The 144,179-nt window shown below is 46.6% G+C and overlaps 1 protein-coding gene and 1 long non-coding RNA gene across 5 annotated transcripts; one reads left to right on the top strand and one right to left on the bottom strand.

Annotated features, from left to right (window-relative positions):
- Positions 1-36,315: 36,315 nt before the first annotated feature.
- Positions 36,316-71,879, bottom strand: LOC143842220 (uncharacterized). Of its 2 annotated transcripts, XR_013233024.1 has the most exons (4): positions 71,439-71,879; positions 42,582-42,756; positions 39,181-40,545; positions 36,318-37,059 (listed from the first exon to the last, which is right to left on the bottom strand). It is a non-coding gene; the product is annotated as an uncharacterized LOC143842220 (long non-coding RNA). The 2 variants fall into 2 exon arrangements; XR_013233023.1 differs by having other exon boundaries at positions 36,316-40,545.
- Positions 71,880-75,236: 3,357 nt separating this feature from the next.
- ISL1 (ISL LIM homeobox 1) lies at positions 75,237-100,599 on the top strand. 3 transcript variants are annotated; one of them, XR_013233025.1, is made up of 7 exons: positions 75,237-75,609; positions 76,802-76,991; positions 81,072-81,331; positions 84,869-85,155; positions 87,803-87,970; positions 89,982-90,102; positions 98,775-98,903. XR_013233025.1 is itself a non-coding variant. In XM_077347089.1 (6 exons), the coding sequence occupies exons 1-6, from the start codon at positions 75,582-75,584 to the stop codon at positions 98,889-98,891; spliced, it is 1,047 nt and encodes a 348-aa protein (XP_077203204.1). In that variant the 5' UTR covers positions 75,238-75,581; the 3' UTR covers positions 98,892-100,599. The 3 variants fall into 3 exon arrangements, 2 of the variants coding, with proteins under 2 accessions (XP_077203204.1, XP_077203203.1); XM_077347089.1 differs by lacking the exon at positions 89,982-90,102 and having other exon boundaries at positions 75,238-75,609; positions 84,872-85,155; positions 98,775-100,599; XM_077347088.1 differs by lacking the exon at positions 89,982-90,102 and having other exon boundaries at positions 75,239-75,609; positions 98,775-100,599.
- Positions 100,600-144,179: the final 43,580 nt, after the last annotated feature.

Raw genomic sequence — 144,179 nt, forward strand, 5'->3', positions numbered from 1 at the left:
TTCTCATTGTCCTGGTGGGCCTTTCCCTCCCATTCACCAAGGAGAGCTGGGATCACTGCTGGAACTGGTCTAAAAGCTGCATCATGGGTTCGGCTCCCAAAGGTTCCATACTAGGAGTCATCTGTAGCCACCAGTAGGGATGCCAGCACAGGATCCCTTGGAATTATAGCTCATCTCCAGGCAAATTAGGTCAGTTTCCCCAGAGAAAATGACTGCTTTACAAGGCGGACTCCATAGAATTATATTCCACAGAGGTCCCTCCCCACCCCAAATCCCACCCACTCTCAGCTCCACCCCCCAAGGTCTCCAGATATTTTCCACCTCAAAGCTAGCAACCCTATCTGATCAAAACACTGTGCACCAGCTGAGCTCTGTGATGATTGGATTCCCAGTTAAGGCCAGGGTGTGTTGGTTTTGAAGAGAGACATAGTGTGACAGTCTGTTTCCCCACCACCAAGTGCTGCACAAAGCAGCAGAATTGTTTTCCACAGTTTCTCTCTCTCTCACACACACACACATACACACGCACACAAACAGAGAGAGAGAGAGAGAGATGTGATTTTTCATTTTTAACAAATAACCCCCTCCCAAGCTAATATAGCAGTCTTTAAGCTGGGAATGGAGAGATATTTTTCATGGATGCTTGAGGCTGACCCTGCATTAAGTAGGGGGTTGGACTAGATGGCCTCTATGGCCCCTTCCAACTCTTTGGTTTGATTCTATGATTTCTATACATCATAGATGACAAAACTGGATCTCCAGATGTCCATGGACTACAATTACCATGCTGGCAGGGGCTCATGGTGACTTTAGTCCATGGATACCTGTAGAGTCAGTTTGGCCAACCCTGATATAAATGATAACAGTGTTCAATCAAAAAGAATAGGATTTATGTAAGTTTCTGGGGGAAGCTGTGCTGGTCTGCAGTAGAAGACCAGGAGCACCTTATAGACCTATAAGATTTGCAAGAATCAAAGCTCCCTTTGTCATGTATTGGACTCTCTAATAGCTTCAAAATTGTGTTGGTCTCCTGGTCTCAAATTGAAGAATCATAATTTTTTTTACTAGATACTCTAAGAATCAGAGACTCAGAGAATCATGGAGTTGGATATCCAGGGTCATCTAGACCAACCCCCTGCAGATTGCAGGAAAATCACAACGACACCGGTTCCTTGTCAGAATTGTGACATGAACAAGGGAAGGTAATAAAAACATAACTGGAAGTGACAATAATCTGTTCAGGAAATAGCTCCATCTACATTCCATGTGTCTGTAATTAGCGAAGCAGCCAACATTGTAATAATAAGGAATACCAATTAATTAAGGAACAGGATTTTGTTTCATGCCAGGACAGATTCCCCTGCAATGAACAGTCATGTTCAACTCTTCCAGAAGACTTTGATGTAAATTACATAAGTGTAAATTCATTTCATGCCAATGGTGGCATTGTGGATTATTGAATTAGAATTCTCACTTCTGAAGGCTAAATATACATCAAAGTGGGAGTGATGAAGGAATTGTAGCACCAGATGATTGCACTTTCTACTGCTATATTGTTCTCAGGAGGGGAAAATGCACCGCTAAAGAAAAGGCAGGACTCTAACTGATGGAGAAGTACTGGTTTATTCATAGTAAATGTGAAATGCTTAACTTTTTGACTTTTGCACAAGCGTAAATTTGAGAGGTGTTAAGCAAATAAATAATACTCACCCAACTGGATTGTGCTTCTGAATTATGAAAAGTGGAGACTTCCTTGAACAGACTCCTGAAATAGGTTTCCTGTTCATCGTACATAACTCCAGGATGTCCAAAAATGAGGCAGTAAAACCGTCATGAGACATTTCGGGAGAAAAAAGCCAGCTCTGCTTTATTATCCCAATTGAAAACGGCTACAATTTATTGTGAGAGGAGTAATCCTGTACAACTTAAGCCAAAATAAAGTCCCAAAACTATAAAATAGATGTTGGGTCTTGTCTGTAACACGCCAGTTCTACAGTCTATTAAATAATGGATTTATATTGGTGATGCTGATCTGCAATGTTACAAAATTATTTGTCCACATTCAATAAAATATTTTTATCCTATGAATGAATGAATGAATGAATGAATGAATGAATGAATACACCTGTCTCTTTTTAAAGAAATAAACGGAGAGGTTAGGAGCCAGACTCAGCATTTTGTGTGTGTTCTAAGGGAGGTCCAAATATGGACTGAAGGGGACTCCTGAGGAATCTTTGTGAGGACCATGATGGCTCTCCCAAGCCCTTATTGATCTCCGTATCACTGAATAGCAACCATTCATTTGTATGGAAGAACCTACAGGACATATATTATTTTATTTGCTTTATTTCTGTTCCAACTTTCTCCCCAATGGGGACCCAAAGAAGCCTACATCATTCTCCACTCCTCCATTTTATCATAACAACTCTGTGAGGAAGTTTAGCCTGAGAGTGTGTGACTGGCCCAAAGTCAACCAGCAAGTTTCTAGCAGGGATTCAAACCTGGATTTCCCAGATCCTTGCCCAATACTTTAACCGTTGTTATTGTTGTGGTTAGATTTATTTCCCGCCTCTCCCGACATGACGCCACATTTGCTCTCTTCACAAAGTGACCCCACTGGGAGGGTAGAGTTGTAGTATCCTCGATTCATCTGGCTCCTTATAAGTCAAACTGAACTCTTTGAAGTTGAATTGGGCCAAGTAAACATCCAGGAATCAAGAAAGTTGTTCTAAGCCTATTTAGGGATGCCAGCCTCCAGCTGGAACCTGGGACTCCACTGGAATTGCAGCATACCTCCAGAGTTTCTCCCTGGAGAAAGTGGATGCTTTGGAGGGTGGATTCTATGATATTGTGCACTTTCCTCCTCAGGCTCCATCCCCAAATCTCTTGGAGTTTCCCAAATGGATCTGGCAACTCTACCCCCCTCCCCACCTCCTACCAGTGGCCAGGAGGGACAACCTGGCAACCCTATTGGTATTATATGCTTGAAGTGGCTTGCTCTTGTCAGTACTCTGGTAGCACCATCTGGATACTCTTCCAAGGCCATTCCCTGTAGAGTTCATCACAGACTAATGTGGAATATGACATGAGGTGCCGTGACTAGATTATCCTTCCCCAAGAAAAGGCACAGCTGACAAATTTCCGTAAACTGGTCAAAAGCACAGTTGGCATGGACATCACTATTTAAATGGTTTTCGGGAGCTGTAGAACCACCCTCCACCCTCCACCCTGACAGCAAAGCCTTCTGAAGGTGCCACCCTGAAAATAGGTAAGATTGGCAATTATATATGTGCAGTAAGACCTCGCTGTACAGCTGCATTCTCTGTCATTTTTCCCTCCACCCCACTTGTGAAAACCTGCCCGAGAAAGTCAGGAAGGCTCCCATACTTGTATCATTCCACAGAATGTACAGGACATCCTTGTTCAGGAGGGCATTTTTATAAAGGGATTAGGGCTGTTGTATATCAGAATATTTCATGAGGGCTCTTCTGTGAGACAATGTGTCTAGTCTATCGAAATGTTTATAGTATGTATCATCTTGCTTTGACTCCACCGTCATCGCCCTTGGCAGTCTCATTTTCTGCATTGTTTATGGCATGTGATGGTTTGCATTGTTTTATAATTTTGTGATCCTAGTCCTAGGACTTCAGTTTATGGAGTGCGGTATGTTATCATATGTAGCCCTACACCTTAAGCGGCACACAATTCCATCCAGAGAATTTGTTCAGCTGGCTCAAAGCTTCTACTGCCTCCCTAGAATATGATACAACATGATACTCCAAATACTTGGATCACTTCATTCATTCCCTCCTGGAAAGACAAAGAACCTATTATGAAGTGGGACCTTCCCAACCCATGCCAGCCAGGAAGTCCAGTGGACTGCCATGCTTGATGCATCAAAACCTGCTGAGAAGTCCAAGTGAATCAGTTAAGACTGCCTCCCATTGCTCAGTCCTCAGACTTTGCTAGTCTGTGGTAGCAAAGTTAACTACAAATCAGGTGGCGCTTTGAATACTTGTAACCACATGGATTCCAGCATAAGCTTTCATGAGTCAGAACTCACTTCAACAGATGCATTCAGTCCTCATCATAGTTTATCCACCAGGATGAACAAGAAAGTCTCAGAGCCAGGGTAGTGTAGTGGTTAAGAGCAATGACCTCTAATCTGGAGATCTGGGTTTGATTCCCTACTTCTCCACATGCAGCCAGTTCGTTGATCTTATTTTATTTATTTATTTAATTAATTTATATACTGCCCTCCTCGGAGGCCAGTCTTGGGCCAGTCATAATTCCTTCACAGTTTTCTTTGCCCCCATCTACCTCACAGTGTCTATTGTGGGGAGAAGAGATGTAGGCAATTGTAAACCACTTAGAGTCTCCTTCAGGTAGTAAAAAGCAGGGTACCAAAAAACCTAGTTCTTCTTCTCCTTCTTGTCCCAAACTTCTCGTCTATCTGATTACAAAAATACACCTAGGCAAGAGACAACCTGTCAAAGTGCTATGGTCATAGTGTAGTCTACTGTCATCCTCTAGAAGTCCTCATGCCTGCAACAAGATTTTGGGTGGCCCATGAAAGACCTATGAGCCTTAAAATATCAAGACTAAAACAATGGCATGTCCTGGCTTCTACCAGCCATTGTAATCAAAATTGGAATTGTGTTTCATCCTCCGCTCTTTCATTCTTTCATTCTTTCATTCTTTCATTCTTTCATTCTTTCATTCTTTCATTCTTTCATTATTTATTTATTTATTTATTTATTTGACTTATTCCCTGCCAGTCTCATGACTGGCTCGTGGCAGGTTACAGTTTGTCTGTGTTGAAAAACCCATTAAAACCCCATTAAAACTATACTGGACATATTTCCATATACAACAGACTCCTAAAAACATTTAAAAGACCATGGTGGACTACACCCCACTAACCCCTCAAAAAGAAAACTAATACAGGAGCGGGAGGAGGGAGCACAGATCGCCTAGTGAGTGCTATGCTCTTAACACTGGGGGGGGAGGGGCATCAGATCTTCCTCGCCACGCTGGCCTCAACCATAGACCTGGCAGAAGAGCTCCATTTTGCAGGTCCTGCAGAATGCTGAAGAAGACAGATTAGGAATAGAGAAAAACATAGTGAGCAGGCAACCTGCCCTCAATGAAGATGATTGATAGAGATAATTCTCACAACACATCCTTTCCCTTTGTAATCAGCCTCTGACTACTGTGGTTTGAGAAAATGGTCATCACTAGTATAGAAGATCATGAACATTATAGATTTAGTTTGGGTCTTTTAAGCCCTATTAAGCTGAACAGAATCATATGGCTGCTGAAAGCCACTTGTAAGATCTTACTAGGTCTTGAAGCCACATGGCTGTATCTCCAAGACAAAAGAACTCACTGGTTTATAAGCCACTAAACTAGAACTGACTTTTCCCCCTCATTTACTCCTGAGAGGATGTAAAACCAAAGCACGGAATTTGATGGCCACCTTGCTTGCTAACTCCTGATTTTGACCAACTCTACCAATTGACACCAATAACTGAATCCAGTGAAACTCCTATTCATGGGAAATTTCTCCATGAATGGAAGGGCAACTTTGGATCCAACCCAAATGGTCTTTAGTATTCTGAAAACTTTTTTGGGTGGCTGGCCCTATAAATGTCCATAATTATTCAGGTACACTAAATGGTTTAGCACTCCGACTTCTCCTTATGCACATCTTATAATTTTATTGAACTTGATAATCAAGTGAGTTATATTGGTGGCCACTGTGTATAATATTTAAAACATAGTTTAAAAAATCAATTGGCACAGATGTTGGGGTATGAATTAATTAGAACCTAAACTCAAAATGAACTTTTCATTTATATTGAAGTTAAGAACAAACAGTAATGTTTGGGAATCTTGGTCTGTTGTCTGAATCCATAAAAATCATATTAAGAGGTAATGCCAGGATTCAGCAATTATGTAACAGTCAAAGGTATCTACCTGTTATCAGAGTTCCATAGAGATTTTTCAAAGCCATTCTGATGTCTACAATGTTATTCAATGGCATTTGCTCCCGGAAAAATGCATTTAGGATTGCACTGTTAAACACTGAATAGGGTTGTGCTAAGACTGCCCTTCCAAAGCGTTGGGTCACATCAGTCACATTGGCTGGCTCCCCTACTTGAGGAGGACTTCAGTTGGAATGTGTATGGGCAGAGGTTCTTGTCGGCTTGCTCTTCTCTTCACTCTGGCATTGTACCCACTCACTCTAGCGTCAAAAGTTCTGATTGCAAAAGCTAGAAAATAGATGGGCCATGCTACAGATGAGGGGAGATGCTATGCATACCTCACTTCCCCAGGATTCCAGGCACTGTCCTCTGTACTTCCTTAAGGGGTACACATTACAATTGATAATAAATAAATAACCAAGTGGACAAAGACTTAAGGCTAAACCTGCAAAAACGGATGTGGGAATCTTCCATGTCTTTCTCAAAAGCTTCTTGGGGAGGAACTGTTTGACAGGTATTCTTTTTCTGTCTATGACATTTGCTGAAAAATATACCCCAAGCTGCTACTAAGCCTCATAGGGAACAAAATATCCCTTTTAGTTCATCATACTAAGGAATAAACTGGTCACGAAGCAGGGATTCTCATGAGCCTGCCAATTCATATGCAAAGGAAACATAACAAGAGTTAAAACTGGCCCTATCTCCCATTAGTTCTCCTTCTCCTTCATTTCCCCAACATTTTCACTTAGCCTGGCTTACTTCCAGTGGCAGAGCCAAGCTTGGGGGGGGGGGGGTGTTGCTGTGTGCTTCAGCATGCTGGAAAGTGAGGTAGAAGAATGGGAAGGGCTTGGCTCTCCTCTCTCATTCTCCATTTGGTTTGAAAATAGACTGCCCCATTACCTGCAATCATCATACATAATTGAGCAGACTTCTGCACATGCACTAGGATCCCTCTATTTCTAATCTTTCTGCCCCCTCTTGGGTTGCCAAATAATGCCTTTATTTGTCCATTCTACAAGAGAGAAAGTTAGTGGGCTACAATATAGCGGCTGTTTCTCCTTGAAATTTGGTAAATGAATCCCTCAGGGAGTGGGTGTAGTTTCTGAATTTCATCTCCATTGAAGCTTATATCCCTAGATCCATCCTACTCTTATGGAGAAACCAGTAATATGCATGTGTCAGTGAATAGACCCAGTTCAGTTCATGCAGGGAGAAGGGTCTCAAGCAAAAGCAAAGGAACAAGGAATGCTACAAAGGCTTCTGCATGGGGGGAGGGGGTGTTGATCATTAACATCATTGAGCTGTCCCCCTCCAGCAAGGACCTTTCCCGTGGAAAGAGGAAGCTCAATGGCAGTTGCTTCAGGACTATTTGTGTCAACAAAATGTAATAGCTGCCACCATGCATATAAGGCCACACTGAGTAAATAAGTATTTTCTTTTTTTCATCCTGAATGCCCTTTCTGTCAGCTTCATTGTATGCCCTCAACTTCTAGTGTTTGGAGAGATTGGCAAAAAAAAAAAAAGCCTGTCCACTTTTAGAGGAAAAGCCTTGCTTGTCATGAAGAACAGGAGATACCTAAGCGTCTTTCAAGCACCACTGCTTCCATCTAAATTTATTTGCCATTCCCAGCTGTTAATTCAGAACAGGCCAGATACTGAAGATAAAAGGTTCCTGCAAGACAGGTGGTCTGAGCATCTGTTCCATTTTCAGATGCAGATCTGCCAAGCACAGGCATCCTGCACAGTGGAATGAGAGCGTCTACCCAAAAGTCTCTCTCATAGATGAACAAAAGGCATGACCCATTCAATGCCCAATCCCTGCGATTCTTTACAACCAAATCCAATACACTGAGTTACAAGGGGCTTGCCCCAAACAACGGTGCATAGGGTTGCAATATTAATCAAGAACATAAGCCAAGCCCTTCTGGATCAGATCAGTGGTCCACCTAATCCCAACATCCTGCAAGTTAGATGCAATTGCACTGCAGGTGGAAGTGTGCGTCCACATGGCAATGAATTTCCATTCAGAAGCAAATTATCAACTTTGAAAGTTACAGCTGCCCCACTGAACCTTCAATCACGAAAGTACATTTAAGATGCTGGAGAGGGAGACAGGGGAGGCAGGGGGAGGAATGTGGAGGCCTAGTTTTTAACTTAAGGTTAACTTTCTGGAGTGTTCCCAGACTTCGGATGGTATAGTTATTGCAAATTCACATTTCTAATGTGATCATGTTAAAAAATAATTAAATATGGAGGGGAATGGGAGGCAAGAAAGAGGAGAGGCAGATAGTAGGTAGAGTTGGGATATATCTATGCTGAGATCACTGGAGGTGGGAATGGAGGAGGAAGCAGACTTGAATCCCGACCTTTCTCATTGGACAACTGTGAATTACTTTACAAAGGGAGAGGGAGAGATTGCAGCTTCTGAGTATTATCAAACCACGTGGCAAGCAGGGATTGCGTTCAGATGTGCTCCTAAAAAGCCAGATTTTTGTGTAATTGGTTTGTTTTTCTGTGGGACATTAGGAAGGCTTCAGTGTCATTTCTCGCAACAGCAGAAACAGCCTGAGAGAAGGTGACCTTCCTCCCCAGGACTAAATTAAAAGCCTCCACCAGGCACTGCTATTTGCCCCAAATCAATAGCACTCTATTTTCCCCACAGGGCAAGGGATTGTCAGATTTTAGGGCAGAAGATAAATTAATAAAATGGCCCTTGGGGGAGGGGATAAACCCCCCTCTCCCCAGCAGTATGGCACTCCTCTGATCTCCCTTCCCTGTCCTCCTGCTCTTACATTTTTGAAGTATAAACCTGGTCGTGACTCTCCCTCTGTGATACCTAGTCTGACACAAGTGATCTGAAGACTCCTGTTGTTGCCGGCTGTCCTTGGCTGCCTCTCCCTCCCAGATCTTAACAGCAGCCAGTTGTGACACAGAACACCCACCAAGCTCTGTATTGGATGCTGGGCATCTATCCAAGCCTGCAATTCCAGGGAAAGGGTTCTGAAGGGGCATGTGGGTGGAGTCTGCTGATAAACCCTACAGAGTTCCCAGAAATTTTGTTCCCAGGGATCAACATGCTCTGAGAAGCAGCAGACATGGGCACAATCTGCTGCTCTCTCTTCCTAAAACTTCATTGCTCCGAGCCTTTGGAAGGTATGGTTGAATCCGAGCCGCTGGTTTCAGTTTGCTGTCATGGCTGAGTTGGAACCTCCTTGGTTGAAAACAAGACTGGCCTGGAAAGGAGAAGATGGATGAAGGAAGGCATCTCTGCCTCGCTGAAAAGATTGCTTAACTCAGGGGTAGTCAAACTGCGGCCCTCCAGATGTCCATGGACTACAATTCCCAGGAGCCCCTGCCAGCAAATGCTGGCAGGGGCTCCTGGGAATTGTAGTCCATGGACATCTGGAGGGCCGCAGTTTGACTACCCCTTAACTCTTGCGATTAAAATTCAAAAGCACGCCTTTCGAAGAAGTACATTTAATGGAACATAGTAAAATGTATTTAGGGTTGAGCTGCCAGAGTGGCTTAAAAAGTTCCTTAACAAAAGAAATTTGGCCACGTGTTTTCGATTGTCTTTTTAATATGTCGATGACAAAAGTATTCAACAAACATGACATGTTCAAGACACTTTAGGAGGGGGGGGGGACAACTACACCAAAACGAAAACTCCTGTGTTCTATTAGAACTATCAACTGGTTTACTTGCTATTGTTATATCTAAATTTATAGACTTTTGTTACCCATTCGAAGTATGGTTGAATTTTTGGAAGTTTTTTTTCCCCCTAGCATATTCTGTTCCCCAGAACTTGTTCAGGATACTTCAGCCTCAGGAGGCAAAACCTCCAGAAGAGTTCAGGAGCGGGACTGGAAGGTTTAATTTGGAGAAGCAGCATCAAAGGAAAAGGTCCACTGAAAGAAAGAAATAAAAGAATCAAGGGCTGCCCACCCAGCGGGTTCCACAAAACCGTTCATTGCAAGAGCTCCGTGAGAAATGAGCCGTGATGCAGATCTGCTTTCAATTTTTGGTGTTGAAGTCTGCTGAAAATCTGGCGCATAATTCATACAAGATGGAGAGCGGATTATTCTGACACACTGAACAGCCTCCCCCTGCATAAAGAAGGGTGGGAAATCAGGGCAGCACTAGAAGGAAAACCCTGGACCCATAGAATAGAGAAAAAGGAAATCTAGTCCTTAGGTGCAGAACAAAGTTGGCATCCGCTGGCCCCCTTTAAGACCAACAACAGTTTATTCAAGGTATGAGCTTTCATGTGCAAGCACGTTTCTTCAGATAGTACATGAAAGCTTACACCCTGAGTAAAAATGGGTAGGGCCTGGAGGTGCCACTGGACTTAAACTGTCCTGTTGCTTCAGACCAACACGACTCACCTGGAGTCCTTAGTCTGAATTCCATGGCCCCAAAATAAAACAGGCATCCAGAAGCACCTGAGAGAAAACAGGTGTTTTCATGAGTCAGAGCACAATTCGATCAGATGCATGACGTATCCATCCATTTTATGTATCAACTAATGGATATACTCTTCATACATCTGCTGCAATGAGCCCTGAATCACTAAAGTTTATGCCAGATCAGAATAGATTCTGATCGTCTGAAAAATGCCACCGGGCTCCTGTTTCATTAGTCCTAGTCATAGAATCATAGAGTTGGAAGAGACCAGACAGGCCATCTAGCCCAACCTCCTTCTCAATGCAGGATCAGCCTCAAGCATCCAGGAGAAGTATCTGTCCAGCCGCTGTTTGACGTCTGCCAGTGCAAGGAAGCTCACTATCTCCTTAAGCTGCCGATTCCACTGCTGAACCACACTGACTATGGAAATTCCCCCCCCCCGATATCTAGACAGTACCATTCTACACATAGTTTAAACCCATTACTGCAAGTCCTATCCTCTAATGCCAACAGGAACTGCTCCCTGCCCTCCACCAAGTGACAACCTTTCAAGAATTTAAAGAGTCAAGCAAACAACCCATGTTTCCAGATTCAAAATATGGGCTGGACAAGATGGGCTATATCTTGAAGATGGGCTACATCTATTACACACACACAGACCCTCAGTGGCATAAAAACTAAGTATATTGATTTCTTTGTTAGGGATCCTTATTTTATTAGTAAATTAAATTAGAAAAGTGTGCTCCCCCCCCCCTTTAAACCCAGTATTGTTCTATATCATGTATTCTGGAATATTTCCACAGCACACACAGCCATGCATCATAAAAGAAACCAATGGAATAAGGTGATCACTGGTCTATGACCAGAAATGGGGAAATTACAAAGACAGATATATGGGATATCTTCCTGAACAGCAAAGACATTCCGATTTCCTATCCAGGAATGAGATAAGAGACAGGAATACAATTAGATTCAGGTGGGTAGCCCTGTTGGTCTGAAGCAACAGAACAAAGTTTGGGTCCAGTGGCAACTTTAAGGCTAAAAAAGTTTAATTCTGGACTGATTCTGCATGAGGTGTTGCTGGGGTATTTTAGTGCTGCTTCCACATGATGCCATCAGCAACCCAAGGCTGTCCAGGGGCTGGCTCAAGTTCTGGCCAGATTTGCCTCGAGATGAGGGAAATTGCCAAAACTGGATTTGCCACCTACTAACACGCTTGACATCAGGGAGCAACCAGGGTTAAGCCTGTGTGAAGGGAGAAATGCACAACTGTTCCTGCAGTGTTTTGCCCACCCTCGCACCCCGCCCTCCCCTCTCTAAATCTGGGTCCCTGAAGCAACCGCTGTGCTCGGATTGGCGGCTTGCGGTGATTGGCAAGCTGAGGAGTGGGGGTGGGGAGAAGTTCAACTTGTTTTCCTTTTCCACCTCGTTGGGAGGCAAAAAGCCATGATGAGGCAAGCAGGAAACCGTGGGCCGGGTCTCCCGTCAGGAAGCTTGAAAATGCATGGCTTAACATCACGCTTTTGCAAGCAGGAGGCAGTGCGGGTTTTGCGCCTCCATGCGGAATCGGTCTGAGCCTTTGTGTGAGGGTACAACTTCCTCAGAAAGGTCTCATGAAGCGTCTGATGGAGTGTGCATGTGCATGAAAGATTATATGAAGGAATAGAATTAAAAGAGCTTCTTAGACCTGATGGCATTTGTATTGGTAGCCTCCAAAGCAAACATATCCCTCTGCAACAACCCATGTGCATCTTAAGGCAGTGATCTGGGACTGGTCCTGAGCATAATTCTTTTGGGTCTGGTGCAAACATATATCCTTCTCTTCCATTCCATCTCATGAGAGGGGACATGATAGCCCTCTTTAAGTATTTGAAAGGTTGTCACTTGGAGGAGGGCAGGATGCTGTTTCTGTTGGCTACAGAGGAGAGGACACGCAGTAATGGGTTTAAACAGCGATATAGGCTAGATATCAGGGGGGGAAATTTCATATTCAGCAGTGGAATAGGCTGTCTAAGGAGGTGGTGAGCTCCCCCTCACTGGCAGTCTTCAAGCAAAGGTTGGATACACACTTTTCTTGGATGCTTAGGGATGATCTTGCATTGAGCAGGGGTTGGACTAGATAGCCTGTGTGGCCCCTTCCAACTCTATGAACGCAATCTCCTGAGTGATGACAGGAGAAGGAAAAATCGATGTACATTTTATCTCATTTGAGAATAGCTGTGATCGATGATGGAGAAATCTCCTGCCTCTCCCTTCTAGCTGGGTGTGCCCCAGATGAGGGGGGCCCTGGGGGTCAATAGAACTGTGTAAGGGCAAGACAGAAGTCTGCAGACAGATGGCCAAACTCCGGCCTGCCCTTCTTCCCTGGGTAGAAGTGCTTTCTGCAAGAGGATCAGCCTCTACTTTATTTGTTAGATGTTATAAACAGAGGATACTGTGTTGATGGGTTTACAATACAGGCCAAAACTCCTGACTTCCCTATCCTTGAGATTCTCAGCTAAAGTATATCCATTTCCCAGCCCTTGTGCTTGAACCCTTTGGGGGGAGGCATAGGCCTAGTCTGCACACAAAGGATAATGCACTTTCAATGTGCTTTGGCAGCTGGATTTTCCAGTGCAGAACAGGATAATCTACTTCTAAAGTGCATTGAAAGTGCATTATCTATTGTGTGCAGACTAGGCCCTAGTTCATCTGCATTGCAACAAGGAGTAAACCTGAGTGGCAATAGAGATCTTGGGCCCATGTGCTCACTGCCACGTCTACACCCACCTTTCTTTCCACACTGTTCATGTGATTCTGATCTAACCCCAAACCCCAGATCTTCCAAATAAAAGAAATAAAGCCTAATTTTTGTGTGTATTTTTAAAATGGGCTGGGGTAATAAAATTCAAAAGCTCTTCGATGGAATTATCAGGAATACAGATGCAAGGAGGTGAAGGATTTAAGATAAAAAGGGAATAAGATAAGATAAAAATTATTTGAGTTGGATCCAGACTCAATTTCCCAGTGGCAGCAGGGAGAACAGTGGCTCAGTGGAAGAGGTTTGGTTTTGTATGCAGGAGGTCCCAGGTTCAATCCCTGGCATCTCCAGTAAAAAGGACCAGGCAGTAGGTGATGTGAAAGATCTTACACAGACCACATGAACAGCCTACATTTGACAGGCTCCAACAGCTGCTCTGGTTGCCAGTTGAATTCAGGATCACGTTCATGAAGTTGGTATTAACCTTCGTGTTCTTACATGGTTGGGCCATGTGTTGTCCCTGCCAGATCTTTTTTTTAACTGGTGGTGCCGGAGATTGAACCTAGAACATTCTGTCTGCAAGCATGTGCCCTTACCATTAAGCCACAAGCTCTCCCTTGTTGTGTAAGCCTGGTAGGGTCCTTCTGAATTCTTGAGATATTCTTCAAGTGCCATTTGAAGATGGCTTTCAGGGAACAGTTCGGGTTCATTGGCAGAGCATCTGCTTTGGATGCAGAAGACCCTAGGTTCAATCCCCATCATCTCCAGTTAAAAGGCTCAAGCAGCAGGGGGGGATAAAAGATCTCTGCAGAGACCCTGGAGAGCTATTGCCAATCAGAGTAGATAATTCTGACCATGGCAGACCAAGAGTCAGAATCAGTAGAAGGCACTTCCATGCATTCAATATGAGTCAATTCCTTGACATGTTCTCACTCAAATTATTGATCCCTAGTTTCCCCCTTATGTCCCCTCAAGAGCATTAAGATTATTGAATCAACATCTTCTCAGGATCCCCAGCCCAAAGGAGGTGAAACTGGCCTTAACCAGGTCCAGGGCTTCTTCAGCCCTACCTCCAGCCTAGTGGAATGCTCTGCCTAAAGAGATCAGGGCTCTGCAGAACCTTAACAGGTTCCGCCAGGCCTGTAAGACAGAATGGTTCCACCAGGCCTATGGTCAGAGCCCCAAATGACCATCAGGAGGTGCTGGCCTCCTTGCTGAAGGTTGGGGAAAGATCTGCTCCAAAAACTCTAGAAACTCCACCCCTCATCTGTTATGTAATTAGTTGTGGGGTAATTAGAGAAGGTTTGATGTTTGCAACTGATTGTTTTAATGATGTTATGACCTGCTTTGAGCTGTGAGTTAGAAGAATAAAGATTTTTAAGAAATAGTTATGAATGATTCCTTAAGTCTGAAGGTGGTTTGCTATTCAATAGCAGTCTATTGCACCCATGCCAGTTTTTTTTAAAATATGCATTAGAAACACCTAAGGAAGAGTAAGACAGGGGAAAGTAGCAGCAGAACTGATTTACATAAGCAAATAAACATTTCATTTCACGGCTCACAAGAGAATCCATGTACACTTAGTGCCTTGGGCCATTGCACATCTCTTCCCCCTGAGGCTTGTCGAAGTGTCACCACAAACGGAAAATAAGCCCTGCAAAGTTGTCGCCGCACGCACTTACTCCCAGTTGACCAGAGAAGCAAATATTTCTTGTTAATTATTTTATCGCCTGCCCTGCTTTTATCCAAAATGTCACTTTGCTCCCGATTTTAAGAGGCTTGTTCACGAGGGTGTAAATCTCGGCCGAACAATTTGTTGCGGCTCTAATTGCAAATCCCCAACTATAAAGCTCCGAGTATTGCGTTCCTGCTTTCCAAACAATCCTTGAAGTTTTATTAATATAGTGTAAATCCTTTTACAGCTCTTTAAAGCTACCTCTTCATTATTTGCATGTGTTTATTTTCGCCCCAAATAAATGTTTCGGCTAAAAATGGAAAGTGGAAAGATTCCTGTTCTTTTACTACAGGTGAAGATTATACACAGACACACACACACACACACACACACACACAACCCATGGCCACCTTCTTGCATACTGGAGGTTTCGCAGTTAAAAGGGAAGACAAATTAGTCTACTTGTAACCCTGGTGATGGAAACTCTTCTAGCTGCTAAACCAGCCAAGAGTATCCAGGTGTTCCATTTGAAAGTGACAACTGTTTGGAAAACATTGCTGACCCTGTAAGCCTGCGTCCTAACACAATACATGATTGTGTGACTCATTATAAATAGTAGACGGCACCCTCCTCCAGATAGCGGGCGAAGATTACAGTTCGTAGAAAGAGAAAGATGAACCAAGAACATGCTCTAGGTTTAGGTCAGTTTCACAGAGGGCACCAAAAGAGAGAGAGAGAGAGACAGAGAGAGAGAGAGAGAGAGAGAGAGACAGAGAGAGACAGAGAGAGACAGAGAGAGAGAGAATTTGTCAGAAACGTGAGCATAAAACTAGAAGGCACATTTGTGTTCTCAAACTGTATTTATATTGAACCCCAACCCAAATTCTTAACAATCCAGACAAGCTGGATCAGAGTCCAAGTGTTGCTACTGCTCCTGGAAACAGCCCTTCTCCTAGCAGGAAGGTTTCTCTCCCCACCCAGGGGTTAAAACAGTTTCTCCCATGAACAAAAGGCCCAATTTGGTTCCGGTGCAATGGATGTAAAATTAGAACTTAAAAAAAATGAATGCCCATGGTATACAAAGTTAGAATGTTAAAGAAATGAATGCCTTTAATCCTATTTTTTAAAATTCATTGTTAACTTTTAAAGTCTTCATTTATTTATAGCGGCATAGATCCAGCCATTCCATGAACAGATTGCAGCGGGTGTTTTTATTTTAAGGGGGGGGGGACTCTCTATTCCTGCAACCCCTTCTTCCCCCCCCCCTCCCTGACTGATCATTCTCAAGGCAATGAGATCCACATGGAGGGAGCTGTGCAGATAGGGGTGAGGGATGGGGCTGGAGTCAGGAAAGACAAAGGATGGAACTGCTCCTTCTTCCTTCTCCACAAGGGTGGCTCTGCTAAGGAAATGGGTTGATTTCATCCCCTTCTCACTATTAACAATAGTTAAAGAAAACCCCCAACAACAACAAACATATGGATGCACCTCAGTCCTGAATTGTTCCATATCAGTGTATATATGAGATGATGCTAATGGCAGAGATGCCACCCAGTACTGTCACTGTTGAGTATTTTTTCCCCTCTCTCTTTCCTTTGGTCCTCAGCTGCTAGAAGGAGATGTCTCCAGCCATGACGATGAGCCAGTTCGAACTGGGACCATGGTGCTGATAAGGGACCATGCAGGCCATCTAGTCAAATCCCCTGCTCAGTGCAAGATCAGCCTAAGGCAGCCATAAGAAGCACCTGTCCAACAGCTTCTTAAAGACTCCTCTGCTGCCAACTGGAACCACTCCCTGGCCTCCTTCAAGTGACAACCTTTCAAATATTTAAAGAGAGCAATCATGTCCCCTCTGAACCTGCTCTTCTCAAGGCTGAACATTCCCAAATCCATTCGCCTCTCCTCATGGCGCTTGGTCCCCAAGTCCCACATCACCCTGTTCACTGCACCATTTTGCTGCAGAGAAAGCCAGTTTGGTGTAGCGGTTAAGAGCAGTGGCCTCTGATCTGGAGAACTGAGTTCAATTCCCTGTTCCTCCACATGCAGCCAGCTGGGTGACCTTGAGCTACTCAAAGCTGTTCTGGCAGGGCAGTTTCTTTCAGAGCTCTTTCAGCCTCACCTCCCTCACAGGGTGTCTGTGGGGAGGGGGAGGTCAGGTGATTGAAAGCTGCTTTGAGATTCCTTTGGGTAGTGAAAACTGGGGTGTAAAAACCAACTCTTCTTCTTTTGAATGGATTTTTTTTTCAGTTTACTGAATGCAGCTACTGTTGTATACTGAGGCACATTAAATTTTAAGAGAATCCAGAGAAGAGTAAAATATTGCATCTGCCTCACTGTCTACCTTTCTTCATCTTAGCATTGCTATCTTTTCTTTCTTTCTTTCTTTCTTTCTTTCTTTCTTTCTTTCTTTCTTTCTTTCTTTCTTTCTTTCTTCTGAATTTCCTGATTTCTTTTTAATGCCTCCCCATTTTGGTTTACGTAACAGAAAACTGGTTATTTTGTGAAAATCCAAATCGGAAGGCCTAGTGGAGAGAAGATTAACGAAACCACAGTCTTGGCAAAGTTAGCTGTTTTTCTAATTGCGCACCCTTGTCTAGCACTCTGGGAAAGCAATTAGAAAACAAAGCAAAGAAACAACAGATTGGGAGTAAACATGTAGCACTTTCCAACAGCCTATTGCTGGTACAAAACAGATTAGCTCTGTGGCCTCTGCAACAAATGACGATCTTGACATAAGTCCCAGGCAAAAACATGGCAAAAACAAGTATAAGAAGGACCGATAATGCTGGAATGGTATGGTGTGGGTTCAGCTTCTTGTGCCCCATCTCCCCCAATTCCAGCATGGGTTTATGGGAAGAATAGTAGTATAAGGAGGAAGCTGAGGATAAGATGGGTAGGGTAGTCAAACTGCGGCCCTCCAGATGTCCATGGAATACAATTCCCAGGAGCCCCTGCCAGCAAATGCTGGCAGGGGCTTCTGGGAATTGTAGTCCATGGACATCTGGAGGGCCGCAGTTTGACTACCCCTGGGTTAGAGAGTGCAGATAGGCAAGTGCCTCCTCCATTTTCTATGGTGAAAGTCCCACTTGAGCAGGCTTCACATGGAAACATAGTTCTGGGGCTAGACCAGGTTCACCACCCGGCTCAATAGGATGCAATGGTATGGCACTCACCTAGAACTACAAACCACATAGAACTCTACAGAATGTAAACAACTAAAGGGATGCAGAATTCATTTACATCTAGGTATGTATGCTGAAAAGCAGGGATGACTGTGCTCAACTAGAACAATACCTAAGTATGCTTTTGGTGACCGTTCACCGGATTCTATGATGCATAAACCTGGTATCATTCCAAAGGGTAGTCATGTCAATCTGCCATAGAACAGCTAGATTCAAGTCCAGTAGTCCTGGAGACCAACAAGTTTTGGGGAGTCGAGATTTGGCGAGTTTTGACCCTTGAAAGTTTATATACTTCAAAACATGTTGGTCTCAAAGGACTGTCCGAGTAATTCAGCAGTGGGATTGGCTGACTAAGGGGGTGGTGATCACCCCTCATTGGTGATCTTCAAGCAGCAACCAGACAGACACTTCTCATGGGTGCTTTAGGCAGATCCTGCATTGAGCAGGGGGTTGGACTAGATACCCTGTATGGCCCCTTCCAACTATATCGTTCTATGGCTCAAAGGATTAAGGACTTAAATCTGAAATTACCTTTATGGAGTGGAACACCTGGAGACTTGGGGGTGGTACAGCCTGGGGAGGCAGAAGTTCAGGGAAAGGAAGGAGTTCAACAGGGTACAATGCCTTAGAATCCACCCTCCAAAGCAACCATTTTCTCCAGGGGTGCTGTCATCAGGAAATCATCTGCAATTATGGGAGATCTCCAAGCCTTGTCTGGAGGTTAACCAATCTCCATGCAAATCATTGAAATTTGCCTGCTGGTTTCTACAGCTGGAAGAATTTCCCAGCAAAAAAACTGAACAAAACCCCCAATTCCCCAATTTTTGCTCAAATAAACTTAAGGCTTGTGAACCTTGCAGGGGAGATCTAGTTCAGTGTGAGCTCCCAAATAGTATGTGATCACTATCGGAATAAGCCAAATACATAATTTTTAAAAACCTCGACATGCCTATGCACTGGTGAATCACTTTTAAAAGCAAGGTAATTAGTTCTGCGAGTTTCTAAAACGTAGCTACTATAGACCACAAGGGTTTTATTTGGCTCATATATGAGAAAGCCAAATGAGGATATTAAAAACAAACACATGTTCCCCTCCCCCCCCCCAAAAAAAAAAAACCCATACACACACATTAACAATACTTCCCAGTCCTAGATGACACTGGGGAATCAACCTTCCTCACTCTGCACACAGAACTCAAACTAAAGGCAAACTGGTAACAGATGATCTTTGTTAGAGGCGTTAATATAAGGTTAATTGCTTGGGTCATGGAGGCCTCTGCTAGCAGACCTGGCACTTCCTAGTTACCTACAGCTGTATATGCTATTAAACGTCTAACTATGTACAGGAGCCAAATGAACTGAGTTCTGGTCAGGGGCCTTTCCAGCTGCACTAGTCAACAAAGATTTAAAATATATGAATTGGGGTGGGGTGGGGTAGGGTAGGGAGATGGAGGAAAAGATTTCCACCATCCCAGGTATGGTACTCCGACAACCTCTTGCGGTGCTTTTCGTCAACAATAGAAATGCTTTGAAAGGTCTGAGGGCTGTTATAAAGAATGGGGTGGAGAAGCTGCCTGCTGAGCAACTGATGAGATTATATTGAGCTACATCAGATTTCAGCAACAAGTTAGGCTGGGAGTGGGAGTTGCACCAAGGTGGGGTCATGCCCAGCAATCACTAAACCCAGGCCTGGTTTCCATGAAGAAACCAGCAGAGCAAAAATAGAATGACTGTAGCACATCAATATGGCTTTGTTGACCAGGCAAAAGTCTTTCAACCAGAGCTTGCCTAGTGCTTGCCAGCCAGAGATAGAGGCCACAGTTACACATTCCAGGTTTGTTGTGTACCTGAGGAGGGCCTGGAGCAAAGGGATGGTGATAGCTGTGTTTAAGTATGTAAAAGATAGACATGTTGACGAGAGGCCCAACTTGTTTACTGCAGCTTAAGAGACAAGGACTAGGAGCAATGGGTTCAAATTATGGAAAAGTAGGCTTCACTTAAATATTAGCATTTTCTGATGGTAAGGGCTGTTTGTATGTGGGATGTGCTTTCCTCAGAAGGTGGTGGAATCTCCTTCACTAGAAGTTTTTAGGAGGAGATTGGATGAGCAACTGTCAGGAGTATAAGATTTTTTTAAGCCCCCAGAATAGTGAGGGATGGACTGGACAACCCTTTGTGGACTCTTCCAGCTCTGAGTGATTCTGATATCTTCCAGAATACCAATGCAATACCTTGCCACCACCTTTACTTTCAACTGCAGGGATTCTCTGACCAGTTGGGTTAGCAGTACCATAGTGGCACTTATTCTGCTGGGCATGCAAAAATGCCCCCCACCCCTTCAGTTTCTACTGCATACATTCTCTGGGACTTTTAATCTGTTCTGCTGAGCTTATATTGGCTTTTCTTTTCTTTTTGTGAGATTTCATGAGTCACTGCTCACTTATTCAGGTATCTGAAGCTCATAGCATGCCACAAATTTTCTTAGTCTTTATTTTTTTCTTAGTCTTTTCTACTACAATAGATAGATCAGTATGGTTACCCATCTTGATCTAGTCTATTATAGAATTCCCAATTGATCAGAAACAAATGGTCTTGCCATTCTCTCCTATCTTTAACAATAGCTTCATAAGGAGATTAAATTTTCCATAGCAAAGAGAAAAGCCTTACCTACTATGTCTGGAGATAAAGCTGTTGTTGGAAGGAAAAGGAATAAGAGCTCAATCTACAGTCCTCACTAGGACTTACAATAGTTTTAGGACAGTCAGATAGTTCTTCTTCCCACAGGGTGGTATTAACTTCTAGAATGTGGTGGAACCACCACATTTGATAACATTTTCCCTTCCAGATCACAGCCATCATATCATTTTGGATTTCACAGGGGGTTGGACTAGATGACCTGAGAGGTCCCTTCTAACTCTATGATTCTATTATTAGTCCTTGGGTGCAGTTAAACCTGGTAGGGAAGAAAGCCATGCATCCTTACTGGAACTGTTTGCAGCATAAAGAACCCAGCTGTATTTCCAAACATGGAAATCTGAAAGAGTTGAAAATTCATCCTTCCACAGAACCACAGCCCAGATCTAAACTTCCCCTCTATGGCTACTCTTAAGGAACACAGCAGATATACTGGGAGACCAAAAGTGCATTTCTTCCATAGTCTACCAATTAACTCACCTGGCAAACCTGTCAAGACCGTATTTCAGACCCCTTCAATGAAAAAATATAACTGGATTTGTTTATGGCTACATTCATACATCGCTGGGGAGTGATCCTGTAGCAATCGTTTGCAATTGAATTGTCTTAGCCATTCAGGAAAAGGAATGAGTTCTAGATCACAATGACAGCACAACATCCCATGATGTGTGGACACAGCCTTGCAGTTTCACAGCCAGATTGTCCTGCATGGGACAGGAATCCATGAAAAAACAGACTCAGATTCAACCAAAGTAATATTTTCACAACTGCTTGGCACCTTAAAAAGAAATTATATATAGTGCAATATCAAGGAATATCTGTGGCTGTATCCATGTGCAGCCCAGTAGACACCCCTATTTCTGGATCATCCTCAGAAGAAAAAGAGCAGTGCCTACTTGGGTGCAGGGGAAACTGTCTCCCCCTCAGTCTGAAATGGAGACTTCATTCAGGGAAAGTCATGTGCATCAATGTGTGTCTCTGAGCAAACAATCCAGCGAGAGAGAAAGAAATTCATACAACTCCAATAATTATAATAATTGCCATCATAATAATCTCTCATCAACACGTGTACTGCAGATTGATTAAATGTGGAAGAGATACATGTTCTCAAACCATAACAGTATTGGGATTCCTCCTCTCCCTCCCCCTCCCCCCATTTTTGATATTATTATAAGCACCTGCAATTAGCCGGGCACTGTACAATAACGAAAGGCCCCAACCTTCACAAACCCTCCCTATTCCGCACCATAATCGATCCCACTCGCTACCTTTACCAGCTGCTGTTGATTGCTCCGCCTTGCCAGGGTTTAGAAAAAGCACCACAGGCAAATGAAAGCAGCCGGTTCCACCCTAAGAACATAATATTGTTCATCCCGGCAAATAAGTCTCTCCTTTCCCTAGGTTAGATGACTCTCATTAAGTCAATCATCATTAACCTGGCTTGACCAGCAAGAACAGAAGGGACAGCAATCTCTCTCGCTCGCTCTCTTTTTCTTCTGCAGGCACCGAGTGCAGGCAGCGCTATTATGCTCAACACCCTGTCGCTTGAAATGTAACGACTTAGATTGCTCGGATAATAACTGTGGCCGGCCAGCTCGCCATTTTGCAGTGGCTGTAGCTGCTCGCTTCTCGGGGCAGACAAATCATATTAAATCTCTCTGCCAGCATTCCATCATGAGACCTATTCAGCTGGAAGGCCAGATCTTTTTCCTGGAGCAGCTGTAAGGATATAGCATGAAAGCAAACTTGAAGCTAGCCACGGCTAGAATTTGTTAGACTGCTATTTATGGGCTTCTCCCCCCCCCCCCCCCAATAGCAGAATCACATAATTTATATCAGTCCTTAACAAAAGAACTTAAAGAATCCTAGCAGCAGGCAGAAAAAGACCAATGAGAGGAGGATTTAGAAAGGGAGATAGACAATGACTGACAGACTGACAATATGAGTGCTGAATTAAGGAGCATACACAGTGCCTTGCTGGAGCAGTCTGAAGGTCCATCCATCTGCTTCTAGCATGAGGTTGGATGACAAAGGAAAATTCCACTGTGGAATGATGGAGAGGATTTCTGCTTATTCTCTCGGCTGCTGCTGACCTCTGATTCTTTCCTGATGCTGTTCCTGGAGGGGCGGATCTCCTGTCCCTCAGGGTAGCACAGGGGTATCTTGGATGCAAGAGATGTAGGGAGGCCACAAAGTCCTGTCCTGCTCTCCAATGTTCCTTCAGTTCAAGGAGGTCCAAGCCATCGGCTCCGGAAGGCTGCTGAAAGTTTGTGTGCAACCAATACCTAATGAACATAACTGTGTTACAATTGCTGTTCCTGCCATCTGGTAATCAGATCACAGCGATTCCTTTCCTGTTCATGGGACCGTCCTTTAATTATGCAGAAAATGCAGAGGCTATGCTCCCGTGTAAGAAGCATATAATACAAAACAATTAAAACAATAAGAAAAGAGGTTCAGGACTAAAATAATAGAATAGCTAAACAATCTTCAAAAAAACAGGAGAAACTCACATCAGTTTCATGTAATGATGCCTGTGAAATCCACATAGGTGCCTCCTTAGCCCATTTGCTGAGGGCACCGCATAGATGGGCACCGCAGAGGGTTGTCAGCTCTGGATTAGGAAACACTGGGAGATTTTGGAGATGGAGCCTGAAGAAAGCAGGCTTTGTAAAGGGAAGGGATTCCAGTGGGGTTTAATGCCATAGACTCCACCTTCCAAAGTGGCCATTTTCTCTAGGTGAACAGGTCTCTGTCGGCTGGAGGTCAGTTGTAATCCCAGGAGAACTCCACTCACTACGTGGAAAGTGTCATTGCTCCATCACTGGAAAGGCCTTCTCTAAGGGCACCACCCACTTAACCTCAGATGCTGGCAGGATCCCAAGCAGGTTCTCTAATACAAAGAAGACCTACAGCAGGTTTTTATGGGCCCCGCTACTGTAGATCCTTTTTTCACCATCATCTAGATCAGTGGTTCTCAACCTGGGGGTCAGAACCCCTTTGGCGGTCGAATGAACCTTTCACAGGGGTCGTGGCAGGGCAAGCAGCTTGGCTGGACGGGCACCATTTACACAACAACCTTGCAGGGTAGATCTAGATAGAGTGTTTATCTTTCTGGAGCAGCGGAAAAGAGCAATATCGGCATGGTGGGAGGCAGAACTGAACTGAGAAATCCCGGGGGGGGGGGAAACAATTTATATGCAATCATGAACAATGGATCTTCACTCCATTGGTCAGTTTTGGTTTAATTTCTGTGAAAGAACACTTGCTTAATTTTATGGTTGGGGGTCACCACAACAGGAGGAACTGGATTAAAGGGTCGCGGCATTAGGAAGGTTGAGAACCACTGACCTAGATCTTAAAGAAACATGATTGGTTTGGGCCAGTATAAAATGGGGGGAGTTAAGGCAGAGAGTAAATTCTGTCATGAATCTGTCATGTGAAAATTCTATTGTGGGGTGGGGGGGAGAGGTGGAAAAGGTAGATGTGAATCCCGTCATTAAACTTCCAAATGTGGGTTCTCTGTGTGTTTGAAACAGAATTAGCTGTTACAAACAATGGATATGGCAGAGGCTCCAACGTTTATGCAAGGTGATAAATTCAAGTGAAAATTAACTAATACAGGTACAAGATTACAGTCTGTTAAAAGATGTTAAAGACATCCAGTCAAAATATCTATAGTGTAGATGTTGCAGAGCTATTCCAGTTTATAGTAAAGAAATCCAATTCTCTTGTTTAAACCAGGATGACATGCAGTGTTTAATTTCCTAATGAGTTCCAATTCAACAGTTTCATGTTGTCTATTCCCTTTAAAGCATTCTTGGAGAAGAGTAATGTCCAGGTATGTAATAGCGTGTCCAGGAAGATTCAAATGTTCTCACACTGATTTTGAAAGGTTGCAATTTGTGTTCATTGACTCCTTTAAGCAGAGACCATTTGTTCAAGATAGACAGAAGAAGGGCATTGTTGACACAGGATAGCAAATAGCTTCTGTCCCTCCCCGGTGTGTCTACTTGAAACCTGTTTTCTGTAGGTGATTGGGTGGGTGAGCAGCAGGCACATTTCTTTCTCCTTTTTAAACAAAAAGTAAATCTTGTAATACTGATGAATTTACAGTAATTTATGTCATAAAAATAATAGCTCAGATCTCACATTTCATTTCTCTCACTTTCGGGAAGATCAAAGCCTCCCACCAAATCCCCAATACTGATATTCAATCTTTCAACCTACCACGGGTATATAAATCCAAACTTTTATTTCATAAAGAAAGTGTCAAATTTTTTAATTGTTCACCAGCAAAACTTTTTCAATACGTCTAAAGATGTTTTGGGGGATGTGCCTGGGGGTATCCAACAGAACAGGAACGTTTTCACTGTACGTAGGAGCAATGTAACATTTTATGTTTGGACAATGATCTTTGCTGCAGGCAGAGACAGCAATGTCTGGCCCACCTGTCCACAGCACAAGTTGGTTTGTTGAATGAGAGCAATGGCCAGGTTGGAAAGAAAACCTGTGACCAAAATCAAGAGAGATAAAAATTGGAAAGGTGAATATATGAAGCTGCCTTATACAGTCAGATCATGGGACTATCAATTTTGCCGACTTCTTAGGGTCTATCTGCTCCTTGAAATGTAGATGCTACAGAGTAGTCAACCTGCAGCCCTCCAGATGTCCATGGACTACAATGCCCATGAGCCCCTGCCAGCATTTGCTGGCAGGGGCTCATGGGAATTGTAGTCCATGGACATCTGGAGGGCCACAGTTTGACTACCCCTGGCTGGGGACTTTTCCCATGTAAATTTATTCATTTACAATATTTTATATCCTGCCTTTCTACTCTTAGAAGAACCACAAATGCAGCTAACAATGTAAAAGAACTTAAGAGGAACTCTGCTGGATCAGACTAGTGGTCCATCTAATCATGTATGCTATCTCACACATTGGACAACCAGTTTCTATGGAGGGCAAACAACAGGGTTTAGAGTCTGAGGCTTTCCTCTCATTTTGCCTCCTGGCTCTGGGATTCATAGTACCGCCAACTATGGAGATTCCCTTCGGTCACTATTTTCTAGTAGCCAATAATAGCTTTGCCACCAGGCATTTGGTTGAGGCTGGGTATGGAAGAACTGACTCCTTCTCTAGCATCCCCTTGGCACTTGTGCCTGTTAAACGAGGCTGCCACCTGCCTATTATATCACCTGAACTCATAGGGTAATTTCTGGCAGCTGCTATGGTGGTTGGGGGTGGGAGTGGGGTTTTAGGACAGATTTATTGTTTTATTGTGAGCCACAATGGGACAGCCAGTTCTAGGAGTGGCAGCATGTGAATGAATGAATGAATGAATGAATGAATGAATGAATGAATGAATGAATGAATGAATGAATGAATGAATGAATGAATGAATGAATGAATGAATGAATGAATGAATGAATGAAATTGCAAACTGGAATTTTAAAAGGATTAACCAAAGCAGGGTAGTCTTCAATGTCAGGTCAGCCATATCAGTCTGGAGGTTCTCAGATGAAAAAGACTCATCAGCACACTGAACACATACAAAGTTATAATGCCATCCAAAGGAAAGTTGTACCTTTTGAAGTTCATGGACAGTGCATGTTTCCTTAGGATTCCACTGTTGGATGGAATTATGTGTTAAGTCTTCCAAAACATTGGAACTCCTTCCCCAGAAAAATTCTTCTGTCTCCCTCTATCATTGTCTTCTGACAGCAGGTGAATAATTTTTTTTAATTTTGTAAGGCTTTCCCTCACTAACTCTTATTATCTTTCTTCCTTGTTCGTGTGTTTTATGTGTTTACTAGAGGCAAAGCCCATCGCACCAATGGGTGCTAGCACATATATCTGCACTGTAACCTTCCTGGTTTCTGGCCTTCCCCCTCTCTGCTCAAGATCCCCTTCATATCTCCCAAAGGCTGGGCCAGGCAGGGAAGGCTGCAGGGGGGTAGCCTCCTTCCTACTCCTCTCCCATATCTCCCAAAAGCTGCTCAGGGAAGGCCATAGGACATGGGCTGATGCTGCCCTCCCACCCACCCCCACGTCTCCCAAAAGCTAGGCTGCTTGGTGAAGGCCAAAGGTGATGGGCTACCTCCTTCCAACTCACTCCATCTCCCAAAGGCCAGCTGAGTAGGGAAGGTCATGGGGGGTGGGCTGCCTTCTTCCCACACCACACACAACTCAAAATCCAAGCAAGACAGGGAAAGTCATGGGGGATTGCTTCCTTCCCACTGCCCACATCTCTCAGTGGACAGGCTGGACAGGCAAGGCTGTGCCTCCCCTACATCTCCCAAGGGCCAGACTGGGTGGGTAAGGCTGCTGGATCTTTCCAGCCCCTGGCAGGAAAGCAAAGAGTGCTCCAATAGCCAGCTTCAGGGCCATGGGGAGGTGTTGTGTACCCAGGTCCTATTAGGGAGGACTCCTTGGAGGAAAAGACTTACCAGGAGCTCCTAGCTTAACCTGAGTCTCAGCTAAACAGGAGCTTATCCCAAGCAGATGTTCAGCAGACAGAAAGCTCTGACCAGCAGGAAGGAATGGAGCTGCATATAAACCAGGGCTTGGATTCCAAAGTTGTTTCAGGAGCTCCTCATTCTTCTGCCCAGCCTCCAGCTATAGCTCCTTACCTTGTTAGCCAACTGGGCTTACCTGAGCCAATTAAGCAATGCCAATTAATTGGCTCACCTGAGCCATTAAGCAAGAGAGCTCCAGTCTAAAAGGCACCACCCCATGTTAGCAAGACAGTTACTGACTGTAGAAGAATGTGAGTCATCACAGAGTGAGGACTGAGAAGTTGTTGACAGCCTATATTAACATGAGGCTGGAAGGCCTGGGTTGGGGAATCTCCTCATTCAACTGATGTGCTTGGACTGTATGTACAAACCTTTGAGTTAAGACACTCATTGAATTCTGTCTGTTGGCATTCTGCTTTTGAAATACTCATTTTCTTTGCCTTCCTGTGTGAGCTTGTCTGTGCTTCTTTTCAGCAGAGAGCTGAAACCTGAGACAAACACAGGAAGCTTCCCTCATTTGCCTGGTGGAGATGGAGAGTGAGAAGAGGCTGAGGATGGAGCAATTTACTATCATTTCTATCATGGTGGGGCATACATATCTTTAACAAAACATTGCAAATAGGACTCTTTTTTGATTTCTAGCACTTTTTAGACTCAACATGCAATGAACTGACATTGTAAAGGAAGTCATGACCCTCAGTTTGCAAGACCTGAGCAAGGCCCTTAATGATAGGATGTTTTGGAAGTCACTAATTCATAGGGTGGCCATAAGTCCAAAGCAACCTGATAGTACCTAACACATAGCATTTGTGATTTCTATTTTGATGTTAAGCATGGTTGGCATGGTTATTTGGGGTCTTTTGCGGGGTTTGACCTACATAATCTTTAATCCACTCCTGCGGAGCGGATTAAATAAAGGAGTAAGGGCAAATTGGGAGGAGTTAGGGCGGGCTCTCTCCGGGATAAAAACCTCGGAGGGGCGAATCAGGAGCCGCAAAGCGACTCCTGATTCGCCCCTCCGAGTGTCAATCCTGGACCAAGGAGGCGATGGGGAGGCACGTGAAGCTGGAGCAGTCTTGCTGTGTCGCAGAGAAGCCTGAAGATTGCTACTGGTGGCAGCGGGGCCCGCCTTCTCCCCGCCACAGGAGTGGTGCCGCCGCTGCACCCACGCCAGCCTACAGGATTGCCCATGGATCGCTGCCATCGCCCCGACACCCGGCCGGCCTCCTGGACTGGCCAGCCGACTACAAGGCAACGCTACCTTTCCCACCGCTAGTGCCCATTTTATTTTATGATAAAATGGGCTTTACATCTAGTGAAACTATAAAAGAATACTGTCACCCTACCTTTCACATATTTCTTTGCATTATTTCAGGTGATGTTCTAGGCCAGGGGTAGTCAAACTGCAGCCCTCCAGATGTCCATGGACTACAATTCCCAGGAGCCCCTGCCAGCATTTGCATTTGCTGGCAGGGGCTCCTGGGAATTGTAGTCCATGGACATCTGGAGGGCCGCAGTTTGACTACCCCTGTTCTAGGCATTTTAATCCATTACACTTAATGGTCAAAACCCTACTGCCAAATTTTGGCATTTTGTAAAGTTCTTTTAAAGAATAGTCTGAAAATCTTATATGGCAAAACAACAATGTAGCTGGAGGACTTAGCAAGACTTGGGGCAGCGTATCAGTTTCCATGAGTCCCCTGAAGAAGCGAACAATGCGATACCTGCAAAAGTGAACAGTGACTCAGAAAAGCTCCAACCCTGCCACAAGTTTTGCTAGCCATGAAAGTGCTGCTGAACCCTTGCTTTTTTTCTACTGCAGCAGACAGACTAACATGGCTACCCATCTTAATGTAGCTGGGATAAATTAAAGGAAGCCCAGCAATTAAATTAATATTGTGTTGGCATGCATTTCTGAATAGTTGTTTAAACCTATTGTGTAAATGTTATACAACATTCCAACAAATGGTGCCTGGAGTGCTCCCCTGTTGCTAATGAAGTCAGAAATACATTCCCAGTGGCTACATAATGTATTTCAAGCCTCTTACAGAATAGTTGCATGGATCTCCTGTATAGAATAAACAAGGACCCTTGAACACTAACATGTAATATCTGCCTCTCTGCTATTTCAATAATAAAGAGGCGACTCCAAATAAATCCCAACCTTTATTCAGAGAAACCTATTTCAAGGGGAAATTATCCTGCATATAATTCTAAACAAATTATCCATTTAAAAAAAAAAGTAGAAAGAAATGGGTTTTGCTTTGGCGTTTTGAAAAAACATAATGTACTTTAAACAGCACAAATCAATAAACTCAATAGGTACAACTTTCCTAGTTTGTAACTGAACTGAACAAGTAGAATAATAACGCGGTCTCGGGGAGCTTGCTCTTTGCATTATGCGCAAATGGAAGGCTAATTTAGGGACCCTTCATATATTACCGAGTAGTGTCAGAGTCACTGCTACAGGTGCCACCTGTAAGTAACGTTTGGAGGCTGAAACCCCATGGATGAGAGCAGTGCCACGCAGGTAGGCCTTCCCAACCAATCACTGCCCAGTCAAGAGAGAAGGCAATCATCAGAGAGGAATGCAATTGGCCCTGCTTGGCCCGTGAAGGAGCCAAGAGACACTAGATCTGGTATGATAAACAGAGATGGGCATGTGGTTTGCCTGAACCACAAATCAAACCACAAAACCCACATGTAAAGGGGAGTTGGTTCACTATTTAAACCCCTGCTGTTTGGTTTAAATTGGTGTACGTACAAACTGGTGTTCTTACTATTAGGAATGGGCATGAACCCACACAAAAAGGGAAATTGGTTCACCATTAAACCCCATGCTGTTTGGTTTGAATGTCTGAGAGCCATTTAAAGCTCTCTGCTTTCTGCGTTTCTTGAACTGCCACAAACTGCATCAAAGTTCATGAATATTACATCACAAACCGCCCAAAATTCGTGACGAACTTGAGTTCGTCAGCTGGTTTGTGCCCATCCTTTGATTGATTCTTGGTGTGGTGAATATTTAAATGCTCTATCTGAGCCCACAACATTTCTATACTAAGCAGATGTCTACCATTGGTCAGCCTAGCTCAGCATTTTGTGTTATGACTGGTAGCGTCTCCCCTAGGTTTCAGGCAGAGGAAAGGTTGGTTTTTATAACCTGCCTTGCTCTGCCTTAATGAGAGGCTCACAGTCATCTTAGAATCATAGAATAATAGAGTTGGGACCTCATGGGTCATCTAGTCCAACCCCCTGCACTATGCAGGACACTCACATCCCTATCTTCTCTTCCTCTTCCCAAAACAGGCACCTTGTTTCATAGATGGAGCTGGAAAAGTTTTGAGAAAACTACAACAGGCCTAAGGTGGCCCAGCAGACTTCATATGGAAGAGTAGGGAATCAAACCCAGTTATTCAGTTTTGTTGTTGTTGTTAGGTGCAAAGTCATGTCTGACCCCTCTCCAGATGCCCATGAACTACAGTTCCCATGAGCTTCTGCCAACTGTTAGAAGATATGATATCTCTGCTGGATTTCCCTAGCAGTGACATCACAGTGTCTGATGGCTGCCCCCATGTCCCTTTTCTCTGTTTTCTTTTCCTGGTTGGCAGAACAATTTTGTCAGCCATTGCTTGAATATAGGCCTTTACAACTTGTGATCCATCAAACTGAATTCAGCCCAACAACTATATATATCTGGAGCATCAGGTAACGATCACGCAGTCTATGTTCATTCTGAGGCAGATAGACAGGAGAAGGCCAAATAAATAAGATGGTCTCATCATCTCTCGGATTCACAGCATGGAGAATAAGACCTACAAAGACTAACTATAAAGATTGTTCATCAAGCTGACTGATAGAGAGGGAGAGGTTCAACTACAGGCTTTAGAGGCTGCAGCTGCATGCTCTGAAGACACAGTGAAGTCACTGAAGAAATTTGTTTGGTTGCCTTTACAATGATTCAAGATGAATTGTCTTGAAACCATGTTGTGGCCTACCAAGGTATCTGAAGCTTAAGCCCACCAAGTATCCTTTGAACCTCAGGTTTTGAAGCTGGGGCCTTCAGCTGCAAAGAGAGATGGGGAGCTGGATGAGTCAAATATCATGAGTAGTGATTATATTCAACTGGATGGGTCAAACATTGTACAGGCTTCCACTAACCTTCTGAGAAATGACCTTCCTGTGCAAAACTGGGTGTCATTCTTTTACAGATCCTCTCTACCCCACTATGTACGCAGCTCGGGACAGTGAAGAAAAACGGCAGTTAGCAACAGTTAGGAAAAGAGCCAAAGTCTCTGTAGTGAAATATGGTCCAGAATGTTCCGTATGTAGGCCTCCATGAAGATAAATATCCTCATATAATTCCTTGGAGAATTCAAAGATTGCAGCTAATGGGAAATCAATCAGATGAATACCCTTGAACATGCACAAGTTTTACCCGAGTGATTTAAATTCCTAAAGAAGTGCCTTTGTAGAAGACAAGTTAAAAGGCTTATTCATCTCATTCGGGTATCATTAGTATGTCTTTGAAAAGTCTATGTCTCTGGAAGCTTTCAGAAGGGATATAGTGAAGCCCACAAGGTTGAGAGTTGAGTCAAATTATTATTGCTGGGAATTAGGGTTGCCAGGTGCACTGGCAGTGCCAGAGGGGGGGGTGCTTTCCAGGAGCTTTCTGACATACTGACATCACCTGGAAGTGATGCTGATACATCAGAGATGTCCGAGAGTGATGTTCTAGCTTTTGGACAAACCTCAGTTCCCCCAGAGAAAATGGCTGGTTTGGAGGAGGGTAAACTCTATGGCATTGTAATGTTGGGTAATCTCCAGGCCCCTCTTAGAGACTGGCAGCCCTAGGAATTGTTAATAACAGAGGAGATGGAGACCATCAACTAAAGTCATTCAGACCAAGTTATACAGACAAAATCATAAGGGACCACAGCAATATGGTCATACGGCATAATACAATTGAAACATGTCAGAGAGCTAAAATGTAAAACTTTTACAATACATAGGAAAGTACAGAAGTGTTCTTTATAAAGGCTTATAAAACTTATAAAATTCAAGCAGTCACTCCTTCATACTGATGAACTTACAGGCCCAAGTCAATTTAGGGATGTGCCTAAGATGGAGCAGAGTTGTTTTCTGTTGCCTCAGAGGTTGGACCACACCCAATGGGTTGACATTAATTCAAAATAATTTTTGGCTAAATATCCAGAAGAAGTTCCTGACGGAGTGGTTCCTCAGTGGCACAGGCTTCCTCGGGAGGTGGTGGGTTCTCCTTCTTTGGATATTTTTAAGTAGAGGCTAGACAGCCATCTGACAGAAATGCTGATTCTGTAAACTTAAGCCGTTTGTGAGTGGGTGGGCAGAAGGGATTGTGCCAGTACTTAGTTCTTATGGTGCTTTCTTGCATTCCCAGGGAACAGCCAATCCCCACTTTGGGATCAGGAGGTGAATTTCCTCCAGGCCAGACTAGCCAGAGCTTCTGGTTTTCTTGGGGGGGGGGCATCATCTGGACATGGAACTGGGGTCACTGTAGGTGGGCAGGCAGTTGTGAGTTTCCTCCATTGTGCAGGGGTTGGACAGATGACCCTGAAGGACTCTTCCAACGCCATGTTTCCATGATTCTACAAATGTACTGCCATGACGGCGCTCCACAGCACACAGAATGCCCTCTTGCTTCTGTTCAGATGCACCCGGACCGTTCACGCACTGGAGGTTTCATGCTGGGCTGCAGGCTGGAATTTTAGTCATGGCAGATTGCCCCACCTCTTCCCGCATCCACATGGGGTAGCATTTGGCCTGGAATACCTCATCTGCCCCCGATTTGTGCTCCTCCATGGGAGCTGGGGGCAGTGAAGATCCCAGTGTGTAAACGGTGCGAGTGTGTTGCTTCCAGCACACCCTGAGCCCCATGCATCCTCCTCTGGCCCCTCTCTGCACACAGCAGACCGAGTCAGGTGGGCACCGTGTTGGTCTGAAGCAGCAGAACAAAGTCTGAGCCCAGGGGCACCTTTAAGACCCACAGAGTTTTATTCAAGGTATAAGCTTTCCTGTGCATGCACCCAGCAGAGATCATGACCCAGATAATCTGCTTCACAGAGGGAGGACTCGCCGGGCAGTTAGTCAGCGGCTTGGAGCAATGCAATCTGGGAAGCCCTGGATTCAATTCAGCCATTAACTCAGCAGGTGGCTTTAGTGGCTCACCACTATCTCCCTTCTCCCCCTCCCTCCATCCCCCCTCCCGATTTAGTAATACAGGGATAAGAATACTGATTTAGCTTCCTAAGCTGTTGCAAGATTTCTGGGGTAATATATGTAGCGACTTGGAAAATAAATATATACCAATATTACCCGAGCACTCTTCCCCACCCCCTTTCAAACATCATTTTTGATTCTGTATGCTTTATGTGACAGTAATACGCGCTTGGATTTTTTTTTTCATAATTGTTGTCTTTCTGGAAGCTTTCAAAAGACAGTATTGTTAAAAAAAAAATCTAAACACCTTTTCTGTGCAAAAAAAAAAAAAAAACCCAGCCGGTATGATTTAAATGTCACTGTGCGCTCACGCCATACAGCTGGAAATAATAACCGTCTTCAATTACCTCATCGTTGATGCTTGCCAAAAAGTACATGCAATAGCATGTTTAATTCATCATGTTTTGTTTGTACATTAATAAAAGGAAATTGCACAGACAGGAACTGCAAAGCAGCGCGTCGCTCGAATAATGACTGTGCAACCGCGCTCTAGCATTTGGGTTTCATAGCTCCTTTCCAAAGTGCGCAGTTTAAAAGTCAACAGACTGAATCATGCCTGCGCAGTGATCGATGGTCGGGGAACAGCTTTGCAATATGGACTGAAAGGTGGAAGACCTTGACTATCTCTGTTGAAGCCCTGGATTCCAACAGATGCACCCATTGGGATAAAGCTGCCTCTTGGGAGAAGGGAGTCAGACGGTCAAGAGTTGTGCTCTGCGAATCCTTAAACTGGCTCTGGTGCTACGGACCCCGGGGCTGGCCATATGCCTGTTAAGAAGGCCTCATGACTGCTACAAGGACTTTATAAAATATGACTCTGCCTTCATTTTGTAGATTTGGGATGGCAGCTGAGAGACAGCAGTTTGCCTCAGACCATTATGGGAGCAGTCATAATGTCTCAGGGTAGCCCTAACACAGCTTCCAGTTAACATTTATGAAACAGGAACAAGAGAGACGTGCTTGCTATAGGCCCTGCACAAACTCATTCACCGCAGTTATGGGATCTGGCTTTTGTCTACATCTGCCGTTCTCAACTTCTTTTACCACTGAGAACCCCCTGAAACATTCTCCGGGCTTTGAGAAACCCCCAAAGTGGTGCGATCGTGAAAAATATAGTTGGAAAGCATAGCTGTGTACATGCCCATCCAAGGTTCCTCCCCTTCCCACCCCCTCTAGGCCCATCATTGGCCATTTGGGGAGGGGAGACAGGTTGATAGGACCATATATGGTCATATCATCAATAAATGTTTAACAATTAAAAAAAATTAACTCCTATTATACCTCACCAGCATAGTGTAGTTGTAAAGAGCAGCAGCTACTAATCTGGGGAGTCAGGTATGATTCTGCGCTCTCACACATGCAGCCAGCTGGGTGACCTTGGGCTGGCCACAGCACTGATAAAGCTGTTCTGACTGAGCAGTGATATCAGGGCTCTCTCAGCCTCACCCACCTCACAGGGTGTCTGTTGTCGGAAAAGGAAAGGGAAGGCAATTGTAAGCTGCTTGGAGACTCCTGATCAAGAAAAGCAGTATATAAAACCCAACTCTTCTTCTTTTTCTTCTATTTGGGAAACCCTTCTTGGGCCGTCATGAAACCCCCTGTTTGAGAAAGCCTGGTCTGTTTGAACGACATCTAAAATCTTATTTTTATTATGCCTTGTAGTAATTTTTTTAATACTATTGTTGTTGTTTTTAATTGTAAGCAACTTTGAGCATAACTCTGAAGAGGCAGCATTGAAGTATTATAAATAAATAGCATTCCCAAGCAAGGAAAGAAAGATATAAGTGCTCTTGCCTTATTGTGAGATTCAGGCGGTCACATCCCTATCCCCCTCCCCCCAAGGGGTTCTACAAGGAGCTCTTGTGTTAAGACCAGTGTTTGTGCCTTGAATTTCATGTGACTAATGTGAAGGTCATACTATTTAACTGTTGCAACATTTTTTTTTTTTTGGCCTACAGAATCTTTGACATAATAAAATGAAATCTAAACCCACAACGCTTGAAAATTCCATCAGTCAACGGGTTGTGTTTCAAGCGACATGAAGTTTCACGTCGTGAAAGTGTGCCGTTTCCTAAGCCAATGGTAAGCTGGGAAGGGAGAAAGTGGCAGAAAACTGAAGAATGAATTATAGAGACACTCAAAAAGGTGCCGCATTATGTACAACTAGGCAGAGTCTAAGACGGCCGCACGTGTGGTGTCTGAACAGGATATGTTCAGAAAGAAGTGATCTAAAGTTTTCATGGGATATAAGAGACAGGTTTTTCTGCCATCAAGTGACAGCTGATTTATGGCTATCCCATAGGGCAGGGGTAGTCAAACGGCAGCCCTCCAGATATCCATGGACATCTGGAGGGCTGCAGTTTGACTACCCAAGCCATAGGGTTTTCCAAGGTAGTTTGCCATTGCCTGCCTCTGAGTTGTAACTCTGGAAGTCTTTGTTGCTGGTCCTCCATCCAAATACTGACCAGGGCTAACTCTGATTAGCTTCTGTGATCCGATGAGATCAGCCTGGCCTGGGCTATCCACTTCAGGAAGAAATAGGCCCTTTAAAATTCTATTGCACGTGATGTCCAGTGCCTTTTGTTGTGATAATCTGATGTACAGAATTTGAGAATGATGGTTTGAGTCTTATACGAATTCATTTGTTTATACTATCCTCTGTTCTGATTATCATTATCACTCAATGGCTACCAACAAAAATTATATCAAAATCATCATGAAATTACACATAAACCAGCGAGAAACCTCAGCAAGAAAGCAAGTGAACAATAAAACAAGCAATCCGTGGCATTTCTAAAAGAATTTTTAATCAGCAGCATTCTAAGATCTATAAACAGTGAAACAGAAAAGGGAAAGAAATTCTGTTACAATAGAACAAAGAGTCCTTTTCATTGTGGTTTAGCGTGCTGGGAAACATATTTTGGACTGAGCTATGACCAGAAGCAGTCATGGAAGGGAGACCTGGATTGGGGCCACCACTGGGGAGGTAGAAGGGGTTAACTCTTTTCCCCATCCTGCTTTCCTCATATAACCCCCCCCCCTCGCCCCAGTTGATGTGAGCCATGGCAAGAAGAAAACATAAGTCCCCTCTTTTTGGAGTGAATGGCCACTTTCCAGGACATTTTTTCTTGGGGAAGCAGCCTGAAGGAAAGGGTTAAATTTCTTTGCCCTCCTGATTGCTGTTTTCCTGATCCAAAAACCCTCCCCAAGGTTGTTGAATCATCGATTTCTCTTGTAACGTGTGGTTCCACTTCTGAACTCCACGTCTACAGAGTTCTTCAATTCTTTCTTGATGCATGTGGGCAGGATCCCAAGAGCTATTTTAGACTGACCCAAGGCTTAAAGTCAACCCAGGGGATTTCAAACTTTTTCCCCCATTGAACAGCGAACCTCAATCCCACCCTCCCATGTCATAACAGGAAAAAATGTTTTTTGGCAAATTCATCCATTTGAGAAAGAGTTTTTCCGTGTAGCATAAGGTGGCTGGGCTTCTCCCAAAACACGTCAAGAGCACCCTTGGCCATGTGAAGTGAATTGAGCAGTTCCCAGTGGATCCTCAGGCTGTGGTCCAAACAAATTCTTCCCATGCTCTTCATAAGCCTGTCTGTAAGACAATAGGGCAGTCCTGGACCTCTTGCATCAAGGGCGCTTGCATTCAAATCTACTATTGTGATTGTGGCAATGAAGCTTTGTCATAAATAATGTAGACAATAACAAAGAGCAGGAAAAAGATGAATCCCTCACTCTTCTAATTGGTTAGGTAAGCAAGGGGGGTTAGGAAGGTAGTGTGTGTGTATATATATATGAGAGAGAGTTATTTTTTAGTTTCTGCTCTTTCATTAGTCTCCCTGACTCCTCAGAGCCACCTCTGGCTTTCCCCAGTCAACACAGGAGAACAGAGCAGGTAGCAAAACCTCTCTTGACTTAACATCTCTGGCCTTTCCTTTGAACCTCTCCCCCCTTCTCTCTCATTCTTTCTTTATTCCCTCTCTCTCTTCTGTGAAAAAATTCAGTCTATGAGACTGAAAAGAAAGATGGACACAAAAACCTTGGATTTTTTTTGGATTTTTTTGCCGACAAAAAGGAAAAAACGGTGTTTTGCAGGTTTACTTATCATTACTGGGTCATTGAGCAGGCTCTCTGCAGGTTGAAAAGTGTACTAGCTGATGTAACAAATGTGTTCAATTTTAAGAATTCTTTTATGTTTGTGTTATTTTTCCCTTGAGGAACTTGGTAATATTACATTATTCCCATTGGATCCACAGGATCCTTGTATGGACTTTAGCTGACCCAACTGTTGTACTACAACTGTTAGGTTTCTGTATGGATTTATTTTATTTTATTTTTTGCACTATATCCATTGAATTTTTGTATACAATTTTTTAAATTATATGTTCACTGCTTATGGTCGCTTAATTATACATTATACACTTTTTTTGCACTTCTGGAGCCCGCCATTACACAACGTCCAGAAATCAGTTTACCTGGAGAAAATTATCACTTTGAAAGCTGAATTCTATGGCATTTTGCCCCTTTGAAGTCCCTCCCCTCCCCAAACCCAATTCTCTCCCCTCCCCCCAAATTCCCAGGTATTTCCCAATCCAGAGCTTGTAAACCTAGGACACAAGGCTGGGGGGGAGGAGGGGAGAGAGGAGAGCATTGCTGTGAGGAGCTGGTGAGGAAAGAGTATGGAACCTGGACTGGGTGTTTGTGGATAAGAGCTGAGATCCCTGATTGCACAGTATGAATGGAAAGTAGGTGGGGGAAGTGCTCAGGAAAAATGTTCCATGTCTCAGACTTGTGCCTCATAATGATCGAGTTCTAACAGTGTAAATGGGTTTGAGGAGCTTTCTTTATTACTATCCTCTAGTTCTGTTCTGGGGTTGTTGTTGTTGTTGTTGTTGTTGTTTCCGGAGCTTTTTGTTGCAGGATTTTATTATGGATTATCCTTACTTCCGTGTGGGTACTCTGTAAGCTTCCCCAAGAATTGTGTTATGATGCATAATAATGTGTGTTTATGTGCAAATGTGTGGGCATGAAAGTTGTATAGCCATAATGATTAACTCTGAAATCAAAAGCACACCAATCACTTGTTGATCTGGCAGTTTTGCACAGGGGACTGAAAACTAATAGTGTAATCCTAAACCATGTTATACCCTTCTAAATCAAATAAAGTCGATGGCCATAGAAGGGTGCAGCTCTGTTTAGGATTGCATTGAAAATTACTTTCTCATTCTCTACCAGCTAATTCCTTGCTTACTCTTCCCCATATACAGATAAAGAACTCTTGTTTTGTCTGTTACTATACAACCAACCCTCTGAGATCCCAAAAGAAAGAAGTTTATTTGAATTATTTCTCAAGAGTTGTACACCAGCAAGTAACCATGCTTACAATTACTTGTATTCAACTATCCATGCATGGGAAATATATGAAAACTCCCACATTCATGTCAATTTCTGATATCTTTTCGGACTTCTGATTCCTGGGGCTGTGAGACATGTCCAGAACAGTCATGAGGGTTTGTGGTGGGGAGGTGGAGTTCCCAGGTTCAATCCCCAGAATCTCCAATTAAATGGATCAGGCAGGAAGTGATAAGTCACTGCCAGTCTGACTAAAACAACCTTGATAGACGGAGGGTCTGATTCGGCATAAGACAGTTTTGTGTGTTCATGCTTTGCACTTTCACAACTGGTGTTTAAATACCAAAGCTATTATTGTTCTCACCTGCTTTGGGGTGGTTGTATTTGATTGTGTTTGTGTTCTGCTACCCTCTACATCTCCTTGTGGATTGTTGTATCCGTCATTAGTAGATTTGGACAAATCTCAGTTAGGGAAACTGAGGAACGAGTGCTGCAATAAATAAATAGAAAGCAGTGTGCATTTTATTCTTTCATTCCATGCAGAAATTGCAGAGACTTCCCCTTTATAGTAGCTTGGTGAAATAATAGCGTGCTGAACTATAAGCATAAAACCCACATCTTTTTATCTTAAAAGTTTCAATGTTTTGGCACAACTCTTTTATTTAGGAAGAAAGGATTGCTTCTTTCATGGGATGAGCAATTGTAAGGACCCTACCATTAATGTTTAGCGAAAACAAGTGGATAGCAGCCTGCATCTGCAAATAAATTAATTTTTTTTCCATTTTATTTCAAAATTCAGCAGCAGGAACATTAATAAAATATTGCTGCGGTTCATTTCGTTTCCTTTCAAGACCAGGGGCTTCTACACAGTACAGCTGAGCCAATGAAAATAGTGTCTGTTAAATGTTATATTGAACATGTTCTCTGTCAAAGGCCAAGTAGATTAAATCACATTGATGCAGTCTGAAACACCCGCGGTCTACTGAAAAGAATGGTGGCTTGAAAGTCGATATGCTAAAGATGGAAGTTTAACACGCTTTTTTTTTTTTAATACCCCTCCTTCCCCTTGATTGAAGTAAGCTATTTTGGGTTCCCATTTGGGAGGAAGTTGGGATGTAATGAAGTAAATAAATTAAATTAAGATTTTACTGTGGTTTCACTATGAACATGAAAATATTTATAATAGTAAACGTTTACATTGGGTGCGATACAAAAGTTCCCTTTTGTTCCTATTCCGATGATTCCTTCTAGTAATGGAAGGACTTTTTCTGCCTGGAAAAGAGTTTTTTAAATGAACAAAAGAGTCTTCCAGGAACAGAAGTAATCCTCCAGGAGTTGAAGGAAGCCAATGTCATTGGGAGGTCTCAATGACCTGAAAGAAGCTTCTGTGGATAGAAAAGGTCCTCCATGAACTGAAGGAAACTTCTATGAGTAGGTGGACTTCTATGATTCCTCCATGGATTGGAGTCTTCGGTGAACAGAAGGAGATATCCGTGAGCAGAAAGAATCTTCTATGAGTGGAAGGAATTTTTCTGGAGTAGAATTCCTTAGGTCCAAGCCACTGGTTTCATCTGCATTATACAATAGCAAACTGGTCACCAGCTCTTTCAGCTACATCATCATGTGTGTTAGAGATGGCTGACTAGCTAACGCGACGTCATGTGTCAGATCAGAAGGTTCCAGCCCAAGTTGGCCTCCCAGGGGTGCAGGTTGAACATTTCAAATACATCTAGAAATGAAACCAAGTTTCAATTATTTAAGGAGCAATAGGCTAATTACTTTTTAATGGCCATCCAAGCAAGAGATGAGGTTGCTTGCTTCACTTTTGGGAGCTCTTGGAGAGGTAGAAGAGCATATTTGGCTGTTCTCGCAGCCTTAATTCACTTAAGCACTGGCATTTCTTTGCACATAATTTGTAGATGGCTTTCCCGTACTACATGTCTCGAGATATTGCTTGACTAGTGTTTACCACTATCTAACCCTCTAAAAAAATGATTTTTATTTTTTAGCATATCTTTTAAAATTAGGGATGCTCAAATGCTCACCAGTATGGTTCATACAGTTTGCCAGCAGTGAACAGGGAACTGAGTTTTCAGCAATTAGTTTGACACTTAAGGATGTCTCTGGGGTTCCCAATGTGGTACCTGTGGGCACTTTCCAGGTGCTCACCAAATATTTTTAGAAAACAGGTAGGACCATATGGGACTTTTGCCCAGCAGGGTTTCTGACTGGCCATTGGATATTTGATTGATTGTGCAGATTTTTTTAAATGTTGCATTGGCAGAAGTTGCCATCAGAGCACAAAGATTTTCACTGTGTGACTGAAGGTAAACCTGGTTCACCAGATTAGAGTCTGTCATTCTTAACTACTACACCAAGTACCTTGAATAGGGCCAGGAAGCTAATGGGCAACTAGCACAGGCAGAACAAGACTGGCAAGGAATCACACCCAGCCACATGGAATTTTGTTCCCGCAAGGGAGTCTGAAAAGAACACACCAGGAGAAGCTTCTGGGCAGTCTGTCTCTTTCATAAATCCAAATGAAACATGCCCAATGCTGACCTGAATATCAGGTGGTCTGCTGTACAGTTTCTATTTTACCTGCTTTTCTATGAATAATTCTACCTTGTCGAAAGGGCATATTTTGATGTAAAAATCACAACCTGTGACAATTCTTCACGGCTCTACTTGAAATATAAAACCCAAGTACAATAGACTTTGCTTTGGCGTGCAGTTGAATGTATAATTTGCAAGCAAATCTTTCAACAACATTTCAGATTGCAAACACAGTGGAAACTTTCCTGTGACCAAAGGTATTGTATGTATTTATTTGTCCTTGAAATCCTTAGAACCCTAAATCCAAATGGGTCTGGGCCAAGCAGCCAACCAAACACAAAACTGAGGGGACAAGACGCAACCAAGGGTTTCCTCCCAGTGGAAAAAAAATATAAAGAATTTTTAATTTCAACTTAATTAGACTTTCCATTTGAGCATTAAACATTTGCCAGTCACCAAAGAGCACACAAACAATACACTCTTGGCATGAAGCAAGCTTACTTGGATCCTGTTCTCTTTCAGGCCTAAGCAAACATTTGCTAAGAAAAGCTCTGTGGAATTAAATGAAAACGAAGAAGCACTGAAACACATATACAAGGTGAGTCATACACAATATATGAACCATTTTCCTGAAAAGAGCTAGCTCTAAGATTTGAGCACCTTATTTGATTTCTCAGGGTATTATGGTTGAGCCTCTGATAACCAAGAATGAGAAAAATCTATATATCTAATTCTCAGCATAGCCAAATCTGTGGATACTTAAAAATAGGTGAGACTGATCATGCTACATAACTAAGGAAAGGCCCGGGTTTGCAAACAAACAAACAAACAAAACAAAACAAAAGCAGAAATATTTAAATAAAATACATGGGGGGGGGGGGTAAAAACCTAAAGTAAAAGCATCTGTAAGACATTAAGTGGCTATTGTGGGTGTTGCTAGGCAACCGTGATAGTATTAGCAGCCTTCAAGCACTGGTTTCTGACTTTGTTCCTTACTGTAGAACGGAACCATGCCCAACAGCCAACATTCTATAACTGGGACCGACCCTGCAGTTGACATTACAGAACTAGAGCCAGCAAATGGAATGGAAGGAGGGAAGGTGGCAGGGTCTGTCCAGAGCTTCTTTGGTCTTTGAGGAAGGTCTCAACAGGGCAAGGCCTAGCAGCAACCATGGATAATTTTCTACTGTATGACTTAACAGGACTCACCCAGACTTGGCTGCTTGAGGCTATTCTATAGCAGCCATTCCAGAAAACCTAGTGAGGAATAGTGTTTAGAATTTCAGAGTAGGATCTGGGAGCCCTCGGTGTGAATGGCCTGTCTGTTGTGGAAGCTCATTGGGTGATCTTGGTCCAGTCAGAGATTCTCAGCCTGACAAGGTTCCTGGAAGGATAAAGTGGAAGACAACCAAATGACATAAGCTACTTTTGGAGAGAAAGACAAGGTATAAATGAAATAAATAAATAATACAGCTGGAGATAGTGGGGCATATAAAAGGCACATTGATTGGTGGAGGAAAGGTAGAAGGAAAAAGGGAAAGGTGAGAGTATGGGAGTTACCAGAAGGAGGGAAACAGGAAATGGTGTGGGGAGGAGCACAGGGCAAAGTGAAGTGCCCCCCTCAACGTTATTGTTCCTTACTGTACAAATGGGCCCCACCCAGCAGCCAGTGCTGTGCAATTGGGACCAACTCTGTTGCTGACACCAAACAACTAGGTCCAACCTGACTAAGAACACTGTACAATCTGACCACAGTTTCCCCAGCTGCCAACAGATTGTGAGGAGAGAAAGTTGAAGACAGGAGAGCAGATAAAGGTAGGATGATGGGATGGACAGGCTAGGTTCTGCCGCTCCCTATAAGTGATCAATGGGAGTTGATGGAATGAATGTTAGTGACAGTTGGGGAATAGCAGTTAAGAACAGAAGTTGGGAGTTGGCAATTGGGGAGTTGAGAGGGCAAAAGAGGATGTCTGATTGAGGGAAACAGAGATGAAGAGCTGCTTATACTGGGCTGAAAAGAGTCATTTGTAACTGAAGAACCCCAGTTGTGAGGACAGGGCCACAGTTCATTGGAAGCAAAACACTGGAAGGTCTACCTTATTGTCCTCAGTGCTATGTTACTAAATAAATAAATAAATAAATAAATAAATAAATAATCTTGTTTGGTTTGAATTAGTGGGCTATGTGCCCTAGGGAAAGAAACGTGGAATACCAACATGGAAATTAATATCTTGTTCTACATATATATTATCGATACTAGATGCAGGTGGGTAGCCATCTTGGTCTGAAGCAACAGAACAACGTTTGAGTCCAGGGGCATCTTTAAGACTAATAAATATGTACAATGTACGTCACTTAGTATGCAATCCTACACAGCGTTACTCCAGTCTAGGGTTGTTTTCACATGAAGGTTTTGCTGTGCTTTGGAATCCACACTGAACTGGGAGTTGTTTGGTCCTTTTTCCAGGTTTCTTCCTCCTTTTCTATTATCGTTCCCAAACCTGGTTTAGGAAAGAACGCAGTCAAAGTATCTTTGAACACAAAGTGGAAGGAAGATGTGCATTTTTGGAGATCACACATACATTGGTGCCCTGTTCCTTACCTTGGCCAATCATGGCTGTTGTCTCTCTCCCTTCCCCACCATCAGAGAGCTTTGGAAGTGATTTTTAAGAATAAACTATAAAGGTATTTCCAAGATCTACCACATCTATCAAATTCCAGTTTGGCAAAAGTAAGTCTCTATGGGACACAAGGGTAAGGTGACCAGATTTTAACATTGGTAAAGTGGGACACCATGGACCCGGGGGGGGGGGGGTTCTTGATTAAAAATTTGGTCTATATGGAGCAACAAAAAGTTTAATAGAATGGATAGAACACAAAAATAGTATTGTGATATATATATATTTAATTGCAATGTAAGTACAATTTCCCAGGTACCCTCAGGTGTCCCTCCAAAAGTGGGACAATCTGGTCACCTTACACAAGGGTGAAACAGTGACACAGGTCAACTAAGGAATGTAGGGGGAAAACCTCCTTATGAACACTCCATTGCAGCTGCTAGATGGAGAATCGTCACCATGCAGCGACAGCCTCTGCACATTCACATTAGAAGAAGAAGAAGAGTTGGCTCTTAATGTACTGAGCAGTACTTCTGCATAGTATTGCACTGAGAATACTGATGGGTTGGCTCAGGCAGAAATAATGTTGAAGGTGTATGTTTTATGGGGAAGAACCCATAAAGGGAAAAAATGGCCTCAAAATGTTAAAACCATGGAATCGACGTGCAAAAGGGAGAAGTGATGTCAAAACATGAAGTCAGGGGTGTCATTTGGCAGGAATGCAAGGGGTGATCTCTCATGACAATTTATAATTGATCGTGCGACGGTGCTCTGTTGAAAATCATAGCGCTCACAAAGGGCATGATATGACTGACCTGGACATTTGAACTGTGATGGCTCATTCATACCACTGGTATGTGTCATGCCTCAAATGAAGAACATTGCCTCCCTAAATAAATAACTCCTGTTAGAATTTGGGTTCACCTCTTCCAGTAGTCAGGCTGTGCCACTTCCTAGCAGTTGACCTGCCACTGCAGAATTCACTTTTCAGTGTTGCCAGGACAGATGACTCTTCAGATGAATATTTGGCACCCGGTAGTAAGATCTTCAGGAAGTAGAATCATAAGATGTTATTCAAGTGCCAATAGCTGTTGTTTCATTCCTTTTGTTTGTTTTATGTATTTAGATCTATATATACTGCCCTCCCTTGCAGCTCGTGGCAGTTTATCAAGAATTTTGTTACAATTATCCTGTTTTAACCTCTGGAAGCTACCATGTGAGCTTTTCAGCTGAGAACATGGGATCCTATCTGGGATCATACCTGGTGTTGCCCAGAGCCCTGTTGGCCATCACAAGGCTGTCCCCAGTTATCAGACCAGCAGGCACACACCTGAGGTCAGGAGATGCACTTGGCCATTCATCTGCTGGAAGGAGAGCTGAACCAGGGGTACCAATAGCTGCCAAGTGTGGAGGTCATCCGGGGTTAATCCTGACAACGTCAAAGACATCATCAGCCAGTAATGGCCTGGCATCCCCTGTGCCAGCCAGGAGCAGGCCCCAGTTGTCCAAGAACTGCCAGTGAAGTGGACCCCACTCCCAGAGAACACAGCATCCTTGCCAAAGCATCCAGGAGCAGCCAAGGCACAGGCAAGATTGCAGAAAACAGCTCAGACAAGCCATGCGGGGAGGCAGAGGCAAGTCCTCAGCCACAGAAGGACAAGCCAGGAGCTAGAGAGAGGGGTTAAGAAACAGGAAACAGCCAGGAAGAGGAGCGACAGTGTCCTACCAATATTGGCCAGAGCCTGATGAGCAGGGCCAGGATTGGAATAACGGAAAAGGGGTGAGACAGGCATCCTTCAGAACAGGGGTAGTCAACCTGTGGTCCTTCAGATGCCCATGGACAACAATTCCCATGAGACCCTGCCAGCATTCAGAAGACTAGGGAGGAAAGGAAGGGGCAGGATTTCATGTCGGAAGGGAGACTGCTGCCAAGAGAAGGGAAGGGAAAGAGTAAGGGTGAAAGTGAAGGTGCTGCAGCTTCCTGTTCCTGATCTTCTGGGGCCTGGAGCAGCTTCTCCCAGCACAGACCTACAAGGTGGGAGGTGGGAAGTGGGAGGATAGTGGCAGTGAGGAAGAAGCCTCACAGATCTTTATTTGAAGACCTGAGTCCTTAGTTTGACATATTTTTGTATCTCAATTTTCAGGCAGAAAAAACAGAGGGATGAATACAGAAATATTTCTTGAAAAAATATGTTGAGGATTTTCTGTTTTTCATTATTTGGTTCTATTGCCCCCACTATCTAGTGCTGCGTCTTTTCCCTCCTACTTACTGTTCCTTACAGTTACGCTGGCAGGGGCTCATGGGAATTGGAGTCCATGGACATCTGGAGGACCACAGGTTGACTACCCCTGGCTTTCTGGATGCTGTCACTAAACAAACCAATCGGATTTGGCTGAGTCTCCAAGAAGAAACACAGGCAATTAAGAAACAGGTCTATCAAGAGGCAAATGTTTTCGTAGCCTCACCAAGACAAAGAACTCAGGAGAGAAGCGTGTTTTGACTGAAGGATGCAAATTGTGCAGGAAAGGCTGGTCTTGACACTATGGTTGTGGTCACTGAAACATTTCAGTGCCACTGAATGAGCCTATGAAAGGCGGCTCTCCCTAACCTCTTGCGACATCTCTATGAGAAAATATCACAGAGGTAAGACAATCTGCATCAGGTGACAGAGCACGGATAGCATTCCCCTCATCAGTATCCCACACTTTCAGATAGTTTTACGGGTACAGCAGCTGCTTATCTGCCTTTGCTGTTTCTGGATCATAAACACATTCCATTCTTGCTTTGAAGGCCAAAATATCAGATTTCTTAAGTACATAAAACATTACTTTTTTCTGGGGGGGGGAGGTGGAATCACTCAGCATCAGGTGTAAATGAGCCAGGAGACAGCCGATGCTAGCAAATAATCTTTTCTGCTAGCAATGGAATGTGCGGACAAATTCTCATCTGGGGCAAAAGGAAAGTTTCACCCAGCTTTCTGGACCCCCACAAGCAAACGCTGACACCCAGCTGTATTCCTCTCCATGTTCAGTTAGTCTATCAGTCATCCAGAAAGGTTTTAACCATTAAAAAAAAACACATGGAGATAGATAGGTTGGTAGGTAGGTAGGTAGGTAGATGGATAGATGGATAAGGTAAAGGTATCCCCTGTGCAAGCACCGAGTCATGTGTGACCCTTGGGATGACGCCTTCTAGCATTTTCTTGGCAGACTCAGTACGGGGTGGTTTGCCAATGCCTTCCCCAGTCATTACCGTTTTACTCCCCAGCGAGCTGGGTACTCATTTTACCGACCTCGGAAGGATGGAAGGCTGAGTCAACCTTGAGCCGGCTGCTGGAATCGAACTCCCAGCCTCATAATCAGAGCTTCAGATAGCATGTCAGCTGCCTTACCACCCTGTGCCACAAGAGGTAGATAGGTAGATAGGTAGATAGGTAATCCAGGTAAATTGCCATAATAGTTCAGAAAGTAAAATTTAGGATTGTATCTGAAGTGCTGTCAGTGGAGCACCATGAGCAGAATGGGATTTTCCCTCAACCCAGGGCTTTTCGCTCTGTGAGTACAAAGCTGTTGGTAGTTCCTGGCCTGAAAGACGTGTGGCTGGCCATGATCAGGGCCAAGAGCCTGTTTGGTCCTGACCCCGACCTGGTGGAATGAGCTCCCAGAACAACTGAGGGCCCTGTTGGAGCTTGTACAGCTCTGCAGGGCCTGCAAGACAAAGCTCTTCCAGTAGGCATTTGGTTGAGGCTGGGGCAGAGAAGATCTGCAGGCCCCCTATTAGCATCCCCTGGCCTGGGCACAGTTTGGGGGCCCTATTGAGCTGATGCAAAAGGGAGGGGGCCTGGAGTTTTAGTTGTTTGCTGATGGGGATTGTACAGGTGGGTTTTTAATTGGGGTTTGATTGTGGGGGGGTTTATTTTGTAACCCGCCATGAGCCAGCTAGTATGGGATTGGCAGGAAACAAGCCAAATCAGTCAGTCAGAAAGATTAGGCTAACCTGTGGTATCCAGGGCAAGGCAGGAAGTGCCTTACACCAGAGGTAGTCAACCTGTGGTCCTCCAGATGTTCATGGACTACAATTCCTATGAGCCCCTGCCAGTATTTGCTGGCAGGGGCTCATGGGAATTGTAGTCCATGGACATCTGGAGGACCACAGGTTGACTACCCCTGCCTTACACCAATAAAAAAGAACCTTTGAATCAAATTCATTATCTACTTAATAAGACTCAGTGAAAACTGTGCGTGAATGCATGAAGCTGCCTTATCGGCTGGTTCATCTGGCTTAGACTGTTGATTCTTTGAGCTCATCTCACTTCTGAAGCAGTGCTTCAGAGTCTTAGCACAGGCAACCCAAAATGTTTTAACTGGAGGCATCGGGACTGAACCTGGAACTTCCACCCTTTTCCACCACCGAAATGCTGCAGGAACACATGCAGACCAGAACGAATGGGATGAAATTAATTCAAAAGAAATTCCATCTAAACATCTGGAAGAAGTTCCTGACAGTTCGAGCAGTTTCTCAGTGGAACAGGCTTCCTCAGGAGGTGGTGGGTTCTCCATCTTTGGACATTTTTAAACAGAGGCCAGAGAGCCATCTGACAGAGGCTGATTCTGTGAAGACAAAGGGGTGGCAGGTACAGTAGATGAGCGATTGGGATGTGAGTGTCCTGCATAGTGCAGGGGGGTGGAGTAGATAACCCACGAGGTCCCTTCCAACTCTATTAATCTATGATTCTATAGAATTCATCCCTGTGTTCTGAATAATATAAAATACATACGGCTTCTTCACAGTATCACAAGATCTGATTCAGTGTCATTTCGTGAAGGAACACAGAAATAGAGTTGGCCACCTGTGCACTATTTTCATTAGGATTTTAAAAGTAGGCATTTATTATAGCGTTGCAGACAATGACCCTTGCACATACAAATCATACCTTTGTACCAGCAAGAGATTTGACTACCACTATATCCGGATAAAAATGACAAGGTCCGGTGGTATCTTGAAGAGTAAAGATTGTATTTTGGCATAAATGTTCAAGAGTTCACTTCATTTGGCTGACAAAGAGATATGTACTCAAAGATACAAACAGTAAACAGTGGTGTTCATACAAAGAGGGATCAGAAGTCCAGATTCATAGGACATATGTATATGTATATATATTTGGATTCTTTTTTCCTAGACTTTATAATCTGATTTGAAAAACCAGTTGGTTCCCAAGTATTTATTTGCTGTTGGGGTTTCTTTTTGTCTCTTTAATTCCTTTCTGAATGGCTCGTTGAAACCTTAGCCATTTCCTGTAGCAAAGTGTATCAACCTGCAGTTGAATTGACTTACCCAGTAATTACAAGTGCCAAGACCTGGTAGTGTAGTTTGAGTCCTGCCACTGAAATGAATGGAGAATGACTTTCCATATACATCTATGTATGGAATAATGCAATGGAAGCATTGAAAGATGTGAAGAATGTTGGGGCCGAAGGGTGTTCTTTCATCAGTGAGCAGCACATCCCCATAATTAGCTAACAGTGTTAAGCAGCAAAAAAAACTTTTTTTTTACTATATTTGGAGGTATTTTTCCTTTGCTATACTGTAGAAGCACCGGTGACCAGAAAAAAAAAATTCCAAATGCATAATAATAAAAATAATCCAAAACATTCAAGGGAAAGCCATTTTTAAAAAAAAACACATACACCTTATATTGGTGTTTATATTTTCACCTGCACAAAATCTGTTCTTAGGTTTTGGGTTTGTGTAGACTTTAGGAAAGGACCTACATTTCATTTGTAAGGTGATTCCCTCTCCCCCCCCCTTTACAATAGATAAGATTCCTAATTATAAGCAAATGACCACAAGTGGTGATTTGGAAGCGATAAACTCCAGGTTTCAGATCTCAGCTCTGCTCCCCTCCCCATCTCAGTGGGTGGTCTTTGCCTTTTCATGGCTCCAACATGTCTTCATTTCATGGTATATCACTCTCTTTGATCTGCAAAACGCTTGACTCATTGAGCGTCTCATTAATTTAATTTACATATCTTGCACTGAAATGTAATAATGACCTGTCTCTTTAATTGTTGGCCAATCCCTGTTTCACAAATTAAGAATCAATCACACAGCAAACTCCAACACCGAAATGAGCAATGGCCTCTCACTGTTCCTGAGTTTCAGCCATGTCTATCCAGATGCCCCCCGCCATGTCCTCAGAGCACTGGCTCCTCTGCTTGAGTAGCACCTTTCTCAGCTGTCAAATAACAGAGAGGAAAAGCCAGGCTCGCAGGATCTAAGGAAAGAAGCTATGAAAGCATATTGCACTGGTTTAACTGCCATTCCTAGTACGTAGGGTATTCTGGGGATTGTGATTCTATGAGAGTCGAGCAAGAATTCATTTTAGTAGGAAATTCACAGGGCCGTTCTGCATTCATCCAAAATAGAACAATGGTTACAACTTGAAATTGCTACAGTTTTGCCGTTATGCACAATGTCGTTGACAATCTGCAACACTCCTGAAACCGATCCGCAAAAAGCGCTTCGTTGTAGCGCTTTCAGGGAAATCCCAAAAAGTGGATTCACCCTCTGGAAAGCGCTACACTCCTGCAACCAATCTGCAACACTAGCGGAAAAGTTCTGTGCGTTACCATTGTTGGGGTTTCTGCAAAGTCCCTCCCCCTGGCTCTCTCCTCTGATCTTCCGGCAAAGCGATCGCCATTTTTTTTTCTCCGAGCGAGCGGAGATCAATGCACCGGTGAGCCTTCGTTTACCCAGCGAGGCTTCCCCGGCTGCAGTCCCTCTGTTCAAAGTCACCAAGCACAAACAACACAGAGGCCCGTTTGCTGGTTTATTTTCCCTTTATTTTTCACACTATTTTCGGCCGAAAATCGTGCCCGTGAGAGGGGGGGGTTCACTCGTGGGAGCGTGGCAATGATGAAACAGCAGCTCAAACACCACCTGCTAGCTGGATGGGTCTCTCCGTTGCAACGAGTGTGTTTTTTTTAAACCTTCCTTAAAAGGAAAGGGGCTGTTTGGGAGCATGATAACAGCCGCACATTGGCTGCTTGACGGCCAGGGGCGGGACACAGCTCAGCAATATCGCTTCCTGGCTAGCAATTTTTGCCGAGACCGGAAACCTGTGGGAAACGATAGAAACGCAACTGGATTCCACTACAAAGGCAGGTATGCATAATGACAAATTCTACTATTTAAAATGGTGATTTTTCGTTCCGCAAACAATTTGCAACATGGATCCCGGTGCGGAATGGCCCACAGTATCTTAATTCCCAAGATACTTTGGGGGACCCATTTGTAGTATAAATATACCCTTAATTTAAAGATCACAATTAGACATATACAGACTGAGAATCAGTTTGACATCTTTTCCTCCCCTCCCCTATTAATTGTTGAGCAAAAATATTAATATATATATTTTTCCTGCTACCCTGAAGAATGTTAAGGCAGAACGTGGGCATTGTCCCTTGGCAATCTTTCAAAAGGACATGCAGTGCCATTCAGATGTAACTTCAGGCCTTTAGAGAGGAATTTAACCTGTAAGTCCATTACAAGCACATAACAAGGACTAAATAGGCATGCAGATAGTTTAACTCATGCATTATCTTCATGTACAACATAATGCAAAACATATTATGAGGAAGTTACACAGGTATGGCAGGAAACATTTACCCACATTACAGAAGGGCCACCAAGACAAATTTGCAAGGAGAATTAGCGACTCCATGGCAGAGAAATTAAAATACATGCCGAGAAGATTTTGAGTCAAATTAAAACTACTGTTAATGAATTAAAGCACATCTCCCCCCATTCATGCCTTGATTCTTGCCCATTAGGTTTTCCAGCAGTGCTGGGATAATTTAAAGCAGGGGTAATCAAACTGCAGCCCTCCAGATGTCCATGGACTACTGACAGGGGCTCATGGGAATTGTAGTCCATGGACATCTGGAGGTCCTCAGTTTGACTACCCCTGATTTAGAGGGTAGTAGCTGGGAAAGGCAGATTGTGCGGAGAATAAATATGATGCCACTTCTGGTTACTGCTCTAGGCTCCCTTCCCTAGTCAAACGTATCGTAATGCAAAGGCCATTTTTTCCCACCTTAATTCTTCACGTGTGCGAAATTTCCCATCTCAGGCAGGCAAAAGGGTGGCCTATTGCCCATTCACTCAAAAAGAAGGACAGAAATACTTTTTCACACACACAAAGTCCGTGCCTCGCAATCTCTTTCATACACAAACATACTGGATGCAGCATAGCTTTCCCTCCTCCTGCGGACCCAGCTGTTCTTCATCTCTCATTCATCACTGACTCCACCGGGCAATGTAGACTCAACAGTTACAACCCATTTTTCCTTGTAGCGTTAGCAGCATCAGAGATTTGTGTGAGGCTCAGTACCAGCTAGCCAGGCCAGCCCTGAAGGATATTAAGGACTGGTAAAGTATTAATATCGTGAAAAGTAGCAGAGTGCCTTAGTATGGCAAGTAACGCAGCAGGAGGTAGAGTGAAAGCAACAAACAAAGAAAGACACATTCACAAACGTGGTGCTTAACTAATATAACAACTATTTAATGAAGAACTTAATAGGGTTCCTATTCTGATCTATAGGAACCCTATTAAGTTCTTCATTAAATAGTTGTTATATTAGTTAAGCACCACGTTTGTGAATGTGTCTTTCTTTGTTTGTTGCTTTCCTATTCTGATCTAATAAGAGCCTCTTGTGGCGCAGAGTGGTAAGGCAGCCGTCTGAAAGCTTTGCCCATGAGGCTGGGAGTTCGATCCCAGCAGCCGGCTCAAGGTCGACTCAGTCTTCCATCCTTCCGAGGTCGGTAAAATGAGTACCCAGCTTGCTGGGGGGTAAACAGTAATGACTGGGGAAGGCACTGGCAAATCACCCCGTATTGAGTCTGCCATGAAAACGCTGGAGGGCGTCACCCCAAGGGTCAGACATGACCTGGTGCTTGCACAGGGGATACCTTTACCTTTACCTTTTATTCTGATCTAAATAGATAGATGGAGAGAGATGCTTGAGGCATCTCCCTTCCATCATGTTGCAAGTTTGAGAGATGGAGAAGAAAGAGAATGGAGACTGAGGATACAGGAAATTACCCTCTAGGGACAGGTCAGTGAGCTCAAAGGCGAGCTGTCAGTGTCCCTGTCTATCTCACTAACTCTATGGTAAAGAGGTCCTGTTTACAGTTTCTCAAGTCAGGAGACATCGCACAGAGAGCTGTTTCCCAACAAGCCCAAGATCTTCTCACTGCCTAGGCTGTCCACTGTGCCTGTTCTCCAGGAGATCTCCAACAGAGCCATAAGCAGTTTGGTTCTTATTATTGCTTTGGAATAAATGGATTTCCCCCTTATTGGTTTGGTTTGTTTGAGAACATTTCTCTGTCTTCCATGCAGCCGCTCCCGTGTTCTGGTTTAATTAGCTGACGGGAGAGTTTGCCACAACAGTCCGTCCCTGCAGCGCCACTGTACTTTCGCACACCACAAGGCCAGAGCAGAGATGAACCCCGATGAAATGCAGCCCCCTCCCCACCCAAAACACAAGGAAACTGGTTTCAGGTTGGTAGCCAGCAAATCACAAAGGGGGGGGGGAGATGCCAGGTCAGAGGTAACGGATTTCTTGTTGTGCAAAGCCGCTCCCCCAAAGATGGCCAAACTGTGCCTCTCCAATTAGCTGTGGACGACAATGACCATGAGCCCATGCCGGGAACATACTGACAGGGGCTCATGGCAATTGTAGTCCACAGACATCTGGAGGGCCACAGTTTGGCCATCCCCGACCTACATGTTTCTTTGTAAAAACCTCATGGTTGGAGCAGACCGTTCATGTTGTGGAGAACTTTTCCTCACAATCTTGTTCTGTGACTTAAGGGTCAGCCCAAAGTGAACGGTTTGCTCCCCATCGATGATGCGTACAGTTTTTGTATGATGATAAGTCCTTTGCCCATTATCTGGAATCTCCCCCTCCCCTTTTGGGAGGGGGGGTTGCCGGCACATTGCTTGGTGTAACCCTTTTTTTCTTTTGCTTCAGGTCAGATCTTTCAGTGTTCCGCAGAGCCTGTAAAACGGAGCTCTTCCGCCAGGTCTATGGTTGAGGCTGGGGCCGGCGAGGTAAATCGACGCCCCTCCCCCCAGGGTTTGAGTAGTACATCATTAGACCTTCTTCTCCACCCCACTAGTAGTGGGGGTTAGGAATGGGTTTGCCACCATGTTGGGGTTTTTTTGATGTCTTTTAATGGGTGTTTTAATGGGGATTTTATAAGACACTGTAACCTGCCACGAGCTGGTCAGGGAGTGGTGGGGAATAAATTGAAAAAATATAACAATAACAATACCAATACCAGTAACAGGCCACTTGCATCAGATGTCAGAAGCAGAACAGGGGCCGGCCCTGGCTTTTATTTGAGTAGGAGGCTGCCAAGGAGATCCAAGGTCGCAAGACAACAGCAGGCAATGGCAGACCTCCTCCGTTAGTCTCTTGCCTTGAAAACCGGAAGGCAGCACATTACCAAGACCCACAGTTGTGTTGGTCTTCAGGAGCAGAGCAAGGTCTGAGTCCAATAGCCCCTTAGCCACCAACAGAATTGGGGGAGGCAGGCACAGCTCCCTGCATCCAGCACCAGTAAATGAGCTATGTATGACTGTGTTGTAGATCCTTGCTGCACACATTAACAAAACTCCACGACCCACTTTGAAATCAGCCATACTGTTTGATGCCGTGCAGGCTGGTTTTGTGCAAAGTCTTATCCGTGCCCATCGGTAATGTAGACCGGGGGAGGGGATAAAAGAGTGGAACAAAAGAATTGAATGTGGAATGTGGCACATGCGGAACACTATACAAAATCTGGACGCCAAAAAAAAAAAAAGGAAAGGAAATGTGTGGGGGTAGTAAAATGGATCTTCAAAATCCATTCTGAGCACATGCTTCTTATTAGCACCAGAAGGGGACATCACTGAATGCAGTCTCTTCTGAAATGTGGTCTGAACAAACTAAGCTTTTTTTCTGTGGGTACCTCTGGTTTTGACAGTAAGTCCCAGGTGCACCGAGACAAGCATGGAAGAGGAAGAGGAACATAATGGCTACCCCATCATAAGCTTGACAAACAATATCCATGCTTTAAAACTCGTAGGAACCTTTGTTCTGGCACACCTGTTCCAGGGGGAGACGCTTTCATAACCTGATAGCTGAAAGACTGAGAAGCACTTGTTGGCTTTCCATACCAGCTGGCTGTAATGATGCGCCATTCTATGCATGCCCAAGTCCAGTGAGACTTAAACATGTGTATCTGGGTGCCAGATTGCTGCCCAAATGAATTATTTAATGTTTAATTATCATTTTGACCAGATTCATTGCAAGGAGGATTGTCTATCTGAAATAGTATGCGTTGGAGTACTAAATTATTAACGTAGGGGTTTTGGACCACAAAAGCACAAAGTACTGCACATGCAAACAACTTGGAAACAGCATGAATATCGGAAAAGAACATCACAATGATGGTTGGAACAAACTCCACAGCCCTCAAGAGAAGCCTGTGACCTGGACTTCCTTGGTTTCCTCATTACCACCTCGTCTCTGCTGTCACCCATTCATTTGAAGTGACCATTATCTCCAATGTGCTAACTACTCATTGTGTGAACTCCTCTCCCTGGCACCTCTAGGCCTGTCTCTAATGATTCTATTCATTTCAAGTGGCTGTTCCCTTATGCTCTTATCTATCTGTATTTAGCCCAGCATTTTGCCCTTCATTCTTGTTTGACCCCTCTACCAGGTGACTGGTGCTATACTTCCCTACACAGCAGAGAACTGAAGAGCAATCTTTGTTTTTTGTTTCTTTTTTCCCCCCTTGCTTCCATCAACTATTGGGTAGCAGACAGCCAAGTAGGCCTGTGTCAGCAGTTGTCTACATTTGGGAAAGATCAAGGAAGGAGATACAAGCTCCCGTCTGCCCTGTTACTTGAAGGTTTAAGAGACGGAAGGCTTGAGAATATAAACACAATGTTCATTCTGATCACATGTTTCTGCCTGAAGCACAGTTGCTTAGTTTTGCCACACAGGAATATGAGGTAAGCGATAACAGAAGTTCTACATCTGAAATAGAAAGAAGGAAATAGGACAAATCTCTCTATAATCTTATGCAAAATCTTATCATACTGTCTTTTAGTAAAGGTAAAGGTAAAGGTATCCCCTGTGCAAGCACCGAGTCATGTCTGACCCTTGGGGTGACGCCCTCTAGCGTTTTCATGGCAGACTCAATACGGGGTGGTTTGCCAGTGCCTTCCCCAGTCATTACCGTTTACCCCCCAGCAAGCTGGGTACTCATTTTACCGACCTCGGAAGGATGGAAAGCTGAGTCAACCTTGAGCCGGCTGCTGGGATCGAACTCCCAGCCTCGTGGGCAAAGCTTTCAGACGGCTGCCTTACCACTCTGTACCACTCTTACCACTCTGCACCACAAGAGGCTCTTTTAGTAGCTCCACCCTAAATCATGACAATAATTTTGCATTGTACGGAAATTTTAATCAGGCGGTGATGTCCAGTATAAGTAAAAGGTGAGGAAATTAAATAATTTGGGGAGTGCGGCAGAACAGTTCTGCTCCAGTCTGCGGGCCCTGTTCCACCCTGCCTTCCAAGGTTTTTTCAACACCTGGAAAAGCTTTTCTCTCCAGAAACCTGCTACCACCAACTGACTTTTGTAGGAATTGTACACTGGGAAGATCTGGACTCCCAGCTTCCCCGTCAAATTCTGAGGCCTTATCTCTATGTCTCCTGCTGCCCATCTCCTGATTACCATGGGGACTCTTTACTGCCTCGTGGGCCCATGGAAGTCTAACTGCTTGCCAAGTGACTGCCTTCCCCATGGTGCTCCTTTTAAAAATAGCATGCCCGAGATGGTCAGGGTCTATGTGGTACAGAGAACCACTACTAGGATCAAAAGTTATAAAACATTGAAAAGAAAAATTTTACAAGCATGCTCTTAGCACAGCACCAGATAGAGCAAGGAATTCAAAAGATAGTACAATTCTTCTGTCCCCTCCCTCTATACATGTTCTATTTGTTGTTAAATGTAAGGCAGTTTCCTTGTCTTAGAAAGTTACAGATATCTACAGAATTACCATTACCTTGAAGGTTCTCTCAGGCTAGGTTCTCTCAAGCTAGCACATGGCAAGGGTTGCCTCCTCCAGACCTCAGTTAAAAGTTATTTCTGCTTGAATGTACTCAGTACCAAAGAGACCCTTGCTACAAGGTTATTTTGTTTTTGTTTTGTTTTTTGTCTTTGTCATATCAGTTTCTCCACCCACTGACTAGGTAAAGCTGAGTCAAAGAAGCTTTTCCTGAAGTCTCCAGAAGTTTCTTCCTGAAGTCTTTCTAATATTTAATACCTCCATATCTCTCTTCCCTAGAGCCTCTTGTGGTGCAGAGTGGTAAGGCAGCAGACATGCAGTCTGAAAGCTCTGCCCGTGAGGCTGGGAGTTCGATCCCAGCAGCCGGCTCAAGGTTGACTCATCCTTCCGGGGTCGGTAAAATGAGTACCCAGCTTGCTGGGGGGTAAACGGTAATGACTGGGGAAGGCACTGGCAAACCACCCCGTATTGAGTCTGCCATGAAAACGCTAGAGGGCGTCACCCCAAGGGTCAGAGACATGGCCCAGTGCTTGCACAGGGGATACCTTTACCTTTACTTTTCCTCTCTCTTCCCTACTAGAAAGGAGGGGGAGACTAGTCCACCTGCTAGAAAGGAGGGGGAGGCAAGATTTTGATCCATGCAACAGTCACCTCCAGACTCAATTTCTGTAACCTGCATTAAGCGAGCTTAATCTTGACCTTGCCCTGGAAACTGCTGCTGGTGCAAAATGCAGCTGCCAGAGTTCTCGCTCATATACCATGGGGAGCCCATATTAGATCTGTTCTGCAGCAGCTACATTGGCTTTGAGTCAAGTTCCAAATCCAGTTCAAAGTTTTGGTACTTACCTTTAAGGCCTTACGTTGTCCAGCCCTTGTGTATCTGAGGGACTGCCATACATTCCCCAGAGAACACTTCAGTCAAGTAACACCAATCAACTGAGGATCCCTGGCCCGAAAGAAATACATTTGGCCTCCTGTCTGATGGAATGAGCTCCCCAAAGACATCAGGACCCTGACAGAACTTTTCAAGTTTCTCAGAGTCTACAAGACAGAACTCTTCTCCCAGTTGGTTGAGACCAATCAGAACCTCTGGGTCTAGTTCAGTTGACCAGTTTTCACCTATAAATAGCTAGGACTCTGCATATTTTTTTTCCTTTATGTCCTTTGAGTCTTCTGACCCAAAATGTTTTATTAACTATGCTCTTATGTGCCTGCTGGGTGAAGACATCAAGGCCATACTGCTGTGGAGTAGAAAGCTAAAACAAACTTTGGAGAAACATCATAATAGCCCCAAGTCGAAGGGCAGAACCTAGCAGGTCAATGGACACATAATTCCAAAATATACAATTTCCTACATTACAGAATGCCTAGGCTACAAACAAACATTTATCCCAATGGTTTGGGCAAAACTCCACATCAAAATCACAAATTTAGAGAAACTGTTTTGAAAACTGGGGGAAAGCTTGTCAAGGAACAAAGTGAATTCTAGGTTCATATTATGCTCTAACAAGAAAAGGAGAGCCAGGTGTGAGTGTCCACTAGAGCAGGAGTAGTCAACCTGTGGTCCTCCAGATGTTCATGGACTACAATTACCATGAGCCCCTGCCAGCAAACACTGGCAGGGCTCATGGGAATTGTAGTCCATGAACATCTGGAGGACCACAGGTTGACTACCCCTGCACTAGAGAGTTTGAGGGTGTGAGTGTCGTCAGAGTGCAAGCTAGAATTCTGAAAGACTAGCATGGGTTAAATTTGAATCCTTCATGTCTTCCTCCAAAGAGATCAGAGCAATCTTTTAAACTCTGTGGTATATAATCAGACTGCAATGTAGTGAATTGCTCCAGACTTCTCAGTGATGACCAAAGATCTGAACTTTTGCTGACAGCCCAGGCTTGCAATATGATACGAATCTACAGGGAGAGTCCATTTCTTTTCACAAAAGGCAGGATAGAAGAAGTGACTATTATGTTGGAGGAAGACTTTGGTTTGTCTCAAGATGTGTCCCAAATCTTCAGTCTTTGCAACTGCTCAATCTGCCCTTCAGAAATCTTAATTACATTTACTCCATAGTAACATGGGGAGGAGGGATATCCTACTCCAAGTAAACCGATCTGGGGACTAAATAAGCTTTTTGTGCCATGGCTTAGCAGGTTGCAGATAAACATATTGTACTCAAGGGGAAATCATATACTTAGAATCATAGAATCATAGAAACATAGAGTTGGAAGGGGCCACACAGGCCATCTAGTCCAACCCTCTGCTCAACGCAGCATCCTAAAGCATCCAAGAAGCATCCAAGTAATTTCTTAGTTATTTCAAAATTGTTTTTTAATAAAAATTTCTCACTTGCCAGTGCATGGATGCTTATTTGAATGGTGAGACCCAATGTGAGCTTTTCAGACCCAATGTGAGCTGTACATTTGTCCCTATTAGACTCCTCTCCACCACCTTCACCTGTGTGAGAAGTTACCTTCCAGAATATTCTGTGGCTCCCTCTTCCATTTACTATTTCTTTCCCCTCATCATAGACCAGCCTTTCCCAACTTTTTTACCATTGAGAAACCCCTGAAACATTCTTCAGGCTTTGAGAAACTCCAGGCTTTGAGAAACTGCACAATCCATGCAGAATATGGTTGTTGTTATATTTATATACCACCCTCCCCAGAGGCTCAGTTGGGAAGCATAACTGTGGATATGCCCACCCGGCTCTCCTCCCCTACCCACCCCCTCCAGGCCCATCATATATGGTCATGTCACCCAATAAATGCTTAACCAATTTAAAATCTATATTAAAATTAATTCACTCCCATCCAATCAGGAAACCCTTCTAGGGACATCAAGAGTGAGCAGGAAGCCAAGGGAAGGCTGAATAGATCTAGGGCAGGCTTTGTTGACCAGGGTTTGCTGAAACCCCGGTTGACAAACCTGCTCTAGATCCATTCAGCCTTCTTTTGGCTTCCTCCTCCCTCTTTACCTTCTCTCCTTCACTTTACCCACAGTTTCTTTATTTCTTGAGTGAATTAGCTAATCTGACATGGGGTCCATGACAATGCTGTGCTTGGATGCGAGAAACCGTGTTCAGATTCTACAGCTGAATGTTGGTAAGATATTATTGAACAATTTAATCAGCCTCAGGCCCAAACTACAAATTGGAGAACTCCCATCTTTAAAAGTATCTTAAATTGGAAGCTGCAAAAGGAGGAGAATTTGAATGACCTGTATGGGAGGAGTTAACTATTGCCTCTGAAATCCATATTTTTGCTATTGAACCACGTAACATCTAGGGCAGATCTTTACATAGATGACCCCATCTAGCAGTACAGTCTGAAGACACCCTTCTGTGTCTGCTATTTGACAAAGATTAAGAGATGCAAGATCCAGGAACAAATTTCCAATATCATTTCTCTTTGCTTCCCAATCTCTCCTATGTTTTTTTCTATTAATACAGCACTCCAACCTATAACAAAGGCAAACTCACATCATGAAAAGTAATGTTAGGCTGTTCTGATATGACCCCCTGCTCCCAGGCTTTAAGTTCATGTGATGTTTTGAACAATTTGGAATAACTACTGCTTTTGTTTTTTATGTTCCTTTTCCTGCAGAACTAAATGAACCATGCTAGAAACAGAGACCTCATGGATGTCTCTTTAATTGTGACAACTGTCCTTAAGGAGATTCCAACAGAATCTGACAGCCACAGTTCTACAAATATTTAACAGCATGTGGACTGCAAAAGCAGTATGAACGTTTGCATATTTGATGGATCTTCTCCAGTTCCAAAGTAGAGGGACATATGAGATCTAAGAATGGTTATGAATTGCATGAATAACTAGTCATATACCAGAACAAAGTTATTTTAACTTCAGAGCTCCCTTAGCTCCCCTGCCTCATTACTTCAACACAATTCTTATCATCAGTATATTTTTACCCATAGCCACTTGAATAGAATTGGAAGCAGAAATTGTTTAGAAATGTAATTCACGATTATGTAACCTTTTCAGCTCATGGATTTCATTTTCTGAAGTTCATTGAAAGAATTGGGGGGCATAGTTTATAGTCTAATACTTAACTAAGACTATGTGAATGGGAAAGACAGATCGTTCTACAAACCTACAAACAAAAGGGTCTTACATTTGCAGGAAAATGTGAAATCCCAAAAAAATTACACTGGGCAGCTTACAAGATTCAAAATGATAAAAGGAGAACCTGTAGCTTTAAGCAACAGCCTCACAGTAGCTGTTGCTAGGCAACCACATTTCCCAGCTTGGCTCTATCAGTAAAATGTGGGGGGAGGGGTCTTCATAGCCCTAATTTGTTAATCATAGAAGGAGGAGGAGGAGTTTTTATATCCTGCTTTTCACTATCCTAAGAAGTCTAAGCAACCTACAATCTCCTTCCCTTCCTCTCCCCACAACAAGCACTTTGTGGGGTAGATAGAATCATAGAATCATAGAGTTGGAAGGGGCCATACAGGCCATCTAGTCCAACCCCCTGCTCAACGCAGGATCAGCCCTAAGCATCCTAAAGCAAAGGTAGGGCTAAGACAGTTCTGAGAACTGGCCCAAGGTCACCCAGCAGGCTTCTTGTGGAGAAGAACTGGGGAATCAAACCTGCCTGTCTAGATTAGAGTTTGCTACTCTTAATCACTACACCCCACTGGTTATCTATTCTATGTTTGTATATCAAATCCTGAGATTGGATTAAAGCAGTGTACGGGAACACCATTATTTCCACTCCTGAACAATGTTGCCATTTTTCCATCCACACTTAGACTCATGCTGACAATGTTCATGTTCAAAAGTTGTGCATTAACATGATGCTGGACTTGTTTGGTCTATCAGTTGCAGAATTGTTTGGGGTTTTTTAAATGTATGATACAGCCGTGTGTGTGTGTGTGTGTGTGTGTGTGTGTGCTGGCCCATGTATAATTATACTGAATTCATTTTGCAAATGAGACTTTTCTGGGGGGGTGGGGTGAGGGTGGGATATCAATAAGAAATGGGAACATAATGTCCATTGCAGTTCAAGCTGATAGCTCTTCCATCATAGGAAGAAAACAGAGACCCTGTGGTTTGACTTTTATTACTGTTCAATTATTTAAGCCGTTTGGCAACGCATTATGCTCAAAGTTCTTCCAGTGCAGATGGGCCATTAGGAAAAGTTTGTTTATTTTTAGACTTCCTGAACATCCTCTCTCTGCAAGGGCTGGGGTGGGGCTGAGAGGCAGATTGGCCTTCTGTGGAGAAACGTGTTTTACTCCAGTGGTTTGAACTGTACAAAACTTTCATCTTGAGTTCCAGAAAGTCCTCCTTTAGCAGAGAACAAGTGTCAGTACGGTTGATTGCTTTTCAAACTCACCTAGCCTGGCCTTAGAAATGGCAATTGCTCCCTGGCTGGATACAGTGAAGTGGTCATCCGATACCTTCTGTTAAAAAGTGGAGACATGGGGGAACTGATCCCTTTTTTTATTTTAGGAGATTGAAGATGCTGTAAGATCTCTTCCTGGAGATTTCAGGAATGGTTCCCTTGAGCCACAAAGGGTCAACTCCTTGGCACAGAGGAAGGGTGTCTCTTTGGCTGATTCCATAGTGAGAGAAGGAGCTCTCACCTGAACTCCTGCTGAAGATAGCCATTGACGTGTGAGGGGCCTGCAGCCCTCCAAGGCAGGTTTTCTCAACTCTTTTACCATTCAGAAGCCCCTGAAACATTCTTCAAGCTTCAAGAAATCCCAGAAGTTGCACAATTGTACAGAATATGGTTGGGAAGTATAGATGTACATGACCTCCCAGGGCCCTCCCCATCCCAATCTCTGCTGGCCCATATCATTGGCTATTTTGGGAGGGAGGGGCAGGTCGACATGACCATATGTGGCCATATCACCTGATAAATGTTTAACAAATTTTTAAAGATATATCAAATATATATAATTCCCACCCACTCAGGAAACCCTTCCAGGGCTGTCAAGAAACACCAGGTTTTCACAAAACCCTGGTTGAGAAAGCCCGTTCTAATCCCACAGTAATGCATAAGTGCAGCAATCTGTTCCTGCAGCAACAGGAGATGCAGGCCTTGGAATGGCAGTGTTAGGAAGGGAAGCTGGGAGCCCTGGCCCCAGTAAAATGGGGGGCAATGGAGGACAGCTCAGGCTATTTTCCCACACTAGATAAAAGTTAATTTTCCTGCCATCCCCCTACAGGCATAGCCTGCAGTGGGGAAAGTGTTTCCTTCTCAGGAAGTCCTTGATGGCCTTTCTTGCTCCATAGATGTGAATGGCTCAAAGAGTCATATTTTGCACTCCATGGATTTTTGGAAATGAACTGTCATCATTAAAATGGAGAGGCCCCAAATGCCTTGGACCACATTGATTCCAAGGATCTGAGAGAACAGATAATGGAGTTTCCCCCTAAAGAATAGCCGGGAGTCCTTGCCATCCTGCAGACCCAGCAGGGCCAGTTTACTCATGTAGCACATGCTATGGGCCCCGTGCTTCCAAGGGCCCCATGTTGTGCCTTCCCCTCCCCCCATGGATCAGGGCTGTAACCTCTCTCCTCTCCCCTCTTTAAGGACACTGTGAGTGATGCCTCTTTCCACTGTGGCAGGTCCCTCTGCCCTCAGTCTGGCTGCTCCCTAGGGCTCCACAGGTCTCGAAACTGGCTCCGGTGCTACAAGCTCTGCAGAGCCTTAAGCCACTCCTGAGCCCCAGGCAGCTACTTAGGTGGCCTTTGGAGCTGGACTGACCCAGATGACATTTTGTAATAGAATTGGAAAGGCCTGGATTCTGCACAAAACCTAGCTGACCACTGCCGTTATTGCCGGGAAAGCTTGATCTACGTTCTTTAAGATATAGACCCTTTCATCAAAAGTTGACATTAGTGATTTTTTTTAAAAAACCTAAACAACTGGTGAGTCTGAAAGATGAGGAAAGCACAAATGGGGAAAGCAATCTTCATTTTTCCCTTTCTTATTTTGAACAGTTTGGGGCTTTATTTTACTATATAACTTGTTGATCCCTCAATGAACAAATGGTTCCGAAGGCTGATGACCAACCAACTAAAAATGTTTAAATCATTCAGTGGTCCCAGTAAGAAAGTAAAAGGCCCTGCAGAGTTTTCGGCTTGTTTTCAGCCCTGGGCTGCAACTAGGAAGTGATCTCCCTCTAGCTCCTGATGCGGATACAGACACATTAGCCGTCTCCCAGCAAGAGAATCACACGCTCAGCTTCCTTTCAGCACTTCTTGAAACATGCAAAGCCACCCACATTGGGAGAGATGGATGATCCATACTGCAATAATCTTTAAAGTCACAGAGCTTGGGGGAAGTCTTCCCCCCCCCCCCATGTGTGTGTGTGATGATCTTGCCTCAGAGGGTGATAGGAGCACATGCAAGGTCTGTTAACAGAAACAGCTTTTCAGAACAGAACAGAAACAGAGTGTTTAAAGGTTTAAGACAGGGGTAGTCAATCTGCAGCCCTCCAGATGTCCATGGACTACAATTCCCATGAGCCCCTACCAGCAAATGCTGGCAGGTGCTCATGGGAATTGTAGTCCATGGACATCTGGAGGGCAGCAGTTTGACTACCCCTGGTTTAAGAGAATGTGTGAGTCTCCTGGAGTCAAGTGGCCACTAAAACTTCAGAGACTTTTTCTATATCGAAATGGAATCAAAATACCAGTGCTCTTCCTGCATTTGATCTGCTTGGTTGGGAGCCTTCTGTCTAACAAATACCTACAATAGTCAAGGTCAGTTTATTCTTACAGGCATTGAAAAGTCATAAGGAGGGATGGGCACAGACTAAAAAAGCCGGTTGAGCACAAGGTCTGTGGCAGTCCATAAAATGAACCCCAAACCAAACTGAACCAGTTTCACATGGATTGGACCTCTGAGGAAGAGGCTTCCCTTCTTCCTTTCTCCTGGCTGTGGTGAGCTATGGTCAGAAGAAAGGTGGGGGTGGAATGCCCCACAAAGGCACTTCACCCATTTCATTTCATTCCTTCTTTCTGCTTCCCACAGTTTTTAGCTCTGAGCTATTTAAATTCAGCCATTCAGCGGATTCCTCCAAAGAGCTAGAAGTAGAGATCTTGTTTATGAGCCACAATGAATTGTGCCAAAATTCGTGGTAGTTCATCCCAGTTCTTCAGTTCACAAACACGAATGGGTGTTTGTGAGCACCTGATCAGGCCAAACTTCAGGACAAACATTGGTTTGTCAGCCAATTCATGCCCATGCCTGTCACAGAGAAACCCCCTTCAGTTCTATTTCAGAAAGTCCCCCATTCTATAGATTGATCCACTGTATCTGCAGCCTACATAAATGAACATTCAATAAATGACTAGCAGTTCCACGCTCTTAAGCAGAGTTGCTCCCCTTGTGAGTTAACTGAAGTCAAACGGGTTAGAAGAGTTTAGAATAGCATTGTGCAAAGAAGTTCAGATACTTGGCTGAACTGAATTGTGGATCAGACTTAATGGATCTGAGCCCATGAGCACAGAAGAAAAATGAGACCATCTATAGACAATATGTCACGCTCTGTTTCTGTAGAAAATACTCATTTGTAAGTGGTTGTTTTTTTTTAAGATGATCTCCAAAAACAGCAACACCAAATGCTAAACTTCCAAATGGCATATTAATTGACAGCTGCAAACCCAAAAACAGAGGGGGGGGGGAGAAGTTCCAGTACAAAAGCTAACAAGTGAAAGACCTCTACAAAGCATCAACAAATTAGCAACCATGCATAGATATTATGTGCATCTGTCATTTTCATGTCAAAAACAAAGAAATCCAAGGTAAAACTGCCATATGCAATATGTGGCAATACTCAAACTCCATTTTAAATAATAGAATTAGAGTCCAGTAACACCGTTAAGACCAACAAAGATTTATTCAAGGCATGAGCTTTCGTGCTGAATAAATCTTTGTTGGTCTTAAAGGTGCTACTGGACTCTGATTCTATTGTGCTACTTCAGACCAACACGGCTACCCATTTGAATCCATTTTAAACACACCTGTATTTAAATATATGTGTGATGTTCTGTGTGATAGTTATTATAATGAAGAATGGATTTCCTAGCAGTAGGTTCTGAGTGTCCTTCAACATGTATGGTGGAATTCAACACTTCAGGGTAAATCTCCCTTATGGACAATGTTTATGTTTAGAGAGAAACGGAAGATTTAGGTGGTAAAACAGAACCAAATAATGGGAAGGTTTCAAAATGAGTAGTACTCAAGAGCTTATCTTATGCAATTTATCTAATCTTCTTGTTTGTACACCTCCTATCTGTTCCACGTAATATATTTCTGGTAAGGCCTTGGAGGAGGAGCGTGTCTCATGGCTTAAGTGCCACTCAGCACTTAACACCCACTCAGGGCAGCTGTCCCGCCCCTGAGTGCCTCCTCCTCCAACTGGCTTACCTAGCTGTCCAGCAGCCAGCCAATCACCTTCCATCCCCCACCCCTGACCACCCCCTCCTCCTTCCACTTTCCTCTGAGGCTCGAAGGCTGCAGATCCCTGCCATGTGAGAACTGCCCCTCCCAGTGAGTTTCCTAACAGCTGCCTGCAGCCTTTCCGGGTCCTGGGGGGAGGGAGAGGCAATCTGCAGAGTGCTTCCACTCCACCCCCCTAATCCAGTGCCCATTGTATTCCTGAATGCAATGGGCTTGGCCCCTAGAGCAGGAGTAGTCAACCTGTGGTCCTCCAGATGTTCATGGACTACAATTCCCATGAGCCCCTGCCAGAGTTTGCTGGCAGGGGCTCACGGGAATTGTAGTCCATGAACATCTGGAGGACCACAGGTTGCCTTCCCCTGCCATAGAGTGTATATAAAAAGGAATTTTGGATATTGTCACATATTACATATGTAACCTTGGATTTTAGTATTTTTCACGGGAAAATTGTATGAATTGTGTGAACAGTTCCTGGGCATTTGATTTCCTTATTTATTGTCTGATGTGTCCACCCCACTCCAAGAAGTAAATAAAATGCCCAGCAGCTGTTCACACATTCCACAGTTTGGCACAGAGGGATTCCCATCTTGCTGCATCCTCCCTCTGAAGATGCCAGCCTCAGTTACTGGTGAAACGTCAGGAACTAAAACTTCCAGACCACAGCCACACAGCCGGAAAAACTCACAACAACCAGTTGACCCCGACCATGAAAGCCTTTGGCAATTCATAAAACATCTTTTTCCCCTGCTGCCCACAGCAAGGAAGCTCTCAAGGAACTTTAAACAGTGTCAAAGGAATCAGTCCACCTATGCAGTTGCCTTGACAGTAAATGACTGCACAGAGGAGTTGTAACATGCATGAATGTTGGGAGGAATGGAGAAGGGCCAGTGATGGCACCATTCCATGATTCCAAGGGAGAAAACGCCATTGCTGAAGTAACTCCCAGGAAAGTAAGACCATAGCAATGAGATTGAAGGACACAAGCTCATTGGCTCCTTGTTAAATTGTGGTGCTGGAGAAGGGGAGCATAAACATCTGGTCCCACGACCTGAATGTACGCAGTTTGACCATCTCCAACCTCAACCATTCATTCTGCCACTTGTGTAGCCCAGAACACAAGGCTGTAAAGGGGAATAAGATACATAGAAATGCAAGCATGACGGTGATAGTGAAGATACCTAGCAGGGGAAGAGGCCAACTAAAGAGGTGGTGAGCTCCACACACACACACACACCCATGCCCATGCCCACGCCCACGCCCACACACTAATGGTCTTCAAGCAGTGGCTGGACAGGCACTTCTCATGTATGCTTTAGGCTGATCTTGCATAGAGCACTGCCTTGGACTAGATGGCCTGGACGGCCAACTCTATGATTCTATAACCTTTCCCACACACACACACACCCCAAAAAAAAGAAAGTGTCAACTGTCTTCTAAGGAATACAATATGTCATACACAGATATTCAGGTTACAGACTACCTTCCCAAAGCATTGTGACTGCCTATATACCCACCAGGTTTGTGTCTTTCGTTCCATTGGCATTGAAAGCCGGAGATGGGAACCACCTGTTTTCTGAGCCCATGAGTCTAGACATCTAAGAGTTGATCTACTGAGAAAGGTCCTATCATTTGACATGCATTACCACTGTAAGGCAGGATTGGTACTGTTATCATGATCCTGCAGAGAGATGGGGGCCACCAGAGGAGACCTCACAGCCCCAGTTGGCTTTCCTGGCCACTCATCTCCCCGTTACAATCATCAGGTAACAACTCTGGATGCCCTTGTGGTGCATCTTAGGAAGGATGAAGTAAAGACACCTCAAGGGAATGCTCTCTTCTAGCCCAAGTGGAGTGGCACAAACAGGGTGAAGGAACCTATTGCTTGAACTGTCAAAGGCTTTCATGGCTGAAGTCATCTGGCTATTATGGGTATTATGGGCTGTGTGGCCATGGACTGGTAAGTTAAATCCCTGATGTTTTGCCAGTTGGCCTCTTCAGAGGTAAGGCACAGCAAAATGGGGATCTTCAGAGGTAAGACATGAGAAGATGTCAGTCCCATCTTGCCGTGTCTTACCTCTGAAGAGGCCAATCACAGTTGCTGGTGAAACATCAGGACCTAAAGCTACTAGATCAGGGGTAGTCAACCTGCGGTCCTCCAGATGTTCATGGACTACAATTCCCATGAGCCCCTGCCAGCCAAACAGCCAGAACACCCACTGCAGCCCACCTATTATTTGCCACATGTTAATCCTGCAGTTCCTCCCATGGGTTTAGGGTGGAGGTTGTGGCTTCCCTCTCACCATCTCAACAGCCCTATACAGAAGGTTGGTTCCTATGCAGAATGACTGACCCAAGGTCCAGCAATCTCTCCCCTCCCCAGATAGTTGCTGTCTGGGGGGACTGTGTGCAAGAGGGTTAACATCAGCCATTGGTTGTTTTGTTTTGGATGCTGGTTTTATCTGAGGTTTTATTGGGGATTTTCAGGAATTGTTGTAATACGCCACGAGCTGGTCTGGGAGTGGTGGAACATATAATCAATCAATTGTGAGCTTCAGGACTGGTGACTTCAAACCTAGCCTCCTAGCCTGTCACTGTAGCTGCTGCACCTCCCTGGCTCACAAATGCTTGTCTCTTGCACCCAAGAACAGTCCTGTGGATCAGACCAGCAGTCAACTTAATCAGTTCCCCACAGGGGCTAATGAGAGAGGAGGTCCTGTGGCTTGGTGGTAGAGCATCTGCTTGGCATGCAGAAGATCCCTAGTTCAATCCCTGGCATCTCCAGTTAAATTGGTGATGTGAAAGACCTCCATCTGAGACCCCAAGGGGCCAAGGTTACTCTGCCTGGCAGTAGCTCTCTGGGTTTCTGATGGACTCCTTTCCGAATACTGACTACCTCCTCCTTTTGAGGGCGGGGTTTGCGAAGGGGAGGGGCTTCGCCAGGGTATAGAATCTACCACTCGAAGCAATCACTGTTCTCTCCCCAATCTGGACCTCAGTTGTCATTCCAGGAAATCTCCAGGGCCCCCCAGGAGGCTGGCAACCTGACCCATACAATGCTGTGCCAGCCAATTGATCTTGCCTTTCCCACGGGCTGTGGAGGAGTGCTTTCTCCTCCAGATGCCTGCCGCTGCCACACGCACACAGACACACCCTCCCCCCTTCCACAGATCCCCCATTGAGTCCGGCGGCGCCCGGGGGCACCTTTCAGCCACCGTCTCTACGAGATCTTCTGTCTGACGTTGGGAAGCCGCGGCCGGCGCAGTAGGTGCGGGAATGGCCCGCGGGGGCAGCGGGTTGGGGACCGGTGCGCACTCCTTGAGATGCGCCACTCGGCACGCTTTGACCCACGCGGCCTTGCTCAGCGGGCAGTCCCATTGCTTTCCGAGGGGCTGGCTGCCGAGTACCCGTCCCGGGGGTCGGTGGGCTGGCCGGCTCCTGTGGCTCTGCTAAGGACCCCGCAGCATCCCGGAGGTCGCGGAGGAGAGTCCCCGCACCTGTCGGGAAGCAGAGGCGCCGGCGGTGGGCATGGTCCGCGTTTCCAGCGCCGGCTTCTACTGTCCCCGTCGCCAAACTCATCCTTCCCTCCCATTCTTTCCCCCCACCCACCCACCCACCCAGCCCCTGGGGAAAAGGGGACCTCTGCGGGCTTGCCTGCGCCATGCCACCCTGGAGACAGACCGAACTGGGACCTTCGGGAGGGACGATGCCCAGCCCTGCCCAGAAGGGACCACCGAGGGCATCTCATGTTCTTCTCCGGCGTTTTTGCGCACGGTGGGACAGAGAAACAGGACGGCGGGGGTGGCCCGGGCGCTGGGAGGAAGGATTCCCAGGCGTTGGATTAGGTACCCTTAACCGGGGCTTCCCGATAGAGTGCTTCAGAATAACAACGAAACGTCGCGGACAAATAAAACCAAAACCGAAAGGTTCGGCCCTTTCCTGCGCTCCCATCGGAAACCGATTCGCCTGAAGCGAATCCCCGTCGCGTTCAAGGAACTCGGATGCGCGAGCCTTGTTTCTAAAGGCCACTCTGGATTTATGAAGCGGTGGCTTCGGATTCAGGTCGCCGCTGAACCGAGACCTTTCGAAAGGAAATAAATGTTGGTCCTTTCTGCGCTGTTTTCCAAAGCATTAAACAGGAGGCGAGACCATCTCTGGGAAGTCCCCTCCCCCAGTTGATTCCATTTCTTTTGTTTCGCATTTCAGACACTCTGGCTGGCCTTCCTACATTCAGGATATAAAAGTCCCCCCCCCCACACACACACACACACCTTCCCCCCAAAAATCTCTTTTCCAGCAGCCGTGGTACAGCCATCGGTGCAGAGGAAACCGCTATCAGGGGTGCCTCTAGAAGTTGGAGCGGTCTGGAGGAAGAGAGGAAGCGATTGCGGGATCTATAGGGTTAAGCCCCCCCCTTTTCCCCCTCCCCCATCGCAGAGAATCACGTCAACCCCCCCCCCTCCCCTCCCCTCCCAGCTTCGGCCGCCCAGAGACCCCGGGAGGGAGGAAAGGCGTCCGTTAGGTTTTCTATAGCAGAAGGAAGCTGCTGGCTTCGAGCCTCTTTACTCCGGAGTAGCCAGGTGGATTTCAGTGGGACTCCTTCGGAGTAAACGGCTTGTGGTTTATCCCTCTCGGGTCTGGAAATCTGTGCTTTCTACCCTCCCTTGGGAAAGAAAGAAAGAAAGAAAAGAAAGAAAAGAAAGAAAGAAAGAAAGAAAGAAAGAAAGAAAGAAAGAAAGAAAGAAAGAAAGAAAGAAAGAAAGAAAGAAAGAAAGAAAGAAAGAAAGAAAGAAAGAATTTTACACCGTGTCTATAAAAATGCACACTTTAATCTTTCCCCCGATCATTAACAAAGATGATCTTGCTCCGCATGAATTTTTTACCTGTTTCGTTCAGGCAGCGCTCTTTCGCCTTTCAACCTCCCGTTCCGACGGCATCGCCTGGCGGACAGACAAATCGGTAGCGAAGCTGGGGACCCCAAGCCCACCCTTGCTCCGAGCCCTCCTTCGTCTTTCCTCGCCCCGGTTTGGTGGGGCGGGGACAGGTTCTTGCACAGCGAGCTTAAATTTTATTCCCCTCTCCGAGAAGTATCAAAACAACAAAAAAAGAGGGGAGAGTGGCTGGCGGGCGGGGGGAGGCGAATTAGAAGCAGACACTAATTTCCGAACAACGGGATAGGCTGGAAAAATCAGTAATAGTCTCCTGGCTGTATACTCCCTTCGAGGTTGGTTAAGCCAAAAAGAATGCAGACGTTTGGGGAGGGGGGGGGGAGAAGGGAGAGAGATCACCGGGGACTGGCAGAGAAAAAGCCCCGTCTATTCAAACCCTGAACCCCCGCCGATTTTATATTATGATCGGGCGTCTTATAAAAGTTATACGAGTTTCTCCCTTTCTTTTTGCTGCCCGTAAAGCCCTTTCATTCATGTGGCCCACGAGGGAACCTCATTAGTCGAGGGCGCTTAATTAGCTTTGTAGAAATGAAAAAAAAAAAATTAAAGGTCACCAGAAATGGGGGGGGGGGTCTTCTGACACTACACCGGGAGGCGAGCGTTCCGCTTTTGGACACAAGGGGTCGCTGTTGCGACCGAGTGGCTACAGAGAGAAACCATCGCCTCCGCTTTCCAGACGCCGCCGAACAAATCTGTTTTAAAGAAGTAAAAAGAGGGGGGGGGGGGGAATCCCATAAATAGACGTACAATACGCGCATCGAAAACAGTCCCAAGGAACGCCGGTATACAGGTGTCACGATTGTGCAGCACCCTCTTAAAAGCGACCCCGGGCTCCGAGCATCCGTCGGAGCAGCGCAGCCGATTTCGTTGCCGCGTTCGAGGTACGCCTCGATGCCCTTCTGCGAGCCGTCGGTCGATGTTCCGCCGGAGGTATTAAGAGCAAAGAGGCGGACGGGCGGACAGAGAGGCGGAGAGCGCGTCGCAGAAGTCTCGGAGGAAAGAGGGACTTGTTGGAAGAGGAGGCACCGAATTGCATGTCGCAGCACATTTGCATCCCCGGAGTTTAAAAGGATGCTACTGCGGGGGTGTCCTTCTCCCCCCCCTCCCGCCTACGAAATTATGCAATATTTAAATCCAGGGTATCTTGACCCAATTACGTCTTCTCGGCGGGATGGCAGGGGAGAAAGCCCAACACGACGACAAAGGGCAGAAAGGGGGGGGGGGCAAAAACTCAACCCATCCTCCATCTCTGCCCACAGACGGGCCGTTCTCGCAGCAGTCTGGGGTGGTTATTATGGTTATTATGGAATTTGGCTTCGTACATCTCATTAGTCAGGGGGGCGAGAAGCTATTGGGGGGGGGGGCTGGCTCTTTCTCTCAGGCTTCCGTCCCCCTCCCGGTTTGGGATTGCTCTCGCCAGCAATTATTCGTAGTATAATTGCTTATAGGTTGACAGAGCTAAACACTGCAGAGGGTTTCTTTCTTTCTTTTCCTTTCCCCCCCCCCCTCTTTCTTTCACCTCCCAATTCTCTCTTCGCTCCCACTGCTGCGGCACCAGCGGTCACATTAACTCCGCCGGCCAGGTTTGTTTACAACCGCCCGTCCCCAATCGTCGCCTTCTGACCTTATCTCGGGATCATTCCAAGACAGTCAACGGGCTTATCTCTTACGGGGACGTTAAATTCCTTCTTTTATGATTAAGTCAACTGAAAGGTTGTGTTTACTTCTCCTTCTTGTACCGCGCAAATGAAAACAACTTCTTTTTTTAAATAATAATAATAATAATAAAGTCGGTGTCGGAGAAGGATATCCCCCCCCCTCTTTAATTCAGGAGCATCTGTAACCCAACAAAGCCAAATCTGAACTTCAAAGCCAGAACGCCGTGTGTTCACATCTGAACCAATTTTGTCGCAAGAAGCGGGAGGGCCTGATTCATAGAGCCGGTTCGCCGGGATGGGCGGTATAAAAGTCTAATAAATAAGACATAAAAATATGCTTTGGATTTCTTTCCGCAAAAGAAACGCCGACGCCCCCCTGGCCTCTTCAGCCTTGGCGTTCAGGTTAGGGTTTGTTTTCCTAAAGTCGAGAGCATCTGTGTCTCGCAGGGCGCTACCGGCAAAGCAGACATCCTGAGCAAACTGGCAGGACTGGATCGGGGCCGAGCAAGCGTGCAGGGGGAGAATTGCTCCCAATAGATCTCCTCCATCGCTCCTGCCTGTGAGGAGGTCGCCGCTTGGTACATGCCAGATAGGTGGCTGCAGTCCTACAATTCCAGGCGAAGCAAGCCGGTTGAAAACAATGGGAAACTCGGCTCTTTAAACGGCGCTTCTAGCTAGGCTCAGCTGTGCTTTACAGCGACGTCGCCTCAACCTTAGAAAAGTTGCGAGCCATTCGCAGGAGACCCGGCCACGAATCGCCTCCCCCCAAAGTCACGGGAATTCCCAGCCAGCCAGATCAGCACGATCCACAACCCGGCTAAGGCGAAATCCTAACCCTTCCTGGGGATGGTGGGATTGTGAAAAGGGCCTGGCATTCGGTCAGTCTTATAAGTACAGGCTCTAAAACCGAAATCAGTTCGCGCTAGCCATTTGTATTCCAGTCTCAACCGCCCAGGCCTTTCACCATAACTTAACTGAACGAGCCACCCGGACCTGCAGAGACAGGAGGGCGGGGGTGTTCTTTTCAACACGTAGTAGCCCTACTAGCGATAGTAACGCTCGCAGTAGAAGAAGACTCCATGGCCGTAATCATGCCTGTCTGGTTGCTGAGAAGGATACTGCCGAGTTCAGCAAGTTCTTCAGACACGTTTGGTTCGGGGCCATTCGCTCTGGTTTCCGTCGCAGGACATTAGGATCGGGGCTCTCGTCTATGGGGGATCGCTAAATTCATGCTTTCCCCAGCATCAGGAAAGGAAGGAAACGTCTCAAAAGGCCGGGGAGGGGGAAGGAGGGAAGGGGACGTGGAAGCCATTTATAGACAGTAGCAGTCTGAAGATCTCCGACAACTGGAGACTCCCTGGCGCTTAAAAAAAAAAATCTGCCTCAATTTTTTTTTAAGTGCAACGGGTAAATATACCAGCGGCTAAGCCTTTATTGCCCCCCTTTCCCGGCGTAATACAGATTGCATTTCTCCTAATCCCGCCCCCCCCCTTCTCCCGGTTCTCCACCCACCCCCTACCCTGTTGAGAGTCGCCTGATCAATTTCTCCGGGTCGTGGTGGGGAGGGAGATTTTGAGGGGGGGGCGGGGGATAAATACTGAAACAAATTCACGTCTGATTTTTCCCTTTGGGGGGAAGCACTTAAAAAAAAACATAGCAAGAAAACCAGAATGGTGCGGGGCAGCGGCCGGTTTGGTAATCCAATGAAGAGTGGAGGGTGCCAAGTGGAGAAGAAAGAAAGAAAGAAAGAAAGATCAGATTTAAGGGAGAAGAGGAGAGCAGGGAGGAGAAGAGCAGGGAGGAAGGGGGGGGAGCCGGGGTAATGAAAGGAGGAGTGGGAAAGTTGCCTCGGATGCTGCACCCCGGGTCGGCCTCGCTGGCTGCTCGCAGGCTTCTGCTGCCCGTGCTCTCCCTCCCTCCATCCCTCCCTCCCGCGCGCCAAGCGCGAGCTCCAGCCACCGAAATATGATAATAAGAACAGCTGCTTCTGTGTTCCGGGCCGGCCAATCAGAGGCGAGCAGGCTTGACGTCCCCGCGGCCGACGCCGACCAATGGCGAGGCGGCGGAGTTGGAGCAGAGAAGTTTGAGTAAGAGATAAGGAAGAGGCTGGCGGCCGCGGCGCGCGGAGTCCCACACCGTGCCGCGCTCGGCTGGCTCGCCCCGGCGTGGGCTTGGTTTTCGCGGCCCTCGCGGAGAGGAGGAGGAATCGCCTATGGGAAGGAGCCCCGCGGACTGCTTCTCCGAGCCCCCGAGCCGGCGGCGCCTCGCCCCTTCCCTTGACAGCATCTCTGGCGCCCAGAAGCAAGAGTCGCGGCTCATGATCATTTAGCCCTGTGACTTTCCCCTTCTTTTCCTCGGGGGAGAAGCGCCTTTGCAAGCCTGCACCATTTCACTGTGGACCATATCTCCTCTCGCGGCTATGGGAGACATGGGAGATCCACCGAAAAGTAAGGACGAGATTTTGCGGGTTTTATCCATTCTTTTTTTTTTTTTTAATAAATAAATAAATATGCCAAACCCCGGCTGAGCTGCGAGAGACCGAGGAGGCAGGCGGCTTTTGCGCAGCCCCCGCCCACCCCAGGGGAAGTTCTGGCGCTGGCGGGGGGAGGGAGGGTCCGACTCCCGAGACGTTTGTTTTAGTGTAAAAGTCGGGGGTGCAAGGGAGAGACTTCGGACGACGAGGAGGAGGAGATGAAGGGTAAGGCGAAAAGGGATCGGGCGTCAGCACCAGGCCGGGGGAGGAGACGGGAAACCAACCTGTGCTAAGATACGGACACTATTTTTGCTGGGAGTCAGTCACCTTGCAAAAGCTCTGAGCTTCCCCCTGGAGGTGCTGAGGATCGCATTTGGGGAGTTCAGGAGGGGGTAGGGGTTGGTCGCTTTCCAGCGCCACTCTTCGGCTGCGAATACCCGCGCTTCTTGGAGAAAATGAGCCACTGCTGCGGAACGCCACGAGCTCTCCTCCCGAGCAAATCGGCATCGGGGCCAGGAGTGCGCTGCCTTCGCTACCCGGGCGACAGACCGCTTGTTGTGTGGAGAGCAGCCGCGCAGGCCGAAGCGAGTGAAACTGACAAAAATAAATGAATGAAACTGACAGAACGAGAGACCTGGAAGGTTCCCCGGCGACATACAAGCCGGAGCTTCTGAGAAGACACTGTCCGCTCTACTCCCCCCCCCCTTCCCCTCTTTTCGGTTCAAAGTCTTGAATTAGGAAACCAACAATAATAACAGGCATGGTTCGACTGCCCTCCCCCTAAAAAAAAAAATCAAAAGGGGATGTTTTGATTGCGCTGGAAGGCGTGTGAAATGTGCACGTTCTAGCTTAAGCCGATCTGCATTTGAATTCACGTTCCGCCTCCTTTCTAAATGAGGGAAGCCTTTGATGGCACACTCCAATTACCATTCTAAGTGCTGCTCTCTCTCTCGGTCTTTCTCTCGCTCACACACACACACACTTTTTTCCTCCTCTTTCCCCCCTCCCCCCCCAGCACAGCAACAACAACAACAGCCGCCGCCGCAGCCAACGCGCTCCCAAAGATTATCAGCCCTGCCGCGGGTGATCGACACTAATAAAGTGTGTTTATCGCCGTAGGAGAGCAAACGGTTAGTCAATCATGTCTTTTATTATTTGCCTTTCAGAAAAACGCCTGATTTCCCTATGCGTCGGTTGCGGCAATCAAATCCACGATCAGTATATTCTGCGAGTTTCCCCGGATTTGGAATGGCACGCGGCGTGTTTGAAGTGCGCGGAATGTAATCAGTATTTGGACGAGACCTGTACGTGCTTTGTTAGGGACGGGAAAACCTACTGTAAAAGGGACTATATCAGGTAGGCGGCTTGCCTTTATTTTCTCTCTCTCTCTCTCTCTCTCTCTCTCTCTTTCTTTCCTCTCGTCGAGGTTAGCCATAAAAAATCATAATAATCAGGCTGTTGGGGGGGGGACCATCAAGGGCCATCAAGGCTCGTGTATTGTGACTGCGTGTGGAGAATCTTGCATCAATAATAGCAGCAGTATTCACTGCCGTGTTCGCTGCTGCGGTTGTATTTTCTTTGTTTCTGCACGCAAAGAAAATGCTGGGACGACAACCGCAATGCATGGATTTCAGTGAAAGGCTCCCAAGAAAATGGGGAGGGGGGCGTGTTTAAATTAAAAGGGTCCAATGTGTTCCAAGGAGGTCGACTTCCTCTTCTTTCAAAAAGCCCGGTGAATGTTTGCTCAGTGTCCCACGAATTTCTGCGGGGTTGGCTCCTAGACAGCCGTGCATGGGGCTTTGCAGCAGCACATCGGCTCTGGTGAAATCAGTGAGTTCCTAGACTCCAGTGGCAGGGAGGTAAACCTTCCTCGCTCTCGATTTCACTGCAGCTTCCTTCTAGAGAAGAGGCGAAAGGCGGGGGGGGGGGGGGGAGAGACTTCCACTCCAGGGCGTCCCTGGACATGATGTTTTCAGCCGTCTTGGCGAAGGTGTTCGAGTAAGGCTTCCCTTCCCAGAATCAGGGGCCAGTTCGGAGTCAGCCCCGTGCCGCTGGTTTTTGGATCCCCGCCACTCACCCCCAGGCCTCAAGGCAAACCACAGCTCCCGGGTTTCCCCTGAAATCCGTCGGTCTGCCGTCCGAGTCTTCAGAGCCTCTTTAAATCCTGGCCTTCGAAGAGGTGGCCTTAAAGATCAGCATGCTGGACGCTGGAAGAAAAGCAGTACAGCGATTTTGTTTTTTCCTCCCCCCCTGGGGTGCGGGAGAGAAACAACCGAGTGTCGTGGTCGCTGGATGGCAGCGGTCGCGTCTTCCTCCCCCGCTCCCCATTTAACTCCAGTGAACGTGGGCGAGATGGAAATTAAGTGGGTGGCCCCGGGGCCTGCTCGCGGTACAGCCTCCCGGCTGGCTGTCCATAATTTCATTTTTTAAAAAACAGCTATATTACAGCCCGGGCGGTGGACGCTGGTCGCGCTGAAATAGGCCTCCCCTCCTTGAGAGACCCTTCCCAAGAAAAAGGAATACCCCCTCCCCCGCTTCGACCCTTCCTTAAACCCCTTAGGAGGGGGGGGAGCGCCTAGTCTCAGAACTTCTGTCGGCTCTGCTTCCAGTCGGCCTGGACGCTCAAAATACGAGGCCTTATTTTTGTTGTTGTTCTTTAAAGGGAGCCTGACATTTAATCTTTTTAAAATATTAACCCTTTAGCCGCTCCCGGATTGCTTCTCCTTCCCTTATCTTATCTGTCTTGATGAATTGGACAGAGGAGATCAAATTGCCCCCTCATCTGCTGGCGAACAATCGGTACATTTAGATAATGGCAGGGCTTCCTTCCGAGCCTGAAATCTGGGTGCTGATAAAAAAAAAAAAAAAAGAGCACCATTGGCCGCGCCTGACTTCCAGCCAGCCCCCCCTTTTCCCCCTTCTTTTAACCGGGGTGGGGGGGGGGAAGAGGCGCTTTAATTTTCTTCGGGGGGAGGGGCAGAGGTGATTCCCAGCGGCGCTAGGTTCCTGTGCAGGGTGGATTTTTGAACTCTGCCGAGGGGAAAAGATTAAACAAACGCCCGAGCGAGGACACAATCCACCCAGGACTTTCTCCTCCGTCCGATCTCCCAAAATCAAGAGTCCCTTGGGTTGTCCCCAGGCACAGCTGGTGTGTGTGTGTGTGTGTGTGTGTGTTTGTGTGGCAATGAGAGAGGGAGAGGCTCTCCCTCGCACCCCACGGGCGCCCGAGTCTTTGTGACTCCCTCCGAGGAACCAGCGCCGGTTTCTTCCGAGGGCGTCTTGGAGGGAAACGAAAGGGGCCTTTCATCTTGAGGAAGCAAACGTGGTTTCCTCCGAGGAGAAGCTTTCCCTTGGGGGAAGAGAAAAGGGGCTGGGGGCCGAGTCCTCGCAAAGTCATGCTGCCAGTGCATAAGGAAATGCGCGGCTTGGGAACCTGCCTTTGTCCCAGAGGATCGGCTGTAGTCAGGCGTCGTGCCGGCCTCAGTTTCCCAGCCGCCGGATCGCTCGGCGGAGTCGATGGCCCGCCTGGTCCGGAAGACCGCCAGAAAGTTGAGAAGGCATTCGCCCCAAGATCTCGGGTAGTGGTTTTTGGAGACGCGGCGTGTTCTGGCTTGTTTGTTGACCCCCCCCCCCCCCTTAGCTCGGTGATAGTCGGCTTACTCGCGAGTTAACCCAAGGGACAACAGAGGCGTTTGTTCCCGAAAACATTTGCTTAAGATTCCTGGACTAGAGCCCCGATCCTAAAACCAACTGCTTTGAAAGTAGACCTTCGTCCGGCTTTTTCAGTGGCTTCCGTTTACATAAATTCGGTTTACAGCCTTGCTCCGTGCTAAGGACCTCTGATTTCTTTTGGAATTCTTGGCCCAAAAGAAGAGTGTTGGGAACAGGGGGATGAGTAAGTTGTTTGGCCCTGACCTAGTTTGTGGTGGCCTCAGATACTTACAGGAAAGCTGGTAATTGAGGACGTCAGTAATTTACTCTAATTTTTCTCGGCTCCCTTTTCAAAGGGAATATTGCCCGGCCTTTCTTGAAAATAAAAAGATACCTGTGCCCATACCTCCATGGTGGAATCTAACCGGGAACTCACAGCTTAGCCCGGGATGCCCCATTTTTGTCAGAATAGATTCATAAAAGACATGAACCGGGCAGACCTCAATTTCTGCATCTCTCCGAACTTCTTAAGTGTTTCTCAATAGACAGCTCGGTTGATGCTTTTGGCTTATCCAAAGCATTCGAAATTCCGCTGCGAAGCTGAAGCTTGTTTGGGTTTTTGTGTGTGTGTTTTTTTAAAGTTGCCGCTGTCTCAAGGAAACCTTGCATTCCCCAGCCGTCTATTCTGAAGCAATCCCATGGAAGTTAGTAGAGCTACTCTAGAGGAAAGTGGGTGTGTCGAACGGTCAAAAGGGAAGGGGGTGATAACGAGGTGGAACTGATAACGGAACAATTGAGGTTTATTTTGTGGGCGCGTGGCTAAGAGAAATTCTCTCCTGCCAAAAGAAGAAAAAAAAGTCTGCTTGCCTCACCTCTGTGCCAGTTATCTGGGGCATACCCCAGTGAACGTGCAGGGGGTTGTATAAATAAACGTGGCACCGAGAATGGCCAGGGATTTTTGGGGGGGGGGGCGACAGGAAGACTATTTACAAGGAAGTGCACTAGAACAGGACGATAGATAGATAGATAGATAGATAGATAGATAGATAGATAGATAGATAGATAGATAGATAGATAGATAGATAGATAGATAGATAGATAGATAGATAGATAGATAGATAGATAGATAGATATTTGCGCCTGCGGGGCTGCTGCTTGGTCCCCCTTAGGTAGCCTGCCGGGTCTCTACTGTTAACAAAGGCAGCCGAGGAGCTGCGGAAATCCAAACTCCACAATCCAGTCCAGAGGAGTCTTGGTGACTCCCGCTGAGGAAGCGGTCACATCACACACACCCCGCCCGCCCCCCACCCACTACTTCGTTTTCCTTGGCCTGGGGCTAGAAATAGGAAGGGAGGTCAGAAAAGGGAATAAGGGCAGGGACCGATTCCAAAAGTGGTCTGTCTGGGTTGCCCATATATTCCACCCCTCAGAATAAAATAAAAGAGGCCATCTCCCTGGCCTGGGGTTCGAGAGTGTCAGCTGCCCTTTTTAAAACAGGGGTCCCCGCATGCCCTGGGCTCCCACCAAGAGCCGGTGCTTCTGGATTTCCTGGAGGTGGGTTTGGTTTGCCGAAGCGGTGCCGTGGAAACCGAGCCAGGCAGCCGGGCTCGCTGCTGGGGAGAAAGGCGCGCCTGGCTGGCCTCGAAGGGGCGGCCGGTGTGAACTCTCTCTCTCTCTCTCTCTCTCTCTCTCTCTCTCCCCCCCCCCCCCTTCCTCTTTCTTTCTTGTCTTTCTCTCGCCTTTCCGCTCGTGTCCCTCGCCTGTCCCCGCGGCGGGGCGGCCCAGGCTGTACGGCATCAAGTGCGCCAAGTGCAACATCGGCTTCAGCAAGAACGACTTCGTCATGCGGGCCCGCTCCAAAGTGTACCACATCGAGTGCTTTCGCTGCGTGGCCTGCAGCCGCCAGCTCATCCCGGGCGACGAGTTCGCGCTGCGGGAGGACGGCCTCTTCTGCCGGGCGGACCACGACGTGGTGGAAAGGGCCAGCCTCGGCGCCGGCGATCCCCTCAGCCCCCTGCACCCCGCCCGGCCGCTGCAGATGGCAGGTACTTCCCGGCCGCGGAAGGGGAGGGGGGGAGGATTCGGCCTCAGGCCCCCAGGGACCTTCGGAGGGCCGGGTGGGGGAGTGGGGAGGACGCTGGACGCCTCCAGCCGTTCCCAGGGCGGTGGGGTAGGTCTCTAGTGGCCACAGACCCCTAGTGGCACAGAAGGACACGTGGAGCTCTTCAAGCGCTCTGGTCGCGCATCTCAAGCCGTCTATTCGGGAGCGATCCCATAGCTCTGCGTGGCTCCCCCCACCCCCGACTTCTGCGTTTCCGTTGAGAATGAAGAGCAATGAGCTCTCGCTGGATCGTGCCCTCCCGTTCAGGAGGCCCGATGTTATGCACCTTTGCTCGTCAGTAAATGTCACCGCTGGAAAGGTCCTCCTGAGAAAGAATCTGCCTAGAATGGCAGCCCTGGACGACCCTGCTTTTGTCGGGTCTGTCTAATTGACTTGGGTGTCGGTCCGGTAGATTTCCGGGGAAACGCCCCTTCTCTCTCTGGTGCCCTTAGGCTCCCGGCCATCCTGTACTCATTGCGCCCGGCTCTATTGCTGGCAAAACCAAACACCCGCCCCCAAACACACACACACACACACACGCACACGCACACGCACCCTAATCCTGTTTGCTCTGCAGGAAACCCCACTGATCTCAGGGCGACTTACAGCCTCGGAGGAAAGTCCCCTGAGGCGCAGCATTCGGGCCGAAGCTGCCATGGCTGTCTTGTTCCCTCCAGGAGGAAGGGCGCCGAAGGGCGTCTCGCTACCCCGGCTGCCATTTCCTTCTGAGTAAACCTGCCTGGCCTTGAGCTGTCGCGAGGCGTGTTCAGGATGGTGGAGACTTTCAGGGGTGCTCCCCCCCCGCGCCCCCTTATGCGGCTGTCTGCCAGGAGTCAAGGCCCATAACGACTGGGACGGGCAAGCCGCTGAGGGAACCGGGTGGGCTGCAATGCACCAGGCAGGGGGCTTCTGGGGGAGAGGCCTCGTGGTTGCCGGTGCTTCATCCCTCAGCAACCTCCGCAGAGGAGGACTGAAATCTCCCGGGAATAGAAATAGACAGAGAGATTAGCGGCTCGTGGGCATTTGCACTAGCGCAGCGGTGTACTCGGGAACTCCTCGCGGGGATTTTATCTGCCCCTGTCTAAAAGGAGGGAGGCGGTCCCCTTTCGAAGGCAGGAGAGCGGGACATAGAGGAGAAATGGGGGGGGGGAGGCTTAAGAGGTTTCCTTCCTCCTGCAGAGGCCTCGCCATGCTCTATTTCCAGGACGTTTTCAGAAATTTGGCCAAGTTTGAGTAAAGCACGGGGGAAGGTGGAAGAGGGGGAGGGGGAGGGGGAGGGAGAGAGCAGCCGATTTCCGAAACGAGAGAGACTCCAAACTTCAAGCTGTAATTTAAAACTGTCAGCAAGGTAATCTTTTGTAATTGGCCTTCAAAGGGGTTCTTCCTTCTCCCCGTGGCCGTCTGTGAGTCGGGGGAGCATTTCAGCGCGGGAACTTTCGGAATCGAGGCGTTCTTCCCTCTCGCCCCGCCCCGCCCCCTTATTTCGTCTCGCTTTCCAGCAGCCTCAGCGTCCTCCCGGCTTAAGGTTTCCCCCGGCATCCCACAAGGGCAAACAAACCAAGGCAGGCTTCGAGTCGAGAACCTGCCCCTATTTTAGGGCCAGTCTGTTTGGGAAGGGGGAGGTGGTGACGTCACGACCTTCTCTCCGGTTCCCAATCCGAAATCGCCCCTACTGGTCTGCAGGGATGGTTTGACTGACTGTAGAATCCCGACCTTCCCAGGGGAAGGAAGGACGACTCAATCCAGCCCAGTCAGTCAGCTACCGTCTCCTGCCTCCAGTGAGTCGGGTGGGATTTACTTCTCAAGTAGGAGCATGCGGTAAAATGTCCGGTGTTGTGGGCCACTTTCCCTTGCAGACGCAATAGCAATCTAACGAAGGGGGAGTGGAAAGGAAAAATCAGGGAGCACAAGGTTAATATTTACTATTCAGCGGCACAGCTGGATCCTAGACATATTTACTCAGAAGTAAATGTCCAGTCAGTCCAGATGGGCTTCATAAAAACTATACAGATGCATCACAAGGCAAAACTGGACCCAGGAAATCCCTCCTTCCTCCCCCTCTTTCTCTAATGCTAGACCCCCAAGAATACTGGAGGGCAGAAGGACCGCAGAGACGCCAATGCAGTGGAATGAGGGCCACTCATTTAAATGGCTGCCAAACAGAATAGGTCAGTTCGTGATGGGAGCTGCTGTGCTCAGAGCCAGCTGACAGCAGCAAGATTTTCCAGATCTGCGGATAGGAGAGCCAGAGTTCCCTTCCTCAGACGACCAAGCGGGACCTGGTTGGTCTCGAAGGTGCCTCTGGATTGGACTCTCACTAAGCTAAGCAAAATTGGGTGACCACCAAGGAAGTCCAGGGTCTCAAGGCAGCGGCAGGCCATGGCCCAACCACCTCTGATGGTCTCTTGCCTGGAAACCCCTGCGGGGTTAATCGTCAGTCCGCCATGACTCAATGGCACTTGAGACCCCCAGCAATTCTTTTTGGAGACCTGAGGCCTGGTTGCTGAGAAAATGTAGGTAGGGCTGCTTTATGGTCTGCAGCTGCCGTCTTTTTGAGGGCAACTTGAAAGCAAAGGACGGGATTGAGCAAAAACAACTGAAACAGCCATTCCAATGTTTTGCTTCTGTGGGTGGCTCTGGTCAAAGAGCCACCCTGCCTAGGTGTGTTCCCCCTGCCTATGTATGTTCCCAAAACAATCTGTTCCAGGTAGGGAAATGGACTAAAACCCCTAGTGGCCCGTGCTTTAAGTCGTTTTTAAAAATATAATGTGGGTTAGGCAGAGGGAAGGAAGTGCTGTAAAGATTAGGCGGGTCTCATTTAGAGGAATGAGCAAACCCAAGGGAGAGTTTCAACCTAGACGGTTGGCATGACCAAGATTCTTTGGTTTCTGCTGTGCCCATCCACCTGGGCGGGGTAAGCGGTGCTGGCGGAGGGGGGGGACACACACCAGGTATGATATCCTTCCAGCTCTTAGAAGCAGGAAGTGGTGTCACCGAAGGTGGGTGGACGGTGCTGGCCCACTCCCATCTTCTTTCCAGACTAGATCTGGGGATTATTCCAGGGGCAGTGGTGGTGGGCATCTGCCTAGGATCCTCTCCAGCTCAAAAAGAACCAGGCAGGTGGGAGAGCGAAAGACTTCTCCCTGGAGCCCTACCGAGCCTCATCCCCCTCTGTTAAGGCTGGTGGCCATCGCTAGGCCAGCCCGCAGAATCCTGAAGGAGTAATTCGGTCCGGTTGCTTCAGGAGCCCCTCAGATGGGCCCTGCACAGCTGGACTCCCACCCTGCCCAAAGACCAGGCCTGGCCCAGCTGGCGATCTTGTGGTTTTAGGCACGTTTACTCCGGAGCAAAGGTTGACTTTGGCTGCCAGGCAGGCCTCCGGGGGACTGGAACGGTGGGGCGGGGGTCTTGTCTTCTTGCCCTTCCCGGCCACTGACAGGGCTCCTGCCCCTCCCTCCTCTCCCCTCCCCTTCCTTTACAGCAGAACCTATCTCTGCCAGGCAGCCGGCTCTCAGGCCGCACGTCCATAAGCAGCCCGAGAAGACCACCCGCGTCCGGACCGTCCTCAACGAGAAGCAGCTGCACACCTTGCGGACCTGCTACGCCGCCAACCCCCGGCCGGACGCCCTCATGAAGGAGCAGCTGGTGGAGATGACCGGCCTCAGCCCCCGCGTCATCCGGGTCTGGTTCCAGAACAAGCGCTGCAAGGACAAAAAACGGAGCATCATGATGAAGCAACTGCAGCAGCAGCAGCCCAACGACAAGACCGTAAGTGGCGCCCCAGGACTCCTCCGGGCCATCAGGGGGCGCTCTTTCCGGCGGAGCACCCCGCCGAGGGGCTCGGTGGCTCTGAGCCGCCTTCTCTGAGCCTCTCACGCTTGCATCCCTCCGCGCATGCCCTGTAGGGGGTGGGCTGTTTGAGGGTCCTAGTCGCTGGCTAGTCACCTGCTATGTGGGTGTTGGACGGCCTGGCTAGCGAGGGGCGTGCCTCTGCTCCGGACTGCCCTGGCCGGGAGGGGAGGAAGGGGAGACCCCTGCTACGGACTGGGGGGGGGGGTGGCGGTGGCGAGGGCTGTTTCTGCGCTTTGCCCGGCTTATAGGCAGGGGGGAGGTAGGATGTTCCAAGACAGGCTGCGAAACTCCTGGGGGATTGAAGATGGAGCTTGGAGGAGACTGGGACTCCATTGGGGGACAATACCACCGAGTGCCCCCCTCCCAAGCAGCCCTTTGTAGTCTGGATAAGCGCTGGAAGTCCAGGTCCCACCTGGAGGCTGGCATCCCTTCTGGTAGAGGGCTAAGGAAAGGTCATGGCCTCCTGCTTCCAATTCTTCTGGCTCATTGGTGGTGCCCAGCAGGGACGGTCGGGCTCCACTGACCCCCGAGGACCAGGCCTCTCTAGAGCAGGACCTTCGAAGAGTCTCCGGGGCTTTTCCAGCAGCCCTGCTTTTAGGCCTCGCCTCCGGTCTCCGGCGCTTCCCTTAAGTGAGACGGAGGGAGAGAGGGGGCGGCGGGGCGGCTGGCTTCCCAAAACATCTCTTCCCCTCCCCCCCCCCATGGTCGAGGTGGCGTCACTTGAGAAGCAGAGGGGACTGAAGCGGTGTCCCCAGACGTCCAGGGCACTCCGTCTCATCTTCGGTACCGGGTTCGATTCCCGGCAGCCGGCTGGCGCCCCGACGCGGACCTTTCTCTGCCTCCCCTTGGCAGCCTGGGGTGGGAGATACCTGAAGACTTCGGGGGCGTGGCGTGGCGGGGAGAGCACTCAATGTAGTGCAGTGCTGTGGAGCCCACCCTCCGTGGAAGCCATTTTCTCCAGGGGAACTGAGCTCTGTCTCCTGGGGATGAGCTGTAATTCCTGGGGATGCCCAGGTCCCACCTGGGGACTGGCATCCCTACGCCCTTGCCCTCTTTTCCCTGCTCCTCCCCCTTCTTTGCAACCGTGGAGGGAGCCATTTGCAGGGCTTAGTACCTAGAAGGGACCCACTGGGGGCTGCCCACCTCGTTCCACGGGGTGTAAAAGGTTTGGTTCTGCCCCTGTGGAATGGCCCTACCCCTCCTCTTCAAGGGCGTCCCCGGCGAAAGTGTGGGAGCTGTTTAGACCCGCAGGGAGCGCCTCTTCAGGGGTCCGTAGGCTGGCCGGAACTGCAATCCCCCACCCGCCCAGCCTTACGGCCCTGTGTTGACAGTCAAGGCCGGGACCTAACGCGTTTGCTTGGAAGTAAATCCCGCCGAGACCATTGGTGTTACTTCCGTGCCAAGGAAATGTCCGTGGTTGGAATAGGGCCGAGCCCCACATCCTTATGGGCACAAGCCTACAAGTCCTGGGGCCTGGCCCAGTTTCGTCCAGTTCAAGTCAACAGAACTAAAGCGCTTGGGTTGGACAGTCCCCCACCCCGGGAAGGGGGGCATGATGGTATTTGCGCCTTTGAAGAAGGAGGGGATCAGCGGCCAGGCCAGGGCGGGTCTCCTCGGAAGTTAGTCCCTCTAGGTAAAGGGCGCGGGTGCCCAAATAAGGTCCGACTGAAAACAGCCCCGCGGGGGTCCCTTTCTCCGAGCCCTCTCTCGCCTAACTGGAAGGCCTCGTGCTTGGCCGGCCGAGACCGAAGAGCCCCAAGCCGAAACGGGCCTTTGGAGGCAGCATGCGAGAGCCGGGGACGGAGACGGCTGGCGCCCAGAGAAGCCCCGTGGTGGCGCCTGGCGTTGCAGGGCTCCCGGGCGGATGGATCGGTGGCTTTCACGGAGAAGTCTACGGCCAAGCCCTCCAGGGGAGAGGAGTCCGGGTCACAAACGCACACGGACACACATGCACACGTGTATTTATAGGTGTGTGTATGTATATGTATGTGTATATACACACACAAACATAGACAGAAGCATATATATGCGTGTGTCTGTGTGTTTCCATCTTAAACCCGTTTGAATGGAAGCAGTTTCATCCCATCCTTGGGGGGGGGGGGGGGGGGAAATCCGCGTCGAGGCCTTGTTTGCCCCAAAGAGGGCACAGCAACCGCCGCACCCCTCAGCCGGGGGTCTGTTGGGCAGAAGGGAAGCACCCATTCGGACCGAGTTCTTCGAAACCAGCCCACCCCTGCCCCCCGGTGGGTTTCCCTTCCTCTTCGCAGGGCTTAAGGCCCCAATTGGGCGGCGGGGGCGGGGGTGGGGGGAACATTGTCAATCGAGGCTTGGGGATCGCAGCCTTGAAATCCCCCCCCCCTTTTGAGCTCAGTTCTCCGGCCGCGGACCGCTGGGCTCCCGTGTGGGCTGGGCCTGCGTGCCGCCGGGCTCCGGGCTTCCGCGGTCCTTTCCGGGCGAGGGAGGCGAGGGCCCGCCGACGGCGCGGCCGGACCGGGCTGGGCTGGGCTGGCGCTGGCTCCCGGCCTGCCTCGCTCACTGGCTCCTTGCGCCGCCTCGTCCGCAGAACATCCAGGGCATGACGGGCACCCCGATGGTGGCGGCGAGCCCCGAGAGGCACGACGGGGGCTTGCAGGCGAACCCGGTGGAGGTGCAGAGTTACCAGCCCCCTTGGAAGGTCCTCAGCGACTTCGCCCTCCAGAGTGACATCGACCAACCGGCTTTTCAGCAACTCGTAAGTGTCACTTGGCTCTCCTGCCCCGCAGCCCGGAATGGCCCCGGGGGGGGGGGCGGAGCTGGGGGGGCAGGGAAAGCGCTGGCGGGTCTTGCAGGTGAGGGTCGCCCCTCCAGCCCCCCTATAAAGCCCCTCGCCCCCGGCTTTTCACCCAGCAGCACCTTCTGCTTACAAGGAAAAGCTCTTTCTGTGGGGGGCAGGGGGGGCTGGAGGCGGACTCGACGTGCTGCGTTGGGGGAGACGCGGCTCCCTTTGCGACAGTCCGGCGACTTCCCCTATATACGTTTCACCCGTACCCCTCCTACACGGAGCTGATTTCCTTGTCGGGTGTGGAAAGAGAAGAGGCCTGGGGCAAGAGGCAGCGGCTATCTGGCTGATTGAGAGACGCTTGATGTTTTTAAAACGGGCTGTGCTTGGACTTTCCAGGATTTAGATGAGACTGCCACCCCCTTCCAGTTAAAAAAGGAAGTTTATAAAACTTTATTTAAAAAGCTGCTTAAAATGCTTTTTGTACCAACACAGAGGGGAAAGAGAAAAGCAGGAATCAAGGTTATGATAATGAATTAGCTAGCTGGATTAATATGTATCCCCCTCGATCCAGTGATGTTACAGCCACAATTGACGCATGGATGCATAAAATCTTCCAGAGGCACCGCCTCCTTTTCACTTCCACTGGAGAGAATGCCCTCTGACATGCTTGGGCTATCACCTGAAATCCCTCCTCACAATGATTTTTGTTTTGTTTTGTTTTTACTCCTGTGCATCATCCTAATCAGGCCTACTTTGAAATGTTGTACCCTGGGGTTTACCTCCCCTCCTCCTGGAAAGTACCCATCAGACTGTCACCTCTATTGATCAAAAGCTTGGGTACATCCTAAAACGGACTGACAGCCTAAATTCTTACTAATAATTTGCATAACTCTTCCAGTCTTGGCTGCAATCCTTTATGGGATCAGCAGGGCTTCTCTGCTGCTAGATCAGCCAGATTTCAGCAGTCCAGCTTGGTTTAAGATCTCAGACCCTTTGGTTTGAGTCCAGAGTGGTTCTAAATTCCAAGAAAGGCTTGGTTTTTATTCCTCCTGTCTACCATAGGATCATAAGAGTTGGAAGGGACCTCCAGGGTCAGCTAGTCCAACCCCCCTGCACAATGCAGGAACCCTGTGGAAGAAGTTAGAGGAGACTCACCAAAGGCTCTCACAGCTTGATTCATGGCCTAGCAGAAGACAGTGGAATTGGGGCTTCCCATAGACCGTTTACGCACTGGAGGTTTCATGCCAGGCTGCAGGCTGGAGTTTTAGTCGTGGCAGATTGCCCCACCTCTTCCTGCACCCACATGGGGGAACATTTGGCCTGGTGAGCTTCATCCGCCCCCGATTTGTGCCCCTGCACAGGAGCTGGGCTAGTGAAGTTCCCAGTGCATAAACGGTCATAGCCAAGTCCAGCCACTTTGTTGCTGCCTCCTTCTCAGAGTTCATCCCTGGGAACTATTTAGGATAGCCAACATCTCCAGATTGCTGCCATTGTACCAACTTGACTAACTAAATCTAGTCATGCCCCAATATGACACACGGGCTGCTCTGCCCACATGGGGGCCTGGCTCCATGAAAAGTCTCTCCCTGTCCAGAGAGTAAGAAAGTTTTTGAAAATTCATAAATTTGTACTGATGCAAAGAAAACTGTACTGATGCAAAAAACCCTGCTGTTATTATTTATTCTAGACATACCTTTCTATAAATGAATTGCGTTGATGGGTTGTGATGTCGGTTTGGGGAACAGTGTTCAAATGTGTCCTTTAGTTCAAATGTCTGCATATTTTTTACATTGTGCCTTTCGGGACATATGCCTAAATCTCCATTGCTGAATAGATATTTTTTTAATTAAAAAAAATGTGATTTATAGAGTTACATGCAAGAACTGCATCGTGTTTAATGGCTCCCCCACTCAAACAAAGCTAACAGGAATTTATCAATCCATTCTGCTCTTAACTCCCTTATGCCTACATCATTCGGCAGCTCATATGGGACCATATCATCTGCAATACTTAGGCCCACCAGGTGGTTTAAGGACAGAAGTTCAACCTTAACTCAATTTCCTGGCCTAAGTGTGTTTAAAGCAGACCTTTAAAATAATAAGGTATGTTATGAATGGTTTTTCCGTGATTAACGTTCTTAATAGCAATGACAGAGCATCAAGTGAAACTTGTTTCCCAAATGTAGCGGGATAAAGGGGCTTGGACCAAACCAAAAATACCTTAATTTTGATAATGTTGGCTGTGGTTCTGTGAAGAGAACCGTTCTTGTCTGATTTAATTGGCCATTGGTATTTTCATTGCATAATGCCACTTGGTACTTAGTTCTGCGGAACTGGTGTCCCAAGCGTGATTATTGGGAGCAAAGTCCTGCTGGATTTAATGGATGGACTTGTGATTAAACTTGTTTGCAGAGCTATCCTGAGCTTTTTGGGTGTATTACGGAGGAAATGCAAAGGGTGCCCTCATGGTGATAAAGCATCGTCAGTTCTGTTATGTATCACTTATGTCCTTCAGTGTTCCCTCCAAGTCGCCAATTGATGGATGTCCTACCCTTGTCTATTGGCGGGCCTGTTTGTTTGGGAATGGCCTGCTAGGTAGTCAGCTTCATCCAAGGTGCTGCGTGTCATTCAAGGAAAACCACTGTGCTCCAGGTCTTTCGGTGTCTTTTTTTAGCAGTAGATAGACTTTGCACAGAAGAGGAAAGGAGTCTAAGAAAGAGGTGACTGGTGTTTGTAGTACAAGATGTGGAAAGGACCTCTGAGATACAGCCGATTCATGGTGACCTTGGGGTAGTCAACCTGTGGTCCTCCAGATGTTCATGGACTACAATTCCCATGAGTCCCTACCAGCAAATGTTGGCAGGGGCTCATGGGAATTGTAGTCCATGAACATCTGGAGGACCACAGGTTGACTACCCCTGCTATAGAGTTCTCAAGGCAAAACATGTTTGGTGGTGGTTTGCCAATGCCTGCCGCTTCCCTGGAGGTCTCCCAGCCAAGTACTAATCAGGGCTAACCTTCCAAGATCTGAGCAGATTTAGCTAGCCTGGGGCATCCAGGTCAGGATAAGGAGAAGATATGCCCTCAAACACAGGGGTCAAAACGGTGGCTCTCCAGATGTCCATGGACTACAATTCCCATGAGCCCCTGCTGGCAGAGCCACAGTATGCCCCCCATCCTAGAGAATGTTTGTCAGAATAACAAAGCATGATAATAAAAACAAAAGTGGGATGCAAATTAGGCGTCCAATGATACTTTAGATCAGCCTTTCTCAACTTTTTTTTAAAAACCATTGAGAAATCCCTGAAACATTCTTCAGGCTTCCAGAAATCCCAGAAGTGGCACAATCCTGCCGAATATGGTTGGGAAGCATAGCTGTGGACACGCCCCCCGCCCCCCCTCCCAACCCTTCCAGGCTCATCATTGGCCACTTTGGGAGGGAGGGGGGAGGCAGGTCAATATGACCATATATGGTTGTATCACTTGATCAATGCTTAACACATTTAGAAATATTAAAACACCACCTCCCACCCTTTTGTGAAACCCTTCCAGGGCCTGTCAAGAACTCCCAGGGCTTCACAAAACCCTGGTTGAGAAAGCTTGTTCTAGAAGAATGGCAGTGAATTGGGCAGGGAGGATTATCAAGGGCGAGGGAGAACTGGGCTATGGAAAGAAGCCATTATGTGGCTTGGGGCCCAGGGCTGTCAAAGAAGTCCTGCATGATGGGAGAGGTGACCGTGATCCCTTGTGCTGCTGCAGCGGGTGCTGGGGCAAGGTTTGGCTGCAGTATTGCAAGGGATGGTGGGATGCCCTTTTGGATCAGGCTCTCCAGATGTTTTAAGGTGTGAAATGGCTTCGGCTGGTCCTGATACCAGAGGCCCATTGTTCTCCTGTTCTCACTGGGAAACATTTGGCCTCGTGCAGGCTAGAGACAGGGGGTTTGTTTATTGACTCATTTTAAAGAACGGAAGGCCATTTGGAAGTCGGCTCTCAGTAAATACACTCATCCTTCTTGCGGTCTCTGACAAATAGCTTTTGCTATCTCCCTCTGTCTCTCTGTGTGTGTTTTAAACCTGCAGAGTCTGTTTGACATAACAGGGACAAAAGAAATATGGGAAGCGGGCTTTTTTTCCTCCTCCCTTCTGAAGTCACTTTTGAGGCTTGGGAACTATAGTCTCTTTCTAGCCTTCTCCTGGAATGAATCCATTTCCCCCCCAGATCCATTGATTCCTTTTCAGAGCTGAGCTGCCTGCAAGAATTTTTTCAGTTCAGTTCAGCAGAAGAGGTGGCCCTGCAGTCTGCCCAGGGATGCATGCTTTGAACCTGACACTGTATAGGGAAACCTATTCATAAAGTGTGGTGCAGAGTGGTAAGGCAGCAGACATGCAGCCTGAAAGCTCTGCCCATGAGGCTGCGAGTTCGATCCCAGCAGCTGGCTCAACGTTGACTCAGCCTTCCATCCTTCCGAGGTCGGTAAAATGAGTACCCAGCTTGCTGCTGGGGGGTAAACGGTAATGACTGGGGAAGGCACTGGCAAACCACCCCCTATTGAGTCTGCCATGAAAACGCTGGAGGGCGTCACCCCAAGGGTCAGACATGACCTGGTGCTTGCACAGGGGATACCTTTACCTTTATTCATAAAGTAGCAGAATGCACAAATGCATCATGCACATAGGGACATGGCACAGAAAGAAGCTCTTTTGACCACAATGGCACTTAAAATTCAAGGGTGTCCATAGCATGGGCAATGCAAGGCTATCAACTACTGCAACCCATCTGGAACTCACCCAAAAACATTACCATTTGCCTTATAAAGCAAACTCTTCCGCAGATTTTGCTGTGATCTGGATCGCAAGGGGTATGGGGAAGTGGTGAACAATCCATGCAGGAAAACTGCCAACAATAGAGAAAAATGTTGCATGGTTTGCAGCCCACCTGAGCCAATGAATGGCGTGTAACAGAAAGAGAGGCGTGTCTTAGTGGGAGAGCATCAGCTTTGCATGGAGACTGACCCCAACACGTTCAGATAGCAGGTGGTGTGGAATACCCAAGGCACCGGAGAGCGACCCCCAGCCAGTTTTGTGTAGTGGTTAGGAGTGCAGACTTCTAATCTGGCGAGCTGGGTTTGATTCTGTGCTCACCCGCAGGCAGCCAGCTGGGTGACCTTGGGCTCGCCATGGCACTGAGAAAACTGTTCTGACAGAGCAGTGATATCAGGGCTCTCTCGGCCTCACCCACCTCACAGGGTGTCCTTTGTGGGGAGAGGAAAGGGTAAGGTGACCAGATTGTCCCACCTTTGGAGGGACATCTGGGGGCACCTGGCAAATTTTACTTATGTTGAATTTTACATACTATTTATGCAGCCTATGCATTCTATGAAAATTGTTGTTGCTCCATATAGACCAAATTTCTAATCAAGACCCCCCCCCCCCCCGGGTCAATGGTGTCCCGCTTTACTAATGTTAAAATCTCGTCACTTTAGGAAAGGGCAGGTGACTGTAAGCCGCTTTGAGCCTCCTTCGTGTAGAGAAAAGTGGCATATAAGAACCAACTCTTCTTCTTCTTCTATACTAGCTGTGGTGCTCTGATTAAGGCAGCTTCTCGTGTGAGCACTGGCAGTGAATGTAATGCACACATTACATGTGTACGTTTAATGCTGCATACGTTTATTCAGAATTAAATCTGATAGGATTTCCATGTGTGCAAAGGAGCTCAGCCTTATTCTGAAATAATGAAACACGTGACATATTACATGGGCCTCAGTGGGACTGAATTCCAAATATGGTGTTCAAGATCAGGGCATTCTTTTGGAAGAAATTTTGAAAGCAAAGCAAGTCTCATGTTTGGATCCAACAAGACAGATCTTTCTACAAACCTGAGAATGTCCCAGGTTTGCAGAAAAATCTGAAATCTAAAAACAAACAAAGAATTAGGGTGTGTGTTTTTTTTTTAAGAAACAAAAAATAAAATAAAATAAAAAGAGCACCTGCAGCTTTAAGAAACAAAAAACCTTAGTAGTCATTGCTAGGCAACTGCAGCATTCTGGGTTGGGATTCTGTCAGTAAAGGGCAGGGGCAGGGCCCTTTCAAGGGCTGTTTGGGCTTTGAGGGAAATACTCAGGCATGGCAGCACCCTCTGAGCGACTTGATATAGACTTGCGTGACTTACCTAGGTCTGATCGCTTGCTACTGTGCAATAGCAGCCACATATAAAAGCCAGTGTGGTGCAGCAAGCAGAGTAGGGTCTGGGAGACCCAGTTTTGAACCCATGGAAGCTCACTTGGATGATTTGGGCCCTGTTGCATACCCACCTCAAAGGGTTATTGTGAAGAGTAAAAAAAAAAAAAGGAAGACAGGAGAATAATGTAAATTGCTTTGGTCCCTGTTGTTTGGACAGGTGGAGTATAAATGAAGTCAACAAGTAACCAATCTAGTTAAAGATGGGAGGCAGATACATGGTAGGCTGGGATATTCCTGTGAAGGAGAGCATGAGGAAGGAAGGGAGAAAGGATATGGGGGTTGCTAGGAGGAGGGAAAGAGGAAAGAAGGTAGGGAGTACAGGGGGAGGTGGTGTACCTTTCCACAAGTCCTTGGGGGTTCCAACCAATGCAAGCATATTTAATCAGGAAGGGTAAGGAGGGGCTATGGGGGCTTTCGGGGAAAGAAAAAATAGTGGGAGAAGAGGAAATGAGACCCACCCCCCACAAATTTGGAGGGGGGTGTCCTGCTTGCAATTTATTATAGCTCTAATTTACAGTGGTTTGGATTCAACTAGCTACTCTGGTGGTAAAAAATGGAGGAGGATCCCTTGGACCACCAGAAGTGTGATCCCGAGGGTCATAGGACCTGCCTGGATGGGACAAAAGCTATAGTAAGAAATAGAATGAGGAGAGAATGCAGCACATTGACCAGAATGTTGATCTTGAACAGAAAATCAGGGATTATTCATCCACTTGCACTGTCACATTTAACAAAACCCCAAGCAATAATTCTAGATTAAGATGTTGCCTTGTGCAGGTTATTAATATCATTAATATTATCAATTTCATTTGTTTACTGCCGCTCTCAGCCATCCGGCTTGCGGTGGTGTAGATGCAAGATACTGACCGGCACAGTTTTTCAGAGTTGTCCCCAATGAGTTCAGTCACCCTTCTTCTTTGCTGTCATCACAACTGAGTTATGAAGACCCCATGGGATTTTCAAGGCAAGAGATGTTCAGAGCTGGTTTGCCATTGGTTTGTCTGCCTCTGCATAGCAGCTCTGGACTTCCTGGGAGGTCTCCCATCCAAATACTAAGCAGGGCTGACTCTGCAAAGCTTCTGAGATCAGATGAGACAGGGCTAGCATGGGCTGCTCGATCACCCTAACAGCCCCCCTAGATACTGTCACTCATATTACTGGTGGTTGGCTTGTGTTGGGAGACAGATTTCAATCATCCCTCTTTCTCATACTAAGTAAACACTGACAGGGGGCGAGTTGTCAAAGCTTCATCTTGATGTTGCTTTTAGTTCTGGACACGTGGATATGAATAAGAACAGAAGAAGAGCCCTGCTGGATCAGACCAGTGGTCCATCTAGTCCAGCATCCTGTCTCACACAAAGGTTAATCAGTTGCTCTAGAATACCAACAACAGGGTAGAGAGGACAAGGCCTTCCCTTGATGCTGCCTCCTGGCCCTGGGATGGAGAGGTTTAGTGCTTCTAATTGTGGAGGTTCCCCTCAGTCAGACATCCTTCCTGAATCTATCTAATCTCCTTATTAAAATTTAGTCATGTGGCCATCACTACATTCTCTGGCAGCAAACACCACATTTTAATCATTCTCTGTGTAAAGTAGTATATCCTTGTATCAGTCATGAACCTACTGCCCATTGGCATTTTTGGATGCCCTCTAGCAGTTTGGGAGAGGGAGGAACATTTCTCCTTGTCAACTCTCTCCACCCCATGCATAATTTTATAAACCTCTATCTTGTTCTCCTTTAGTCATCTCTTTTCTAAACTGAAAAGTTCCAAACTCTTCTTACTCCATCGAGAAGGTGTTCCAACCCCTTAACCATCTTGGTCACTCTCCTCTGTACTTCTTCTCACTCTGCAATGTCCTTTTGGAGCTATAGTGACCAGAACTGCGCACAGGATTCCAAATGAGGTTGTCCCATAGCTCTATACAGGGGTATGACAATATCAACAAAGCTTTTTCTGACGCACGTGGGAATGCACTGGAAACTGAGACCTGGGCAAAAGCAGAGAGAGGTGGCCTTGGGAAGTATATATTGTAAATGGTGGACTCTGAATCAGATATTGTTGTCTTAGAAAGATTAGTTGGAACAGCACCCAACAGATTTTTCTTTGCCACCCAAACAAGCCCTTTGATTTGACGCATGAGTGGTTTTCTCATAAATATTTGACCACTGAGGAAGACAACCTCGGGGTCAAAACGCATTTGGTCTTTTCTATACCATGTTGGTCTATTCCATGTGTAGTTAGAATTGTGATGACTATGTGGCTTATAGATGTCTTTAATCTTTTGACCTAGTGCACTTTATGTAATAAATATTTGCAATTTCTAAAAATTATTTTTGCAGCTCAACCTTTGGGTTCCTCGCATTACAATATTGGCCATTTTATTTTCAGCCCCTTTCCTAATGTTCCCGAACACAAAGGTTTGCCTTTTTCGCTGCTGCAGCACGCTGGGTGGACACTCCCACTGAGCTATCCACTAGGACCTCCAGGATCTTTCTCCCTTTCAGTCTCAGCAAGTCCAATCCCCATTAGCCTATACTTGTAGAATTGTTTGTCCCAGTGTGTCCCACCTTATACTTAACCATCACTGAACTTCACTGGCCACATTGTCCCTCACTCACCCAGTTTGCGGAGGTCCTCTTGGAGCTCTTCACACTCAGTCTTGGCTTCCACCATCCTGAATAATACGGCTACGCTGCCACTTTCCCCTAGTTCCAGATCATTTGTGAATAAATTAGTGTTTTATAGTGAATTCACAAATTGATCAGTGAAGCTTGGGGTTGTGTGCTTTGGCTCTCCAAGGTTTAGGAGATCTGTCGAAGTTCTGTTGTCTAGATTAGGGGTAGTCAACCTGTTGTCCTCCAGATGTCCATGGACTACAATTCCCATGAGCCCCTGCCAGTGTTTGCTGGCAGGGGCTCATGGTAATTGTAGTCCATGGACATCTGGAGGACCACAGGGTGACTACCCCTGGTCTAGATCCTTTCGCCTGGAGAGGCTGGATACAGAACTTCAGAGCATAAATAACCATAAATAATCATTATTTCTGAGATAGAGGATTCCAAGATTTGTTACTTACTATAAGTGAGCCTGGATTGTGGGAAGTTTCTTCATAATGATGCCAGTGCACTTTAAAACAGGGGTGGGCAAACTGAGACTCTCCAGATGTCCATGGACTACAATTACCATGAGGCCCAGTCCATGGATGTAGGGAAAGGCACAGTTTGACCACTCCCACTTTAGAGTGATCTTCCAGGAGATGTCTTCTATCTAAGATGAGTTCTCAGTGGATTGGGGTGAATGCATTCAAGGGGATTGTTTATTACTTCCTCTATGTTGTGATATATTGACACATACATGCTACTACTGAATTTAAGCAACACCCTTAAGTGCATCAGACATTTGATAGGCAGGTTAAACTTTGCTGTTAAGTTTCTGGATTGCAGGTTTATGGCCTTTAAACTCACACCTGCATGTGAGAAGCTTTAGCCAAGCATGTGCCTGTGAAGCCAACTTAGGCAAGCTGCTGTTCTCTCTGATAATGATACCAGCCTACCTTATAGGGTTGTTGCAAAGATCTTTGTTATAACGAATGTGAAGTGTTTTGAATAGTCCAAAAGCCCTGTACATTCCCAGCCACAACATTCACACTCCACAAAAACCAAGGCTGTTTCCCTTGAGAAAGCTTTGATTGTCAAAGGTGTTGCATTCATCCATTGTTGAACCTCCATATGGTTGTTATTACAAAACTGAATGTCTTGGTGATGGTAGCTCTGGGAACAATGGGCTGTGCCCCATTGCCTGGGAACCATCTTTTTTTCCTGTGGGTCAATGGCACAAGGACTAACCCATCTATCCCAGGCCATATCACTGATTTAACACCCCCTCCCAACTTCCTTAAAAGCGCAGCAGCAGATCTGTCTGTGGGTCTCCAAAGACCACAACTGATAGGCATGTTAATGGTCGGGGGGGGGGTCAGTATGTTGAAAATCAAAACAGTCTCTATAACACACCATTTCTTCCACTGTCTTGTCTTGGGTCTTGTCTAATGCCTAGTTAGTTGCATTGTGTTTAGAACTTTCATTCACTGCACTCTGAGAGCACATACCAGTATGGTGGTTAAGAGCAGCTGCCCCTAATCTGGAGAACAGGGTTTGATTCATGCAGCCAACTGGGTGACTTTGGGCTAGTTACAGTCCTGTTAAGAGGTTTTCTCACAGAGCAGTTTCTCTCAGAGCTCTCTTATCCTCACCCATCTCACAGGGTGTCTGCTGGGAGGACAGAATGGGAAAGGTGCTTGTAAGCTGCTTCAGGACTCCTTCAGGTAGTGAAAAGCAGGGCATAAAAGCCAACTCCTCCACTTCCTTCATAACCTACAGTCATGACCAAAGCTTAAAAGGATGAAATAACAATGATTCTAAACTGATAGATTTTAAATAGGATTTCTTTTAAATGACAGAGAATACTGAATCTGTTTCTTTTTCTTTCTTGTAAACGTTTCTCTTTCTCTCTTTTTTTTAAAAAAAAATGTTTGGCAGGTTAATTTTTCAGAAGGAGGCCCAGGCTCCAATTCCACCGGAAGTGAGGTAGCGTCCATGTCCTCTCAACTCCCGGATACACCCAACAGCATGGTAGCCAGCCCCATCGAGGCATGAGGAACAATCGATGCTGTGGTCCTTGAATCTTTTCGCCCCCTGCTGGAGAGAGTGGGAAAGCTACTACGTTTGGGGACTCGAGGGGGAAAAAATGTTTAAGAAAAAGAATGAAAACAAAACAAAAAATATTTAAGACAACCTTGTTCTTGAACCTAAGCAAAGACAACTCCACGAACTGTCTGGGGAGTTTTTGGTTGGTTGGTTTTCTTTTCTTTTTTCCCCTTTTGCAATGATAAGGTAGCAACACTGTGAAGACAATCATGGGATCTTACTAGAATAATGTTCAAAGAGCAAAGGAAAACGCTTTTTTTTAAAATATAAAAAAAATCCCAAGCAAAAGGATCGGAGGAGGATCGAGGCAAAACAAACAAAAAGACGCTTGCGAAACGTGAAAGGTCCGGTCCTGAAGATTTCCCACCTTTTCCCAGCTGGTATCGCTCCGTGACGGCGCAGCCGCGAGAGAGACCGCGTCCTTAACCCCTTCGGTGCTGGTTGTCAGCTGGCCTTTTCCCCCTTGCCAAAAACCAAACATCTTAAGGAAAAGAAGGAGGAACAAAACGAAACGAAACGAAAAGAACGCTTCGGAAAGGAGTTCTTAGAGGCTGCTTCCCCCGAGATCAAGAAAGGACAGTCTATAGCCCCTCCAGACAGAACGAGCCATTGAAAAAAAAAAAGAGAATCTGCGAGTGGTTTGAAAAAAATATTTTTGGGTTTTGTTTTGTTTGTTTAAAATCCCCGTTGACTTTAACCAGGGAGGGGGTTGTGGTCTCCGATAGCATGTACTGTAGCTTCTCCCCCCTCCCCTCCTTCTTCTGGGGTCAGGTTGGCTGAGATCCATTCCCTCTCCCGATGCCTCCAGTGACTTTGGGGGGGGGGGGGTTGTTTGGTTAAAGGAGGCAGTCGTGTGTGTGTGTTGGGGGAGGGGGGAGTGTTTAAAATCCCAGTTTGAAACTTCATTTGCAACCAGGTATACCTCTTTTTTGGCCACACACACCAACGGTGTCTCTCGGGGGTTGTGTTTTTGACTGGCGTCCGCCCAATAGCATTCCCTCCCCCCCCCAAAGATGTGTATAGTTCTTTCTTTCTTTTTCTTTTTTAAAGAAAGTGGACTGTTTCTCTCTCTCTTTCTCTCCCCCCCCCTCTCTTTCTCGCTCTCTGGAACCGAGAAGTGGGGGAAAAATAACTTTTGTTTGCTCTCTCGCATTGCAAAAATTATAAAATAATTTATTATTTATTATCCGAAGACTTGCTGCTTTGTCCTGTCCTGATTTGCTTTTTAAAAAAAATAATAAGATATTGGGGGCCAGGTGTGTCTTTTATTTGCTGCTTTGTTTCTCCTTTTGATTTTTGCTGAAGCTTGAGAGGAAAGGGGCACGATCCGCCCCGGGGAACTTCTGCTCAGCAAGGCGTCTTGTGGCCCGGACCTGCATTTGCTGCGCAGGAAAGCTTCCCAGGAAATTGAAGCCAGAAAAAAGGGGAGGGGGCGGCGGAATGAAAGCTTTTGACCGCGGTCTTCGCAATTTATGTCCAGTTATATATATGTGGGACTATTATTTTGATTTTGGAAGCTGGTCCTTTAAAAAAAAATCCCTCGCCTTAAGTATTATGCGAAATAAAAGCGCCGTACTTAGAATGATGATTATCTTCAGGACTATTTCACTAAGTAATATTTGGTATACAGAAACAATAAAGTAATTCGGAATAATGATCCAAGCGCCCTCTTTGATATATATAATATACCCTAATATATATATACCCTAATATACTATATATATATAGTATATAGTATACAAGTAAGGTGCTAAATACTTGTAATGAAATCTTGCCCGCGATACGAGGCGCGTCGTACTTTATTACACCGATTGACCATCAGCTTGTAAAATTCCATTTCTGATTTCTCTCCAGGGTTAAAAAGATGCTAACTCTGGCTTTGCTCTCAAAATGTTTAATGCTGGACAGAGGCGGGCTTTGCAGGGCACTTCCAGGATATTTCCCTGGAAGTAAGGCCCTTTGAGTAGACCAGGATTCTTGAGGAGACCGGCTTAGTCCCGCTCCTCTTCGTTCGGGTATTCGTGAGTAAGGCTCTTGCAGATCCACCGCGCACCCGAAATGCTAAGGAACCTTGGGCCGCTTTCCGAATAACTGGTCAAAAAGCAAACCTCCCCCGCCCACCCCATACACCGGCCGGACGTGTGTTTCCCCCTCAGGCAGCCTGGCCCAGCAACTCAGGCCGGTCCGGGCTCCGCGTAGCAAACCGAGTTTTTTTTGTTTTGGAGGGGGGGGTAGATCTGCGAGGGGATCGGCTCTTACGCACGGGCTGCACATCCTAAGGACACCTCCCTGCGAGTAAACCTACGGACGCACACGGGCTTACTCACGAGTAAACCCGCTCCCACCCTCTTCCCCAAACTCGTAAGGTTACTTCTGGCCCAGATGCCCAGCTAGATATGGGAATTGGGAAATGGGAGGGCGGGGACCCGATACGGCTGTCTCCGCGGAGTCTCCTGGTTGTTTTTTCCGGGGGACCTCTGTTTTCATTTGGGGAGGGCGGAGAGGAAGAGAAGGCGGCGGCGGCGGGGCTTGGGACGGGGCGGGATGCGTCCTGTTTGGCGAGTGACGGATGGCTGCTCTCCATCACGGCCTGCTGTCAAGAGCGGCGGGGGTGGCCGGAGGCGGCCGGCCGGCCAGGGCGGCTTGTTTTGTTTTGTTTTCCTTGCCTCTTCCGTTTGGCTCGTCGGGCCTTGGCTGGTGAAAGGTGGGCGGCGGGGCTGGAGCTGCGCCGGCACGAAGGTGCGATCCCCATCTCCGGCACGGAGCGGAATGCGTCGCCTGCCGGTGCCTGTCCTGCAGAGCGCGCTTTCCTGGTGCCACTCTGCGCCCTGCGGCGCTTCCACGCCCGATTGGGCTGCGCGCAGTGGCCGGAGCCCCGCGCAAGGGACCGCTGGGACCTGGGCGGACGGCGCTGGGAAAGCGGCCCTGCTTTGGAGCTCACGCGTTGGGCCAGGGCTTTTTCTCTGCGCTTCTGCCGCTGCAGCTTCCTGGGCGGAACCGGGCAATCCAGAAGCGCACCGAAAACGCGTTCTCCACCGGGCGTGTGGAAGCCCTTGCGCCGCTTGACTGGGATCCCGACCGGGTTGACCGGCCCCGTCGGAGGGCTCATCCGTGCTGGCAGACGACCGTTTGGCCCCCGCGGCTTCTCGCTGTTTTCTCAGCATGCCGGCGTTGCTGGGGAGGGGGGGGTATGCTCCTCGGAGGTTTCCCCCGGACAGAAAAGTCAGTGGAGCTCACAAGGACCCCAAGAAGCCTCTCCCAGTCCCTCGGAGAACCGGGAGGTTAATCCCGGGACCCCTCCCCAGAGCTCCACTCATTCACAGATATCCAAGCCGACAGATCCGATGGGGACCCCCGTCTCTCGCAGGCACCGTCTCTCAAAGGGTCTTGCCTTCGTGTATCTTCTGTGTTGGGGGGGGGGGTGTTGTTTCTCAGTCCTTTGGGGAGGGGATAGGATATAAGAGGGGGTTTTGTTTGTTTGTTTGTTAACAAGGGAGTGTTAAAAGACAGACCGCATGGGGTTGACCTAGCCAGGGCTTCTCTCTCTGTATTTCGGTCTCTTTTAAGCCGCTGCGGAGTAGGCCCTGGATCGGGACGATCAGCACCCCCGGGGCCATTTCCCCGGGCCGAGCCGTGGGAGTAAGCCAGCCGGAACATTTCAGGGGTTAACGAAAAAGGTTTTCATTGGGCCAGAGGTGGGACTTTGCTTTCTGAGACTTTTTTTTTTTTTAAATGTCACTTTAAAAGTGCATACGCTAAAAGCATTCCCGACCCGCCTGCAGGACGTGCATGCACCAGTGCAGCGATTTGAACCCTGATGCCAAGGGGCTTGAGGATCGCGTTGATTGGCTTGTGTTTGTGGGTGTGTGGGTGTGCTTCATTTTAAGAAATGCCTGGTGGGAGTATGTTGATTTGCTTGGCAGTTCCGACAAAGACGCCCTCCCCTGCAGCCTCAATGGCAAAAACAAGCAGTTCGGACCCCGGGGCTCTGCCCTTACCTCAGTGCTACTTCCTTCTGAGTTAACGTTCCTAGGATTAGGGCCGTGCCATGAAAGAGAAACAAACCCAGGTTTAACGTTAACTCCCCGCCCCACCATGCTTGACTAGGACACACGCCGATGAATATGAAAAAGCTGCATTAAACAACCGGGGGTTAGAAAACCTCAGCAGCGGCTCAAAGCCGGTTCATAAGGGAGCCTAAGATATGGGTGAAGATTCCCCATTGCTTGACTGCGCATGTGCTCGGGTGTCTTTGCCCCGGCAAAACCCAATGATGGAGCGTCACAGGGCAGCCAACCAACTGTGGACGCGATCCAGCCAATGCGCACTTGCCTCAGTGCCCCCAGAGAATAGCTTCGGAGTAAACAAGTTAGGAGCCTCTTGTGGCGCAGAGTGGTAAGGCAGCAGACATGCAGTCTGGATGCTCTGACCATGAGGCTGGGAGTTCAATTATAGCAGCCGGCTCAAGGTTGACTCAGCCTTCCATCCTTCCAAGGTCGGTAAAATGAGTACCCAGCTTGCCGGGGGTAAAATGGTAATGACTGGGGAAGGGAATGGCAAACCACCCCTTACTGAGTCTGCCAAGAAAACGCTGGAGGGCGTCACCCCAAGGGTCAGACATGTCCTGGTGCTTGCACAGGGGATACCTTTACCTTTAAACACAGCTAGGAGAGGGCTGCCCGTGCTTTCGGTTCAATGCCTCTGCCAGTCGACTTGAATTCAGGGAAGGCTTATTCCCATAGATCATAGCTATTGTCCCGTTTTTGGCTGGGTTGTGCCTCTGGTTGCAATCCTGAGCGTATCGTTTTCTGGGTTGCTCCAGGGTCACTGGGAGAGGTGTGATTTTGGGCTGATCCTGCGTTGAGCAGGGGGTTGGACTAGATGGCCTGTATGGCCCCTTCCAACTCTATGATTCTATTATTTTCTCGAGAGGACGCCGTGGCCACTTGGCAAGAAAGTTTGGGATCCGGCGCCCTGGCCTGGAACTCGGCCAGCCCTACAGCTTCTCCCTTCCTCGGGCGAGTCCAGCTCAACAAAGCTGGGCGCGGAGTTCTGATCCTAAAGTCCCCGCCGCGTCGGCGCGCAGGCGCTTCGGGCGTCCTTTCGCTTCATCGCACAGAGGGACCCGGTCCGAACAGCCCGACTCTGTCCAATGTTGTTTCCACACACCTTGAATACTGTCCTTTCAGTGTCCTTTATCTATTGCTGGCAAGAGGTGCGTGGAAAGGGCATTATTCAGCGCGTGTGAAAGCCGCGGGGATGCCCCCTCCCCCTCGGCCGAACCTCGTGGCCACCAGCTCCTCTAGTGAAAGGCGCTGCTTTCCAGCCGTTTAAGGATTTGTTCCTTGCAAGAAATGTAAACTCCCCTCCCACTGAATGCACTCGGATGGGATTATGAGTAAGCATCTTAAGAGTGGCTCCCTCCTCTTATTGAGCGAAATAGGATGTGTTAGGATGGAAGGGCGTAACAGGAGGTTTATAGTGCCCTAATGGCCCAGTCAGTCCCTGGGATTTCCCAGCAGCTACTCCGGTTTGGAACTGATTTCAAACTGATTTGCCACGCAGGCAATTGCTTCCCCAGCTTCCTCACTTTTGCAAGTGCCTTTGGTGGGCTTGGCCTCTTCCACGCAACTAAAGTGGCTGATCTATGCAATAATCTCAATAGCGGAGGAAATTAAGGGAGGGGGTAATATTTGCAAGCACGGCCTGACAGCTGGTGAAAGGGAGGCGCCCTTTGACTTGCTCACGTGGCAGGAAGGCCTCCTTGCCTGACTTCCACTCTTCTGGAAAGATGGGGCGCTGTCATTTCCGCTTCCTGTTGGAGATGGCTAGTCTGTGTGTGAGGGCGGGTGAGAGAGAGAGAGAGACAGAAAGAAAGGGGGGAGAGTGACAGAAGGGGGGAGAGGGAGAGGAAGCAGCCCATTCCACACAGCTGGGATAATGCACTTTCGAAGTAGATTTTTCTGTTTCACCCAGCTGCATCAGCAGGTTGAAATTATATTATCCAATGTGTGCAGAAGGAGACCGGGAGGGCAGTCCTGAACAAAAATTGGGACTTTCCGAACCCATCAATTGGGTTTGGAGGGAGATTCCTGTTTAGGATCTCATTGTCATAAGGTCGACCTGAGAATTGTGCAGCTTGAAGTAAATTTAAGGGCCAAATTGTCGGGCTAATCTGGGCCCTTTCCCTGGTCGCTGCCTGTCAGTCACTTGCTACAGCTTCTGCATTGGATAATGCGCTTTGGAATCAGGCTTTTCCTGTGCGGAACAGGAAAGCGGATGTCTTAAGTGTTCTGAAAGTGTATGATCCAATGTGTGCAGAAAGAGAAATCTCACTGAGCTGGTGTGTGTGTATGTGTGTGGGGGGCGGGTTAAAGTCCAAGCCTTTTCACAATTTAGATATTACAAGGAAATCCTGTGGCGTTTGACATCCTAGGAATTGCACACCGAGCTCTCTTTACGGTCCTGCTTGTGACCAATGTCTGCCCCTCCCCAAACTCTTCATTTATAGATGGGTCACGAGGCATTCAAGCCTTCCTCTGCATCTGTGAACTGGAAAGCAGTCACTTCTTATCGATTAATCCGAATTAAGGGGGGTTGTCTTATTCACCATCTGCTTGAGGTGGCCTCTCCCGACCTCCATCTCTTTCATTGCCCCGAATGGACTAGGGTTTATTTCCAGCATTCCCACCCAATACAGTCGGTAGGGCTTTAAATATGACTTGTCCCGAACGGTCCAGATCCGTGGGAGAGACGATAAAGGCACGTTTCCTCGGCATGCTTACTCCACTGCGTTCCGGTGGGACTATGTAGAGAAGCAGTTTTATTCGGAGGTATTAAGTCCGATGGGAAGCCGTTCGCTCCGTCTCAGGAAGATCGAGAGAAAAAAGAACCAAATTCCTGAACGGCAGCAAGAGTCATTCATGGGGAGGGGGGAGGGAAGGATAGTTTCTTCGCCCTCGTTATCGGGAAAGCCAATTCAGTCCCTCCTCCAGCATGCAGCCTGTGAAGCCGGGGAGCCGTGGAGACTCTCCCGCCTCCTCCCCCCTCCCCGGACCACCACCACTGAGAGCCAGTTTGGTGTAGTGGTTAGGAGTGCGGACCTCTAATCTGCCATGCCCGGTTGGATTCTGGACTCCCCCACATGCAGCCAGCTGGGTGGCCTTGGGCTCGCCACGGCACTGATAAAACTGTTCTGACTGAGCAGTGATATCAGGGCTCTTTCAGCCTCACCCACCTCACAGGGGGTCTGTTGTGGGGAGAGGAAAGGGAAGGCGACTGTAAGCCGCTTTGAGCCTCCTTCGGGTAGAGAAAAGCGGCATATAAGAACCAACTCTTCTTCTTCTTCTTCTTCTTCTTCTGGTAGGATTAGAATTTGGTGCTTTGTCTGCAAATGAAAGGGAGGGGGAAATGTTTGATCACGTTTGCAAAGAACCTACCAGTCGGGAAGAGTTCATAGCCCAAGGGGGAAAGTCCCCGGTTTTGGGGGAGGCAAGAAACGGGCGGCTAAACCCTCTGTCCCTTTTCCTAGGTGCAAAGCTCCAAGGCGCCAGGCCAGAAGCAGTTTTGAGGCTTTGGAAGGCGGGTGGTCTCGGTGTAGGGAAAGGTTTGAGTGGATCTGACCCCCTATTGAACCCAACTAGCCGTGACGGGATTTTGGCAAGGGATGGAGTTGATTTCAGCCAGCCATTACCCGGCTTCAGCTGTAAAATAGAGCTGCTTGCAAGTAAAGCCCGCGGCTTAAAGTGTTCCTGGACTCCCCTCTGGCGATCTCACGGGTTATTGATAATTATTGGAACCTGGGATGTCAAGAGGCCGGATGATCCTGCCGAAAAATAGCTCCGTCTCGCTCATTTTCTTGCTTCTCACCCCTATTTGTATTTCGACCTCCCGTAATAGTCGTGCTTCAAAAAAAGTCACTGCAGTTTGCCGCCTGCCAGGGGTGCGATTTTGTGCACGTTTCCTCGGAAATGGGCCCTTCTTTGTGCATCAGGCCTCCTCCCCAAACTCGGTCCTACAAAGGCGAGCGTTTCGCCATCGCTGCTGTAGGCGAAGGGGATTTGAGCCAGTCCTCCAGCGGCTGGCCCCTGCTCGTCTCTGCGCTGGGGATACTGGCCGAATAATTTTTATTAAATTTTATTTATTATATTTATACACCGCCCTTCCCGGAGGCTCAGCGTGGTAATTGTCGTAATTCCAGCAATTTTTGAAATTATACCCTGGAAACTTTCTCTTCGGGGGAGGGGGGGAAGGGGGATTACCTGCTCTCTACTGCTGACAAATTTAGGAGAAGTTCAAGCAAGCGCGTGACTTGAAGCCCTTTAATTTAATTTAGTTAGTTAGTTGTTGTTCTTGGTGTCATTTTGAGATAAACGGGATTGTCTCTTCCTCTGTTTAAATGGTAGCAGTTGGAAAGGATTCCGTCCCAAGGGCAGGATTGGAAGGAACACGATCCTTAGCTGCGGGTTTACTCGGAAGGAAGACCCAGGCAGTTCGGCGGACTTGCTTCCCGGGCAGGCATTCTTTTCGTCAGCCTGGGGTGGGGGGGAAGGCTCCATAAACCGTGTGGGGCAGGGCCCCTCCTTTCGGTTCAGCGTGGCCCCCTCGTTCTCTGGCGGGCGGAGCTGGTGAACGGCCGGTTGCCATGGAGCAGGGATAGTCAAATTGCGGCCCTCCAGATGTCCATGGACTACAATTCCCATGAGCCCCTGGCAGGGGCTCATGGGTATTGTAGTCCACGGACATCTGGAGGGCCGCAGTTTGACTACCCCTGCAGTGGAGTCTTGCCGGAGATCCGGCGCAGTGTTTGTCTGGTCGGGCTTGTTGCTGCCTTGATAACACAGTCGGGGCCACGAGCATCAGCCCTGGAGAAGAAGCGGGCGTTTGGTTTGCACAAGGTCGGTGCGCTTGCGGAGCAATTCCCTCTCCTCCAAGGACAGGGGCTGGGGAGGCGCGCGTGTGTCGCTCGAGGCCTGTCCTTTCGCCCGGGACAGAGAGCCGGGATGTGCAACTGGGGATGGAGGCAGCGAGAATCGGGGAGGTCGCCTCGGCGGCTGGGATCTTTCCTCAGGCCAGGCAGCCCCGAGGGTCCGGTGCTTTTGGAGGATCGCGCCCTTAGATTTGCGGCTCTGCCCCAGCCTCCTGTGAGGAGTCCTTCGAAGCGACGAGATCGAGCACCCTGGGGATATATTGTCCCTTCGCCTGCCACCCCTCACACCGTGGAATTGGAAATGCAGGGAGATCAGGGGTAGTCAACCTGTGGTCCTCCAGATGTTCATGGACTACAATTCCCATGAGCCCCTGCCAGCGTTTGTGGTACACGAACATCTGGAGGACCACAGGTTGACTACCCCTGGATTCCTGTTGATTCCAGCAAACTTAGACTGGAGTAATTCCGTCTCGGACTCCAGGGCGAGGTTTCTCAGGTGCTGTCAGATTCCTTTGAGGGTTTATTTCAGCAGCGTCTGATATTTGCCGCTATGTCAAAATCTCCCCAGTATTTATTGGGCGTGCCCCCTCCTCTTATCATGATCATCAGTAAATACTTCTTAGTGGCTCATAAGGACACCAACAAAGGCAGGGTGTCTCCTGCCCCCTCCTCTCCGCCCCGACATGACCTTTGCGTTAATTTCCCAGCCTGCGAGATAGGAGGATGGGGGGCGGGATGGGTCTGGGTCGGATCCAGACTCGTCCTATGTTCAGCCTACATTTCCCGCCAAGGCTGGCTATCAAGCTGTGGTCTCCGCCTTCCTCTTGTCTTCGGGATGGGGCGAAATAAAGTCCTCCCCCCCCCGTCCTCTCCCTCCCCGGATCAACCCCGCCGCGAACTGTCCCCTTCCCCCGACGGTCAAAGCCATCCAAAGGGCGTCAGTTTCGCTGGTCAGTTTCGCCGGCTCGCCTCTGCTGGTCTATTTCCCCAGCAATACAGGACTGGGTGGGGATAGGAGGGAGGGGGGCGGTCGGCTCTGCCCGGCCCGCCTCCCCCCTCCCCCCTCGGGTCCCTCTCCAGGGAAGCGAGAGGAAGCGGGCTCCGTCGGGGCGGGCCCGGGTGGGTCGCGCTCAAAGACTAATTCAAACAGTCCCGGCTCGGCTTGTTGTGAGGTCCGCAGTCTAGACAGGGCCGGTGACTCGGCGGCTCCTTATCTCGCCCTGGGATCGGCGCGGAGAGGTTTCCTCCCAGCCCCCCCACCCCAACCCACCCCGCCCCGCCCGCGCTCGACTCTGCCAGGCCAGGAGCCGCCGCACCTCGCCGACGGGGCGACAGCCGCACCACCTGGAGGGTCGGGGCCAGGCAGGCAGGCAGCCGCCTCCCGAGCGAGACGAGAGGGCGAGGGAGCGCCTGGGGCCGCGGGATGCGGAGGCAGAACCGCACCGGACAGGGGAGAGCGGAGCCGGGGCCCTCCCCATCGCTCTCGGGAGGGAGGCGGTCCCGATCCCAAAGCCGCTTAGGCAGCCTTCATTGGTCCCCCGTGACCACTTTGTAGCCTTTAGGACCGTTTCTCCCGAAACGTGAGTCCCGCTCGTGTGCACGCGCACGTCGCTCAAGCCTTGAATGCGTCTTGGTGGGTCTTAGACGTGAATTCTGCTGTGCTACTTCAGACCCGCTCCTCCCGAATGTCTTGGCCTGGGCCGTAAAACCGCTCGAGCTGGAAGGGCTGGAGCGCGAGGAGACCCGTCTGCCACCCCGGGGGCGCAACACAGCCTCCCGTGGGGCGCCCTTCTCTCCCCCATCCCCCTGTCAGAGGAAAGAGGATAGCGCCCAGCCCCGACGGGAGGCTCTTGGCGCCGTCTCCCCCACTCCCCTCCTCCCTCGGCTTCCAGGGTCCTGTTTTTGCCCCCCCCCTCCTCTTGGCATCCTTTAAGCGGCGATCGAATCCATTCAATTAAGAGGGAGGATGTCCGGTTAGACAAGAGATCTCCTCTGGTAACTGGAAATTGCCTATCTGTGCCCGAAGACCTCTCCATGCTGAGGCCGAGGAAGAGGAGATCGATAATCCTATATTGACTTCCCCCTCCCCTTTTTAAAGAAGAAGCAGAGTCTTCCAGTGAGGCAGGGGCTTACAGACATTTGACCTTCCCAGTTATCTTCTCAGAAGGGGGTCTCCAGGGGTTGTGAAAAACCTGAGGATTTGGGTTTGTGGAACCACAGGAGGGGCTTGGGGAAAAGAGGGGGGACCTCAGCAGGGCAGGGTACCATAGAGTCCCCCCTCCAAAGCAGCCATTTTCTCTGGGGGAACTGATCTGTGTATTCTGGAGGGGTGAGTTATATTCCCAGGAGAGCCCCAGGGGCCACCTGGTGGTTGGCAACCCAATTTCAGCAGGTGCTAAGTGTCAGGCTGCAAGGTGACAGGACTCTGGAAGGCAGGACCGGGTCCTGAGGTCCTGGGGAAAGGCCAGTGTCCGACTTTCAGCTCCCTGAAAGGGTGGCAGAACACAGCTGTGATGCTTAGGGAGAAAAGAAGTCCTTGGGCACCCCACCCCAAGTCAACCCTCCCAGGCAGGCAGTGTGCAGGCAGCATCCCTGGAGAAGCAAGAAGTTTCTTTTGGGTTAGCTTGATGGAACTGGCACCCTGGGCTGGTTTCCTGGGGGACAGACAGATGCAGGAGCCCTTCCAGAGGAGCCTTATAACTGATCCTCCCTCCACCTACAAGTGTACAAGATGACCTGGCACAGGTTTTCTTTTGCAGTCCTGGTTCATATGGTTGCTCCCTCCCCCAAGCTCAAGAAGGTGTTACATAGCAGTTGATGCTTATGTATCTCCCTGCTCAGCAACAGCTTCACTTGCCCTTTTCCATGCAAGGAACATGATGTTTCCCCCCCATGTTGTTTGCAACCCTCTTTGGTTCATCTCCCCCTGTTGAAACAAACAGTCTCCCCTGGGTGGCTAGGAAACAAGCGTTTGCATTAGTACAGCTAGGGCTGCCAGCTCCGGGTTGGGACATACCTCAAAGTTGGAGGGGGTGGAGCCTGAGAAGGGCAAAGTTTAGGGTGGAGAGGAAGCTCAGTGGGGTACAATGTCACCGGCAGGGTGGCCAAAGTTTGGCTCACCAGATGCCCATAAAATACGATTGTAATCCATGGACCTCTGGAGAGCCACACTTTGGCCACCCCTGCCAGAGAGTCCCCCCTCCAAAGCAGCCATTTTCTGAAGGGCAATTGATTTTGGTCATCTAGAGCAGGGTTAGCCAACCTGTGGTCCTCCAGATGTCCATGGACTACAATTCCCATGAGCCTCTGCCAGCGTTTGTAGTCCATGGACATCTGGAGGACCACAGGTTGACTACCCCTGATCTAGAGATCAATTGTAATAACAGGAGCTCTCCAGGTGACACTTGAAGTTTGGGAGCCCTAACTACAACACACACACACAATTGAATTGGGCCATAAGAAAAGGCTTCAATGGACCGCTTAGAAGTAGATGTCCTCCATCATCTGGACATGGAATTGGGGTCACTGTGGGTGGGAAGGTTGTTGTAAATGTCCTACATTCTGCAGGGGGTTGGACTACATGACCCTGGAGATCCCTTCCAACTCTATGATTCTAGAGGGAGAGAAGCTGTGTCTACATGGGCTGGCAAGACTCATGGGAATTGTAGTCCAGGGACATCTGGAGAGCTACAGTTTGTCCACTGGAGCCTTAACGTCTCCTCTTAAACCGCTACCTCCAAAGCCAAGTGCCATCCCCACCCAACTAGTCCATTAATACAACATGGGCAGGGGAAACAAATAAGAGACAGAGTTTCAAAGTGGCGTGTGAACAGGTTCCCCTTCCACTCCCTGTAACAGACAACCTGTGAGGTAGGAGGGCCTAAGGGAGCTCTGACAGAACTGCTGTGTGAGAATAGCTCTAACAGGACTGTGACTGGGCCAGAGTTCCCCAGCTGGCTGCATATAGAACAGTGGGGAATCATACTCTGTTCTCCGGATTAACCACTCTTAAACAACGCATTATACTGGCTCTTTGAATATGAACATGGCAGAAGGTGTCCAGAGACTATGCTTCAGAAAGTGGTGGTGGTGGCGGCGGGAGTTAAACCCCAAAGCCATCTAACATCATTTTAATTTTTTAAAAATCAGTACTCATTGAGTTTTCCATAAAATACAAACCTTTCACAAGAACATGGTGGTGATGCTTTGCTCATGCTGTAGCACTCACGTGCTAAGTGGATTTTGAGGTCTGCTGGATAATTCAGGACGAACAAGCCATAGGGGGAAGGGCCTCACAGAAGGAGCACGACATGGGGAGGGGGGCTTACTCTCATTGGTTCTGTGATGACACAGGTGTCAGCCAGCAACAACTGGCACCGTTCCCAGGCAGGTTGTGAGGAAACCCCCACAGCAAATGCAACAGCCCAAGAGAGAAATCGTTCATCGTACCCTGAAAGGCCTCAAACGCATAAAGAAATACAGAAGGGTACCAGATGAACCAGATGAAGGATGCTGTGCTATCTTCAGGTACATTCAGGACCGCACTGAACTGGCAGATTAAACTGATTAACAGGTGGAGACAAATTTTAACAGGTGAGATGGAGGATTAAGGCCAGACTGCTTACTTTGGGAGAGGGGATTAGTTGCACTGAGTGTGTGACTGTTCTCAGTGATGAAGGTTGAAGCAGGAAAGTTCATCTCTCCCCCCTACCACACTTCCTTTAAGCGTTGGCTAGTGGGTAGAGAAAAAAAGAGAGAGATTGTATGTCTTTTTCCTGGCCAAAGCTAAAGGAGGTGGAATGGAGTCTGTATTTGAGCTGTGATGTAAGGAGAAGACATAACCCGCTTTGCCTAATACCTCAATACCAATTGGTATTCATAGCCGCTTTGGAATGAATTTTAAGACACTGGGGGAGCCTGTCATGCCTCTCTCCTGTGTCACTTAGTTTAGTCCTTGTAAACAATGAAATGGCCCTGTGCAGTTGGAGAACAAGGGGTGTTATATAGCCTCAGGCTGGGCTGGGTAAAACAAATAATCTACAGTGGCACCAACATCTACTGAGTCAGAGATGTTTTCCCTTGGCCCTGCTTCAGCATATGTAGAATGACTTTTCTTGCCTGAATTCTTAACCGGCTCCTCCCTCCTCATCTTGAATACAAAAATATGGGTATCCTAGGCAAATAGCAGCCAGGGTGACACGGACACAATTCGTGAGCAAGTTCTGTATGATTGGAAAGAAGGAGAGTTGAGTAAAACCCTGGGAGTTCATTCAGATCTTGGCTTGGTCATTTCTTCTTAGCAAAAGTAATGCCAGCTGAAACCCCAGGGTTTCTGCATTAATTAGGGCAAGGATCTTATCAAGGACCTACCTACAGTTTTGACCTAGGTGTGTTCTCTAGGAGAGGTGAATCTTGCTCAACGGTGTCATTTCTCATAGGAATATGCATATGGTTGTGGGGAGGGAACCACCCAAGTCCTTAAATTCCCCGGATTACTTTTGCAGACACGGTATATTTTTGCAAAGCAAGCAAACCTTTAAAGATCCAGAGGGTAATTTTGTTGAAGGATATGAGATGGACTGATTTCAATGGGAGAATTACGCACACACTTACACCTCTATTTGGCTTTCGTTCTTCAGTGTGAAAATGGCCCTGTCCCTAAAAATAGACAATGAAACTATCTGATGAAGCCTCATGGAAAGAGACTCTGCTCTAACCTATGTGGGAGGTTTGTGTAGGCATGAACAGCCTGTGGGACTCTCTCTGTCTAATCAGCACTCCTGAAAAAGCCATGTTTCTGAGTGGGCTGTACATACATCTTGGTGCGCTTCAGTTTTATTCGTATCTTCTAAGGAACATGTATCAACAGAATGGAGGGGGGAATGGGCAGAGCTGTATGATAAAGCCCCATCATTTCTTACAGATTTTATTTTGCATGTTTGGAACATCTGAGAAGGGCTACCACCAAAATATTCAGTTGCGCAGCAAGCCCAGGGATTGGACCGTCAGAGGTGGAAATGTGCCTATCCTTGTAGCAGACATTTCCAAGAAATTTATACTTGGTACCAGGAAATTATCGATTGCATGACGGCTCAGGCCTCGGTTCCTATTAAGTTTGCAGATTTGCATTATGTGAATTCTAGGCATGTCTGTCCTTTTCTTCCAATATGCCGTGCAATCCAGAGCTTTCCTCTCTGTGTGAGAAGTCAACTGGAATCCTTCTCAAACCTACTGAGACAAAAAAAGAGAGAAAATCTTCTGCCCTTCCTTCCAACTTGTGAGGATATTTGAGACGATATAAATAGTTTCTCATTCCCCACCCCCACTCCTAAGAAAGTTTCTTTAACAGTACCTCCGGCTCCCACTTTATTTCCTTTTCTCATGGGTAAAACTTGCTGTTTATTTTGATTTGTCACAAATACTAGGTGTTGTTTGAAAAGTGTTAAACTTAGCAGGCCTGTACAGATAAAGCAGGACGGGTCACTGGGCATGATAAAGAGTAAGATATGGTGGGAATTAACCTGAAACGCTTATGGAGGGTTTCCCCTTCCCCCCTCCTTGACTGCAGCCCATCAGTTAAGGACACTGTAAATGTGGGACACAGTTTATAATTACAATGACCTTTGAAAATAAACCCACATTTGGAGGCCCAACATTTATTTGAAATGTTTCATAATGAAGCCCAAACAAGAGCAGAAGACATGGTGGACGTAATGCCATGGCATTCACTGACCTGCTTGTGTGAATTAGAGCCTGACTTGACCGTACAGGAAAACTGGACAGCTGTCCAGGGCAGTGTAATTCCAGCATGCCAAAAGTCAACAGGAAGTCTTCTTTCCGGTACTGTTTCCAACAAGGGCTATTTTTGCCCCTGGATGCTACTCTTGAGCTGCAAACGCTATGTCCCAAAACCTTCTGATCCATCCAAGTGTGTTCTGGGGGACTATCCTGACTTGGGAAATGAGACGGGATCGTCCTTTGTTCAGGCTAGCCTGTTCTGTCTACAGCAGCTTTTGTCAGCCTTTAGATTGTGGAGGAGCCCGGGATATCCTTTTTCAGGCTTTGAGGAGCCCCAGGAATTGTGTCAGCTGGCCAGGACTTGCTGCCATGGCCCCCGGAAGAGAACTGAAAGTGACATCACTGACCATGTTAACAGGCAGGCTCAAAGAGAACTGGGGGGGGGGGTGGAGGAGAGACAGGAGGCAGTTTCAGGTGGGAGTAGGTATACAGGTCCTACTCCCTCCAAGGTGAGTTCTCCCACAAGAGCACTCATGCTCAAGAGGGGGTGGGGAGCAGCAGAAGCAGCCAGTTCCCAAGCTTGTGGCGGAATCCATAAAGCAGGACCAAAAAGGCCACAGAATCCATCTGGAGCTGCCATGGACCCCGGGGTGCATCTGTGGGCCCCTGGCTGGGAATCTCTGGTCGAGAGTACTGCAATTGGGACTATCAGTCCAATTCAAGACACGCCGAAATGACACATTAGAGTGCCTTCTACAATCACTGTGAAATATGTACATATTTTCCTTGTATTGTGTATGTGTTTGTTTTCCTCCAGGAAAAATGCCAGCCCCAAGTTATTTTTATCCCTGCTGTGGAAAATTTATATTGCTTTAGTCAGTGGTGGTAAAATTAATCTGAAATCAGGAAAAACGACTAGATAGAATGGGCTAAAGAAGGGTTAAAGAACTCCCTCCTCCTATGCACCATTCCACCCTCCCAAAAATAGTCCCAGTGGCTTAATTTGGCAGAAAGGGACCACAAGGCTTGAAGAGTACCCATGTTTTCCCTACCCTTTCTCCATGGAACTCAGGGCAAGGCGTGTGGTTCTCCATCCCTCAACAACCTTTGAGGTAAGCCAGGCTGAGAGACTGTGGTTGGTCCAAGGTCACCCAGGGACCCTTGTGGCTGAGTGGGAATTCGAATGCATGGCAAGCTTCTTCTCTCCCCCCATGATCTGGCCATTGTTCCTCTGCAAACATGGCTAGCGGAAAAGCAGTGGAGGAAAAGATTACTGAAGGAAGCTAGCTAGGGGAGAAGACCTAAATATACTCTCTCACTTGCCACTTCTCGGTTACAAACGGCACTTTTCCAGGTCACTGTGCATCTGTTAGTGGTGATCCAGTAGCTGATGGCAAATGTGCTATCTGAAGTTGAAACCAGGCAGGAGGGAGGGAAAAAAAGAAAGACTGTTGAGGCCTTCTGCCCTGCAGGAGAAGACAAGGACACAAATCCTTGAACAGAGTTCATTGGCTCTTCCTCTCTTGGTAACGAGGCTTCACAGCTAATCTCCGAAAGTCCAGTTTGCAACGTTTCACCACGAGAAAACGGAGATCTGAAAACGCCTTGGTCACCCTCATTCATGCACGCTCTCAGCGGAGCTGTGCCCTAATGTGAAGGATTCTCCAACTGCGTCGTTCAAATTTTGAATGGGAAATTTGAAAGCAAAATTCAAATCAGTATGTTGGTTGTGATTTTTAAAAGATTCTGGGCATCTTTGGAAAATTTTGATTTTGATAGACAGGAAATTGTTTAAGACGTCGACTGTTAAATACCAGTTGCCCATTCATGACACCTATCAAATACTATAAGCGTGTTAAAAATGACCATGTCAGCTATCAAATATTATATAATGTTAAATATTATTGCGTACCAATAATCAAATGCTGTTATATACAATATATACCAGCAGTTTTCAAACTTATATTCAGGGAAGAATATCTGAGAGGAACACCTGATGGCTATCTTTGCCACCACGGTTGATCTTATCGGTTGTTAAAAATATTTGTTTCTTACCTTTCTAAAACTTCTCCACATTAGTTCACAATTTTACAATTGTTCCCAGGGGCTTCTCCCACAAGGATTCAAGGTGTGGATAAATACAGTTTAAAAAATCACTGAATGTAACACTCAATTGCAAACATCCAATTTAAAAGTACAAATGGTGGCTGTAATTTTAACATCATTAAATATAAACAGCACAAAACAGATCACAATTTCTCAACAGCAGAGAACAACCAGCTGTTAGAATGGGGTGTGTGTGTGTGGGGAATAATCCAAGACAAGAGACAGTAACAAATAACCAACTGGTTTCAATCACCAAATCAAAAGAAGAAGAGTTGGTTCTTATATGTTGCTTTTCCCTACCCGAAGGAGGCTCAAAGCGGCTTACAGTTGCCTTCCCTTTCCTCTCCCCACAACAGACACCCTGTGGGGTGGGCGAGGCTGAGAGAGCGCTGATATCACTGCTTGGTCAGAACAGTTTTATCAGTGCCGTGGTGAGCCCAATGTTACCCAAATTGCTGGACACGTGTTCTAAAACACGGATCTTTGAGCTTGTGGGGAATATTAGCTCAAATGCTGCGAGAGGGGGGTAACTTAGCGTTATCGGATCGTTACCTTTGTATACGAGGGTTTATTTCACCTGTAGGAACTCAAGGCAAACACAGATTTAAATGGTAAAATATTAATATAAGCTTTTATTGAAAGGAAAATAACAAAAAGACACACAAATAGCTAACACACATACAAGCAGTCATATAGAGAAGGGGGAGGAAGAGTGGAAGGCTTGATAGTTACCTGTCCAAGGAGTGGTGGGTCAGAGGAAGAAGCACGAACCAGCGTGGGAGGTCCCGGGTTGGAAGACACTCAGAGTGTCTGTGTGAAGCCACAGTTTTTATAGGATTTTGGGAAGGGGGCTATGTGACAAGGCTCAGGTAAGCATGTGCTGGAAGTTTCCAGGGTCCCCAGAGATTAGGACAATACCTGGCCAAGTGGGGGGTGATGGCCGTAAATGGATTTGGATAAAGGTATTAATGGCTCTGAGGAAGAGAGCCATCAGGTCTAGCTGGCAGGGTGTGGGGAGGAAATATCCCCTGGCAGAGGGGCCAAGTGTGAAAAATGTTGCAAGACAAAAGATTTTCCTAGGAGCCCTTAGGCAAACAGGAGGAAGCCAGTCCACTCACTTAGAAATACAATGGGGGGGGGGGGGTCGAGAGTAGGGCATGGAGGCACCTGGATTTCCAAACCAGTAGCTGAGAACAAGCCTGGGCTTGTCCTGTTTCCTAAGATGGAGTCTGCTCTGACATTGCCCTGCCAGAGTGACTTGGTCTGTCCTGTGTCTAGCTTGCTCCCAAGTCTAGACTGTCATGCTGCGCTATTGGTTAAGGAGTACAGTGTGCCAAGGCATAAGGCAGGGATCCTGCCATGCGTAACACCAAGGTCACCCAGCTGGCTGCATGTGGGGGAGTGCAGAATTGAATCCAGCATGCCAGATTAGAAATCTGCTCTCCTAACCACTACACCAAACAGCCAACTGGAATATAATCACACATGCCAGAGACCTGTGAGGGCTTCTGGGGAACACCTCATTTCTCTCGGTGTGTCCCCCACCCCTATTTCCTCTTGCTCTCCTTCTGACAGTCCCCCATACCACCTACTTACTAACCAATCTACCTTTATCCCACTCCCCACTTCAGCTATATTCATTTTTCTACATCATTTATGTCCTACCTTTCTCTGCAATGGAGATCCAAAGCAACTTCGGACCATTACCCTGTTCTCCATTGTATCCTCACAATAACCCTGCCAGCTAAGTTAGGTTGAGAATGCAGGACTGGCCCAAGGACACTGGGCTTCCATGGCAAGAGTGGGGATTTGAACCTGAGTCTCTGAAACTGTAAGCCTGGCTGGTATTGAATAGCCTTGAGCAGCTGGTCCTGGGTGAATCATGCAAGTCACATGGTATCAAATCACACAGCGGCTCCTGACACACCTGGCCTGGACAAGCCCTCCCTTAGAAAGGGCCCATGACCTCTCTTTGCCTTTTGCCAACAGAAAATAGGGCTTGAAGGTAGGCAACAGTCACTAGGGACATTCATTTATTAAAAGCTTCAGGCGCTGTTTTTACAATCTGGAGGGTTTAACTCTTCAGACAGGTGTTTGTTGGTTTGCTTGTTTATTTTTAGATTTCAGATCCCCCCCCCTGCAAACCTGGGGCTTTCCTCAGGTGTGTGGAGCAAACTGTCTCATCAGTCTATGGATCCAAACTCTGGATTTAAGTACCCATAGATATGGCTATGTTGAGAAATAAATATGCTAATAAAGTCCAGAGAACATTAAAGCCATCTGAGAGCATCAGGAGATCTTTGCAAGCTCCAAGAGAAATTCCAAGAGCAAATTTGATTCTGCTTCCTTTACCAATGAGCATCTTTCCATCTTTTTTATCACGAGTCAAGACCCTTGAGTTAGATGTTTATCAGGGCATAGGATACATTCATGCCAGGCTTTAAAAGTGGGTTTGAATACCAATGCACATCAAAATCTCTCACGTGATCAAAAGGTGGGCAAAGATTTCTAGCCCAGTCTGCTTGATGTGGTAGCTTTATACTTGCAAGTAGAGTTTGACCTCAAAGTGAACCAAAACCTGTGGCACCCTCCACATATACTAGGGTGGTGAAACTGTGGCTCACCAAATGTCCATGGACTACAATAACCATCATGCTGGCAGGGGCTCATGGTAATTATAGTCTATGGACATCTGGAGAGCCACAATTTGGCTCATATTTGTACCACTGTACTTGCAGGTAATGCAGCCAGTAGCATGTGCCCTAGTTTTTATTTTATATATGTTTTAGCGAGAATGATTCTTTTGGGAAGATGCCATATTTTTTGCTTAAAAAATCAAACCTCAGTTCTTGCTGCTCTCCAAAACTGATGGTGCAACTAATGATTGCAGTCCACAAGCTGTAAGTCACAAATTCAACTTGTAGCTCATCATATACCTTTAGATGTCATGTCTGATATATTTTTCAGGACTGTTTCAGTAAGGATCATTAAGATCTGGGATGAGCAACGATTAGCCAGATGCAGCCCTAAAGCCAACTACTTGCAGACCAACTAGAATCAAGACGTGAGGGGAAAAAATACTTGGAGTCATTCTTGTAAGGAAAATATACAGAACAAATATATGTATCATACCATGTAAAAACCTTACCATCCTTCTGACGACATGCTGAGCCTCTGATTGGCCCTCACTGGGGAACATCCCCCAACAGGGTGACAACAGTCTGAGGGCCAGTCAGAGGCACTTCCCTGCACTGTCTGCTCCTCCTTTGTGGTTCTTTCCTGCACTTGGCCTGAGGAAGAAGAGCCACAGGAGGTAAGCTGGGGACAGCCGTTCAGCCATGCTCTGCCATGCTCCACTGCAGCTGCACTGAGCTCTGTGGTCTGGGAGAGTGGGGAGGACCATCCAGGTGAACTCCAATACAGCTGCCCTATGTTCCCTGCCCTTCTAGCTGCTGGGAGGACAGCGAAGGTCATCCAGCTATGCCCTGCAGTAGCCATGCTGCATGCCCAGGGTGAGAGCTGGGGGTAGGGGGACTGTTCAGCCCAGCTTCCGAAGCCTGGCCCTCCCTGCTCTGCAGGGGCAAGGGCATAAAGGCAGAGGATGAAGGGCAGCAGGGCTCCTGCAGAGCACGGAGGCCCAGTCAGCGAGTTCAGCCTCTCTGTTCTGCGGGGGCCCTCCTGTCCTCCATCCTCCTGCCCTTCTATAGACTGTTTTCATAATGGACTTTGCTACTAGTATTTCATATCTGTACCACTGTACTGGTCTCTAGGACACTCTGCATATACCGAACAGCCCCTTAATGTGATCTTTCAGGAAGTTCCCTCATTCTCCAGCCACTCTTCTTATCTGTGAGCATCTGAATGCATGTGCTGTATCCTTGTGAAGTCTTCACATCTAGGTGATGCTGAATTTACATTAAGAGTTTGACCATTTGTGCCTCCAGGGCAGAGGTAAGAGAACATGGTGGCTTCCAAGAATTGAAATACCAGTGCTTTCTGACTTGGGCACTCTACACATACTTCCCTGTTGGGAAGGAAAATCTCTGTAAATAGAAAACTAGACCAGGGAGGAGAACCCAGGATGAGAACCTTTCTCCCTGATCTGCTACTTCTTTAATTACATGGAGTTTTCACTTTGGTGAACATTCAAAAACCAATAGTGGCATAGTGGCAGACTCTAATCTGGAGAACTGGGTTTGGTCCCCCACTCCTCCTCCACATGCAGCCAGCTGGGTGACCTTGGGCCCGTCAAAGTTCTCTCAGAGCTCTCTCAGCCCCACCTACCTCACAGGGTGTCTGTTGTGGGGAGTGGAAGTGTACACGGTCGTAAGCCACTTCGAGACTACTTTGGGGGTCTAAAATCAACTCTCCTTCAGCAATCATACAGCTTTTTTACCTGCATTCTGAAATGGCTTTGTGCTCTCAGAATTCTACAGCCTCATTCTGCTGCACAGAGCAGAATTCACGCACACACTGTTGCCCAAAATGGATCCCTCAAAGGGAATTATGAATATTGGGCCTGGGTCACCCAAGTTCTTTCTACCATTTTTTACAGGGTCCTTTCCCTGGGAGGAAGAGCCTCTTGTGGCGCAGAGTGCTAAGGGAGCCATCTGACAGCTTTGCCCATGAGGCTGGGAGTTCAATCCCAGCAGCTGGCTCAAGGTTGACTCAGCCTTCCATCCTTCCGAGGTCGGTAAAATGAGTACCCAGCTTGCTGGGGGGTAAACGGTAATGACTGGGGAAGGCACTGGCAAACCACCCCGTATTGAGTCTGCCAAGAAAACGCTAGAGGGCGTCACCCCAAGGGTCAGACATGACTCGGTGCTTGCACAGGGGATACTTTTACCTTTTCCCTGGGAGAAGCCCTTCTTAAGTAATGGTAACAATTAAGCTTACACTCAAGGAGATTTATTTGGGGAAACTATTGGGGTACATTCAAAACTCACCCACAAGTAAAAACATGCACCAAGTTCTACAGGGGAAAAAGTTAGCAAAATAGGGAAATACTGCACCTGTTTTGGAGAAGAAGAAGAGTTGGTTCTTATATGCCGCTTTTCCCTACCTGAAGGAGGCTCAAAGCGGCTTACAGTCGCCTTCCCATTCCTCTCCCCACAACAGACACCCTGTGGGGTGGGTGAGGCTGAGAGAGCCCTGATATCACTGCTTGGTCAGAACAGCTTTATCAGTGCCGTGGCGAGCCCAAGGTCACCCAGCTGGCTGCATGTGGGGGAGCGCAGAATCGAACCTGGCATGCCAGATTTCTTGGGTCCAAGAAAGCAAGAAGTTGACAACATCAGGGTGGAAAGGGACGCTGGTTGCGGAAAAATAAACACACACATACACACACACACAGAGCAGAGCTCAGGTTCTGACAGATAAAGGGTTTGAAATTCCCGGGCCAGCAGTTCTGCGTGATGTAGCTGATAGGCTATGGGTTGTAGACCAATCTGATGGGTGAGTTGAAGTGTGATGTAATTCAAGTGGGCTGTCTGAAATAGGACTCCCAGTCAGGTGAAGCATGTCTCAAAGTTGGACAATACCCAGGCTGGTTGGAGGCTGATGGGATTAGCTGTCACCTTTGTCTGAATGGCTGAGGGGGGTTGACTGATAAGGATCGTTAGAGCAGGAGAGATACTGCTACACTGAACAGTAGACAGCTTGGGGGTGAGAGGACAGGACATGAACAAAAGAAAAGTCTGGTTAGTACTGGGGGAGCCACTCCCTTCCCTGGACAAACTGATGGTTCTGGCGGGGAGGGGGAGGGGGAGGGGGAGGCCGACTGTCCTTCCCAGCCTAAGGAAATGGAGAAAGGAATTTTTCTATCTTGTTCTGGCAATCTCAGACAAGATGGAGTTTCTCGTCCAAGAAATGAATCCAATGGTTTTCCATATCTAGCAACTGTCAGTCTGATCTCTTTGCCTGCACAGTGCCAGATATCTGCCTGGCATTCCTTAAAGACTGCTTTCTGTTATGGGGGCTCTTGCCGGATAACATCACCGTAAGCTAGTTTAGGGCAGGGGTCCCCAGTCTTGTTGAGCCTGGCACCAGCCTGGTGGAATGAACTCCCAAGTGAGATCAGGGCCCCGCAGGACCTAAAGCAGTTCCACAGGGCCTGTAAGAGAGCTATTCCACTGGGCCTATGGCTGAGGCCTACAGAATCCCATCAACAGCTGGCCTCCTTCCAAATGATACTGAAAACACCATCTGCATGTCACCACTATTAACAGCAAATGTCACCCTTTATCCCCCCACACTGGTAGTGGAAATAGCAGGAAATCAAAACCTCCTAGATTTAAAATGTAGCTGTCTTTAATATAAACCTTTTAACTTGATTTATTGTGAACTGTTTTAAGCCTCCCTGAGCCTTTGGGGAAGGGCAGCCTATCAGTTAGACTATAAATAAATTAAATAACTTTATTTAGTTTATTTTATTTGTTTATATATATCTATCTATATCTATATCTATATCTATATCTATATCTATATCTATATCTATATCTATCTATCTATCTATCTATCTATCTATCTATCTATCTATCTATATATATATATATATATATATATATATATATATACACACACACACACACACACACACACCTGCCTCCCCTGCGGCTCAGGGCAGTTTGCACAGAACATAGGAGAACATAAGGACAGCACAATGTAATTCAGTAGTCAAATGGGATTCTCACACAGATTGGCTTGGCCACAAAATATCCTTCACAGGCATATACATGCACAGAGAGGAAGTCCCATCACAGGGGACAAGAGGAGTAATTTTTAAAAATACATTGGGAACGAGGAGTGAGGGAATAGAACCAACTCTGCGTTGACAGCTCCTGCCAAATCATTCTTATTTCAATCTACACAGCCATACTTGAGCCATTCGGTGCTTGAGTGGCCAATCAGAAGCCGTGCTAGGCAGTATCCCCACTTGCCACGCCCACTTTCTAGAAACATGTGGTGGCACCAGGAAGGGTGTCATTGGGCACTTTGCCTCCCATACTCTGGACTGGGGACCCCTGGTTTCGGACTTCAGATTATGAGGAGCTGCTAGATGGTAGAATTTTTTTGGATGCAGTTATGAAGTTGCTATAGTTTAGGGCCTCAGCACGCCTTATTCGATCCATGGTGCTGCAGGTGGAGAGACCACCACCTCTAAGACTCAAGGTACATGTAAGGTTTTCTGGCAATGTAACTCGAAGTATCTGGCCACTCCTTTAAACTGGACTCTCAGTGACAACAAATGCACTCCAGCCTTAGCACACTGGAGATGTGTAGTCTAAGTAAGCATTTTACTGCTGCACTATCATTTCAGACACAATGAAATGCCATACAGCACAATTCCATGCCCTCTGGCTCAGTTTAAACAAGATGTTGGTTGCATCATGATGCCGCATGAGTTTTCCCATCCACATCACATTTAAGGCTGAATCTAATGACCATGGAACACTTTAAGCATTCACAGGGGAGTTCTGCAGAAATGCTGGGTAGGTCCTATTCTGCACATGGTGCAAGAAAACTTCCTCCAGGAGGCAGAACGCAGTATCATAGGATCAAACCTGCCGTTAATGCCCACATTGTAGTGAAACTGTTACGAGGCAAATCAAGCTGCCAGGAAGGGGGGTGGGTGAGGATAGACATTGATGCAAACAGCTGAACAAAATAATACAATCTGGCCTCCGTAATGTCTGTGACCCCGCTGTTTGCGCTGCAAAAACCAGCTTTTGATCCTCTTAGACAAATTTGCTCCCTCGAATTTGCATAAAAATGTATGTCAAGTTTATGCCTTCCCAAGATAAACATTCCGTGTCATCAGACCCCCTGAGCCAATCAGCAGGCTGCTAAAGAACAATTTGTTTGGGGAAAGTAATTAGAAACATGAGCCAATCTGCCAAGAGATCCGACGGCTGGAGAACAAAACAGCCAGCGGCCTTCTGGTTTGTAACTCTCCCAACAGAGGCAATTGTATAAATTGGTGTACGAAGAGCAACTTATAAATCAGTGGGTTTTATGCAAGTGGCCTGCATACTGATTTAGAGGGAAGCTGAAAATCATTCTTCAGTTAAATAAACAAGGAGAATCTGATCAAACACCATGGATGCCTGGGCTCTTTAATTTAAATTTCAGGGTCAGCCCAGTCCAAAACAGGGGGGAAAAATCAAGCCAAAGTGCTTGGATTAAAGTCAATTTATGGGCCCGTCTTCTGGGCACTTTTGCAATTGATGCTAGGAAATCCTTTTTGCTTTGAATGCATTTTTTTTTTGAAACTGATGCATATTGCGATCTGGCAAAATGATTGTCATTGTGATGGGTGGGCTTGTGCTGAGGTAGGATTTATAAGCACGGCAAGGGGGGAAGAATGCATTGGGTCCCCGTGTATTGTTAGAAGTGAGGATTTTGCCTTCACTGGTGCTATGACTCCCAATACAGTCCATCCACAGGAGTGACCACAAAAATTCATTTACAGACCAGGTAAGAGGCTGCAGGTTCCATGACTTGGTCTACCCAATTTGATTCACAGGTCAATGACAGTTTCATAACCTTGAATTTGGACCAGAGCAATTGTTAAGGACAAGAAAAAAGCCCATGTACAGTTTTGCTAAGATAGTAACAATAAGGAGAGCAAAATAAAAGAAAGGACTGTTTTTAGTTCTGGAAGAATCCAAAGGAAGAATGCTAATTTGTATATTGATTTGAGTCAACAAAACCATCTACTGGGTTTATTTGTTAAGAAGATTAGTGTTCCTTCTCCCACTGCTCCAGTATGCCCCCAAGAAAAAGACTGGGGGTCTTTTTAGAGGTTCATACAATATATATAAAGGTAAAGGTATCCCCTGTGCAAGCACCGAGTCATGCCTGACCCTTGGGGTGACGCCCTCCAGCGTTTTCATGGAAGACTCAATATGGGGTGGTTTGCCAGTGCCTTCCCCAGTCATTACCGTTTACCCCCCTGCAAGCTGAGGACTCATTTTACCGACCTCAGAAGGATGGAAGGCTGAGTCGGATGCTGGGATTGAACTCCCAACCTCATGGGCAGACAGCTTCAGACAGCATTTCTGCTGCCTTACCACTCTGCACCACAAGAGGCTCATATATATGTATATATATATATATATATATATATATATATATATATATATACAGAGAGAGAGAGAGAGAGAGAGAGAGAGATGGATATATATATGAATATGAATATATATAGGTCATCTCCTAGCAAACAAGGGGCATCATGACTGAACAGTATTTCCCTTGGCTGCTGTAAAGTCTAATCAGACAAGGACTTGACCATGAAAGATTAGGAGGTTCATATATAAGAAATGCAACAGACAAGAGTCTGTTGAGGATAGGTGTTGCATCAGAGGGTTGTCACAGAACCTTACAAATCTCTCCGGCAGGAAAGTCCACCCATCCTGGTTCTTCACCCACACAACTCCCATAATATTCTATATGTCTAAAAGCCCTTGGGGTCCTTCCTCCTTCCTTATGAGTGTCTCCTTATTTTTAGGTATTTGGGGGCTGGTGAGAGATAATCATAAAGAAAAAAGGAAGAAAAATAGTTGGGATTTTTGTGATCTATGTTAGAGTCACACTTAAATAAAGTCTCCATATCCTTTGAGAACAGCAAAAAGAAGGAGGAAAGCCTTTCCTAATGAAGTCTTAATTGCTGAACTTAAGTTTAGGGATGGGCACAAACCACATTTTTGCAGTTCAGTTTGGTTTGTGGTTTGTGGCTAAACCACAAATTGATAAGGCAATTTGCAAACCAAATCTACTCATATTGGTTTGTGAGGTATTCAAACTTTAAACTCTTGCTTTCAGCTCCCCACAAAAAATGACAGGGAGCAGAAATCAGGGGTTTAAATGACTCCATGCCATTTCACCCCCTGCTTTCTTCTCCCCATTAATTTTTCTGGGGAGCCAAAAGAAACGGTTTAAATGGCTCCAATCCATTTAAATCAAACAGCTGTGCTGTTTGAATGCCGGTTCAGATGTGTGTCAAGACCCATTTAATCCCCTGTTTTTCTGCTCTTCACAAGCCACCAAAAACTGCATCAAAATTTGTGGAAATTCACGGCAGTTCTTCAGTTCATGAACATCATTTCCTGAACCACAAACCAGCCAAAATTTATGATGAACTTTAGATCAGGAGCTGGTTTATGCCCATTCCTACTTAATGCTTGCTTTGCTCTCTCTCCTATTTGCATGTTTGAATATTCAAGGCACCATCCCCATTACCATTTTTGACTAAGCTCAAGGTAACAACAGAGGACTAGGACTGAGACTCTCCAAATCTTACATTGCTTTATATCATGAGTTTCATCATAAAAGGTGAGCAATAAATAAAACAAATCCAATCAGCTGAAACCACTCTTCATGGTTCGTGTACATATTTATGTCATCTGATAGACATCTCATTAGAGCTGTACTGAGCAGATAGATAAGCCACGTTAAATGGATTACAGCCAACTGGACGAGGTCAGTAAAACGACTCAAGATACAGATTTTAAAGAACAAACCATGAAAGCTTGTGAGTGAAGCACATCTCAGAGTTGTATCTTCAGTTTTTGGGAATATGTCATTTCTCTATTTAGCCTGTATCTTAAATCTCTGGCCCACTCTCTTCAGTTTGCCAATAAAACAATAATCTCTGTGCTAGATTGTTTCAAGAGTCACACCAGAGACTGATTATATTTCTGTTTTCCCTCCCAAAAATGTAGAGCATTAAAATCATTTTGTAGTATTAGTGGATGAAGAATTAGCCATTTAAAGTTTTCCTGGATGCAAACATGTCAAGCAAGGTCTTGGGATCAGCAGCCTGTAGCCTTTGAAAAGACAAGTTATGTCACTTTGAAATGTATGACTTTGCTCTCTTCAGCCCTTCTGGAACATTTGCTTGAAAACATTGACAAAAATGCATAGCAAGGAAGACCATTCTCCCATCCTCCCACTATTTTGGAGGGTAAATTGATCTCAGTTTGGTAACTGACAAATGCTAATATATGATAATCCTTGCAGGTGAACAATATTGTTGAGAGGAGACTGTTATACACTTAGCATGTGCATTCGGAACTATCATCATCATCATCATCATCATCATCATCATCATCATCATCATCAGATTTATTACCCACCACTCCCAAGAAGCTCGTGGTGGGTTATAAAAGTCCAGTTAAAGCTCCATTAAAACCCATTAAAATGGACAATCACAACACAATAGCAATGTAACAGCATCAACATGTTGGAACCCCCCCAACCCCCCTCCCATCCAACGTCAAGAGGGGGGAGGGAGGAGAGACAGAACACAGATGGGATCTAACATCAGGGGCACCCCAATTGATCTTCCTTCACTGCCCCAGCCTCAACCATAGACCTGGCGGAAGAGCTCTGTTTTACAGGACCTGCAGAATGCTGGAAAGTCCTGGCTGTTTTAGTTGTAGCACCCTCCTAGTGCACTGGTATGCCTAGGTGACCTTGCCTAACCGGAGGCTCGTTTTAGAAAACCTCTTCAGAGGAGTTTTCCATCACTGAGTTTAGCTGAACATCAGAAATGGCCTTATTCCTGCCCAGGTTATTTCTAACAGCAAATACACATATGTCCTGAATGAATATGCACCCATCTGTCTGTAAGAAAGAGCCAATTCACTTAGAAAGAAATACATATATCAAGAAAAATTAAGTGTACACAGTACAGGGATTCTGTATAGCCCTGTTCACATGTCAGAGCGACTATTTGTAAGAAAGAGCCGGTGCATGTTCACTGGGGATCAGTACCTGGCTAGAAGTGGGTTTTAAATCATTGGCTGAACTTTGCATGCATTGAACAAGACAAAAATTGCTCATCCACCAGCGTGGTGTAGTGGTTAGGAGTGCCAATTTCTAATCTGGAGATCCGGGTTTGATTCCGCACTCCCCCACATGTATCCAGTTGGGTAACCTTGGGCTTGCCACAGCACTGATAAAGCTGTTCTGACCGAGCAGTGATATCAGGGCTCTCTCAGCCTCACCCACCTCACAGGGTGTCTGTTGTGGGAGAGGAAAGGCAAATATAAGCCACTTTGAAACTCCTTTTGGTAGAGAAAAGTGGCATATAAGAACCAACTCTTCAATATTTTTAAAAGAAAAGTTGAGTATGCAAGGTATGTGGATTCTATGTGTGTTCACTGTGACTTGTGAACATAAGAACATAAACGTCCTCTTACACAGGGGGTCAACCAGTTCCTCTGAAGGGCCAACTACATGCAAGCCTTTCCCTGATGTTGCCTCCTAATACTGGTATTTAGAGGTTTACTGCCTTTGAACAAGGGGGAACATGGCTTGTGAACAGGACTAGTGATTCTGAGCATTGATCTATGAAGGTCAGTACTGTCTACTCTGATGTACAGTGGCTTTCTGGTGTCTCAGGTAGAGGTCTCCTCAAACAAAACATTCACACAGGTCTCCTCAAACAAAACATTCACCAAGTTGCTGTTGCAATTAAGATTACCTGGGATCAGCTGAAAGTGTGAGACAGTGTTGAATGTCACCTGCATATCGACGAATGTCCAGCCCAAATCTCTGGATGACCTTACCCAGTGGTTTCACATAAGTGTTGGTGCATAGGGCACAAGATAGAATCTAATCCAAAGGCCAAGGGGCTAGGCAGCAATTTCCCAGCACCATCTCCTGAAACCTACTGTCCAAGTAGGACCTGAACCTTTGCAGAACGGTGCCTCCCAATCCCAACCCAGGTAGGCAGTCCGGAAAAGTGCCACAATTGATGGTATTGAAAACCACTGAGAGATCCAGTTGAATCAAAAGAGTTGCCCTCCCTCTGTCCATCTTCTGGGGCAAGGTGTCCCCCAGGGCAACCAATGCGATTTCATCATCACGCCTAAACACAGCTTGGCTGGGATCTAAACATTTCGCCCCATACAGGAAAACTTGGAGTTGTTTGGCTGCCACCTGCTCCATCCCCCTTGCCCAAGAATGGAACATTTGAGACTGGTTGATAATTACTGCGATCTCCTGGGTCAAGGGTAGGCTCTTTCGAGGTCGGTATGACCACCCCCTCTCTAAAGAAGCATTAACTACCTCTCAAACCCAATCTGCTCCAAGAGCACATCGGTTGACTATTCACAAATCCGCCACATGCATTTTATAGGAATCAGCCGGGAGACCTCAAGATATCACAACTCCCTATTAATCCAGTCTGAAGGGGCAAGGGAAGAAGTTATTATAGCAATTAGAGAGAAAATAATTTCTCACCTGGCTTTGAGCTATGGCAACTTTCTCCCAAACACCAGCCTGAAGGTACTAGGGAGGAAGTTGCTATAGCAACTATAGATTGGATAATTACTGACCAGGCTCCAATTGTAGTAATTCTCAGAAGAGCAGCGACCTGTGCTATCTCCATATGGTAAAACAGCCTGTATCACTTCATACATATTCTCGTGCTATATAAAGTGCCTCCCACTAAGCTGAAAACTAGCCCAACAGAAAGTGAATTGAACTTGAAAGCCCCTCCCTGATAGATGACTTTTTAAAACTTACACTTTTTTTTTTGTAAAGGTAAAGGTATCCTCTGTGCAAGCACCAGGTCATGCCTGACCCTTGGGGTGACACCCTCTAGCGTTTTCATGGCAGACTCAATACAGGGTGGTTTGCCAGTGCCTTCCCCAGTCATTACCGTTTACCCCCCCAGCAAGCTGGGTACTCATTTCACCAACCTCGGAAGGATGGAAAGCTGAGTCATCCTTGAGCCGGCTGCTGGGATTGAACTCCCAGCCTCATGGGCAGACAGCTTCAGGCAGCATTTTTGCTGCCTTACCACCCTGCGCCACAAGAGGCTCTTTTTTTTTTTTTTTGTACTGACGGCATTAAAAAAATGACCTCACCCACCTGCAGGAGTTCCGCATCTCATTCTCCGGCACCCATTGACTAGGCCCATGTCTGAGCGTGCTCTTTACAGCCCGACTCCCTAGTCCTCCTGAAATATTTACAGTGTCCTCTATCAGTTGCCTGTAATCTGGCACTCATAATTGTCTGTCTTGATGGATTATATTCAGAATTGCCAAGTAATGTTATGACTCCTAACAAGAAAGAAGTTTAACTTGTCTTATTCCGTCAGTCGGCTACCCTAGAAATGGCAATATGAAGTAATATGCATTTTAGACAGTTGTATGGGAAGAAAACAAAAGGGCTGAATAGGGCTTTCAGGACTGCTTGTTGTGACATGATGAAGTACGGCACCGCTCGTCGGGAATGGCTGGTTGGCTCTCTCCTCGTTTCAAAGCCCCACCCCATCGGTTCTCTGAACGCCGGCGCACGAATACGGCCTCCATCTGAGGTTTCCTTTGGCAGCTGTCTCTGGGTTGGAAGTTTTTCTTTTGACTTGATTCATAACATGGATTAAAAGCTTTTCTATTCTTTGTGTCTCTTCCCTCCCCCCCCCCCATTCAGGTTTACAGTAGCATGGAGAAAAATCACCTGCTCTGTGTTGCAAACGAGGGCGCATGGATTACACACTGTTTGGAAACACCTATTCAACAAAGGGATTTCAAATGGCCTCCTCGTGACAGTCTCATCCTGTGCTTGCATCTCTAGCTTTTTGGATAACCTTGGAATGGGGCGTCCCAGAGGCTAGGAGGAAATGGTGCCTCTTTCCCACCTCTCACCATGGTAGTATAAGGGCCCCAGAGTCCCAAATGGATGTCTTGGGAGATGAACTGATAAATCAGCCCTGGAGATGATATTGGGCCTGGGTACGGTACTACCACCAGAGTGAGGGGATTTTTAAATAGCCTCAGCAAAACAGCTCCTAGGCTCATGTCTTTAACCATGTAGCGAGTCTCTTTATATTAATATCTTGCATGGTTAAAACTAAGAATGCTTAAGCTCTCATCTTCTCTTCAGTAACTGTCTTGTCAATGATTTGTTGAGGACTCCCTCACTTCTATAGAACCTGCAGCTGTGGACAAATATACATTGGGACCACAAAACGCAGCATTCAGACAAGAATAAAAGAACATGAAAGCCATTGCAGGTGAAAACAACTTGAGTAATGAGCAGTAGCTGAACATGCTGTAAACCAATCTGGACAAAGAATCCTAGCTGAAGATACAGAAAAAGCTACTATGTAGGAAAGCCATCGAAATTTGCAAACACCGGTACAGTTTCAACAACAGAGTCTGTAAATCAATAAAACTTGGCTATCCGACTTAAAATCACTAGAATAATAATAAAAATAGGACTCTAAAAATACCTCAGAATTATTCATCAGATAAGACAGAGAAGACCTTGGTGTAAACTGCACGGAGCTTTTATTCCAACCCCAGATCGATTTAGTCCCTTCCCTCTACATAGAATGCGATTTCCGTTTGGATTTTGGGTGATTTTAATTTTCCTTCTGCAGCAAGAAGTATTGATCCGGAGTGACCCTAACTTTATTGTACGATATCTTTGAGTGCTTTTAATGTTCAATATTTAAAGATTGTTTTGAATCTGGGCTCTCCTTCATGGTAGAGGACCCGTGATTGGCCACAGGTGGTCATGTGACAAACTTGCCTTAAAGGAGAAGCCCCTAATTTCTCTCAACTTCTGTCGGTCCTGGATTTTTTCTCCCTTCTCTGCCTTTTTCGATCCTCTCCCACCCCCCCTCCAAGAAAAGAAAGAGGCTCCCTGCTTGGCTTCTCCCCCCCCCCCTTTTAAGAAAAGAAAGAAAGAGGCTTGGCTCTCCCCCCTTCTGAACTACCCTAACCACGTGCAGAACACTTTCCTGTTTCAATGGGGGGGGGGGGAAGAGGAAGATCTGAGTTCAAAGCGATCTGAATTCAACAGGACTGACAATGGAATAAACAAAGTAAGTGCAGACTCTGCCCTTGACGAATGGACTTTTTAATGAACTCCACCAAACACAGGGAAAACACTTCCTAATGGACTTGCTAATGCACTCTACCCAGACACTTCGTAGTTCCAGTGTACCCCTCAGAAGAATAGCAGATAAGACAGGAATGTGATGTGTCTGTCCACCCCCCCCCCCCGAAGTAAATAAAATGTCCAGCAACTGTTAACACACTCCATACTTTGGCAAAAGAGATTCCTATCTTGCCATATTCTGCCTCTGAAGATGCCACAGTTACTGGTGAAGTGTTAGGGACTAAAAACTACCAGACCATGGCCATACAGCCCAGAAAACTCACAACAACCAATTGTTTTAGCAATGTTGATAGGAGAGGTAGTATTAGATAGCTGAGTGAGATGGGGGTAGAGAAGAAGTTAGTATTTGAGGCCATAAGAAGTTATTTTTTGAGACCATCAAAATTCTAATCTGGAAAAAAGACCTAAATGTCCTATCCTCTCAGGATGATATTAGATGTGAGGGCTCCCTTATGTCCTCTATGAGGATGCCACCATCATTTTACATTTTCCTTCCTTCCTTCCTTCCTTCCTTCCTTCCTTCCTTCCTTCCTTCCTTCCTTCCTTCCTTCCTTCCTTCCTTCCTTCCTTCCTTCCTTCCTTCCTTCACAACAACAGCCACCCTTCTCAAGGCAGCTCATAACATAAATAAAAGGCAGCTTATAACATAAATAAAATTATTGTTGTAAACACAACAAAAAACCATGTAAAAAATAAAACAATCACAAAATCCCACAAAAAGTCTAAATTTTAAAACTCCTGTTAGGATTGCCAATAAATAAATAAATATTTACCATTGAGAACCCCCTGAAATATTCCTTAGGGTTCGAGAAACCCCAGAATTGGCGTGATCATGCAGGATATGGTTGGGAAGCATGGGGGACCTCCCCTTTCCATCCCCTCCATTGGCTATTTTGGAAGGGGGGAATGGGTCGACATGACACTACCCCTGGCTCATGTAAGGTTCACCTGGCCTCAACTAGAGCCATGGCCTTTTTGGTCCTGTCCCCTTCCTGATGGAATGAGCTTCTAGAAGAGCTGAGGGACTTATTGAGCTGACTCAGTTCCACAGGGCCAGCATGACAAAGCTCTTCCACCAGGCATTTGATTGAAGCCAGGGCAAGGAAGAACTGTAAGGTGCCCCCCCCTGATCACCCACCCAGAGGCGCCGGGCCAAAGGGGAGCTACTGAGGGAATGGCGAGTTGAGGGGGTGGCTGGGAGATGGGGTTTTATGGCTTTTATTGTACTTGATTTTACTCTTGTAAACTGCCATAAGCCGGCTGGTCTGGGAGTGGTGGTGAACAAAATAAAGGTTCATATCACCTGATAAATGTTTAGGGGGATGTTTTATTGGGGATTTTATTGTATTTTAATGCTGTGTTGTGAAACACTGTGAGACCAAATTGGAGAACAGCAGTCTATAAATCAAAAAAATAAAATAAAAATAAATAAATAACACATTAAAAATATAAAATAATGATTAACTCCCACCCATTCAGGAAGCCCTTCCAGGGCCATCAAAAAACCCTGGCTGAGAAAGCCTACTACGGAGCATCTGAAGTCCCCAGTGGCAGAGCATGGCTATGCCTCTCCACTGAATCATGGAAATTGTTGGATTATCATTATCAAGCGCAGCGAGCTGATTACAATTGGTGATTGTGCGCCCATTCTACAGTGAACTGCTAACAAACCCATAAAAGATTAAAGAAACGAAAACAAGAGGCTACTCTTTTGAAGTGACTTTTATTGAACTTTCTCATGAGTACAGATTAACTGTTTCAGGTTGTATAGCCTACACGGGTTTTTTGTTTCCGTATCACACTTGCTGTGTGTCCCATTTGTGTTTCCACTGAAGCAGTAATGCAAGAAGGAAGAAGTAGGTGTGAATGTGTTCTTGGCTCATGCTTAGGCAGGATCACTGGTTCTTTGAGTACAGGTGTGCCAGTCCTCCCCCCCAAACACACACATCTATGGGTCACATGTGGAAATCATGGTTACAACTTGGCTGTAACAATGGGTAATTATTATTATAATCTCAAGTGTTGACTGCATTTCTGTCAAAGTTCACAGCATCCCGAGATATTGATTCATAAAAGATTTTTGCGGTGTGCATATTATGAGTGGAATCCTGAAAGGCCCTAACTACTACTTCCAATATTGTCATATACTCCACATTGAGAAGTAAGAGATACTTAGTAGCTTGTGCTGAACCTGACCCTAATTCTCATGATATCATTCTGACTGCATTGAGTAGGGGGTTGGATTAGATGGCCTTTATGGCCCAACTCTATGATTCTATGATTCTAGGACTGTCATTTAAAGTAGATGTTGAGCACTGACAATGGGACTTTCGACATTCAAGTTGATAGGCAAGCCTGAAGCCATTTTTAAAATGACTTTGTGCAGTGTGCTCCAATCCCCACTCTGAGGGTAGAGCGTGCCATACGTCAATCTACCGTCTCCTGCTGCCTCTTCCCTTCTCCGACTACTGCTTCAAGACTGTGCCTGCTCTCACCACCATGCAGTCCTTAATACTGTTCAGGGCATTTGTGCAACTTTCCTCCATCCACCTGTCAGTAAGTATCACATGCACTGTTCAGAGTTCTGAATGCACAGGTACATTCACTGTTTGATGCCCAGGCACAGCTCCCTGACCCTTGGAGTTTCTGTTGCGCAGTTGTGTTGTTGAGGTTTGCACAGGAAGTTAGATAAGGCCCTGTTTATGAAGGGAAACATCTTAAGAACAGTTTGGCTTTTTTTCCCCCAGTGGGGAATGGCCATGTCCTCTTTACTTCAATGGGATGCTGAATATTCGGCAATTCTGAATGTTACGAATTCCGAATCCGAAGGGTCACACTTCCAAAATCTGAATTGCAATTTTGCTGTTGGTGCAGCAGGAATTTCGAGCTGAGGAAATGTTGAATCTCCACATCTACTTTGCAGATCCTCTGCGTTTGTGAGTCATGGCACCAGCAAATTAAAAATTAAAAAAAGAGAGAGAGAAAAAAGAAATCCTCTTATTTGCAGCAAGTGTTAAGCAACCTAATCTTTCATATAAACATGTCAAGATTAATTGCTGGTTTCACTCAGGAGCTGTCAAATGTTTTCTAAGATTCTCATTTTATTAAATTCAAGAATGAGTTCAGATGCACTTTTGGGGGGGCAAAACAGCTGCTTCACTGCACACATCACAATCGCTAATGTGCATAATGAGGGGGTTCTGGCACCATTTATCTCACTAAGAAAATTAAACTTCAAAGCAACCAAGTTGGAGGCTGACTAAATTACAGTGGTTTCTGTCCCCCCCTCCCCGATCTTGTCTCCTCCCTTGAAAATGGAACTGAATGTACAGCCGAATCTTGCCAATTGTTGTGCCAATAGATAAATGTTTAAGACTAGTATGCCAAATGTATCGCTACCAGCAGTGTGTTAATGTAACATTTCAGCTGGAGAAATGATTAGGATATGAATATCAGTATCTTCTAATGCTGGGCAGAAACAACAGTTGAACATATCCATAAATTAGAACCATTTTTGATTAAAACACACATTGGGAGCAGGCCCCAAGGAAATCAGTGGACTAGTAAATGCATATGATTGAACTGGAAATAATCTATGCTATATTTTATTATGTCTCTCTGATAGCCCAGGATAACCTAATCTTTGGTGGCATATGCAAGATCTGTAGTGTGCATGATTCAAAAGGATATGAAGAATATCCCACAGAGGGATATATGAAGAATATCCCACAGAGGTGGAGATGTTTATTTAGCAGAGTTAGATCAGGAACTTCCTGATATTTTTTTCAAAGAAGCTCCTCATCTGTCCTGATCGGCTCTTTTGCAGACTATTTGCTCTTTCGAACATATTTCCTCCCTGTCTACCTGAAAGAAGAGACTGTATGGACTAACAGTTTGTTCAACTTTTAGGAATTTAGGACTAATTTTCTCTCTTCTCTTTCTATACAAAGTTTTTTCTGTTTTAATTAAAACTATTTTATGATTTTATTTATTTATTGGTTTTAATACACCACACTTCTCCACACGTAAGGGCAGTTCACAACATGCATCATACGTACAGCATCCATAAAATCAGTTAAAGACATTATCACAAACTTATGGTGCTTGATTCCATCTGTTTGATTCTTTGATCCACCTCCTAGTCCTTTTCACGGACAGTAAGCTCTTTTAACAAGGTTCTAATTCAGTGCAGGGAAAGCCAAAGAGGGGTGGAGGGAGGCCCATAGATTTTATTGGGTGCTATTTTGTTTTGGATGCAAACTTAAATGGACTGGAGGACAGGAAGGCCTGGAGGATCATTGTCCATGGGGTCGCGATGGGTCGGACACGACTTCGCACCTAATAACAACAATTTTGTTTTGGCTTGATGGAAGAGCACAGTTTTGCAAGCCCTGATGAACTTCAGTAGTTCTGTCAGGGCCCGGGTCTCTACTGGCAGCTTATTCCACCAGGCTGGGGCCATGACCGAAAAGACCCTGGCCCTTGTTGAGGCCAGATGCACTCCATTTGGGTTGGGAGCCCACCAACACGTTGGTATTAGAAGATCTTAAAATTTTTCTGGGGGCATACTTGGAGAAGCGGTCCTATATCTTGGTGCTAAGCATCTTGGTGCCTCTATCCACTTTAGTGTAGTGGTTAGGAGTGCAGACTTCTAATCTGGCATGCCAGGTTCAATTCTGCACTCCCCCACATTCAACCAGTTGGGTGACCTTGGGCTCGCCACAGCACTGATAAAACTGTTCTGACTGAGCAGTAATATCAGGGCTCTCTCAGCCTCACCCACCCCACAGGGTGTCTATTGTGGGGAGAGGAATGGGAAGGTGACTGTAAGCCACTTTGAGCCTCCTTTGAGTAGGGAAAAGCAGCATATAAGAACCAACTCTTCTTCTTCTTCTTCTTCTTCCTCTTCTATATTTAAACTCTGCCAACAATCTTGTCAGAGCTTATAAACCAAGCTGGTTAGTACTTGGATAAGAGACTACCACAGAAGCCCAGGGTTGTTACGAAGAGCCAGGTAATGGCAAACCCCCTCTGAACACTTTCTACCTTGAAAACCCCATGGGATCCCCATAAGTTGGCTGCAACTTGACAAAAAAAAAAGGAAGAGTTTGATCATCATGGTGCATGTGTTTCAGTCCGGGTTACTCTGAATAAGCTGGAACTGAGAAAGGAAAAATGGAATTGCTAATAAACTAACCAGGGAGGAAAATGAATAACAACAAAGCATGTTAACGTGCTTATGCTAAGCTAATTTCTGATGTGCTCAGAAGAAAAAATACATGAGTAAAATGCATTGATTTCTGGTGAAAGAACGCTAACAATTCATTGAGCAAGAGCTTTGTTGCTTGAAAACTTATAGCCTGGAAAGCTGGTTGGTCATTCAAGTGCTGCTGGATGAGATTCTTCTACGGCAAATAGTTGGGAGCTACTGAAACAGAAAGTTTTGATGTTTATGGAATTTTGATGTGATTTTATATTTTTACTGCTCATCGATTTATGTGATTACCTGCCCTGAGTGTTCAGGAAGGGCAGGATATTAAAAAATATTTTATTTGTTGACTGTTGACCAACATGGCTGTCCTCCTGCAATGAAGCATTCCTTTTAGCTTTCCCAAGGTGCCAATTTTAAGGCCATGATCCAAATCAGGGGGTCCAGAATGTGACTTCAAATCTGAAGGTGTTTTTTTTCCGCTCAATGTTCACCAAATCGGGATGTCAAATTACTTTCCGATTGCAGGAGAACAAGACAAAACGAATGCAAATTAGTAATCTTCATTGAGGTGATTTAGTGCTCTCTGCAACTAACCACAGTAAACACACAGCTGCCCATTCATCCTAAAAGGAACGAGAAAGAGGAAAGAAAAAAAAAGGCTCATTTGTTTTCCTTCACTTGAAAACAAAAAAGGAGCTACTGACAAATGAAGAAATGGCACTTGTTTTATTCATTCTGCTGCATTTTACCTTCAATTGCCAAGCATTGTTTCATGCTTTCTGAAAGTCACCTAACATACTAGTATTCTATATGTTGACTGGAAAGAAAACACTATCAGTTTGGGAGTCAATACAGATAGCTGGGGGGGGGGGAATGCAGCTTGATCCTTCCTGACACTCAGCGGCGCTAATCAAGGTCGAGTCTGCATCAGGCTTTTGATTCTATCCCAGCTCGAATAAATCCCTCCCCACTGCACTGAATTTTATTTCTGTTTTTAATTTGGGCACTTTAAATTTTCCCTCTGCAACATGCATGGCTGATCCACAGTGATCCTACCATTCCCCCGCAATATCCAGGAGCGGATATAAGTTATGATATTTGAAGACCTGGCTTTTAAAGCCACCAGTATAAGTGTAGATTTCTTCTTTTTGCGAATGAACTTCCTGCTCTGTGCCTCCAACACTGATGTAGCAAAGCAGTCTTCCCTGATTGGCCAGGGCATCAGTACAAAGACTTCCTGGTTCCTGGTTGCAAGGCTTCCCTCCCTGTTTTAAAGTGACTGCACTCCAGAAGCCCACACTTCTTTCAGCCTCTTGGATTTATTTCCCCCTCCTTGTTCACTGTGAGGCTACTGTCTCCAATCCCCCTCCCCTTCATTCAAGAAAAGAAAGAAAGAGCCTCCTGATGTACTTGTCTCCTCTCCCCAATCTGAGCTTCCCCAATCAAGTGAAGAATACTTATTGTTTCAATTTGGGGTGGGGGAAGAAGGAAGAATTGGGTTCAAACTGATCTGAATTCAGCAGGATCAACAGCAGAAAAAACAAAGTAAGTGCAGAACCAGCCCCGGTTTATTTGGAATCAAGCCTTATTGATACAAATAGCATTTACTTTTAAGTAATCGTTGGAAGTGTTGAGAAGAATGATTTCCCAATGCTTAGGATGCATCATGTTAATGAATACATCAGTAAAGATGTACAGCTATGTGTAGATATACATTATATACATATACTGGTATATACATATACTGGTATATATATAAATCTAAATAAATAAATAAATAAAATAATAAATCTGCACATATCTGTACATCCATATTGATATGTCGACTAATATGATCTGTCCTAAGCAGATATATGGGAAATCACACAAACATACAAATATTAAGCTAATTTTTTTAACCCAGAAGCATATATAAAACACATCAGAAGAATTCTCTTAGATATGTAATTTTCCAGCTTTGAGTAACAGAGTTCCATGGTGACTCTGAACTGTAAATGAATGCATTCATGTAGCTTACTGTTTCCCCAATATAACCCTTGCCTCTCAGATATTGTTGTACATGCATTTTAGTTCATAGTGCTACAGCACTCTGTTTTCCAGCTTTAAAATGTATAAACAGATAATCCTTGCACATCTGTATTTATCTTGTATTTATCCTTCTGCATCATGGAATTAGTAGTCTTTAAACGGAACAAATGTCTTCCTGTCCATTGGCTCGGACACAAAAGGTGATAGTGTGGAATGTGGCAAAATCACTGGGAGTAGTTTAACACAAGACAGCCAATATAGTCAGACAATCTTGCAAAATCATGTAATGTTTAATAGACATATAAAAATGAAAACATTTAAATCCAAGTATACATATAATGCCCCGACCTGTATAGTCTAGCCTAGGCTGATCTCATCAGAACCTTGAAGCTAAGTGGGGTCAGCCCTCCTTAATATTTGGAAGGGAGACCCCTAAAGAATGCCAGGATTGTGATAAAGAGGCAGGCAATGGCAAACCTCCTCTGAACATCTCTTGCCTTGAAAATCCTATGTGTAGAATGGTACTGGCTAGATAACAGGAATAACAGGAAGAGTTCAGCAGTAGCTTCGATGTCCAAGGGGGTGGTGAGCTCCCCCTCACTAGCAGTCTTCAAGCAGCACCTGGACAGGTACTTTTCATGGATGCTTTAGGCTGATCCTGCATCGAGCAGGTTGGGCTAGATGGCGTTTATGGCACCTTTCAGCTCTATGGTTCTATAACTTGACATCAAAACAAACAAACGAGTAAACAACACACACAGCTCCCTTGCTGTAGCCATGTTTGCCAGCATTCTCTGTGCAAAATCTGACTTTACTAGAGAGCCAGTTTGATTACATGACAAATGCATTGGACTCAGAGCTGGGCAACTCATGCCTCCCCCCTCCCTCCCATGGAAGCTGGATGAGTAACCTTGGGCCAACAACAGACACTCAGCCTAACCGACCTCCAATGTTGTTGCGAGAATAAAATGGAAGCTGCTGTGGGTCCCCAATGGAAGAAAAGTCAATGCATGTAGTAGAATTCATATAATATCAACCTTCATTGGCCTCAACCCAGCAAAGATATATAGCGATATGTAATAACATATGTGCGAAAACCATCTGAGCTAAAAGTAATGGAATTCTATTGAGCCAGATTTCCACATTAATGTGAATTTTGGTCTTGAGCTACCAACTTCTACTGGATTCTTATCTTACCTTCCTTGAAGGTGCTCAGGAGAATGCCTGTCTCCACCTCCATTGTATCTTTGCTACAGTCCTGTGAAGAGAAGGGGCAGCCCATGGCTCCTTTGAATCCAGATCTCCTGATACCTCACACTTTCACTAACAATTCTCAATACTCCAAAGGCTTATTGAACATACAATCGATGAAGGGTTTGCATGTATTTCTCCAGCGTTTATTTCTTCCAGCGTTCTACTCCAAAATGCTAGTTCTTTCTTTTTTTAAAAAAAGAGATGAAAATGGCACTCAAACGTCTGATTGCTCTGCAGCGTAGGCAGAAAGAGTCCTTAGAGTATTCTTTAGCTCCTACTGTTTCCATGTCTGTAGCAAACAGTAGGAGTCTTACTCATTTTGGATCCTTGCTTACAATAAAGAAATAGATTTCCTTCCATTTAGATATTCTCATTCTCAACGTTTCTTCCCCACCATTTGGAGAATGACTCGACCAATAGGAGTGGAATTTTGTAAGTCTTTCTACAATTAGAAGGAGAAAACGTCGGAACGGAAAGAATTTGTATTCTTCAGATCATTTCTCTGCTATTATGAGCCATAAAGGGTGGGGTGGGGGGATGATCTTCAAAAGCAAGTATTCTGTAGCTCCAGGGAAACAAGAGCTTTACAGGGAATGGAAGCAGGCTTTATATTTTGGGTCCCCCATGTTTGCTTGATTACCACTTTGTGTGGCCTGCATCATCTTTTAATATCTGTGATTGCACCTTCAAAGGCAGTATGTGTGAATGTGTGTGTGTGTGTGTGTGTGTGTGTGTGAGAGAGAGAGAGAGAGAGAGAGAGAACACAAATCCACACAAACTTTCTTTTGGATGAATAAAAATGTTCAGAAGTAAAATAATCTATACTTTTGAAACTTTAATGGGTGCAGATAAAATTGGAGGAGAGCAGAATACTTAAGCAGAAAGCTGCAATAAATAGCTCCCTTCCACTTTGCATTTTGGGACTGGAAATACGATTCAAATTTTCTTGAAGAAGACTTATTGTTTTCTTTCCCCCTCATTCCTTTTTGAACACTGGGGGGGGGGGTTGAGAATAGACGTCTCCCTGCTGTTTCTGCACCTCTGGAAAGCAGCTCCTGAAGGTGGGGGGAAGAATAGATCCCCAGAAGAGAATGGCATGTGGAACAGGACGATGTTGCTTGAAGAGGAACCTGCCAGGAACTAAATCTCCTCTTCCCTTTCACAAACGTAGGAAGTCTTCTGCCAAGGGATTTGTAATTTCTTCCTATTCCTCTTTCTTTCAACTGTCCCCTGAACATTTGGGCAGGAAATAAAGACAGATCATCTGAACGAGCAGGCATTTCTGGGCAGGGTTTGAAATGTTACTCAAAGTGGCTGCATTATTGCAATCTGGTTCCTGGTAAACCGGAACTGGAATAATGCTGTTTCATAGATCTAGACTGGGAAGATCTATGGCTGGTAACTTGCTAAGATGGTATATAGAAATCCTAAGTGGGGGGTTTGATAATATGAAGGATAGCAGCCTCTAATACTGGCATGGGAAAGGGGGAGCCTCATATGGCTAAATAATCTGCTGCTGAGTTAGAGGGGCTGATACACAAAGGGAAGATCTCTTGACCACCAATCATAACGTTTATAACCAAAGAAAACAGTACCTTTGGGAGGCTGTGAAAGACCAGTGGCCAGGTGCACACTACTAGAACCAAGGACATGGAAAGCCATTTAACTGCCCCCCAAAGAACCTTCTGTCTCATTAAAACAACCATTTATGACAATGGGAATGAGTACCTGGTCCTTCTTGAGACAGGACCTCTAATCAGGCATAAGGTATAAACTTGTGAGGAATTTTGCTACAATTACTTTTAAAACCAATCAGCCTTTACAAATAAAATGGCAAGCAAAACATACGGTGATCATAATGTTTTAAAAGTAAAATAACATTAAAACTAAGAAACACAAGCAACAATAACACACACACTATAAAAGCAACCAGAAAATATTTAAAAGTCATTCTGAAAGGTTGAGAATAGGTTAAGCAGCTTAAAATGCATTTGGGAAAAGAGAGGCCTTAACCTGGCAGCAAAAAAGAGTGTGGGAAGAGGCTGAGCAGATTTCTCCAGTTAGGGAGTCATGCTCCTGTCAGCTCAATGGAGCCAAGGAGCTGGATGGGGCATTCCCCCACCCCCACCTTGGTGGGAGAGTGGAGTGCCGCTCCCCTGCCATTGTTCAGTGGGCACACCATGCCCCCTATCCCCCCTGCTGCCACCACACAGTGCATTGTGTGCACTTGAATGTTAACACCAGGGCAGTCTGCATGTGCCAAGGGATTCCCTCCCTCATGCTTACGTGGGAAGCGGTGGGGCATGCCACCCTGCCATAAGGACCCGGCAGCAGTCCGGCATGGCTGCTGCTATGTATGATCAGTCTTCGTGAAGAATCAGTAGTTGGTGCAAAGGCAACCACGGTGCCATTGAGGTGTCCAGTCTTGCTTGCTTGAAGGCCATATTTGCTCACCACAAGAGATCAGAAGGATAGTAAATGACCTGGCTGGTCTATAGAATCTGAATGCAACAGCAACACAGGAAGAAGCTCACAACACAGGAAGAAGGGAAACCCTCTGAATTTCTGAGTATGGAAGGCTATTGAGATGGGTAGGCTGTCAGATGTTTTTTGATGGATCACCCTGTCTTCCAAGTGGGTGGAGATCAGTGCAAGGTAGAACTGGTTTGGAGTCTCTCTTTAGCAATGCTTTCTGAGTGCCTGCTGGCTCCAGAATAATCTGCCTGCCTCTTAGGCATTAACTTCTAATAAAACCAGCATCTTCTATATTAAATCTGTGTATATTCACTCTGGCTTTCTATGTAAAACAGATTCTATTTATATAGTTTTCACACCTCAGCTGCCTTTCTCTGTGAGCTACTTGAAACATTGAACATCAAAACCAAAGCCCACCCTACCCATAAACTCTTTGTGTCCATGTTTTTTGTCTGGATCCAAATTCATATTTTAATACTTAGTTCCCCCTGCTCAAGGAATTTCCATCAAGATCCTACCCTTGATTAGAAAGTCCTACTGATTTCCGTAAATTCAGCTGTGTAATAATGGTCTGCCA

This window comes from Paroedura picta, chromosome 7, assembly GCF_049243985.1.
Source record: "Paroedura picta isolate Pp20150507F chromosome 7, Ppicta_v3.0, whole genome shotgun sequence".
In the NCBI taxonomy this organism is placed as follows: domain Eukaryota; kingdom Metazoa; phylum Chordata; class Lepidosauria; order Squamata; family Gekkonidae; genus Paroedura; species Paroedura picta.

Excerpts from the sequence above, each read along its gene's own strand:
- ISL1 (XM_077347088.1), top strand. The coding sequence starts at position 75,582 with ATGGGAGACATGGGAGATCCACCGAAAA. Across the intron at positions 85,156-87,802 it reads AGCAGCCCAACGACAAGACC|AACATCCAGGGCATGACGGG; the intron begins GTAAGTGGCGCC and ends CCTCGTCCGCAG. Across the intron at positions 87,971-98,774 it reads AACCGGCTTTTCAGCAACTC|GTTAATTTTTCAGAAGGAGG; the intron begins GTAAGTGTCACT and ends AATGTTTGGCAG.